Source organism: Miniopterus natalensis, chromosome 10 (genome assembly GCF_054644295.1).
Source record: "Miniopterus natalensis isolate mMinNat1 chromosome 10, mMinNat1.hap1, whole genome shotgun sequence".
NCBI classification, from domain to species: domain Eukaryota; kingdom Metazoa; phylum Chordata; class Mammalia; order Chiroptera; family Miniopteridae; genus Miniopterus; species Miniopterus natalensis.
In genome coordinates this window covers 72,891,824-73,004,058 of record NC_142090.1, presented here as the reverse complement: position 1 = coordinate 73,004,058, position 112,235 = coordinate 72,891,824, and the positions used below count along the sequence as shown (strand labels likewise).

Genomic DNA, 112,235 nt, shown 5'->3' with positions numbered 1-112,235 from the left:
GATGATATCTATGGGAAAATTATACAGAGAACTACAATTGGTTAAATACTTAAAATACCGTTAGAGCACCCAAATCCCAAAAAGCCTTTGGAAGATCCCCGAAGCGAATTTTATTCCAGGATTTCAAGGACAGGTATAAAGAGCAGAGGAGTTGCTCCTGCAGATTAGGCTGCGGTCAGGGGGCCGGCCAGGCCGGGGGCTCAGGCCAGAGGCTGCGCCTGCGCTGCAGTGAATGTCCGGAACCAAGCCCCAAGCGGAGTCCTTGTCGCTTGTTCATCGGTTGTGTCCTCTCCAGACCAGAGTCTGGGACATACTGGTGCTCAGGCAATGATGGTTGAAGGATCGAAATCATTCTCTAAGAGGTGAGTCCTGGGAACTGACCTCTGAATTTTTAGGTTACCAGTTCCAGCAGCTTTGAGGCCTTTCTTTAAAAAGTTCTTAAAGGCTGTTTCCCCAACCAGGAGCCCCATCAGCAGGTGGTCACCTTCACCCCCCGGATGGCTGTCTTTTCACCTGCCCTGAGCCCGCCACTACCCCTTGGGGCTGTAATACATTCCGGATGTGATGAATTCATCGGCAGTACTGCCTCTAAACTGTTAAACAACTGAAAATTCAACGAGGGCAACCAATGTGTATAAGTGAGTCAGAAGTGTTTGAAATGCAGACATTTATAAAAAGTCCTAGGACTAAGAAGTTCCCAGAAAAATTTATTACCTACACATTTCAGTTGTCTTGGGAAGTTCTAATTCTCAGCAAACATTAATCGTCATTCCCCCATCGTTTAGGTTATTTTCCCCATTTTACAAGTAGCCATTCAGCAGAAGTTAAATGAGTTGTTGTCAAGGTCACATGGAGAATATAAATCTAAGTAACTCATGATTTCAGCTCTCTTTCCTGCTATTTGTTAGATTGAAATGTTGGGGGATTTGATGAGGATTTTGACCGGCTTCCCTGGTGATTGACGGTTTATTTGCTGCTCTCTGCTACCCTCTGTTGATAGAAGGAAAGTCTGGATTTCAAGACCATAGTTCTCAAAGTTAGGTCCTGGGAGAAGCATTATCAGCATCACCCAGAACTGGTGAGAAACCCAAATTAGGGGACCCCACCCCAGAACACTGAATTAGGAACTCTGAGGGTGGGGCTCAGGAGCCTGTGTTTTAACGTCCAAGGGAGTCTGCTGCAACTTGATAATACTTTTTCTGCATAGGTACTAATGTCCTGGCCTCCTAATCATCATAAAAACGACAAAGCATCTTCCCACCGCAGGGCTGGACTTGAATCCAAGTTGTCCATCTTTACATCCATGTCCAGGGTTTCTTCAATTAGTCCACAACAGGGTTTCTAACATTTGGGCCAGATAGTATGGGGAGCTTTGTTGTGGGGTGCTGTCCTGTAGCTTATAGGATGTTTAGCAGCATCCCTGGCCTCTAAGGCAAACTACAAGTCAGTAACACCTCACCCTGGTAGTGACAACCAAAAACATCTACTATTACCAGTGTCTCCCAAGGGGCAGAGTAACCCATGGCTGAAAACCAGTGACCTACAGCCAACACATAAATAGGGAGACATTTCACAGTTCATGTCCTGCAAATGTTTTACTCTTTGGAGATGATTTCAGAATAAATAGCTTATTTTTGGCACCTAGGCATCTATGAAGTGAAGGTATTAGGCTAAATGTTGATCTCCACCAGCTCCTTATAAAGTTCTTCACCATCCTTTAAGAAAATTAACAATAATTCCATAATATCATCGGGCACCCAGTATGTATTTAAATTTCCCTTAGTTGTCCCAAGAACATATTTCATAGCTTTTTTTCTCCATGCAAGATTCAATCTAGACTCCTGCATTGCTTTTGGTTGCTGTGTCTCTTTAGTCTCTTTCAGTCTAGAACAGGGGTCAACAAATGATGGCCCGTGGGGCATACCTGGCCTCCCACCTGCTTTTGTAAATAGGTTTTTGCTGGAACTTGTTCTTTCATTTGTGTATATGTTAGCAGAGTTGAGTAGTTGCAACAGAGACTGTATGACTCACGAACCCTACAATATTTACAGGAAAAGTTTGCTGATCTAGGATTTAGAACTAGCCTCTTTCCTTAATTTTTAATATACTACTGACTATTCAAAGAGTCCAGAATAATTGTTTATAGAAAACCCTCTTCTTTTAGATTGGTCTGATTATATACATTTATATATTAAGTTTATTGAAATTTTACACACTGAATATATATATATATATTTAAAAATATAAAATGCTTATGAAATTCTCAGTGCTCCATGGGGCCACATTAAACAACTTTTTATGTGTCAGAACTATAAATAAAATTGAAAGGCGAACAACAAATTGAAAAATAATTACAATTCCATTATCTTGTCTCTTTTTATACTTTATTTTTCAGGGAAGAGAGGAAAAAGAGGTCATGTCTGACATATGATAGATAGTTTTAGTTACAAATGGAGGTAAAACCCTTACTGATCAAGTTTCTGTATCTTTTTTTTTTTTTTAAACCCTCACCCAAGGATATGTTTCTATTGATTTTTAGAGAGAGAGGAAGGGAGAGAGAGAGGGAAACATAGATGTGAGACAGGAACATCGATCAGGTGCCTCCCTTATGCGCCCCAACTGGGGATCAAACTAGAAACCTAGGTATGTGCCCTGACCGGGAATCGAACCCGCAGACTTTTGGCGTAGGGACGACACTCCAGTCAGCTGAGCCACCTGGCCAGGGCAAGTTTCTCTATCATTTAACTAGAGAAGCTACTAGGACAACCAGGGGTCTCCTTCTCTGGAAAATCATTATATGTAATTTCAAATAAATGCACCAGCGTGCACAGAAACTCAGACGTACAAGACTATCAACACTGAGTGCTGGGCCATGTGCGCAGCAACATGCCTGATGCACAGAAAGTGCTAAATGTCCGTGGGATAAATGAATGAACGGATACCATTTCTTTACACAACTGGGCAGGGCAGGTTGCCGCAAAAATATTCACACCTATTGATTAGATTATTATGATTATTTTAGTATAGCAAGCATCCGCATCATAATAGAGGCTTGGCCTGTTACTGTTCCGCCTGGAGCTCATACATGTTCATTGAAATAGGGTCCAGTTGGCTTGGAACATGATCTCAAGGACAGGAATACAGGACATGGGTTTTATGCATGTGTTTATATGGGAAGCTGGAAGGTGTCTAGCCTCTCCTTCTAGGACACCTAGGTCAGACTCTAATGAATAGTACCTCTTCTCCCTACTCTTTAGTATGTCTATACTGCTAATCATGTTAAGACATTATAAGCGAAACATAAATCATAATGAAAGAAAACACCGCTGACTGCTTTTATCAGTTATAACATAGCTGAGGCTGCGTGCTGTATAATTCCTCTCCACTTCTCTAAAATGTCCCTTAACCTATAAAAGAAATTGCACCTCCCTGAACCACAGTATTTATTTTACAGCAATCTTTAGGGGGGAAAAAGTGAATAGTGATCTACTCTAGCACAGCTCACACATATGGCACTGAAGAGTGAGCTACTGGTTAGAAATAAGGCTGAAGATTTAAATTCCCACGTGGTCCTTGAGCAGTGGATCTTTCTCCTGGCTTCTGGGAAAGAACTTGACCTTTGCATGCTCCAGGAAACCATGCAGGCCTTGGCCTTTGATCCCAGTACTGGTGTCTATTGGTTTGTATTCCTTGTGTTTTCTGAAAGCAATGTGTTAGAAATATTTTAAAAAGATCTCCAGCTGGGGGTATATTACTTTCCACTAGATTTACATGCCCAGGATAAAAGGGTTAATTCCATTTAACCTTATTATGGCTTTTAGGACGCTAATGTCTTATGGAAATATATTTATTTTCTCTCCTTCAAGCAAGAAATGTGCCTGTTTACTCTAATTTGAGATTACATGTTAAATATTAAGCTGACACAATTTTGTTAAGTTACTGACATCTGGTAGTGTTTTTAGGATTAAAAAACAACCACAGCAAAATCAACAGACTAGTTTGGTATCCATCATTCAGTGGAAGATTTTTCTCCCTCACACGACATGATTAAAAGCCAAAAAAAGGGGAAATGGCCCATTAGTGCAGCACATTGCTACTTATTTTCAACAATATACTCTAGTAATTTAAAGTGTTAGAACCAGCCACTTACTTGTATACCACAAAGGCGATCACAGTGACACATATGGCCAAGCAGCCAACAAAGGCCAGGACACCACTTGCCATTCTTAAAGGGGAGCCTGGGTCTTAAAACAGAAGAAAGACCATGTTAGCGACATCCTGCACCTAGAGGACATGCTGCTTGTAATGCAATTAAATAAATGACGAAGGGAGCTCTCAGAAGATACGTGGCTCCCTCTGGGCTTTCGGTAATCTTTTCCATTAAATAATACATAGTCTTGGGTCAGCCTGTCTTCCATTTAGAGAATGAGTTCGCACGTCTGGAACACTGTGCGAAGGGCTCAAGAGAGAGATGTCATGCCCTGACGACACCTGCTCAGGCCTCAGCTGACCCAGCAGGGCCCACATCATGGGCTCCATGGTCCTCCTGCCCACTCCTCTGGCCTCCCCTCCCCCTGCTTCCAGCTGTGCTAAAAAATCCTGCGAGTTGCCCACCCTCCCCATGCTCTTCCAGAGCTCCATGCCCTCTGCTGGGAATGTCCTTCCCCAGCTTATCTCAAGTGTCCACCCCTTCGGGACGCCTTCCAGACATTCATGAGGCAGTGGTCACCCCCCCTTTGTCACTACTCGCCTCTCTTCCTCTGCCTCAATCATGTGGTGTTGCAATTACTTCCTTACACATATTTCTCTCCTCCTAAATTGTGAGAACCACTAAGCAAGGATTATGTCTTCTCTTTACTCTTGGAACCCAGAAAATCACCTAGCCTGGTCTCTACTGCCAAAGTATAACTAGAGTTTCTCTATTTCCCCCTCCATCTCCTCCACACTATGGCAGTCCCAGCCACCAGCCCTCTCCCCTGAGACGACCTCGGAATTGTCTGCCTGCTTCCCGTTTTCCCTCCAACAATCCTTGCTGCCCTCAGCAGTCAATCTGATCTTCTGAAAGCATCAGTTAAGATCATGGTTCGAACCCACCAGGGGTTCCCCTTATGCACAGGATAAAACCCTGACCCTGCTGGTGGCCGACAAGGATGGAAACAGGCTGCTCCTAATTCCGATCAGGCCTCAGTTCAGAGGCCCTTCACCGAGCTGGCGCCGCTGGGCTGGCAGGACTTCACCTGACCTGCCGGCCTGAGAAGCCAGTGTTTGTGGCCTCTCGCCCATGCTGGTCACTCTCCGTGTCCTGACCTTGCCGTCTTATCTGTGTGCCGTCTGTTTCCACTCACAAAAGCAGGGGTCACCTCCGTCTTATTCCCCACTCTTCCTAGAACTGCATCTTGTGCCTAGAGCTGTGCTGGGCACGGAGTAGATGCTCAATGAATACCTACTGAAAGAATCGCAGCTGCTTCATGAACGTTCATTGAATCGATGAATGAAAGTCATTTCAGCTAAAACTCTGGATTTGCCTTTGAGCAACAATCTATTTCTGAAATTCTGACTTTGATACCTGAGTCATCGAGTTCCAGTCCCACTGGATTCAAAGCTCTCCTTCTGAACTTTCTTTATTTGGATTTTGAAAATGGCTCAGGTCACACCTAAAGCTACCCCTCACTATAAGAATAATTAAACAAACATCTAACATCTAATCCAGATAAGAGAGTAGTTTACCGGCACCGAGGAAGCTTCATAGACTAGGTTATCACTCTAAAGGCAATTCCAAAAAAACAGCAACAGCACAAGAGGCATGGACACAGCAGCTCCTGGAGGTGACAGTGTCGAGGCTCCAGCCGCCTCCTCCTACCCCGACATCTCCCACTCTTACCCCAGGCCCTAATGTATCCTGCCCTCCAGGAAGGAGAATTCCTTCCTTTGTATTTTTGGTTTTCCGTTTTTTCAAATCTGCGCCTTGGATCTTACCAACAACAAGCCTTCATACAGTTAATTACATGTATGGCTACTAAAGTTTTTCTTTTAATGAGATTAAAGCTGCCTTTTATGTCAACGACTAAATATGTTTAAGTACATTTTACCTTATGAGAGAGGCACCACGTCCAAAGGGGTTATTTGTGAGTTAGTCATTAGGTTGCACCTGACAATACTCAAGATAAGGGGCACACTAAGTGCTGCAATGTGCATACAATTTAATCTCTCCCTTCCATTCCACCATGTAGCACTCCTTCTAAGAGATGAAGCAGTAACTTACAACCAAACTGGTTTTAAACAAAATTCAGTTAGGGTCATCAGGTAGAGACCTTATTTTGAGGTTGGGGAACATCGGAAGCCACCAGTAAATGAAAATTTCTCAATGAAACTTCTTAGTCCACTTTGCAAACATTTTACCTCCCTAAGCATTAGGAGGATAAGGTTGGTTTTCTGGTGAACATCTGAGGAATAGGTAAGTTGGTTTCCTACAGTCTCCGTGTGATGCTCAGTTGAACTTGGGAAGGGAAAGAGAGGACACGGGGCAACTCAGAAGGGAGTGAGGAGTCCACTGGGTTTCTCATGTCTCCTTGGCTTCCTATCTTTGCCCAGGTGGATTCTAGTGACAACATGACACTAGCCTCCCCTTTATCATAGTTTAACTGGAGAATGTTATTTTTTGAGGTTGGTTTACACTTCCCCCTTGGAATACAAATCTATTCGAGCATGCAGTGATCATATCCTGTTATTACTGCTCCATGATCACAGTTGAGGTTTTTTCATCCAAAGGCTTTTCTTCGGCCACTATTTCAGTCTCTCTCTCTCATCCCTTCCCTAAATAGATTTGCTATTGGATTTTAATGCCAGTCCTCAAATCCACATTAACAATAGTTCAATGAATTTTGCACTGAAATAAAATTCAACACCGATAACAAAGCTCTGAAGAGCTTCAGCATTTAACACAGCACTCTATCTGCAATATGAGATGCTCCCACAACCATAAAACAAGACTTACTTCTACCCAGGACAGAGACAAGGGTGCTCGTGAGGGCCAGACTCGCATCGTCGCCCAGGGTGAGGTTCACGCAGTACGTCCCAGAGCCGCTGAAGGCCCGTCTCACGGTCAGCAGGCACCCGCCGCCCACGGCCGCCTCCACGGGGCTGCACACTGTGTCCCGGGCGGTCTGGCAGGTGGGGTCCGAAATGACGGTACAGACCTCCGTGGGGGTGCTGGGGGCGTGAGTCCCGAGAGGGAGGGGGGGGATGTAATAGATTTAAAGGGAAAATCGTTACATTTCTATGAACTTGAACTCCACCTAATTTTTACTCAAACCATATGACGTCGAATCGTCCCATATAATTTGCCCTTAAACAAGCCTGGGGGTGAACTACTGTTTCCTCTGTAGCTTCTGGAGGGCGAGGCCCTGGGCGTTGAACAGGAAGAAATTATGTCCCCCGAGGCACGGGGCTGTTGGAAACAGCGGGAAGCCCCAGTCACTCCTCTGCCCCCGGCTCCTAGCAGGCGGCCGGCTCGGGCTTAGGCACAGATGCTGCTCGCGGCAGAGCCGGCCCGCCCGGTGCCCGCAGAGGAATCCACCGCGACGGCGGCGATGCCGGCTGACTGCACGCATTTGCTGTGTGCGAGGCATGAGTCTTAGAAACGTGACATGGTCTGTCTCTCAATGGCTTTATGAGGAAAGTGGTATTATTCACGCGTACCAGGGGACAACGCACTCAGGGCGGGAAAATAATTGGCCCAAGCTCACACAGCAGTCAGGTGGCGCTGGGACTCGAACAGGAGCTGTTTCCCGGCCGTCCTTGTGACCACTAGGCTACCTGGCCATGCATGACTGTCTTAGCCACAGTTTCACTCCTGAGTAGACGTCCTGGAGGGAGAGACTGAACTCTGATGCTGGGACTGATGGGGCCATGGGGTGAGGTGGAGGCACCCCGTGGCCTCTGCTTCAGCTTCACGCCTGCAGTCGGCTTTTTTTCTAGTTTCTGTCAGTCCTCATTCCACCCCCTCCCCAAGCTGGAGGGCTTCTTAGCTACCATTTTTATACCGTCCATGTTCTCGATGTATGTGTACATTTACATACATATAGATTTTGATTACTCGATTAACGTATGTATGAATCAGTGAATTCATTAACATTTAATTAATTGACATAGTACATATATACATTAATATATATTTAGTCTATTATATATAGTTATAACCAAACCATAGGAAGCCAAATTATATAATGCAATATAGAAGAGCTTTGTAAATTATAAAGAGCGAGGATTGTCAGGGGTCGCTGTTAATTAATGCTAGGACCCAGCCATTCCACATTGGCCCCTTGCTACTCTGGAGGAGCCTCAGGGAGCTTAAAAGTGGGGTTCTGCCCTGGCTGGTGTGGCTCAGGTGGTTGGGCGTCACCTTGTGCACCTAAAGGTCCCTGGTTGTGACTTGATCTTCATTAGGGGGTGCGCAGGAGGTAGCTGATTGGGGTTTCTCACATCAATGTTTCTCTCTCTCCCCCCTTCCTCCCTCTCTAAAATCAGTACAAACTTGTGTGTTTTTTTTTTAAAGAGTAGGGTTCTGAGCCAGACCTTGGCGTGTGAACTGTGCTCTGCCAGGGGGCAAGTTCTATAATCACCAGAGTCCCTATGAGGATGCTCATAGGATTGTGCAAGAATTCAATAGGAGAACAAATGTAAAATGTGAAGAACATAGTAAGTGCCCGATCAATAATTATTATTCAGCTTCATCCACAGTTAAAGGTAAAGAGCATTGCTCAACTCTAGCAAAACAAATGCATCCCTGAGGGCACCCCGAAGGGTCCTTCCTTGTCCTGGCTTACTGATGAGCTAGGAATATAAATCAGCTTGGAAGGGGAGCCTGCAGTCAGGCCTCTCTTCAGGCCTGGGGTTCTCACTTGACCCGTTCCTCTGACAGACGTGTACTCACGTTCCTTCGCAGGTCACGACAAAATCCATCAGGGGGTCGTCAGGCTGTGGCACAGGCATCAGAACTTCTGTCATCTCAACGATGTTAACCTCTAGAATTCCCTCTGACAAAACAACCCCCATAGAAAAATGCGTCAAAATACCATGGAAACCAACCCAAATCAAACTACTCCTTAACCAATCAGGAGGCCAAACAAAACAACCTTCTCGCCACACCAGATACACCAGATCTGGGAATCTACCCCATGGCTTCGCGTATATGTCCACGCAGCATTTTCAACGTCAAACTGCGCTGTGCCTCAGGCCTACCTCGCTCTTCATTTCTGGAGCCTGAGTATGTGCTAGAAGGCAGCACCCCCTCTGGGCAGGTGCCCCAGGAACAGGCGCTCCTGGGGGATGCAGTGCTGGGTTCAGGCCTTGACCAGCTTCTCTGTGAGGTGGTTCAGCCCCAGAGCGCACAGCGCAGGTTTTATCTCGCCTCCCCAAGGTCGAACCAAGGTCGACGGCCTGGGCTACAGACCCCACCTGTCTTCTCTGTTGGGTGCTTGTGGGCTGTGCCTAAAATGCACAGCCATGTGTGGTGGCCCTGTTCATTCATGTTTCTTACATACGAGAAGTGTGACTTTGTGAAATCTGCTAGGCAAGAAAGCAGTTGTGGGAGCTTATGACTGGCCTTCTTTCAAGGCTCGTTCATTCAGGTTTCTGGGGTGCACAGGGTCGGGGATCCAGGTCCTGGGGAGGCTCATCAGTATGTGAACCTTCCAGAGGGCTCATTTCCTCTAGGGTGTGGGTAGGAAGGCCGGGGTGGGCAGGCGGGAATCCAGAAACTCATTGAGTCTTTGCTCGGGTACATGAAGTATCACCTTGGACAGAGTGGGGGTGCCCCTGATCCCCTCCCCCGCCCTCCAGAGTCAATGGATGGCCGGAGGTCGATTCTAACATCCTTCCCCTGCTAGTCTTACCTACAATTGTGATGGTGGTTTTAAAGTGGCCGTACCGGTTGACCTGGCAGTCTTCATCCGGAATCTTGCTCAGCTCTAGGGGGCTGTCACCAGCAGGTGCTGGAGAATTGGAATAACAGAGTTTAGGTTAGTTGCTGAGAGTGTAAAAGATGTACATGATAGAACCCACAATCTAACCTCAGTTTACTCATCTGTAAAATAGGGATAATGCTTCCTGACCTAGTCGGGTTGAACTACGAAACTTAAATGAGGTGACGTATATAAACCGGCTTCCCATGCCTGCCGCCTAGGAAGTGCCGTAATAAGCATCCGTTTCCTTGTCCCGCATACAATCTATATATCTACTTAGGCATGGTAAACCAGAACATATATGAGATATATAATTTAAAATAGTAAGGTTGGTGCACAATAGATTAAGAAGCAGGCAACACAGAAAAAGGCAATTTCCCCCATTTCATAGCTCCTAAGCTTACGTTCTAAAAGTCTCAGTTATTGGTGAGCAGAGTTGTGGGGAAGGAAAGGAGTGAACACAAGACACTTGAAAACTATCCCTCTGAGTATGATTAGAGCAAAGAATGTAATGCCCTGTACACCTGAAACTAATTTAATGTTACACATCAATTTTACCTCAATAAAAAGATAGTTATTGTCTAATTAAGGTGTTGGTATTCCTTTAACAAGATAAAAAAAACTGGAAAGAAAATATGATACTGAAAATGCAATGTTATCTTCTCTTAAATTTCAAAAGGCATGAAAATAGACCCAGTTTTGCAGGAAGGGCATCCAAGTTTCATAAAGGCCACATCTTTAACACAGCGACATGTAAGTATGAAGCTGGTTGAGAGAGTTCTCCAGGGCTCCTCGAAGCCTTTAGTTTTATATACTCAGTTCATTTAAGTTTCATAGTTCAACCCGACTAGGTCAGGAAGCATTATTCCTATTTTATGGGTGACTCAGTGCCCTGCGACACTCCTTGATTCAGAGGGGCCTTCTCAGAGCATCTCTAAAAGCAAGTGTTCCACGGCACACACTTTGGGAAATGCCACTTGGGTAGAGCCCAGAGGGGTTCCGATGCCATGTTGGATTCAAATGCAGTGGCTCATCAGCAGGACTGTCTGTGGCAGACTCTTGGGGATGGCCCCTGAGTTTCACATTGGTCCTTCTGAAGTGACAGGATGATCATTTTGTCTGAGATTTAACTAGTATGCTCTGTAGCAATAGATTTGTTTGTACAGGGAATTATGGCTATTCCCAGGAAACTAGAAAACTACTCCTTTTGAAGTTCTTGACAGGCAGAATTTAGCCATCAAGTTATAGCAAGGAATCAGGACTCTGCTATATTCTAAATTAAAACTTTAAAAAATAACCAAATAATAAAAGTTTATTTTATCTTTGGTAGAATGCTTATAAATATGCAGACACATCTAAAGTCAAGTCTGTATGTCTGTATCTATATTTATAAAGTTGAGGTATGATTAAAGGGCTAATGGAGAAAAATTAACACCTTAAAAGACAGATGGGCTCTGGCCAGGTAGCTCAGTTGGCTAGAGCTTCATGTCAACTGACCCAAGGTTGTAGGTTCAATGCCTGGTCAGGGCACATACAAGATTCAGCCAATGAATGCATAAATAAGTGGAGCAACAAATCGATGTTTCTCTCTCTCTCTCTCTATCTCTCTCAAATCAATAAATAAAATTTAAAAATATATATATTTCAAAAAAGAATTAATCAAAATCAGCAATAAATTACATGTCTTGATTTACATGTTTGATTTAATAATATATCATTTTATTAATAACACATTATGACTGTTTATAATTTATACCTAACAGGTTTTTGGTAAAGACAGTTACGAGTTTGGACGGTCTGGGCGTGGTGAGGGCGCCCTCTTGTGTCCAGTGAGAGCATGTCAGCCTATTACAATCCCCTGGGTCCTGGGGGGCTAAGATGTGCTGAAGGCTGAGTGGGCAAGGGTCAAGGAATCAGACGGAAGCTAAGGCTTCCCAAAGTAGATTCTTAAGAACTTCTTGAATGTCCTCATAATCTATAAGTAGAGGGTGGGATTTAATTAATTAAACCTTAAATCCAGAACAATTTTAATGTCTGGAGTCTTTCCAGATTGCTTGCCAAGAAATATTCTCAAGGTACATTCCTTTTGGGCCATTTAAAAAAGCACTGTTAAGTGTGGCTGTGTCTTCATGGGGCACTAGGGTGGATGTGGGCAGGGCAGGGAGGGGAGTGGAAGTGGGGAGAAAAGCGGGAGGGGAGGAAGGAAAGCGGGGTGGCCTGAATGTTTACGAGGGGCCAGTGTGTCTTCTCATAGTGACAAAAAATGGGAGAGGAACAGAAATGTGATGCGCTAGAAGGGGGAGGCATCTGTACACGTGACAAAGGCCAGTGAAAATTAGGAAGGTCAAAGAGCTGTTTACAAGTCACCAAAGTTTACTTGCAAAGTGGCTTTAAACATATTCTCCTTTCTTCCATATTCCGACAGCTTAGACTAGTGATAAAATGGCCTTAAAAATGGAAAGATTTTAGCAGCATCTGTACACAATCCTTTTAACTAGGAATGTTATAGTTTTAACTTATGTGAAATTTTTTTTTTTTTAGCCGTTAAGGACCTCCCCACCCCCGCCCCCAAAGGTCACCCAGAAAACACTTACAGAAGGGAGGAGTGGGCCTTGGAGGTCTAGGGGTAGGGGAAGGACAAGGTGCAGGCACTGCAGCTTGCACGGTGAGGTTAAGGCTGAAGGTTCCGTTGAGCACATACGTGTGATTCAAAGTGTGAGTGTCGGAAACAAACAGACCAGTATTATCCCCAAAGTTCCACTTGTAGTTCATGACAGACTTATTTAGGAAGTGGCTGGGATCGTGAATCAGGACGTTGAATATAATGGGGATGTCCCTGAGGAAGGTTTCATCAGATGAATTTCGATTGTTCTTCTGGGACATATTCACAAATACAAGAATCTGATCTAAAAGATATATATAAAAAAAAGAAAAAATGCATGATTACTTGATTTTAAGTGGCTGACTTCCATAACGCTTTTAAGTTAAAAATTAAAATTAGGGAAAATTCAGCATCATCTTTCCTGTGCAGGTTTTCTAGAGTTTACCCGAGTTCATCTGGAATCTAGGGGGAATGCATCATGAACATTAGTTTGAGAAAGAGTCCAGGTGAATTGCAACCTAACCCAGAACACGCGGCTCTACCCTTTTCTTAACCCACTAACATCATCAGGACTAAGGGCCACATCTTCGGTTACTCTGGAGCTGCCCCCATTCACCTGTTACCACGTACACATCCTTCGCCTTCGCGACGGGCACGTAGGCCCAGCGGTTTCTTCTGTAGACAGTCACTTCCATGGATTGAGGGCCAACTGTCACGTTGGTTGTGTTTATAGAGACGCTGGCTGAACTCCGGCCCAGTTTCTGGAAGTACTGGCCTGCGGGAGGGTGGAAATAGTCAGGTGTTGGTTACATTTCGCGATCATTATAGGAAGTGGTTTCTCAGCGATCAGCCACCTCCGTCGAGACGTGGCTCTGGGAGGGAGAACAGGACGGGCACGTGGCTCTAGCTGCTTCAGAAAGATGATGTGCTCATTTTGATGTAAAACTGTGTAAAACGAACCCCCAGTTAAATGAACGTGATTGCACCGTTAAAATGAACAGAGCTGTTTAGTGGGATAACACAGTCATTAGTTCACAAATAAATACTTTTCACAAATAAGTGATTTGGCACTTGAAATACATCTATTTCCCCACATAAAATACACCTAATATAATGGTGAGGTGTCCAATGGAGTTTTAAAAATTTATCCAAGAATCTACCTTATTTTTGTAATAATATTACTTATTTCAGCTATTTATTAAGCAGTTTTTTTTTTTTAGGGGACTAGAATCCTCCACTTTCCGATAGTATTTGCATCTAATATGCAGGAAGCAATGGAAGGCCTGGTGGGTACAGAAAGGAGTGGAGTGGTCCCATGGACACATTCTAGGGCTCCCTCGAGCCACCCTGATTCTCTCTGAACCCTAACCTTGACCTCACTGGCCCAGTCTAGGGGGAAAAGTAACCCCTCTCCTTCAGGGAGCAGGCCTTTTCTAATGCACCTGAGCACCGGGGTAGGTGAGTGGCTGGAACATCAGGTGTTGTCAGGCGGATGCGTGCGCCACGGGGATGTTTACGGACCACGTTTATCACCTGGTCGGGGTGTCAGGCAAACAGGCTCAGCTTCCCAGGGACGAGTGAGTGGGAATGCCCGTGACCTTGACGAGCGGAGGCAGCTCTGTGGGGGGGGGGGTAGTGGAGGAGGCGTCTCCGAGGGTTGGTCATACGTGGGAAAGTGTTAGCCGTGGCCCTGAGAGCGCACAGGGCAATGTTTAGTTGAAGGACAACATCAGTTTACTCGGAGACCGCAGCAGAAGATGCAAATTCAAAAGCCTTGTTAAAAAAACAAATTTCTGGCTGAAAGCTGAATTTAAATAAAGACATCTTAACTTGTTAATGGATGTTAACTGGGCTAAAATGAGCCTGGAGTGCTAGTGAGCATAAGTGACTCCATGAAAACTCCAGTGTCAGGTCACAGAAATTACGACACTGGGTGAGGCGACAGACAGGGCCATAAAAGCATTGAAAAAAATCAGCTTCAAATCAACTGATTTAAATAGATGGGCATAATATTTGACATGTATTTTGAACTTTGTTCAATCAGAATGTATTATTATGTTTAAAAAAATATTTTTATTGATTTTTTTTCTTTAGACGGAGGGAGGGAGGAGAGAGAGAAACATTGATGTAAGTGAAACATTAGTCAGCTGCCTCCTGCACGGCCCCCACGGGGGACTGAGCCCGAAACCCAGGCGTGTGCTCCAAGTAGGAATTGAACTGGCAACCTTTTGGTGACACTCAACCGAGCCACACTGGCCAGGGCTAGGTGTATTATTAGTATTTTGTTTTGATTTGTAAATAAGTTAATGGAAGAAAGAGAAGCTTTCTCTAATTTACGAAAGAAGACAAAGCATTCAGAAATTTGGAGGCTACACTATTGGTAGCAATTTTCAAATCCTCAGAGCCAGGTGGCACCTGGTGACATTTTTAACTAAGGACTTAGCAGCTCTACTAGTAATAACCTAAATTTGCTCCCCCTAAAAATAATCACTTCACCAGTAATAAAGCAAAGTAGATACCACTTGTGGTTAAAAAAAGAGAAAAGAGTAGGCTGTGTCAAAGAAGAGCAGTGGTTAGGTTATGTTATTTCTATACCATGGAATATTATATAGTCATTAAACTAATGCATATAAAGGATATTAATGATATAGTCAAATACTCATGATATTAATAAAAAATGTGTATACATTATAATCCTAATCAAGAAATACTAGTAAAGAAAACACCCTCTTGTTAACAGAGATAACCTCTGGTGTTAATTATGGATCACTAAATTTTCATTTGTACTTTCCTGCATTTTCCAAATGTCCTAAACATGTTTCTTTAATTCTTAAAAATCATTTGACAATATAAAAAAATCAGAGAATAAGTCTACAAATGCTCACCTGTATGCCATTCAAATATATAAACACTTGTATTTTTCAGATTACTGTTTTAGACAGAAAAAAATTGAGTAGTTTTGTTTTAAAAAAGAAAGTTAAAAACTCTTTCCCCCCTCCTGCTAATTCTTTGATGTCCTGGAGATTTGGCAAGACTAAGCAGTACATGTATTTTATCTCTCATTCTTTATCCCAGCTGAGGAAAGTTAACATATTAATATTATTAAACTCTCAGTGCTATTCATTCTTGATTACAGAATAAGAAAAAACATTTTAAATTTTAAGGAAAAGCTAAAGGGGTTAGTAAAAGTCCAACCGAGTGTGTGAAACACGTAGATGAAGTTAGATCGCCTCCGGCCGTGGTGGTGAGGGAAAGGCCTTCCGTCGGGGAACACGTGGTGTCTGCGGCCGGTGCCGTCTCCCCGCTCACCATCCTCAGCCCACGCCGTCCAGTTGTAAACATACGTGTCGGGAGGTGGGCCTGTGCCTAAACAGAGAAAGAAAAACCGTCACCGTTGTCAGTGTCAGAATGCTCAACGCTCATCATTGGATTAGGCACTTCTTATATTTTTTCAAAACTAGGTTCAATACACTTGAACCACTACCACCCAATGGCGCCTTTATGACCTGTGCATTTTTTCTGCGTCTATGTTCACTTTCAGTAAGTTCTATGTAGAACAATTATTCAGGAAAGTTTAGTCTAGAGACACCACTTAATACATTTTATCTTCACGCTGGGTGTCCAACTCCCAGCTGCATTCGTACCATCTGAGGGCTGCTTTGCCTTTGTATTTGGATACACTCTACCTGCAGCTTCTTTCCTGACTCAGTGGACATCGTGACTGTCCACTCCTGAAGACTTCGGCACACGTCTCCTTAGAACAGGGGTATCCTACATAAACACAATGCCATTACCACCCCTACCGCAGCAATCAAGGGGCACATTCTATGTTTGGCTTATTTGTTTCAGGGAGGGAGGGAGGGAGGGAAGGGGGGAGAGAGATCGAGCAAATATGGCAGGACGTTTAAATTCTTGAATCTAGGTAGAGTACCTGGCTGCTCAATGTACCCTGCTTTCTACTTTTCTATACGTATGACATTGATTTTTAAACAAGTCACAGTCAATATTGTTTTCATCTAGAACAACTCCTTTCCCTTTTGGTATTTTTTTGGTCACTGAAATTTATGGAGAAGCTTTTTATTTATCAATCTATTATAGCCACTAGTATTTTTTTTCTTAAATCGACCCAAACAGGGCCATCGGGAGCCCATTCAAGCTGGCGTCTGTGTCCTTGTGACATGTCCCCATTCATCTTTGAGCACTTCCCAGGCTCGAAGTTATCCCAGGCTCACCTGTTCCTTTTCCTGCCCTACACCTGGATCAGTCATTTCTTCAAAGATCCCGAGGTCTTTGTAGGGGCGATAGATATTTCATTAAAATTTTAATAAGTCATAAGAACTCTTTCACACAAAAAATGTTCAGAGGGCTAGATTGTCATTGGAAACATTCATGAGAATCAGTTTTTAGGGAAAAATGCTATAAAATATTAAATACAACACTTTTAAACTCTCAAACCCTTTCTATACAGAATCTCATGTTTTCTCATAGGAATATGATAAATTAAGGAATGAACACATTGACAGTTTAATCAAAGTTTCAAATAATAAAATCGCTGACTGAAGAACCTCAGTAATTAGCTTGGAAGTTTTGAGAATGTACAGTTCTAACAAGATATTTCCCCTTGATGTATCTGTGATCACGGGCACTCTGCGTTAAAGCAGATAAGCTCTTTGTTAAGGAGCAGAACCCCAAACAGAGATATGTTAGCCTTTGTGCTGGCCACACAGCACTTGCTTAAATACCTGTGAGCAGAATCACTCCGATCAGCAAGCGTCTGTCACATTGGCTAGTCTCGGAGTAGCCAAAAGAATTCCAAGTAAGAAAACAGAAAGTTTGAGAATGAACAAGGGATTCTCTGTCCAATCCCCTGGACACTAAGGAAAAAACTGAGCGTGACAGTGTAGCTTTTAAAGAGGGTTCCAAGTCGCAGAGAGCCATCCGTTTGCTCAAGTGTCACTGGCTAACGCCGATGAAGGGACTGAGTGGAGTCGCACGCTCCCCTCCCCGTCACCCAGCCTCGGGAGGGGGTGGCCTGGGAGGACAGCGGTGTCTTGCATTAATCAGAGAAGTACCTGAGAGGAGCGGGCTCTCAGATGGGCCTCCAGCTCGTGTTTCCTGTGACATGAGTCACGTTCCTTACCGTGTGTGCAGTTCTTCTCGTAGACTATGTTGCCATTGGCATCTTCCTTTTGGCATCTGGGAAATACCAAAGTCACCACAAATGTTATGTTTGAGCCCACCAGGGCTGGGGAATCGCTGGTCAGAACCGCCTGCACGGGGCCTCCTAGGCAGAGAAGGGTGGAGCTCAGTGACCAAGCGTCTCTTTCCTCTCACGGATGAGGGACGTCGCGTTAAACCTAGTTCTAGGGACCAGCCAGAGGACCCTTATGCCTCTTTACGATAAATGAATTTATTTTCTGGATTCCTAACTTTGGCTATCAGAGTATAACATTCTAGAAGCTAAATAACAAAAGGAAGTCAGCCCAGTTAAAGAATTCACTTAAAGTAATTTTTAAAACCTGCCCAGTTGGATTGAGGAGACCAGTAAGTATTAAAAGTTCATATCTTTTAAAATTCCAAAGCAACGACTAAAGAAGTCATTCAACAAACTTTCCAACAAACCACAGTTGTGAGATGATCAAAAACTATTCTGGAGCCTCAGATCTTCTGAAGATGACCATTTACACGTTAGTTAAATATGTTTCAGACTAAACCTGCACACTTTCCCAAATCTTCCCCAAACCACAGACTTGTAAGTTCTAAGGAGATCAAACTGTTTGTGTGTCTGTGTGTGGCTTAGAAAATGATATGTTGAGATAAAAGAAAGATTGCCAAACCAGGGGCCTCCCACTTGGGAACTAGAGTATGTCATTCACAGAAGAAACAAGCCATGCGGTCTCCAAGTCTGTAACCTAAGACTAAATTAAATAGAAAATGACAGTTGTTTGGGTTGAATCATTCAACTTACCCTTCCAGGAGTGTTTCCACCTCGGGTCTCCTCTCTTCCACACCGGATAGAGTTTTTCATCCCAGTCATTTTCATCTGAAGACCAACCATTTAACTGGTTGTGCTCCCTCATGTAACCCGAAGTCCTTTCATCGCTCAGTACATCATGAAATCCTGTATCGATATTTGAAAAACAAATTATGTAGCCTACTCCAGTCCTTGTTTAGTACTCACCTAACAATAGTTAAAGCCACTTTTCATTCCATAAGGGTAGAAAAAACATACATAATATCTCCAATGTGTCAAACAAGTAAAGGTTTATTTAAAAAAATGTCCCCTGGAAATACCTTTAATACAAGTATTCATACGTTCTCTCTTCATGTACTTTAGATGAGTCAAAGAAAACTTTGAAAGTCAGTATTTCTTATCCATCATTTGGTTTTTCAATCCATCTCCTCTGAATATTTTGATTTGACACAGTGTCATTAGGAAAACACCGATGCCAGTGACCTTCAGACCAGTGTCTGCACCTTTTCCGATTCTGAGTTGTCTCCTTGGCTGAAGGAAAGCCAGGCTCGGGGACGCCGCCACGGCTCCAAGAGGTGCCTCCTGAACAGCGCACTGTTGAACAATCTAATTTTTTCTTATGGCCCAGCATACGGTCTATCTTGGTAAATGTCCCATATGCACTTGTAGAATCTACAGTTGTTGGGTAAAGTGTTTCCTTAACATCATTTGCGTCAGGCTGGTTGGTAGTTTTTTGAGACGTCTATGCTCCTATTGTTTTTCAATTACTGAGAATGTTGAAATCTTCAACTAGAACAATGGACTTGCCAATTTCTTCTTTCAGTTCTGTCAGTTTTTGATTTTATGAGATTGTTCCTATTTGGAAAACAATACTACGAAGTGAGGGCAGGACATGCATGCTTATCAATAAATGCTTGTAACTGGAAATTTGCTCCACCCGAGTCACAGAATGGTAGCTTGTTCAATCTGGGAAGGACTAAGATTAGCTAGTTCAAATCCTTTCATTTTATAGAGGAAGAAATTCACACCTAGGGAAGTGAGATGATTCGCTCAGGAGCCTCTTTAATTGAGTAGAAATGAAGATTCATGTTGTCTGATTCCCAGGACTCCCTTTCCCTCAGGTCCCGAGAGAAAGTCAGTGTTTCCAGAAACATAATCAAAGCAGATTTCTCTTCTGATTCTAAATGTCAGAGTTCAAGGAAAAAGACAAAATTGAAAGGAGAGTGACAAGGAATAGACAGAGGTCCATGGAACAGAACAGAGAACCCAGAAATAGGCCCCCACAGATATGCTCTACTTATTTTTGACAAAGATGCAAAGTCAGCCCGATGGAGGAAAGCTAGCCCGGTGCTGGAAAAATGTAAAAAGCCCAGGAGAGACCTTCAGGCTCCAGGCTAGGCTGGAATTCCTAGACTGGACACCAAAACCATGGTCCACAGAAGGAAAGAGTGATGAATTAGACCTCACTAAAATGAAAACTTCTGCTCTGTGAAATACAATGTGAAGAGGCTGAAAAGGCAGATTACAAACTGGGAGAAGATACCAGCAAACTGCGTCTCCCGTAAAGAACTAACATCTGAAATACGCAAAGGATTTTCACAACTCAGTGTTAAAACTCAAACAATCCAATGAGAAGACCCAGCCAGACATTTCACTGAAGGAGACGCACAGACGGCAGAGAAACACATGGAAAGGTTTGTGTCGCGGACCAGTAGGGACGTGCCCATTACAGGCCCAGTGAGGTGCACGATACACCTGCGAGAATGACTGAAAGAAAAAATCGCGACACGTTAAATGTAGGTGAGGATGGGAGGAAGCTGGATCCCTCATACGTTGCCGGTGGGAGCGTAAAACGGGACAGCCTCTCTGGGAAACAGTCTGGCAGTTCCTCATAAAACTAAACCTGTGATTGCCATGCAGCCAGGCAATAGAGCTCTTGGGCGTCTGTCCCAGAGAAGTGGAAACTTACGTTCACATAAAAACCTGGACATGAATGTTCCTAGCAGCTTTATTCATTACAGCCCAGATATCCTTCAGTGGTGAGTGGTTCAAGTGTGGTACATCCGTGCCGTGGAATACTACGCAGTAATGAAAAAGAGCGAACTACTGATACGTGCAGTATCTTCGACAAAGTATGTTGAGTAAAAAAAGCCAGTCCCCAAAGATTATGTGCTGTAATGATGCCATTTACATAACGTTCTTGAAGTTACAAAATTATAAAACTGGAAAATGGATCGTTGGTTTTCCGGGGGCTGGGGCGGGGTGGGGTGCAGAGGGGTGTGAGTTTGGCTGTAAAAGGGCTTGAGGGATCCTTGTGGTGATGGAGCTGCTCTGTATTTTGACTGTGTCCGTGTCAATATCCTGGTGGTGATTCTGTACAATAGTTTTATAAGACGTTACCATTGGGAGAAACTGGGTAAGGGGTACGGGGGATCTCTTTGTAGTATTTCTTACAACTGTATGTGAATCTACAATGACCTCAAAACTGAAAGTTGGATTAAAAGTGGAATGAAACAAACCCAATAGTAAGCAGACCAGAAGGGAAAAAGGGGTGTATGTGTACTGGGGGGAGGGGGCTATGTGAAGGTAAATGGGGTCACTCCCAGCACAGCTCTGGCTTCTCTCTCTGCACTTTGGCCTCGCTGCTCTGTCCATCGCCAGCAGAGAAAGGAGTCGCCGTGGCTGTTTGTTAGCTACCTCGCCAGGGCTATGGCTGGACGGGGCGAGGAATCCCTTAGTGCCTGACACACTGCTAAGCCCTACCCGTCCTGTTTCCTCTGGCCACAGCCTCTAGCTTAGGGCCAGGTGAAGCCAGGAACCTCAGGGATTTATCACCTTGCCCAATAGGCTGGGACTCCTCTCAAACTGACAAGAGAGTCAACCTCTGCTAATCTGTTTGACTGAGCAGAGCACAGGGGCACTGGCGGTGAGGAGGCCAGAATTGGGAGCAGGGGCCTCCGCTGACTTGTCAGTTCTCTGTCCCTCCATCCCTCCCAGGACAGCGGAGTCCAGGGGGAGTCTGGAGGAAGGTTCACTGAGGTAAGACAGCTGCTACCTTGCACGTCCAAGCACCTGCTGTTAGCCCATCTCTCAAGAACCCCAACACCCCGTTTGCAAAGGAGGAAATGAAAGGTCGGTGGAGCTAAGTCACTCCCTCACCGCTGGCAGGGAGCCCACGTCTGTCCAACCACAGGAAGGACAGCTGACCGCCTGTGGCCTTCTTCCTCTTACGCGCTGTGTGGCCTGGAGCGAGTTACTTGCCCTCTCTGTGGCCTGCTGCCTGACCTGGGAAATGGGATCATCTCAGTGCCAGCCTCCCCAGGCTGTCCACACACAGGCCATTGGCTCTCTGGGCCCTGTCACCCCACCTCAGTGCCTGTGTCAGGGCTCCTTTGTTGAAGACACGGGGCCTTTCCCTGGCCCCAATGGCAGGAGATGACAGGCCGGGGTCTCCTCTGACTGGAGCAGAACTGTCCGTGCCTCTGGCTGCTTCCCTCCCTTTTGCCCCAAATGTTGCCCCCTGCCCCCACTGTGGGGCCTCCCGTGACCCCCAGTGCCCACTTCTCATGCCCCTCCCCCCCATTCCCACTCTGCCAGGACAACTTAATTATAGGACACTCCTCTCCCACTAGGAGGAGGTGGGAAAGGAGGTGTGCACAGGCCCCTCTGGCCACGGGTCCAAGATCCTTCTCGCAGAGCTGGGCCAAGCAGGTGAGCAGCAAGGCCTGGGCTCTTGGTGTCCTTGCCTGTTGAACAGGGGGGACCAGCTGCTCCAGGAAGGTGCTGTGGGGATTACCTGAGCGGTGGAAGGGAAGCAGCCAGCATACAGGCTGCACATGGTAGATGCTGGTCCCTTCTCAGGCCTCCCTCCCCCTGCCCCCCAGGAAGTCACCTGGCAGAGAGGATCCCTGGACTTTTCATCCAGTGAATGTCACTACTCCTTTGGAGCGAGGTGGAGCGGACCTTCTGGGTGATGATACTTTACTTTTTCTCCCACTCCACTTTAACTCGGGCCTCCATCGCCACCCACCCCCTGGACTAGACAAGTGGGCGGCATCCCAGCTTAATATCTCAAAATTCTGGCTTTGCATTCCAACCACCAGAGGAGCTTTTTAAACAAGGGTGCTCCAGCCCTATCTCCAAAGATTCTGGTTTCACAGATCTGGGCATCAGCATTGTTAACAAGTCCCCAACCTCCAGTGTGGAACCAGAACAGAGACCTGGGCTTCAGGTCTTCTCAGTAACCTCATCATAGTGGCCACAAGTTCCAGCCGGTCTGGGGAGAAATCTCAGGAGGATTAGCAACAGCTTCGGGGTTGGGATTATTAGAGCACTCATCTCCAGGCTTGGGACCCCATTTGATCTGAGGTCTCTACCCTACTGGATAGAAACCAGACAAAGTTTAGTGGGTGCTGTGCGTCACTTTGTTCTCAGGCCAGAGGCTGTTCCCTCACACCCCCGCCTCCCACTGTCTGGCAAGATAGTAGGTCGAAACTGTGATGGGAAGAAAACAAAAAACTACATAAGAGGGAGGCTGCACGCTTATTAGTTTCCAAGAGCCCAAGTCAAAGAATGGAGCTGGAGGCACTTTGCTGTGGTTCCAATCCCAACAGTTTCCAGAAGAAGAAACGAGTGAGCATGAAGGCTGCCCGAGGAGCCTCATGGAGCCCAACTTCTGGCTCAGACAACATTACTGCAGACAACCCACGCCAGCCAATAGCCAGGGAACACAGAAACTGAGGACTACTCACGTTCGGCAGCACTGGGCGGCAGTCTTGCAGCCAGCAGCAGCAGCCCCAGGAAGCAGTAGAGACACTCCATGCCGCACGAATTCGCACAGACCCGGCGATCAGGGTTTAACCTGCAGCTCCCCTGGCTCCATCTGCTAAGAGCAGCAGCGCTCTTCTGGCCTCTGCTGCGCCTGAACTCATTTTAATTAAGTATGGGCCTCGGGGCGGATCATGTGATGTTATTAAGCAGCGTTGCCTGATCTGGTCTCTTGAGTTCAGCCTCTTAAACTCATGTGCTTCTGACTCACTTGCTCTCAGCATGTTTCTTCACTTTTAAGATGCAGTTTCAAAGCTGTGACCCCACATTTGTGGTTAAAGAAATTTCTACTTAATTTTCTTTCCTTTGGATCCTATTTTAATGTCTTTCATCAGATAAAATGTTGATCTCCCACCTCATTGTCAACTTGCTGCCATTCCTTCGCTACCGATTGATGCACCCAGCTCATGCTGAAATGGCACAGTTACGCTTCTTGTGCCCTATTTCGATGACCAGCTCCTGCCAGTGCTCCCCACACGAGGAGGCCAAGATGGGGGATGTAGCTCTTCAATCACTTGAAATTGTGAATTACGTACATGGATACCATATGTTGTGCCAGAAAGTGCTCGAAATAGCTACGCAGGCCTCCAGGAGTCGAGAAACTTACCCAAAAGCACATTTATGACCTCTGTGCAAATCCACATACACTTGGAAACAACCTACATCACTTTTGGTAACTGCTCTCAAAGCATCTATGTGTTGTAGAGTCAGTTGCAGAAAACATACAGCGTATTTATGTCCTGTTACAGAACCCAGGCATTAAATGGCGAAACAGGCTTGTCTGGAGCATGAATTTTATACGATCAAATTATTTCGGGTTACCGAATGTGCAGAGAATGTGGAACACGAACGTTTTACTGGGTGTGATCTTTAAGTCACACCCACATAACCGTTTTCAGTAGACATAGAGGCCCTGTGTGGGGGTGTGTGTGTAAAATTTGGGGTATTGATTTATGTTTCAGCTACACTATCAAGGAAGAGAAATAGTCTGTGAGGCTGAAATCCGCAGAGCGGGAGTGGCCTGCTCCCTGCCCTAAGGCCACACTCAGCTCTTTAGAGCTCCTGCTGCAGCCTTTGAAGCATATAAGGGAAAAAAACAGCAAAAGGGATGCACTATTCATGATGGAAACACTGTTTTCATAGACAAATGAATAATTCAGGTGTTTTATGCTATGTGAAGAATCTATATAATTCTGCTTGCTTTTTACAACAACGTGTAACTTTCGGAATTTAATGAAGAGCTTCAGTGCAGGAAAAACTTACCGTTGATTTATTCTTTGAAGTGTTATTGCCCTTCGTTACCGACAGTTCTGGTTCGTGTTTTTGGCCAGGTGAACTCCCTCCACCTTTAAATAAATGGGAAGTGTCAAGCTCTTCTGTGACAAAACCTTAATTAATGGGGAGACAGGCACGGTGACCCAGTCTGTCCTGTCTTTCCCTCCTTCCCGCCTTGTCAGGGGGAGATGAACAGGACAGTGGCAGAAAGGCAGGCTCTTCACTCCCAGGCTCTGCCCGTGGGCCGCGGGCGCCGTGATAGCAACAGCCCACAGCACACAAAGCCGTTTGCTTCGTAGGACCAGATACAAGGCTATTTTGCACAATATCCTCGGGGTCTTTTTTTAAAAGTATAAAAATCACACTGTAAATAACGTTTGAAATCAGTCCCTGGCCGAGGGAACCGTCCCAGTGACTTGGTATCATCAACGTGATTATTCAGTTTGCAAACGACGCTGAGAAAATAGTCAACTTCCGAGAAGGCATTAGCTTACCTTTAGTGTCCTGGTTTCTGACGCCCCTTGTGGTGGCCAAAGTCCTGCCTTGAGGAGCAGCACCTGAGGTGTAATGACCGCGGCTGCCGCTCAGAGGGGGACCTGTGGAGCGCCAGGTGACAACCGCACCCAGGGGTCGGGCCGGTGGCCCCGGGAGCTGCTGCTGCTGGTGGTGGTGGGTGCAGTTAACACCTTTAATTTTAGTGATTTCGCAGTTCAAACTGGTGTTTCTAAGCCAGATAACAAAGATTAAGTTTCTTTTCTCCCCGACTTTTGTAACCAGCTCTTGTATTTGTTCCCTGTTGCACTGCAACAAACAGTAGAAACTGGAAGGGTTAAAACAACACAAATCTGTTGTCTTATGTTCTGGAAGTTAGACCTGAAACGGGCCTCCCCGGGCCAGAACCAAAGTCTCAGCAGGGGAGCTGCCGTGAAGCCGGTTTCCTTGCCTCTTCCAGCTTCCTGAGGCTGCCCGCATGGCCTGGCCCAGGGCCCCGGGCCCTTTCTCACCTCGCACCTGGCGCTGGCTCTGCGCCTCCCTCTCTCCCTTATAAGGACCCGTGTGGTTCCCCGGGGCCCACCTGATAAGACAGGCTCATTTCCTGATCAGCAACCCTAATTCCACCTGCAACCTTAATTCCCCCTTCCCGCACGACACCTTCACGGGTTCGGGGATTAGGGTGTGAACAGCTTTGGGGGGCCCATCAAAGCGAGACAGCCGGTGACTTGGTAAGAGGTGCTGTTTCTGAAAAAGAGCATGTGATAAGGCAGTGAGGGGAAGCGCCTCTCCAAGCTGCCAGGGCTTGTTGAAACAGAGCCTTTGATATTTGGCAGCGCAGAAAGGCAGGAACAAACCGAAGATACAGGAATCGGTTCAAAGGAGAGAGCGAGCTCATGTGATGTGTGCCTTGTCCCAACCTGGGCTTCTACACGTGTTACAATCGGAGTCACGTTTTTCAGATTTAAGCGTTAACAAGTGACTCACCGGCTTCTGTCCTGGTCTGGCTCTTCAGTCTCTGTCTGGGTGCTCTCTGCACGAATGAGTAATTAAACGCCCTCGTTTTCAGGTTTACTAAGTTTTGAAATTACACTTCAGCCAACATACTTTTCCTAGCTTTTCAGGGAAAGAGGGGAAAGTGAATTACGAGGCCAGCGCATGCTTGTACGCTCCCCTCCGCAATCACCAAGCCCCGCCGGCTGTTGCAGCTCTAGCCGGATGAGCTAAATTGGATAAGCACAGAGGAGGCACCGGGAGAGCGCATCGCAGGTGGGACGGGATGATATGAATCGAAGGGACATTTAAAAAAAAATGAAGTCCCGATACACACTAACATGTGGATGCACCTCAAACACATTGTTAAGTGAAAGAAACCAGGCACAAAAGGTCACCTACCGCATGACTCCATTTATGTGAAACATCCAGAACGGGGAGATCCGCAGGTGACTGGGGGGCTGCAGGGAGGAGAGGGTGGGGAGCGCGCTTCGTGGGTATGGGTTTTATTTTGGCGTGACGAGGGCACTTGGGAAGTAGACCGTGGCGAAGGCCACTCAGCGTGGGAAAGCACTAAATGCCACCGCGTCGTTCATTTTAAAATGGTTAGTGTTTTGCTATGAGAATCTCACCTCGATTGAAAAGGAGCGTAAGGACTAGCCCCACAACGCTCTGTCTGGCGAGCCGGGCACGGTGCTAGGAAGTAGGGATGAAAAACAGAAGGGCCCCCGGCTCTGGGGGGCTTGCAGGCCCCCTGCAGGCAGTGGCCCGATGAAGGGGTGTTGATGCGAGGACAAGCATGCCAGGGTGCTCAGCAAGGGCCCGGGCGCGCTGACCACGACAAATACAACGTGAGCCACGTAAGCCATTTAAAGTTTCCTGGTAGCCACGTTTAAAGCAAGTACAGAGAAACAGGTGAAAGTAATTTGATATTCCGCACGATTTAACTCAATGTACCTAAAACGCCGTTTCAGCGTGTGATCAGTGTATAAAATTAGTAACTATCTTACATCTTTTTTTTCATGCGGCCTTTGAGACCCAGTGTGTGCTTCACACGTACAGCACATGTCGTTTTAGGCCAGCGCGCGTGCCAGGGCCTGGCGACGGGGCAGCTCAGCTCCGGGTGGCCTGGGGCTTGTGCTGCTCCAGCAGAGAAAGTCCTGGGGCCACGGGCTTGAGGGGTGTGGAGGTCTGCAAGCTGCGAGGTGCCGTGCTCACCCTACGTCGAGCCTGATTTTGATGGAAAGAGGGTGTAATGCACATCGGTATTATTTTTCTCTGCCGGATTTCTCAGGACTGGAGACACAGGGGAGGAACACAGAGGTCGGGTTCCCATTACACACGATTGATATAAATGACCCCTCCCCCCCAACTGTCCGTCTCCAGCATTCTTTTCAAAGTGGAAATAATTCCTGCAAAACTCCGTCCCTTCTCAACCTAGTTATCAGCGCCTCGCTCAAAATAATGTTTCAACATTAGCCAAGAGTGAAATCTCTCGAGGCAGCCCATTTCCGAAGTAAGGTGTGTTTCTATGACTTTATTTTTAACTTTAATTTTATTTTGAAGTAGTTACAAGAATAGTGTAACTCCTTTATATCCTTTATCCATATGGACCAGTTTTAACATTTTGCCGCATTTGCGCACTAATTTACATATACTTATGTGTATCTTCATATATATATATATATACACATACATGTATGTTACTTTTTGTTACTGTTTTTTATGAACCATAAATAGAGACATCAGGCTCATTTAGTCTTATGTTCTTCAGCCGGCACTTCCTAAAATCAAGGGCATGCTGATAACATAAAAGCGCAGTGCATTCCCCAAATCGGGAAATCTAACGTCGATACCATACTACCACCTAATCCCTAGTTTATATTCACATTTGGCCAATCATCAGTAACATATTTTATAGCACCCCTCCCCCCAAACGCAGGATCCCCTCCAAGATGCCGCGTCGTGTTTAGTCCTTGTGTCTCCTTGGTCTCCCCTAACCTGGGACGTTCCCTCAGCTCACTTTCTGAAGAGCATAGGCTGGTTTTTAAAACAGAACCCCCCTCTTCCGAGTTGTCTCTGGGACGCTAAGTATTCTGTTTGCTACGTGTAAGTTTGTAATTTCTTTTTTCAAATTTCTTTTTCAATTAGATTTGACATTCGATATTATTTTGAATTAGTTTCAGGTGTACAGCACAGTGGTTAGGCAGTCATTCACTTTACGGTGTTCCCCCCGATATTTCCAGTACCCACCTGGCTCCATACATAGCTGTAACAGTATTATTGACTGTGTTCCCTACCTCCAGGGACCACTCTGTAACTGCCGATTTCCGCTTCTCTGTCCCGTCACCTTTTTCACCCCTCCACCCCCTCCTAGTCCCCCCCCCCCCCCCGGCAGCCATGAGGCTGTTCTCTGTATCTATGAGTCTGTTTCTGTTTTGTTTGTTCATTTATGTTGTTCTTTAGATCCCACATATAAGCGAAATCGTACAGTATTTGTCATTCTCTGTCTGACTTATTTCACTTAGCACAATAGTCCCCGTTTCTTCCAAGTTTCTGTGGGAAGGACTGTGGGGATTGATTTATTTATGTTCATGCCTGGGTCCTAGAGGCAGGTGGGACTGTCCGAGAGGACAGGGGAGGAGTGTGGGGACGGATCCCACCAAAGTCACCCACTGAGAAAGAGTTGTAAACACTGATACGGAGCAAGCCGAGTGGCCAGACTTTAAAGAAGTCTATAAAAGCCACCACATCACACCTCTCTCTTTATAGCCTGAACGCTGTATTGCTTTTCCTGATAGTGCCTGTCTGACGGGGCCTTCAGTGGCTCATCTGCTGACCCGAGTGGTCATGATCGGAACATCTAACAGGTTCTGTGAGGCTGAGAATCTAAGGGGCCCTCCCTCTGTCTAGACAGGCTCATGGGGCCTGGGCTCTGACCCAGGCGATCCCACGCTGGGTGCCGTGTGTTTACCTCCGGGTGTGCCTTTTCTACACGCGGTGGCATATACTACTTTGTTTTTATATACAATTGAAATTTTAAAATCATAGAATGAAAAGAAACATAAAGATACGTGTGTATAGAGGGAGAGTTCCCTCTATTGTTCCCTGACTGTCCCTTTCATTAGTCTCACGAGAGTGCCCCCCAGTCCTGCTGTCTTTCTGAAGGATGTACCTATTAAAACATGTTGTCATAATCCTCTCCTCTTAAAAGCTGGATTAAGCCTTTAAGCTCCAGCCCTGTGTGTCCTGGTGGAGTCCAGTGTGAGCTGACCCAGAGGGACAGCCACCTCCTCTCAGCAGGTCTGGCTGAGCCCCTGGGGGCTGAAGTGTCAGAGGGCCTGGTGTGCCCTTCCCGGTGCCAACCCAGCTGTCTTTTTCACCATTCTGAGCTCTTCTCTGCCGCCTCGGCCCAGCCCGGGCCTTCATTCTTCCCCAGAAGCCCGACTCCTTCGACAGAAGCCACGTGTTCCGCTCAGGCCTCATCTGACAGCTGTGGCCCCTGCCCTGGCCCCACAGACGTCCAGTGTTCCCTTTCACAGGCGCTGGGGCGTTCCTGCCAGAAAAGTCCGCTTCCTTCACGTGTCTCTTTTTCATGGTGTTGCTCTTTTTGGCCGGGAGTGTCGTGCCAATTCCTTGCACACTTGATGAAGGGCTTCGGGGGCAGAAAACTTGAATCAATGGGGTCTTTTCATCAGCAAACAGCACCAATCAGTTCAATGGGCTCAGACGCGGTTATTTCCATGCTTGCCGCGGCCTCGGCCCAGCGTTAAGTCCCACTGAAAATGCCTCTTGTTATCAGCGGCTCATGAAGACTGCCGCTTTCTTCTTGGTTTGAACACACTCCAAAACATTGGTCTGAAAGAGCAGTTTGCCACCGCAGAGCCCGAATACAGGAATCTGTAACTTTCCCGCTGACACAGCTCCCTGGCAGTATTCTCATCCTTTCCTTTCCTCTCTTTTTGGTTCTGCTCACTGACAGTCCTTTAATCTGTCTGTTAGCGTGAAATGCAGCCATTTACTCTAGAGACTAGGGAAGACGTGCCCACATCTTTCCCACTGACCGAGTTACAAACAACACAATTAGAGATGAAAAGGTCCAGTTAACCTGTTACCTTGTCATCATTGGTCCTCCATCAAAACGGCCCCATCTCACCTTTGTCTTTCTCAATATCCAGGCCCGGGAAGGACACTCCACGGTGTAGTTCGTGGCACCGGCATAGAACATGGCCCTCAATGCTCTTTATTTAAAAGTAGTGTCATATTAATTTATTGAGAAATAAAACCACAGGACAAATGTGCTTGTGAAAAGATTTTAAGGCCAAAAAATGTTGTATATTGTCCCCCCTGTAGTACCGAATGTCCCCATATTTTCAAAAAGTTAAACCTTTTATAATTAAACCATGAATACCAAGAGCGTAAGTTGAGTGGTGCTGGTGATACAGCTTCACCGGACACTGCCAGCACCTGGCGAAACCCTCAGCACAGTGAGAGGATTCGGTGGCAGATTCTGGAACCAGACTGCAAGGGTTCAAATCCCAGGTCCAGTACTTATTGGCTGTGTGACCTTGGGCAAATTACCCCACCTCTCTGTGCCCTAGTCTCCTTATTGGAAAAATCAGGGCAATTAAAGCACCTGCTCCCCCCCCCCCGCCCCTTTGGGTAGCTGTGAGGATGTGAAACACTCAGATTATTGTCTCGCATAGGAAGGTAATCCTCATTGTCACTGTCACTGTCGACCCTCTGATCCAGCCGCCCTCTCGCTTACTCGCAGACACCCGCCCACAGCTGCCAACAGGCGCGGTTCACTCCCGCGTGAGCTGCCACACCCCCCGGGAGCAGTTGCCTTGCTGTGGCCCGTAAATCACCACGCTTCCCTCGGGAGGCAAGAGCGGTCAGGAATCCCCGGGCCGCGGCAGGAACAGACCTGTTTTCTCAAGATGCTCGTAAACTCTTTTTCACGGCGCTAACCTGGATGACGACGTGAATTTTATTCCCCTGTTGGAAGCACATGCTCATCGCGGCTCCACAGACGCCTGCCCCCTGCTTTGTAGTCTGTCTTCTTTTCCACTCGCCTCACTCCCGCATCCCCCGCATCCCGTGTTGAAGGGGACTCTGCTCCCCAGTGCTTGTGGAGAGGGGTGCTGTGCTGACGCCCGTGTCCCCGTGTTCAGGGTGTGATGTGGGACGTTCTCCCTAAGGCCTTGAGTCCAGGTCGCCACGAGCACTTCCAGACTTCTCCTCTCCCTGCTGCTGGGTCCCCACCTGCACATCCTTACGTGTGACCCTCCCCTCCCGCAGGTGACAGACACCCAGGCCGCCCCCACCCATCCACCACACCACCGGGAAAAAGGGGGGCTCTCGAAAGGCAGCCCTGGGAAGCCTTGCTACTGCGTGGGTAAAGATGAAACTGGATCCCCACGCGACACTTCATACAAAGTGAACTCTAGGTCCACTGGAGGCCAACATTTGAAAGCAGAAACAATGGGGTTAAAAGAAGAAAATGTGGGTGACTATCTCAGTGATGTAGGGGGAGGAGAGAACTCCTCAAACTAACCCTCAAGAACATGGAAGTCCTTGAGAATTTCTTCCATTCGCACTGGTTTCCAGTCCTCTCTCGGCTGTGGGTCAGCCCTTCGCAGCTGCCCAGGGGTTTTCTTTTATTCAAGGACAAAACGGAAAGAAGAGCTAAAGTTTAAAGCCTGTCTCTCCCCTACTTTCAGTTTTCCCTTCCTGTAAATAAAAAAGAGAGTTTTTTTCCCCTAGGCTTCTCCTTGCCTGGCATAGGGGTCAGTAATCTGTGAATAAATCCAGCTGACCTCATGGTTTTTACAGCCCGCTAAGAAGGGTTTTTACATCTTTAAATGGTTGAGGGGAAAATAAGAATATTTTGTGACTTAAATAATAGTATATGAGATGCAGATTTTGGTGTTCATAAATAAAGTTTTATTGAAACACAGCCACACTCATGCATTGTCTGCGCTGCTTTGTCACACCCGCAGAGTTTGTCACCTGCAGAGTTTGTCACCTGCAGAGTTGAGCAGTCGTGACTGAGACTGTACAGCTCACAAAGCCTAAAGTATTTACCCTCTGGCCCTTTGCTGAAAAACTTTGCCAAACCCCAAACCAGACTGAATGTCCCTTGAGGATGAAAATCATATACAGGGCATCTTTTATTTCCCTGATTGCTCCACACAGAGCCTTGCAGTGCTAGTTATAACCACTTAGGACTACTTTTGGCTTCAAGTAACAGAATAGCCTTCTGGTAGGGTTTTTAATTCTCACATAACAAGAAATCCATTGATCAACAGCTCGGTGGAGCCAGCTCAGGCCCCTGGGGCAAGGTCTGTTCTGTCCACTCAGGGTTGCAAGATAGTATCCGCAGCTCCTCGATAGTTCCCGCAAGTGATCACGTTCAAAGGCAGAAAACTGGCAGCAACATGGGCAAAGAACTTGACCTACTATCCCCCCTTCTTACAGGAGAGGAAGATATTCCCTGAGGCCCCGCGGCAGACTTCCCCTCCTGGCCGTAGCCAGAATGTGAACACACAGGATGCGAGCACAGGTTCCAAGGAGACATGAAATCAATGATCCCTGCTCACCTTGCCCAGGGACTGGACCCTCCTTCCTTGAGAACTAGAGATCTCCACCCAAAACTCTTGAAAAATGGGAAATAAGGGAATGGCTTTGAGGGAGGCGATGAATAGTGTCTGCCCCAAGGTTCACTAATGGTGAGGCTGGCTTATGACCTGGGAAAGGCAACCCAGAAATTTGGAGTGGCCCTTAGATGCTTTTGTATCTGCCAATGGATATGAGCAGAGAAGCTGGAAACGAAAACGCTTTTGCCCCACAACCTCTGAGCCTCGGTGCAGTTTCTGATCCTGTGGTCCCCACCATCTCTTTTGGAAACTCCAGATTTATCCAGATATGGGGAGCTTTCTGTGCACAGACTGAAGGCACCCAACTCTACCCCAGATCGGTTGACCCTGCTTCTCTCCTCCCAGCCTGCGAGGTCCGAGCGGAGGCCGCCCCTACCCCCCCCCCCCCCCGTTAGAAAGCCCTGGCCCCAGACCAGGAGCACTTAGCTGCAGAGCCCACTCACAGAGAGATCTGCACCCTTCACCGGACCTGCAGGGGCTGCAGCCTCCCCAGGCAAAAGTATTGGGGAGTTAATGCCCCGGGGGGGGGGATTTTGGCCAGTGAGAGAGAGGAGACTGGGGAAGGAGGCCACAGATAAACTACTGGCTTCTCCTTGCTGACAACAGATTGTTTCAAACGCAGTAGCTTTTTGCAGTTTCTCTTGAGATGCCCTGTGATCATGCCCAGCCTTCTGTGCAAGTTACAAGGCAGTGGCCGGCGTGGTAACACAGCCCTCCTGCCCTGTCGCCCTCGCTTCCCTCGGATTCTATGCCCCAGGAAGGCATTAAAGTGCAGTCCTTACCTCGGGCCTCTTTCTAGGGCTAGGATACAACCCTCTGAGATCCTACAGTAGGATGTTCACAGAGGTACAAAAAAGTCGCAGCCAGCTGAGAGCCGCTGTCTAGCTCATGAAGCCCCTCCTTAGATCCAGGGGGGCACCTTTATCCATAGTCCCACTAGCCTCTTAGAGAAAGGCCCAGAGGGAGAGGGGCCACCACCACTCGCAAGTGTCGAGCCCGCGGACACTGTGGGGCAGTCCTCCCTCTTGGCTCCGTTTTATTTTTCCTGCCTCACTTTCCTCATTTGTTCTTTTAAACGTCTACCTTACTGGATGCATTTTTGTAAGTCATCTCACATCCTTTCTAGAAAGAAAGTTATAACTCAGTAAATAAATGATAATTGTTAAAATAAATCAAATCCTACAAGATCAAGTGCCCTCTTCCCCTGAAACCCGAGTAAAGTAAAACGACTTTTCGGGACCTACTCACTCACGCAGTATTATTCGCTAGAGCATTCTGGCACAGCAGCGAACACAGGGGCACGGGGGCCGGGGGGGGGGGGGGGGAGTCCCATGGAGTCATGGGATTTGCTCTGCTGTTAAAATGCCTCCAGGCCAGCAAACCCCATGACATGCAGTCAGCTGCCCAGGGCTCCTGGGGAAATCACTGCCACCCTCTTCTTTCTCAACAGTAAGACAAACCCAAACCAGCTCACTGTCTGCTGAACAGAGAGGGGCCCTGGGGCCTTCTCTGATACCCAAAGGCAACATAACCAGTGCACCAGTTATGCAGGAAACGGGGAGCCCGGGAGGCGGCCACTGATTAACCTCCTTGGCCTGTGGCGGTGATGTGAAGTGTCGCAGGCAGACTGGGCAGGGATCAGGCATCACGGTGACTGAACCCTGACAAAACCCCGATGCTCTACCCAGCGGGTGAGAGCAGGGCCTTCTCAGCTCAGCCCTCCTTGGGCCTCGTTCATGGTTTTGGTTATATCTGGGGACTTCCTATTATGGCTTTGACTTAATGTGTATCTTAGGATCTGCTGGCGATACCTTAATCTCACCCTAAACAGTAGTACCTATGAGTTCAGGAGTTCAATATGCGAGCTATGTGTTTTTTCTCTATAGAGAAAAATAATCGACTGTAATCTATCTCCTGAAAAGTAATCTGTTGTAAAATAAATATTAGAAACCTACTGAAACAAGCACGCAAAAAAATGTGTTCGTGTACCTCCTGAAGTCGTGTGACGAGGGAGACGTGCCACACTCTGGGACACACCGAAGGAGGAGCTTGATCCTGGGTCTCACAGGGCTGCCCGGGGAAGTGTTGGCTGTAGTGGGATTTGGGGGATTAGAGAACCTGTCCTTTAAAGGAGTCAGATGTACATTATACATTATTATAGACTGACACATTGAGTGCCACACCTGTAACTGACCCCCCAAATTAATGAAATCAGCAAACACTTGAATATTGAGTCCACCTTTTAAATTTGGTAAGGGGACCGGCGGGTTTCTCTTCCGCTTCAAGCATTACTTAGGAATTTTGTTTCAAGTTGAGTCACTTTCCTTTTGCTCTCCTCTCTTCTAAGTCTCCTGATTAAATGGGAATTAGGGAGCTGTGCTGAGATAAAGTGCTACAGTCACAGGATAAAGAATAACTAATGTACACAGATCTAGAAAAAAATTAGATTTTGGAAAACCAAAATAATCGCCAGCTAGGGATTATAACTTGTGCACCGCTCCTGTTTCTGTTTCGAGGCTGCTTTTGGTAAGACCAAGTCTTTAAAACAAATATGCTTACTAATGCCAACAGCGCAGGGTTTGCAAAGCCCTTTAGAGACAATGCTGGGCAGCCTAATAAGTTCTGTCTACATTTTCTGAGCAGTACTTGTTCATTCAGTTTACCAAGCGCCAGTAAGAGCAAGTTTTGTTTATGAAATGTCAGCAGATGTTGTGGCCCGAGGGAAGAGTGTATTCCGGAGTGGGCGGGGCGTTTCACTGGGAGGCTGATGGGGGGTGAGAGGTGGGGGTCCCATCAGAAAGGGGGGGAGGGAGACTGTCAGTCTGTTTTCACTCCACGCTGGCCATGAGGGGAGGAACAGAAAGAGGTCCTCCGTTGCATGGGTTAAAAATGGGCTTGGTGGCGTTTGGCTACGGCACAGCTGAGCGAGTGAAGGCAAAAGAGAAGAATAAGCTCCCTGCAGGGAAGAGGAAGCTTGTTTATCGGCAATAAAACAACGATGGAGACCTAGACAAGGTTAGAGCTAAGTTCCAGGACTTCAGAATGGGGGCTAGCCCAGAGAGGGTGGGGAAGTGTTTTTTCAAAAACTCAGGGATCCGAAGCAGGACAGCCTTCTGAGAGATGCTGCACTCAGCCGGAGGGGCTGGCTCATGGCCTCAGGGTGATGGCGGGCAGGTCAGGGTGTTGTGGACAGGCAAGGCCATTCACCACAGGGCCAGGGACCGAGACAGGGGCCGAGGAGTCAGGGCTTGGCCTGGGGCTGATGCCACCTCTTTGGGGATGGAGGTTATGGGTTGTGGTAGTAGCTTTCTCTGTGGCTTGGGTTATAGCAGCCCTTAGACAATAGCAAAAGAAGGGAAATGGAAAATTTCAAGGGTTTTTTGTGTGTTTTTTTACCAGTTTTTGTTTGTTTGTTTTTTACCCCCACTGTTGTGGTGAAAGCAGAGGCTATTCAGAAAAATAGATGAGGAGAAAGGTGCCCCCACACCCAGGAGACCCAGAGAAATCAGAAGGCAAGTGGGTCTCCCATCAACATTTGAAGCTTCCCCCCCTAATTTTAGGGGAAGCTTCATAGAGCCCGTCTATTGTCAGGTGGACTACATTTGGTAAACGGAAGACAATGAAGAAAAAGTCTGGACATTGCAGCTCCACAGTCCCCTCCCTACCCCTCTTCCTCAAAGTAGTCACAGGAATATACAGTGTGACATGGTGTGACATGGTGGTATGATAGAAAGTTCCTTTAAAGCAGATTCAGCAGTCATGTGTTTGTTGAGGTTGGTGAAGAAAGAACTGTGTGTGAGCATGTGGGTGGGCAAGGTCCAAGAAAGTGCATCCTGATATCATTTGTGTTAGTAAATTGCTAGAAAAACCTAAATGTCCACCAACAAAGGAGAGGTTAAATAAATTATGACATAGTCATGCAATGGAATACTATACAGCTGTTAAAAGGGAGGTAGCTCTTTGTATCAGAATTTGGTCAGGATATCAGAAGAGCCTTTGTGTATCCCATGACTGATCCAGGATGGATTCACAGCCCTACTCAGAGCCAGTGAGAGGCTGTGGGAAATGCTACTACAAACAATACTATGTCGTTTTATACAGGTCTCCTTTTCCCAAATGCAACAGTTCCTCATATACGAAGGTGGGGAAAAGTAGGTTAATAATAACAGTAATAAATAATAAATAAATAATAATGCAAGAATAAACTCTTTCACATACTCACAATTGCAAACCTACTTTCGCAAACCCCTGTCTTCACATAATCACCTGGTGGATCTTAAGACACAGACTCTGATGCAGTAGGTTTGAAATGAGGCCTGAGATTCTGCATTTGTATTAAGCTTTTAGGTGGTATTGATGCTGCTGGTCCTTGAACCACACTTTGAGGAGCAAGGGTTTTGCAGAGGAATGGAACTGCTAGGTTGTAAGGGATGCATCTTCGATGTTACTAGATATTGACAAACTGCTCTCTGAAGTGTTTGCACCAGTCCACATGCCTATCAACAGTCACAACTCTCTACAACATTACGTCTTCAATAACTGTTGTCGGACTAATTTTTTGCCAATTTGATGGGCATGGAGTGGTATCTTGTTATATTAATTTGCCTTTCCTGAGTATTATTGAAGCTGGACCTCTTGAGTTCCTTCTTCTGTAATAATTCTCAACATAAACTAATATTTTGGACAAATAAAATGTCTTTATTCATGTTTCATTCTTTAAATGGTAGACTAGGAAATGCTCAATTCTCTTTCCCCCATGGACACTTGGATTTAACCATATATGGACCAATTGCCTCTGTGAAAAATCCAGAACCCAGTTAAGAGGTTCCTGTGCTCCAGGCAAGTGCAAAGTCAACTACATCATAGCATGGCGAGAAAATTCGTGGCTGTCTCTCTCCAGAGCCCCTCCTCCTGACAGTGTGGTGTGACTGTGGGGAAACACCCAATCCCCATCTTCTCCCTGGGAGGAAAGGAGTGGAATGTCCATCCAACAATCTGAATTTTAGGTAGATTGCCTAAGAGACGGATTTCTATTTTGCCTGAATCCAAACACAAGAACCAGGAGCCAGGTTGGGAACTTGGCCTCTGAGAACAAAAGTGATCAATGTGCACCAGAATCTGCAGTACCACAGACAGGCACTAGGTGACTCTCCAGTACCATGGCACACTCTGGCACCAGAGATGCCACACAGTATCACACAGACATCAGGGGGAGCTCCAGAATAGAAATAGGAAAATCCATTCAATTAGGGTATTCCACACAGGCCCAGAGAGGACCATCTCCAGAACAGGGTTGAGAGGTCTCCAGAATCTTCAGCAGGGCTGAATGGAGAATGTCTTCCCTGTATTTTGAAACAGGACTGCAAAGTTTGGGAGAGATGGCTGATTTTTCAAATGCCAAAAATTCCCATAGAAGATAAAAAGACATACAAAAAAATGAGAAACATGGCCCATTTAAAGGAACAAATTACATCTCCTGAAGCCTACCCTAAAGAAACAGACATATGAGTTACTAGACAAAGAATTAAAAATAATCATCATAAGGATGGTTAATGAATTAAAAGAGAGCACAGGCAACTAAACAAAATCAGGAAAACAATACATGACCAAAATGAGAATATCAACAAAGATAGAAACTATAAAGAACCAAACAGGAATTTTGGAAATGAAAAAAACCACAATAACTGAATGAAAGACTTCACTAGAGCGACTCAATATCAAATTTGACTAGGCAGAAGAAAGAGTCAGTGAACTCAGAGACAGGACTTTCAAGTTACTGAGGCAGAGGAGCAAAAAGAAAAACAATTGAAGAAAAATGGAGAGAGCTAAGGGGCTTACGGGACATCATCAAGCTGAACAACATATATATCACGGAAAAAGCAGGGGGAGGGGGAGGAGCAGAGAGCCTGTTTGAAAAATAATGGCCCAAACCTACAAAATCTGAGAATAGAAATGGACATATAAATTCACAAAACTCCACAAACTTCAGTGAGGATACATCTATAATCCAGCAATCTCGCTTCTGAGTATATGTGCAAAAGAATTCAAAGCAGGATCCCGAGAGAGATCGGCACACCCATGCTCATCACAGTATCGTTTACAGTAGCCCGGAGTGGAAGCAACTCAAATTCCATCGACAGCTGATGGATACTCTCGTGGTGCACACATGCAACGGAATATTACACAACCTCAAAAAAGAAGGAAATCCTATTACATTCTATTGCATGGGTGAACTTCGAGGACATTGTAAGTGAGATATGCCAGTCACAAAAGGACAATTACCATAGGATTATACTCATACGCGGTATCTAAAATAGTCAAAATCATAGAAACAGAAAGTAGAAATGTGGATGCCGGGGGTTGCGGGGGAGAGGAAGAGAGAATTAATGTTTAGTGGGTATGGAGTTTCAGCGTGGCAAGATGAAATAACTCTAGAGATCTGTTACACAACAATGTGAATGTTGTGCACACTACTTAACTAGACACTTAAAAATGGTGAAGGTAGATTTCATGTTATTTACCACAATTAAAAAACACACAAATCTGAGCTATTAACTTTTAGCACCCCCTCCACCTGCCCCATGAATGTATACTTTCCTGCAAATTGGATAACATTGCTATAATATAGCAGGCTTTTGCTTGTTGACCACGGGATAAAAACCTTTCCAAGCTTTTCCCTAATTCTTTTAGGTCATTTAGAAAGACTGTTAAATATTCCAATATACGAATCTGCTGCAATTAACCAATTTCCTGTTGTTGGACAAGAGACTGAATTATTTTACCCTTATGAATAATACTGTGTAACTAAATCTTGTTATTCCTTTGAGGTTTTTTTTTTAAATTTTTTTTTTATATATCTTCATTGATTTCAGAGAGAGGAAAGGAGAGGGAGAGAGAGACAGAAATATCAATGATGAGTCATTGATCGAGCCCGAAACCCGGGCATGTGCCCTGACCAGGAATCGAACCCTGATCACCTGGATCCGAGGTCGACGCTCAACCGCTGAGCCACGCCCGGCAGGGCTGAAATAGTTTTAACATCAGCTTCTCTCTCCCCTTCTGATCAGCTTTCAGCTGTTACACTGCTCTCCTAATCTGTGATCAGATAATCAAGGTACTGAAATCAGTTTACTTGTAATACAACCTTATTTGCAATTCTGTCACTTGCTGTAAGTCCTAGGTGAAAGGCACAGCTATTGCAGCAGTGTGAGGGGAGGCTGTTTTTGCTTATTTTGGGGTACACCTTTCAGTTAGACTAACTCTCTTAGACCTGCTTCTTGCCTCACTGAATAAATCCAGATGGTGGCACATGCTCTTGTTGCCTTTTCACTCCCTCTCCCTCTCAGGGTCTTGACTGAAGTTACCTTTATGCCTGTCCACCTCCTCATTGCTACCTGTTTCTGATTTTCTGAAGCCCCGCTGTCCCTTAGCCTAGGATTAGTAGTTTCTAGCCTTCTTGGGCTCCTGATACCAATAAGCATGCACAATGCTGGCTTCCACTTTGTGGACTTTTTTGCTTTAGTTTCTCACACTCTTAAGTAACGCATGGCACTTATTTGTGTTTTGACATCTGCACTATTTAACAACTTGGATCTCATTAAGTTCATCATATTCTGTGTGTGAGCAAAGAAAACAGACTTCAATAATTAAATCGAAACAAAACTCTCAAATCACATATAACTAAGTATCCTAAATGTAGCTGGATAGGCTCCTGTTTCCCAATCTGCCTAAAGGATCTCATGGAACACTTCATAAAAAAACACATTTCCAGGTCTAATCCAAAAGACATATTACTTAACAAGTATCCAGGTGATCATTTTAATCAGGCAAATTTAGAAACACTGAGCCCTTACCTCCATCCTCAGAGCTATCAGGACACTGGGAAGTTCAACTGGGACCCAAGGGAGCCTGGTAAGCTTGTAACCAACCTGTAGTAGTGTAGGGTTCATTCCATCAGGGTAGGAAAATTCTAGGAGTCAACTACAAGTTGGGATAAACATTGGACAGTCTTCAGAGCTTGAGACCAAGGTAGGAACTTAGGGTCAATTTACCATCTCTGCACCAAGGATGGTTTCAAACATACACTCCTTGGGTATATACTATCCCAGATTCTGGGGTTCCAGAACTGTTAGTTGGAGCCATACAGTTCTTCAAAAAGTGTAACAGAAAACCTGGATCCACTGAGGTCTATAATCCTTTGCTTATATTAAAATCATTTGGAATGCATATCTATTATTAGGTAAGGTTTTATTTTCACTTAAAAAATCAGCTCAATACCAGATCTACGTTAGATCACTGTTCTCGCAGTACTACCTCTGTAATTTTTGAGGCTTGAGAAAGGAGCACCGAGCTTTGATATATGTGCGACTCATGCCAAGTCTTTGGTTTCTTGGATCAACCATATGTAAGATAGCAAGATGTTATCCCTCAATTTGAGGACACAGGGAGATTTAAGCATGTCTGAGAATTCTAATAAAAGCTCTAGAAACACACTATTTATTCTCATGATCATAATTTCTATTCCTCTTACAATCCAACCATTTGATGGGATAATGTAAGGAATAAATAGAATTATATAAAAATTAGCCTAAAATTATTGCAGAAAACTCAAATGGTGGTCCACGAGACAGCCAAAATTGAGGGGGAACAAAATTATGAGGGAAAAAATGCCTCCTAGGTCCTAAAAATAAAAGTTTCACTCTTCAAAAATTTATTTCTCTTAAGTGAATCTTCTTTTGCATGAAGGAAAGTCATGCTGATGTTTACACTTGGTAAGCAGGCTAAATATTTGAGCATTTTTTCCCCAATGGTTCTAGAAATTATCTGTCTTAAGATAAAACTTTAAAGGTTAAGACAGTAAAATGAGATAGAATGAGAAAAGTACTTTATTCAGCACACACCAAGTTTTTCGACTTCCATTCATAATTACAGTAAAAGAAAATCTCTTGCTGAGCATTATGTTTTATTTAAATAGGCTCAGGAAAAAAATGTTAAATTTCAAACCCCTAAAGTTATCATTGAAAGCTATATTCCTTATAAATATATAGGTACATAAATATGTGTATCTACTCTTTTGTATGAACCATTCAAAACAATTGAAAAGTCATGTTTTTCTGTATTTAAAATTGTCCTTTCAAATATTTAGAAGTTCCATAGGTGGTGGCTTCAATGGAATTTTCCCCAGAGTAAATTTCTTGGACTGAAATTGCTCCAGTTCTTCTCCTGTTAGTTGATGCTTGGGTGTGAATAATTCATTACCTGTTGTGCTGCCATTTGAGACAGGGACAGAGGTGGATGTGCTGCTTCCACAAGTGTCACTGGCTGGCTTGGAAGTAGTGTGAGAATGTGAGCCTGGACTACCAAAGCCAGCCACAGAGCTGCTGTTTCCAAAGGCTGGGGCCACTGGAGCTCCAAAAGGGCCTGCTGCCACGGGAGCTGGGAATCCCGAAAACCCAGCTAAGCCAAATCCTGAGGCTGCAGGGGTTCTAAATGAAAATGAAGCAGCAGATGTGATTTCCGGTTTCCCAAATCCAGGAATTGGAGTAGAAGTAGCGATGGCAGGACTGGTAGAGGGAACAGCTCCAAATGCTGGAGTATTCCCAAACACAGAAGGGCTTCCAGAAGAGGCCGTGGCAAATCCAGAGCTTGCTTTAAAACTGAAATTTTGAGCATTACTACTGCTGCTGTTACTCACGGGAAAACCTACAAATAAACCAGAAAAATAAAAAAATAATTACAGTCAGAAAATGTAGCCATGTACCCCCTACTCCCTCTCACTTCCCCCTTATTCCCGTCATGCTTGGATTTGCGAAGAGAGATTATTGGAAGGGGGAAGAGAAAAGTGAAAATGAGAACCATGACACACCCACTGAACCCTGCTGTTCTGTCTTTCTGCTACACTGATCTCATCTGCACCAAGATTCACCTTCACTCAGGGAGGCAGCTTTGAGAAGCCTCAGAGATTAGCCAGTACCCTTTTGCTTTCAGATCCCCCTCCCCTCCCCCCACCTCACCAGAGCTGTCGCTCCTAAAATACACGTCTAAAGCCTGAGCCACAGGGTCTTTCAAAGGACAGCCCAGCCCATTCTGGCCCCCCTTTCACTAGTGCTTGATGAGCCAAATTCTTTGAAGCTCCATTATAGAAGGTGGTAGAATTTGAAGGGTAACTTAAAATGGTACTTAACATACCTTCAGGCTTTATGACTTGAAACATATAAAGTCGTATTTTTCTAAATCAGTGAAGTCCTGCATTTCTTTATTACTTACCTGGTGACCCAAATGCTACTGTTTGCCTGTTGCCAAATCCAAATGTAGGTGCTGCTTGGTTTATTCCATCTTTTACATCAGAGAGCTATTAAAAAAAGCAAATAATAAAGTAGTTGATGAATAATTCTCAAGTACCTTTTCTATATACTTTAGAACCAAATTCAGTGTTTAAAATATGCACTTAAAAATGTGAAGCTAAATGTTTAACATAGAAAAGTGCCCACAATATGAATATGCATAGAAAAAAGTAAACCAACCTCAAAGATTAACTGGCTGATGAATTATGGTTTTAATTTTATTTATGCTTTTAAATATTTTCTAAATTCCTTTAAGGAACACATATTAAAATTGGAAAAGGAATTTTTAATAATACATTTCATTGTCTATAAGCTGATCTGCATTTATCAAGAAACCTAGATATTAGGTAAGGGACCTTTAGAGGGCACCCAGTCTACTTACTCTAATGCTCGAACTGAAGTTCATTCACAATGACACTGTTAAAACTTACCACTAAAATCTATTAAACATTTCCCATGGCCTGCAAATACCTTATGCTCTTACTATTTCCTGCTCTAGAAATGCCTTTCATCTCTGCTTACTGAAATCTTAATCTCCCTTTCAAGAAACTTTTCACTTACCCCTTCCCAAGAAGCCTTTCCTTTCCTAATCAACCGAAACAGATAATGATTTCTCTCATTAGGAAAACCCAACAGCATATTTAAAAAACAAACTTTATTGAGGTATAGTTTACATACAATAAAATGCATTCATTTTATGTCTATATATCTATAAAATATATATTTCAACGAGTTTTGATAAACTTACAACCACCAGCAGTATCAAGATTTAGAACACTTCCATCACCCCAAAAGTTCCCTTGTGTCCTTTTCCAGTCAGCCCTCTCCCAACTCCTGACCCCAAGAAACCACTCATCTGCTTCCTATCACTATAGATGAGGTTTGTCTTTCCTAGAGTTTCATATAAATGGGATCATTAGTATGTACTATTTTTTTGGTCTAGCTTCTCTCAGTGTGATATTCATTAACAGGTAAATGAATAAATTACATTATATTCATACAATGGATTAAAAGAATAAAGAATGAATTACTAAGCCAGTTGAGAGTGGACTGTCCAAGATCCTCAACTACAAAGGGGGGCCTAGGAAGCTGGCAGAGAGCAGGGAACTTCCAACCATGAGGGAAATTCTGTAGTCCTTTGGACTCAGTTTCCCCTTCTCTGTCAACGCTCAGAATGGTGATGGTGGGCCACCCCTCCCCTATGGATAGAATACTTTTAAGAAGTCCTACTAAATTCAGATGGTATTACAATAACTGAAAGGTGGAAGAAATTAGCTTGCACAGGAGTCTAGTTATTTAGGATGCACACAGTTAAGAATGGTGGGGTATTAGGACTGTCATACAGTCATTCACTAAGTTTAGGCTGCTACTACTCTCATGTCATTTTTCAGAAAGTAGAAACATAAACTGCCTGGAAAACTGGAAATATTAAATTCTAAAGGTAAATATCTTATTTTAAAATAGGTTCTTAAGAACTTTTTATGGGGCTAGAAAAATTGTAACTTTATTTACAGAGAGAATGAATATGCTACAGTTAGGATCATGTATCTTTGGAGACAAGTGGGTATAATATAACTCCTAAAGGCATTTCTGTATAAGGCAAGGAACATATGGTAAGTATCCTCCAGTCACAAAAGTATAAATGTGTACTCATGTTATTTTTGAAGGAATTTCTTTTTAAATGCTGATAACCAGAAATATTTGAGTTTATGTAGTATTTGCCAATTTCAAAATTAGTACTACCAAAGTTTAAGACATGACCCTAAATATAGTTTTAAAAAGGCATAATTATTTGTGCTTTTCTGACTGAGGAATAGCTAGAAAACAATTCCAGGACCTTGACTCTAAATGATGATACAGTTCTTGAGAATGTGTGTATCATAATTCTTGACAGAATTTTTGCTTTGCTTTCCAAATTGAAAGTAAAATTCTCTGCAGAAAAGCAATAGAGAAGATACTTCCCTGTAGCAAACTCTCTAGTACTCACCAAAGCTATTTTAGTTGATGCATTTAGACTTTTCAGTTCATTTACCCTGTTCCTCCACTGATTTATTAACTGATGGATGGAATTTAGCTGAAGAGAGAAGGCAGAAAAATAATGAGTCAATATTGAGTGTTTAAGTTAATCTCTCAAATAACAACTTCACGAGTCTTTGCCAAAATCACAAAAAGTTTATGAAACATTTTTATGGCCCATAACTTGTAAAATTTGCATTGACCTTCCCCTATTTGCCAAAGATATTCCAGCTATAGTCCCCTTTCCCTGTTCTCTAACTCCTTGTAAAACCTGGTTAAGAATCACAAGTATCTGGCAGCACAGAGTCTGTTAGATTTGGATGGGAGGTGAACATGTGTACTATTTAAAACGCATGATCATGACTGTAGACAACAAAAAATACAGAGTTTGTCATTTCCTTTAGCACCAAACTTATTCAAGCTCAGCATTTTTATTTTTTGATATATGATATGTGATAATGTTAATCTATATAATAAACTACTTTATTTAACTTTGTCTTTCTAGCATTCATCATGGTGTCTGCACCTAACAGATGCTCCATAAATGTTAAATGATGGAAGGGTTTAATTTCTGGGACTGATTGCTGGATAATTTGTAATAGAATAATGATATTCCGAGTTACTATAGTCAAAATATATTATCACCATTTTAGATAACCAATCAATTGCAAAGAAAGTAGTTTAGAAAATAAAAATAGCTTTGTCTTAAACAAATTGTAGATCTCATCCATTCTGCCAACACAAGCAAGCCTCGACTACAAACAGAGAAGACAGTAATTAACAGCCAATCTGTTACTGGGGTAGATGAACAGGAAATGAACTTACATAACTCTGTAAGTTATTGCTGGTTAAGGAGCTTTGGTATTCAAGCCTCAACTCTTCTGGTGAAATGTCTGTAAAACCTGAAGTAAGGAATCAATTGGAATCTTTAAAATAAATGCCAGTACTTTTGACAGTATAGTAAAGCTAGAGGTGCTAGACAAGGAAATATGCTAATGTTGAACATTAGAAAATTTTCATAATCATAAGGAAAAAATTCAAAGCCTAAATTCTCTTTCATGTTTAACAAAGTATAAAATTAGAATAAGGTATAGTTGGTTATTTGATCTTTGAAGGGGGAGTTTTTTTTCTAAAGATAAATGAAGAGGAAGGAATAACAGAGAAGAAAAAGAAAGTTGACTACATATACATTCAAACTTCTGACTAAAAAATATTCTGTATGTCAGCACTACAATAAGCAAAATTAAAGGCAAATGATAAGCTGGGGAAACCGTAACTGCAACATAACAGGAGAAGAGCTAATGTTACTGTATGAGTAGCCCTTACAAATCAATAAGAAAAATAAGTTAATATGAACAAATATAATAAATAGGCAATTCACAAAAATTCAAATAGTAAATAAATGAAATAAAAAAGTTCAATTTAAAAATACAACTTAAAATAGAGAGAAAATGCTTTACTTATCAGACTGCCAAAAATTAAAAATGAATGTTATTTATTGTTATTAAGAATGTGGTGAGGTGAACTATCTCCTAAATTGACATTAAGGGAATTAAAAATGTAAAATTTTTCTAGGAGAAAAATTGTCAATAAGCATCAATTGCCTTAGAAATGTTCACACCTTCTGACCTTAATAGAATTTCATTGAATCTGTTGCAATATATTGCCTGGTTGCAGTGTATGAAGTAAACCTGTTTTCACACAGATATGTAGTTGGGAAAGGATGACTTTAATGGCCTTTTCAGATAATTGTGAATATTCTTCTTTGATATTACACCAAAATTTGACAGGTGGTGGTTTCTAAAAGGTTAGCTACAATGTGGACTCAAACTTTTTGTACAATTATATTGACTCCAGTGGTTCATCTTGCACTTAGGATGGACTTTTCAGCCATGTATAATTTTGTAACATTACAGATTGAGCATCTGGAAAACACTGGTTCACTGAGTTGGCAAATGTCATTTTATAATATTGAAATACTCATATTTGTTAATGTCACTATCCATCTCATCTGAAGAGACTGTAAGTATCAAGAAGTCATCAAGTTCACATTAGCAGGAAACAGTTTTCCATAATCTAATTTTCACTTGAATTTTATTACTGGCAATAAACACTGTCAGTTGTTTTCTATGAAGTGACAAGCTCACTTCATTTATTTTTTAAAGAAAATGTCACCAAATACTTAAGTCTAAGTAATCACAGTTTCCAGTTACTCTTTCAAATATAAACTGTCCTATGGAAAAAAGTGGCTAGTTCAGCTCACAAGTCAAATGATCACACCAGTGCTTTCCCTCAAGATAACTACCACACATGAGTATGTGGCAGAAGCACTTTATGTGTGCTTCCCGTTTTGTCACACAGAATAGTAAAAAGGTTTGCAGTCAAAGGTCAAGATTTAATAAAATTAATAACTTACCATTCCATCAAGGACATTCTTAAGTGAAAATGACATTAAATTTTTTGACTATTATAGTCAGTTAATACAGGTTATTTTCTCTGCCTTGATTTATACTAGGATACAAGGTGTTTTACACACTAATGCTTTTGCACCAACTGTGCTAATGTCAACACAGTGAAAATGGCAATTAATGTGTTACTATTATTATAAAATATTTTTGAACTTGTATAGCCTCTACAAGAGTCTCAGGAATAGCGCTGCCACATTTAGCAAAAGATGTCACAGGATGTCCAGTTAAATTTGAATTTCAGACATACAACAAATACTTTTTTAGTATAGGTATGTCACAAATGTTATATGGGCTATTCATATGCTAAAAATATTATTCTTTATCTAAAATTTAAATTTAAGGGGGTACCCCATATTTTATCTGGCAGCTCTACTTAGGGATCTACATTCCACATTTTGGGAACCACTGCTTTAGGGCATTCATTAGGCAGTAGGTTCAATTCTGAACTGATTTAAAAAGGCTTAATACTTCTTTATTTTCTTTACAGAAAAATCACTATCTGAAACTCTCTTATTTATTTGTGTTACTTATTGTCTCCCTCCCTCAAGAATGTAAGCTTCATAAGGGAGGGCTCCTGTCCATCTTGCTCATCACTACATCTCTAGCACTTAGAATAGGGCCTGGCACAAAAGAAATTCAGTAAGAATTTGTTGAATGATTGAGTAAATAATTGACTGAGGACACAAATGCTCACAGAGAATGAGCAGGTAGAGCTGAGACAGAGCAGAGATCCCAGAGTTCTGAGGGACTGCAGGGCTCTCACCTGCTAGGTACCTGCCCTCAACAGGGCAGAAGGCCAGGACCACCCAGAGTGGGCTTAGAAAAGCGCAGTGGTCTAGGTTTTAGCCCAGAAAGGGTTTAGAAACTATGGACAAAAGAAAATGGGAAGGAAAGGGGCATCTATAGAAATACTATCCCTGTGGTCCAGCTAAAGCTCTTTACCTTTAAACATTATCTACAGGATAGGTCTTCACATGCCTTATGAAAAAAGACTATCCTTAAAAGGAAAGATAGGGAAGAAAGAGAAAACAGAACCAGGCAGCCAAGGCCTTAATGGCAGGCAGGATGTGACTCTTCTATCCACTGCAGGCAGCCAAGAGATTCTGAGTTGTACCTATAGGGAACCAAGAAAGCAGAGCCTCTGCCTGGGCTTCCAGAATTGGAACTGTGGTGGGTCCTGATTTTACTGAAAACTACATATCTTAAAAGAACTATATCTTCCAACCTCAATCTCTGAATCATGAAGTTCTGCTAGAATACTTGGATACTTTAAACAGTGTCCAAACTCTCCTAACTGTAGCTAAGTTTGTGGTTAATTTCTTTATTTGGCATGGCCTTGGTTTTAGAAAATAAGAGTTGTAAAACATACTTTAAAAACATACAATTTCTCAGTTACCTGAAATACTAGGTTTCTTTCTCATTGGTGAATAAGCAGAGAACATCCACTGCCCTGACGACTCCCAAATCTCCATATCTTTCACAATTCCTTCCCTGACAGGAAAAGAAAAAAAAAAAGAAAAAAAATTATATAGATATATAAATATATATATATATATTTTCCCCCATTACATTTCCTCCAGTGTTCTTTAAACAGCTTATAGAAATATAAACTACATTTCATGTTATGGGTATTATTATAATACTAAAGAAGTTCATAATTTTGGTATTTCCAGTACACGAAATCATTAACCAAAACAGTTAACTGAGAACTATTGTACCATACATATATTAAAGAACTAAAATATAATCAAATACACAATACAACTTTAATCATTTGTTCATTATCATAAATATCAATGATCATTTAACTGGGAAAAACAGAAAGTACCACATAATATAGAAGGATAACATTTTTAAAAGGGGTGGGACTTTAGAGATCATTTTGTCTAATTCTCACATTTTTTTCAAAAGGGGGAAACAGACCTATACCCATACAGTTAATTTGTTGGCAAAGCTATGGATAGAGTTGGCTCTAAATTAAATCCCCTCCCACACCATCCAGAATACTACAATTAATAATAGATGCCACAGAGAATCTATATTAAATTTAGGATTTTTACAACATCAAATACAGGAAGGAGGGGTTCATTTGATTTTTCTTTTAAAAAAAAAAATCAGTAGTTTATGGTACATGGATCAAAATGTTTACCATTGGTTCTAATTTAGTTATGGAAAGTAAAAGACTATCAAGTATATTTCTGTCCTGGGAGCCAGAAGCTCAAGGAAATTACAGATAGCCAGGCATTGTTTTGGCATCAGTCATAAATTCTACTACAAATGTTCTCAAGAAATGGTAAGGAATTTACTTTACAATAAGGAATGAAATAAACTGGAATGAGGTAAATGAAGTAAAAGTTTTAGAAAAATACAAGATGCTATATAAACGTAGTTTATATTCCAAGATTACAAGTTGCTTTAAATCACCTCATACTTTGTAAAGGTCTCATAATTTACAACAAACTCAAGCAGGACTACCTTAGAAAGACAGTCACAATATAGTGTTACCAAGAGAAAAGTAGAAAATGCACAATAAGCCCTAAGAAGGCACTGTACCGATACGGAGAGATGACACATTTTTGAGTGAAATACAGTCTAGTATGATAGTGGTTCTCTCTGAGTGATAGGATCATGAATGCTTTTTCTTTTTTGCTTATCCTGATTTTTAAAATAATGTATTATTTCTTTAAAAAATATATAAGTAGTTTTTAAAAAAAATAAGCAAATGGGTACTAATTTTTCTGAATGCTTTCACTTACAGAAATTTCTTTTCATCATTCTGTGCATCAGAGCTGGGTGAAGAAGCAAATGGGTTCTGAGGCAACCCAAACCCCCTGTTCCTATCAGTTGAATCTCCAGAATCAAAAGAAACAAAAGATCGCCTTTCTTGCTCTCTGCTGCCCCCCCATGGTGTAGATTTGGAGAAATTGGATGGCTGGATAACACTGGAGTATCTCTGGCTGGTGGCATTCCATCCACGTCTGTTACTACCTGAAATAAGCAATAAAATAAAACAGTTTTACAAGCAACTCATCTTTTAAATCTCTAAAAATTTAATTACATATTTTGTCTCATTACATGCAGACATGCAAACATTCAACATTTCCACTCATTTTAAATCACAGAACTCTTCATTTTTGACTTATATACTGTAGTTCAGTGTAATATCAACAAATCGCACAACAGTCTAATTGTATTCTGGCTAAAAAGATTGAGAGGACAGTAAATCCCTAGAAAAGTAATGATGTACTACTAAATTTAGCTGACATTAGCTTATTAAGTAAACTGGCTTGGTAGTGGAGTGGCTAAAGGACACACATCCTAAATCATAAGTTCCTTCAGGATAAAAAGCTGTCTTTATCATCTTTGCTCTCCCACTGGGCCTGATATAGTAATAAAGTCTGAAAAATGGGGAATACCAAAAAGTTTGTTGAATATAAAAGCTTAGATTCTACCCTCTGTCCTTGAAAAGATGCTTACATCTGTCTGACTCAGTCTTCTCTCTGGTAAAACACATACCCACCTAAATTTCATAGGGACATTATAAAGATGATTTACATGTAAATAAAGTGCACTGAGTTCCTCTATTATGAGCATATTACTAATATTTCATAATTACCAAAAGGAGCCAATAGGAATCTATCCTCTTAGTCTCTATATTTTTTAAAAATCTCATCACTTAAACTATCTCAATTACTCATCACTTCCTAGTTGGGTCCAAGATAATTCACCTTGTTACTCACAGAATTGGAGATATTCCATTAAATATATTAAATAGTGGAGTGATGGGAGATATATTCCTTTATTAAAATTCATCTCCCAACTTTAAAACTCCTTAATAAAACCAGAGAAAAGGCAGCAGATTGCTGGACCAGACTCCACTAGTAGGAATTAATGGTATTTTATTTTTCTAAAGTTCCAAATCCTTTGGGGAATGACACAACTGAAGAAATTTTAATTAATTTTTTGTATATAGCTTTTGGCCTTCATACTTATTAATTCCAGAAGTATCCACTGTTTTGGGTAGCTCAATACACTGTTGGTTTTTTAAAACATTTATCTTTATTGTTGAAAGTATTACAGGTCTCCCATTTTTCCCCCCACTTCTCCCCTCCACCTCACTCCTACCCCTTCCCCAGGCCTTTAACCCATTATTGTCTGTGTCCATGGGTTATGCATATATGCATATAACTTCTTTGGTTAATCTCTTCCCACCCTCCATACCCCTTCCCTCTTCCCTCTGAGATACAACCATCTGTTGTATGCTTCAATGTCTCTGGATCTATTTAGTCTGTCAGCTTCTTTTGTTCATTAGCTTCTTCTTAAAGAAGACCCTTCAACATTTCATGTAGTATTGGTCTGGTGGTGATGAACTCCTTTAGCTTTTCCTTGTCTGAGAAGCTCTTTATCTGACCTTCAGTTCTAAATGATAGCTTTGCTGGGTAATCTTGGTTGTAGGTTCTTGCTTTTCATCACTTTGAATATTTCTGGCCATTCCCTTCTGGCCTGCAAAGCTTGAGAAATCAGCTGACAGTCGTATGGGTGCTCCCTTGTAGGTAACTAACTGCTTTTTTCTTGTTGCTTTTAAGATTCTCTCTTTGTCTTTAACCTTTGGCATTTTAATTATGATGTGTCTTGCTGTGGGTCTCTTTGGGTTCCTCTTGTTTGGGACTCTCTGTGCTCCCTGGACTTGTAAGTCTATTTCTTTCCCCAGGTAGGGGAAGTTTTCTGTAATTATTTTTTCAAATAGGTTTTCAGTTTCTTGCTCTCTTTCTTCTCCTTCTGGCACCCCAATAATACAAATGTTGGGCCACTTGAAGTTGTCCCAGAGACTCTTTACATTATATTCATATTTCTGGATTCTTTTTGCTCTTCTGGTTGGGTGTTTTTTGTTTCCTCATGTTCCAAATTGCTGATTTGATTCTCAGAGTCCTTTACTGTTGATTCCCTGTAAATTAGTCTTTATTTCAGTTTGTGTAAGCTTCATTTCTGATTGGTACTTTATTATGTCATTGATGATCTCACTAGTTTCCTTAATAGTCTTACTAAGATCTTTGAGCATGCTTATAACCATTATTCTGAACTCGATCTAGTAGCTTGCTTGGATCTATTTCATTTAGTTCCTTTTCTGGAGATTTCTTCTGTTCTTTCCTTTGTAACATGTTTCTTTGCCTCCACATTTTGGCTGCTTCCAGGTGTTTGTTTCTATGTATTAGGCAGAGCTGCTCTGTCTCCTGGAATTTGTAGAGTGGCTTTGTGTAGTAGGTGTCCTGGAGGGTCTAGTGTCTCAGCCTCCCCAGTCACCGGAGCTGGGCCTTCTAGGTGCTCCCCTGTGTGGGTTGTGTGCACTGTCCTGTTGTAGTTGAGCCTTGGTTGCTGTTGGTGTCACTGGGAGGAATTGAACCCCAGGTCAACTGGCTGTGAGGACCAGCTGTAACTACAGTCAAAGAGCTGCTGTGCTGGAGACATCCTTATGGAGCAGAACTTACTTCAGTGGAGCTTTGGTGTTCACCAAGTGCGCCCCTTGAGTGTGTCACTCATGGATGTGGTAGGGTTGTAATCCAGCATGGTAGGGTCTGACCACAAGGTGCACTGTCTCTGGGGCCTCCCAGAAGGTGCAAAGTCAGCCTCTGCCAGTGCCTTGCCCAGGGCCACCCAGCATGAGCTACACAGCAAATCGTAGTTGGCTGCTACTTGTGCTGCGTTTGGCATTGTCCAGGAGAGGCCAAGCTATGAACCAATGCAGGCTGCCACTAGTGCCAGGCCTGAGGCCACTTATCAAGCCATATGCGGCACGCTGAGGCCAGCTGCTGCTTGTTTGAGAGAATTTAAGGAAAGTCCTAAGCACGAGGCTTGAGAGGCCCCTTGCACAGAAAAGCCCCTGGAAACGGCTTGGATGAGCTTGCAGGTGGGGAGGGGCAGGGTCTCCGGGAATCACCGGGGCATGGCCAAAGGTGTGAGTCAGGTGCTGACAATTCAAATATGGTGCCTGCCTGCTGGCTGTGTGTGGCGAGGGCTCACCAATGGAGCAATGGCCTCTGCCAGCTCTTCTGCCTGGGAGGAAGCCGCCCCTCCACCTCTCGACCGATTTCAGGCAGGTTAGTTCCTCCCTAAGTGTCCCAGGTTCCTTTCAGGCTGCTGCCTGGCGCTGGGGCTCAGAGGGAGCCCGTCTGAGTGAGTCCGTGCGCGGGCCCTTTAAGAGGAAAGCCTAGGGCTCCCGCAGCCTCTGCGACCCTCAGCAACAGTTCCCGCTGGTTGTCACAGCCCAAAGTTGTGGGACTTCTCTTCCTGGCCCTGGGCTGGGGGCCTGCTGTGGGGCAGGGACCCCTCCTTCCTCTGGGAACCTCCACCGCGGAGCTTCCCTCCCAGGTTTAATCCGCAGCACTTCGATCCAGCCCCAATCCACCCACACCTCCTCCCCTCCTAGTGGTCTCAGTGCTTCTTCAGTTCTCTGGTTGTAGGGCTTCTGTTCAGCCAGATTTCAGGAGGTTCTGAGTGATGGTTGTTCTGTATTTTAGTTGTAATTTTGATGTGGTTGTGGGAGGCAGCGGGGACCGGGGTTACCTACGTTGCCACCTTGTCTCTCCTCCATCTCACTAAATACACTGTTTACTTATCGAGTGTTATTACGTTTTCATCAATTAATATACCCATTTAACATTTATTTTCTAATTACATCTAGAGTGAGTCTCTACAGAATGTCAAATATTACATTCTGTTTTTCATGGAAGTACACTCGTATTTATCAGACCCGGAGTCCTAGTTTTTGGTTTGGAATATTTCATTACACTTATTGTGGGTAATGCAAAAAGACTGTTTCAAGAAGAGGGATCAGGTGTGAAACCACAATGCCACTCAAGGTGGAAAGGTGAGATGAATGCCTCTAAAAAAGGGAAGGGAGGGGGGAATGCGTGAGGGGGTCAGCATCCTGTGATATCTTTAAGGCTAAATTCCAATTCTAAGAAAATAACACCTCTCCATCAGACCTTTAAAACCTTGTGCTGTACTATGATTTCATGTCTGACGCCTCCTCTCCTCGAAGACAGTGCTCCTTGCATCATCCATAATTGGTTTAATGAAATTTTCCGAAACCTTGGGCAATGACAGGCCCAGGGAGCAGGTCGGCGTGGTCCCCTACACCCCGTTCCCTCATAGCCCAGAGTTCTTAGTTGGGCATCCCATCCTCCCAATTTTACCCCAGGTTTCATGAGCATGTACAGCTGTCTGAGGCATGGCTAAGATTTTATTGTATTTCCAAAGGAGTTCGCGACTTCCCCAAAGAGCCCTGACTCTGACCCCAGTTGCTAGCCTCTCCCTCAGAAAACAAGTTTAGTAAGCATTATAGTCGAGTCAAGGGGTAAAAAACCAAGCGACCAGAAGGGTATAGTAAAGCGAGAGGCGTCTGGGTCAACCGACGCCAATTGCCCGGACCACTGCCACCCAGCCGACTGAAAACTCATTGTTCCGCGCCGGTACCCAGGACCACGCCCCTGGCTTCCTCCGCTCAACGAAAACCGACCGACTCAGTGTCTAAACGCGGGTAAAACCGTCGGAAAGAAACTGCGCAGGTCGCTGCGCCGAGCCCCTAGCGGGACGCCCGTCCTCTCCCCTCTGGGCCCCACGTCAGGCCCGTCCCACTCCGCTAGCGGCGGCGCGGACAGAGGACAACGTCACCTGAGGGCTGCTGCTGCCGTCCCCCGCCCGCACCCCGGGCGCCGGGATGCTCGTTCCAGCACCGCTCTCCGAAGCGACACCGGCCTTGAAGGAAGAACTGACAGACGGTCATTGCGGAGGCGCCGCCGCCGGGACTGTCCTAGCGAGCGCCCTCAGCCTGTGGAGAGCCGGGAGCAGCTGAAAGTTCCGGCCCCGCTGCTGTGGCGTCATCTTCCAGCGCCTCGTCCCGCCCCCAGCGCGACGAGAGGCGTGGGTTTCACCCAATAGGAATTGAGAAGGGCGGGCGGGCCCCGCCCAAGTACTGCGCGCAGCCTGGGAAGGCGGAAAGCTTGAACCGGCGCTTTGAGAAAGAGGCCTCCTCACCCGCGCGTGATGTCCCGGCTGCAAGGGAGGCTCGGGTTCGAAATGAGAAGAAAGCGAGTCAGGCGAACCCAGAACTCGCTCGAGGCCCCGAGAGGAGGATTAGCTGTGGTCTGAGAGACCGAGTGTGTTTTCATTTTCAGCAGCTGAGAAAGAAAGCGGTGCCCAGCCGTTCACCAGGATGGATGACAGTGTCAGGTAGAGGCAATTGCAGCGTTAACAGGGGCGGAGCTCTGAGAAGGGGCTCCTGGAAAGAGCACCCCGTATTCTCTCAGCTTTGTAGTTTCCAATGAAACGGGAGCCTACATCCACTTCAGTGCAGGTCCGATTCGAGGCCTTTACGCACAGCCGCTCTGCTTTGAGCCTGTCAGTGCTGCTTCCTCTAAGTTTTGCCTCGGCCGCCTTCCACTCAAATCCTAGGACTCTCTCCTCTATGGTGAGACACCTGCAGTTCCCCTGGCGTTCAGTCTCCTTTATTGCAACGAATCAATAAACCTGACTTCGTTGGATCGCAGGTTTGTCCCTGGTGGTTTAGGACAGCGATTTTCAACCAGCGAGCTACAAGAAGTTTTAAAACATGCAATACCTGACTATCTAAGTCAGGGGCACTGACCCCTTTTCCCCTTAGAGTGTCAAAAAAAATTAAAAAAAAATGACAGCAGCCTACACAACAATAGCCGTCTGGTGTGAATGAATCAAAATTATACCCCTTTTTTGGTTAGATAGGCAAAAAATGTTTTTGGTTTTTTTTGGTGTGATAGAATTTTAGTAATGAGTTCATGTGCCCTGAGATGAAAAGGTTGAAAACTGCTGGTTTAGGATGGTTGACTATTGTAGTTGTTCCCATACTTTGGATTTTGAGGGCCGTGGCATCTACAGGAGCACTGGGAATAAATGGTGCAACCTAGTTTATTTTATAAAATCAGTCTCATTTATTTTAAAAACAAACTTAGATATAGTACAAATAACTTTTTTTTTTTCCTCTGAGCCACTTGAGACTGTTGCAGACCTGATGTCCCATCACCCAAATACTGTATTTCCTACAAATAAGGACATTCTCCTAGTTAACTACAATACAATCAGCAAAATCAGGACATTAATATCGATGTATTACTATCTAATCCTTAGAGTCCATTCATGTTTTATCAAGTGTCCCAATAATGTCCTTCAAAGGAAAAGAATTCAGCTCATAATCATTGTTGCCTTACTCATATTTCTTTTTTTTAATTTAAATTTTATTTTTCAATTACAGTTTACATTCAATATTATTTTGTATTAGTTTCAAGTATACAACATAGTAGTTAGACAATACAAAGTGTTCCTCCCAGTATTTCCAGTACCTATCTGGCACTGGACATAGTTATTACAATACTGACCATATTCCCTAAGCTGGACTTTACGTCCCCGTGACTATTTTGTAACTACCAATTTGTACTTCTTAATCCATTCACCTTTTTCACCCAGCTCCCCAACCCCTCTCCCCTCTGGCAACCATCCGTCTGTTCTCTGTACCTATGAGTCTGTTTCCATTTTGCTCATTTTGTTCTTTAGATTCCTCATATAAGTGAAATCATATGGTGTTTGTCTTTGACTTATTTCACTTAGCATAATACCCTTTGCGTCCACCCATGTTGGCACAAATGGCGAGTTTTCATTCTTTTTTATGGCTAATATTTCATTGTATATATATGTATCACCATTTTTTAATCCACTCATCTATTATTGATGGGCACTTGGGTTGCTTCCAAATCTTGGCTGTCGTAATAATGCTGCAGTGAACATAGGGGTGCATATATTCTTTTGAATTAGAGTTTTGGGTTTCTTCAGATATATTCCCAGAAGTAGGACTGGGTCATAGGCAGTTCCATTTTTAATTTTTTGAGGAACCTCCATTCTGCTTTCCATGGTGGCTGCACCAGTCTGCATTCCCACCAACAGAGCACGAAGGCTCCCTTTTCTCCACACCCTCCTGACACTTGTTGATTTATTGACGGCAGCCATTCTGACAGGTGGGAGGTGATACCTCATTGTGGTTTTAATTTGCATCTCTTATGACTAGTGCTGTTGAGCATCTTTTCATATATCGACTGGCCACTTGTATGTCCTCTTTGGAGAAGTGTTTATTCAGGTCCTCTGCCTGTTTTTAAAAAATGGGATAGTTTTTGGTGTTGAGTCGTGTAAGTTCTCTATAAATTTTGGATATTAATCCTTTATAAGATGTATCATTGGTGAGTATCTTCTTCCATTTAGTAGGTTGTCTTTTCATGTTGTTGGCTTCTTGTGCTGTGCAAAAATGTTTAAGTTTGATGTAGTCCTCCCCTTTCCCCCCTTGCTGGAGGAATTATCAGAAAAGCTATTGCTAAGAGAGATGTCAGAGAGTTTACTGCCTATATTTTCTCCTAGAAGTTTTATGGTTTTGAGTCTCACATTTAAGTCTTTAGTCCATTTTGAGTTTATTCTTGTATATGGTGTAAAGTGGTGGTCTAGTTTCATGTTTTTGCACGTATCTGTCCCATTTTCCCAGCAGCATCTATTGAATAGGCTGTCTTTACCCTATCGTATGTTCTTGCCTCCTCTGTCTTATGTTAATTGACCATATATTGCCTTACTCATATTTCTTTAATCTCCTTCATTCTGGAACATTTTCTCAGTCTTTCCTTGACTCTCATGACCTTAACACTAGTAAAGATTATAGCTTGTTATTTTGTAGACATTCCTCAATGGAGATTTATGTTTTCTCATGACACCTTTTTCCCCCCAATGGAGTGAAAAATTCAATACCCAAGATAAAAATGTTCAGAGTGGGCAAACCTAGAGGAAGATTAATGGTTACCCAGAGCTGGGTGTTTGCAGGATATGACTGGGTTGAATAATGCCTCCCCAAAATTCACGTCCACCCAGAACTTCCAAATGTGACCTTATCTGGAAAAAGGGTCTTTGCAGATGTCATCAGTTTAGATGAGGTGATACTGGATGTGGCGGGGGGGCTAAATCCAAGGACTGTTGTCCTTATAACACCACGGAAAGCCACAGAGAGACGCACTGGGAAGGCCATGTAAAGACAGAGGCAGCGAATGAAGTGAGGCAGTTATAGGCCAACGAACAAGGATGCCGGCAGCCACCAGAAGCCAGGGGAGAGGCTTGGGGGATTTCCGCCTCAGCCTCCAAAGGGAAGCAACCCTGACAACACCTGATGCAGGACTTCTGGCCTCCTGAGCTGAGGAAGAATAAATTTCTGCCATTTTAAGCCACCAAGTTTGTGGTTATTTGTTCTAGGAGCCATAGGGAACTAATACATGGGGGAGATGGGGAGTGACTGCTAATGAGTATGGGGTTTCTTTTTGTGGTAATGAAAATGTTCCAAAATTGTGGTGACAGTTGCACAACTCTATGAATATATTAAAGACCACTAAATGGTACACTTTAAGTGGTGAATTACTTGATATGTAAATTATATCTCAATAAAGCTATTATGTACATAAAAAAGCCTACATAAATAGAAATATATCATTATGCTTTTTACAATTCCATTTTCATTTAAACATTTTTAGTGTTTAAGATTATACAACTTTCATATAAAGAAAACAATGAAAATGAAAATAGAAACACTACTTCACAAATTTTAAAAACAATTACTATCTAACACATCTAAAATAAAGAGCGAATAGAACTAAGCAGTGTATTTTAATTTAAAAAATATTTAATATTACCAGATAAAAACATTGATGGTGACAGCTTTACATGGCTCATTCCATACATTTCATAATGTAAAGGGAAAAACTAAGTAGGAAAGAAATGAGTAGACAGGTTTGTAAAAGACTTATTGACCACAGAAAAGCAATTAATATGAGAGGACAAATATTCAATTCAAATTATCACAAAACTTTTAGATACAAAAGGGGCAAATATCTCTGATGTGTCTTGCTGAGGGAAAGAAATCATGTACTTTTTAATCCATAAGAAGTTCAAAGTCAACAATGATATTGTATAACTATCAGTGCTAGCTTACTGACCTATAAATTTGCTCTAAATAGCTTTATTTTTGGCTAGCCAATCCTTCCTTTTATAATTGGATTTTATTTAAAGTGAGGACTGAAGAGACATCATTTTTTAAGCACTGGGTAAAACAGCGATATAAATTAATGATGGGTGCTAAGCTTGACATTTCTGTCTAAAAGATGGAATATATTTAATTGGATTGGATATATTTCATCAGGAGTTTGGTACATTTTTAAGTCCCAAAATGCGATTATGAAATCTGTGAGAGAGTATGTGCATGCCTCAACTCTCTCTGTCTTGCTTTTAAAAATAGAACACATTTGGCACTAAACAGGACAAATGAAGACAAGCAAAATTATGGAAGACTAAGCTGCTCCATACTATTTCTTAGTTCTTGACTGAACTGAAACAAACAGACCTAACTACACAGCACTTCTGTGATGTATGAAAATAGAATCTAGAGCTAAGACGAGATTGTTTCACTGATGAGCACCCCCCCATATAGTCACAGCTACATATGTGAAATTCATTTAAGAATTCATTGTTTCACCAAATGCTTAGTATTTTTCAAGTTTTCTTGCTAGATATGTTCATGATTATGTGGGCAGCTAAAATGTGGTCTTTGAATTAAGGAAATTCATATAAAAATCTATTTTATAGGGATCTTTCTTTACTTGAAACTTCCTTAAAATAAAAAAACACCACCAAACTAAAACTTTGTAACCAAACTCTGGGAACAAAGTACTGGTGGCCATATTTTTGAGTCTCCGGTGAGTCGTGAAGTCCACTCATTTTTCATGTTTCAAGGGTTTCTTCATTTGCTCCACAAGTATCAACAACACAAATTAAACAACTTGTTACTGGAAAAGCTCGAACTTTGGAGTTGGCAAACCATTTGTCTGTTTCAGTGTTATATTCAAGGATGTGTCCTAACCGACCCACACCTTGAAAACCAGCCAAGACATAAACTATAGAGCCAACTGCTGCACACTTCACTGTTACACCCTTCCACGGCATCGGTGAGACCATCTTCCATTCATTTAATTTAATGTCATAATATTCCACATTGTCCAGACCACCTTCAAAAGAACAAACATGAACTATATGAACAATTTTAAAAAGATCTCTTAAAGTAATAATTCTTTTCATTTTCCCAACAATTTATCATGAAAATTTTCAAGCATGCAGGAAAGGTGTAAGAATTTTATAATGCCCACATATCTACCATTGAAATTCTTATTCTTACCTTAACACAACAGAAATTTATAGAAATTAATTCTATAAAATTAAATATTTTCTATTTGTTCTAGAAAAATACAAAAGTAAACCATCTGTGGATTTTTCTTCTAATTAACTTTAATTATAATTATTCAAATGTCCACTTTGTCCCTCTACTATTAGTCTTTCAGCAATTTATGGAAAATAGCAATGAGTAGAAACAGGAGAGGGAAAGAAGTTATTTTGTCTTCTATAATTTAAGTGTTTCCATAATTTAAGATAAGGAAATATCAGCAAACTCATTGGGAAAGTTGAACAGTGAGTTAACATCACACACCTAAGCCATTCTGACCACCCACAGCAAATATCTTGTCTTTTACAAACACCAGCCCATGATTCTTCCTGGCCTCAATCATTGGACATAGCTCAGTCCATCTGAAAAAATAAAAGAAAGTTTTTAGGGTCCTGTTCACAGGCAGTAATAGGACTCATACTAATTTATAAGAAAGATCTGTTATCCCAACTAAGTGCTCACTTACCAGTCACATATGTGTACACATGCACATGCACACACACACACCTGGAAGGCTAGAAAACAAACCTTAACAGTGGTTCTGAGTAATTTATTTATAGGTGGGTAAATAAAAGATTTTACTCCCTTCAACTCTGATAGGATATGAGACATAGAGCATATCTGGAGACTATTAAGATGTCTTTGGAAGAAATTCATTTCCCTTAGTTCACAATAACTTGTAAAATGGTAACAAAAAACAAGGGAAAGGTACATAAGAGACTATAAAGCAGGAACACTGTCACATGTGCTTTTAAATAATATTTATGCATAAATAAGTAAAACAAACTTATCATGGACCTCTAGCAATCAGCAAATTAGTAGTATCCGTTACTATTCACATGTTCATCTTCAAATTTACACTCAGAACTTTAGCCAGCTCTAGCAACAAACGTACTATCATTCTGTCGAGTTTAATAACTTATTAGTATGTTGCTGTGTTCACAGCCACTACTACAAATACTGAGATTAAGAATATAAATGTGGATACAAGTGTTGAAGGACACTGATTCACAGGTAACAGCATCATAGACATACACATCATAGACAATGTGGTTAGCTACTTCTTTCTATGAGATTCAATCCCTTCTTTTGCATATACTCCCATATACACAAAACTGACATTTGTGTTTGTGAAGGTGGTACTGGCACACAGGCTTGTGTTCTTAACAGCTAATAACCAAAATACTCCAAACAACAAAAGAAAAATCTGGCGTAAGCTTTAACTCTCTAATATGGTTACTTCTACCTCTTAAACAATGTAATATATGTAACTTTTCAAAACATAACTAAGGCATACTGATTGACTATGAAATAGTAGCAACTTTTTTGATGCCTCATATTTATTTATTTTTAAACATATCTTTATTAATTTCAGAGAGAGGAAAGGAGGGGGAGAGAGAGATAGAAACATCAACGATGAGAGAGTCATTGATCGGCTGCCTAGCCCGCAGCCCAGGCATGTGCCCTGACTGGGAATTGAACCCCCATCTCCTGGATCCTAGGTCGATGCTCAATCACTGAGCCATGCCCGGCCGCGCCTTATTTATTTTTAAAAAACGGTTTGGCAGCCACCACTTCCATTCTCAGAGCACTCTGTAAGGTGAGGTGGGCAACACTGCTCCTGTTTTTCAGGATAAACACACATGCTCATCCAGGTGAAAAGACCAGTACACAGCTTGGAAGTGGGAGAGTCAGCATCAGGTCTCCATGGCTCTCCATGCAGTGAGCTTTATAGAGTGGGCTGTCAAAGTGCGTTAAAATAGTATTTGACTTGGAAAATTCTCTCTCTCTCTCTCTCTCTCTCTCTCTCTATATATATATATGTGTGTGTGTGTGTGTGTATACCTCTCTTCTTCAGATATGTCTATGGTATAAAGAACATGTTTTTATGTGTGTGTGTGTATATATATATATATATATATATATATATATATATATATATGTCTCCTGAAGGTTTAGAATTAAGGACGTTTCCCAAAACAGTTTTCTTAAAATTCTGACTGCACAGGTTTCATTTCATAGCTTCCAATTAAACACATTGTAGTTTAAAAAACACAAGGAAATTGTCAAAACTGGGAATAAAATTTCTTATAAAATATAACTTGGGCCCCAGTTAGTTTTTCTCAGCGGTTAGAGCATCAGCCCTCGGACTGAAGGGTCTCAGGTTCGATTCTGGCTCTTGTTGGGGCGTGTGCAAGAGGCAACTAATCAATGTGTCTCACATCGATGTTTCTTTCTCTCTCGTTCCCTTCCACTCTCTCTGAAAAGCAATGGGAAAATATCCTCAGGTGAGGAGTGAAAAAAAAAAAAAATATATATATATATGTATATATAACTTGGATGGACAGATCACATATTAGAAAGGAGATCTTAGTAATATATAACTTAATTTTCATTTTGAGCTTTGGATAATTATATTCACACAACTTTTTTCACTTAGGAAAATTTAAGGGCACTGAAGAAAATATGAAAAATTCAGATTTAACACACAAGCTCAATTATACAAAACAAAAGAAATGCTAAGTTGTATAAGTTTAAATATTCCCCAAACTGCATATAGTCACCTAGTTTAAAAAAAAAAAAATCAAGATTGCAGAATTCCTTTAATTCTTTTTCTCTGCTAATATGAATGAGAATGTATTGATTTACAGTGATATTGCCTGAACAGTCTCAAAATTTAGAAGCCTGGACTTACATGGTATAGGTTCTACTTTAAGAGATTTTTTTTAGAAACGAGAAAAGAATTAGGCAGCAGGAGGAACAGGACTCCAGTTTCCCGTTCAGTGTGTGTTACACTTGGAGCGTAGGTCTACGGGAAGTAAGGCAGAGACTGAGCCAGGAGGGAGGACAGCTGGTACCCCGCCCCTGGTGGTGTGGACAGGATGGGGGAGGTAGAGCTGACCTGATGGATGGCAGGATGGGGATAAGGGAGAGGCATCCCCGTTTGCTCTGGCAAGTACAAAGGTACATTTTGAAAGGAGTAGTAAATCTGAGGATCTCAAGAGATTTCTTAGTCTCAACACTAGCAAAGTACAAGTTTCAAGGTACATTGCTTTCAACTCTATTCCTAACACTGGCAACCAGTTGAGCAAAATATGAGCAAAAAAACCCCACTGTAACTGCAGGAGTTGTTAATTATGCTTCCTTAAATCCTTTAAAATATGACTGATCATATTTTATAATTAAATTGTTACTCTTAATTTTTAAAAAAAGCAGTAGCTGGAGTGGAAGACTGCTACGTTTTGTAGTCTGGAAATATTTCCTAAATATAAAATTTGAGCACAAGAGTTTTGGTACAGGTCTTTGGTGTAACAAACATTTAAGGTGAACATATTTACCCAATAACTTGTTCTGGGGTAAAGGAAGAACAATCCTTTCAAAAAGCAAGTGAAGTTTCTTACTGAAGTTCTTGGGATGCTTTTGAGTATCAACAAAAGGTCTGACTGGGATATCATCTGTGTTCATCTCATTAGTTTCATGTTACTATATTTACCACCACCCCTCCTAGTCAATAAACAGCACATTTCCTTTGGCAACAATCAGTGGGTTTCATCATTAATTAAGGTCAGAAAAACTGGCTTATCATTTTGCTTTTTAAAAAGCAGTTACTCCCAGTTGATTTAAGAATAATTTTGTTTAATAAACATGAATCCAAACATACTTTAGTTAGTAAGCACAAACTCAGAAAAGGCATTATACCTAGGGTTATGATTTATTAGTATTTCAAATTAAACATATAATATTTCTAATTAAAGGCAAATTTACTACCGATCATAATTTTCCCCCTCATCCCCTACATTTCCTGACCTCTGAAACAAAGATATTTCATGAGATTGATCAATCAGTCAGACCTGTCCCATCCATAGACACTTACTGCCTACAAGCAGGAAGAGAAAGAGAGGCTCCCACAGGGTATAAGCTGAAGCCATTTCTTAAGGTGTGAACTGTAGAGGAAGGGCCCAGACTGCACTGCCCCTGACCTTTGCACATTTAAAACTATGTGCATCTTAATATAAGAGCTAAATTCTTCTGTTAGGTTCCTTCTGCCTTTTGACACATCCTTCCACCAAGCGTACAGACACAATACTGTGACATAGACCTTTAAATTAATACATACGTTTCTGTGGCGGGATCATACACTTCACAGGAATTCAACACTCGGCCAGAAACATTGTTCCCTAAACTGCCACCACAAACGTAGATCAGGCCGTTGGCTTCTACCATCCCGTGGCTGCAGCGCTGGGTCAGCATGCTGGGCTTGGTGTGCCAGCTTTCAGTTCTTGTGTCGTAACACTCAAATAAGTACAGAGCTGAGTTTCCTGTAAGAGAAGTGGGCACCATCATGCTTGATGTGGGGGGGGGGGCTTGGAGCGAGCTGAATACAGAGCTGAGTCAGTTACTGGAAGAAAGAATTTAGGGTTACAGAGTCTTTTCTATACTCAAGGTATAGACCTTGGAAAATAGTCACAGAAGGATATGTTGGAGAGACTCATTGGGAATTAAATTTTAGAAAAAGAAATTGGTTTGATTTCAAAAGAAAATTAAATCAGCTATTTTATGTATGTCCTCAAGCCCAGTTGTGCATGATGGGAATTATCCAAATGTGAAATGTTTATATAGAGGGGAAAAACGTAACTATTTACAGATAGTAAATCCATACCTTCAAATGTAAAAACCACTATCTGATAATATTCTGAGGCTTATCATTTAATATTTTATAACAGCCACTGCACATTAACATAATCCCCCTTCCTGACTGCTCTCAGTAGTTGTGTGGTAAGCGCTGAAGTCATGCTGGTCCATTCCTGACTTTACTCTCAAGGCATCACTGTATGTTTTTGGTGTACTATGATTATACCTTTTAATGGCAAAACATATATTCATTCTGTTTTGAAACTTCTGCACATTATAGGAGCTCAATAAAAAGTTTTAGAAATGATACTATTAAAGATCAAGTGCTTTTTTCCTTCCCAAGAAAAAAGAAGTTAGAACGTTACCAAATTATTTCTCATCTCCCATTCTCCTGAGCTTTGCTACCACTCCCACTGTCTTATAATTCTCAACCGCAACCAAAGGCTATGAAAAGCAAAGATCAGAGAGTAACAATCAGGAAAAACAATGGTCATGACTAACAATAACTTCTTTCTTTTAACTTTTTAAACATTTCCAATTTGGCAGATTTAACAGGTTGATATTAGGTGGAAATATACAGTATACAACAGATATAAAAAACTAATTAAGTGCCTTGGCCAGTGTGGCTCAGTTGGCTGAGCAAAGTCCTGTGCACTGAAAGGTCACCAGTTCAATTCCTGCTCGGGGCAAATGCCCAGGTTGCAGGTTCGGTCCCTGGTCGGGGTGCGTATGGAAGGCAACCAAATGGTGTTTCTCTCTCACATAGATGTTTCTCTCTCTCTCCCTTTTTCTCTCTCTAAAAAATCAATAAAATATGAAAAAAAACCATACACCTAATTAAGTAAAAAACTGACTTAAGAGTAAATGATGAAGAAATGAAGTTATCTATTATACTTTCTACAAAAAGCATATTTATAGAAGTTACTTTTTATTATTTTTAGCATTTATTGCATTTGAAATATGATCCATCAGATAGTCTGTGAAAAATGCTTTTAAAGAGGAGAAAAGGTCACCTTTTAAATCACATTTAGGAAATCATATTTTTTCTTGCATTTATCTGGGAGGGGGTGAAAACTTAAATATGCTGAATAAAAGTAAAACATTCTTTGGGCTAATATAAAAATTAGCAAAGAAAATAAAAAGACTAACATTTAAATTCCATGTTTTAGGTTTACTTGGTCTTCCTAGTTTTCTTTATCAGCCCATTACTTACCTAAAGCAATTACTTGTAAAAGCTACCATGTGTTTAGTCTGCACATAGAATATTCATTTAGAAAAATTATTCATTATTAGACTTACGGGGAGCTCATTCTGTTAGTTATAGAAACGTGTAGCCATTATGCTGTACACCTGAAATTAATATAATATTAAATGCCAACTGTAATTGAAAAATAAAAATAAAACAAACAAAAAAATTATTCACTTATGAAAAGACCACTACAGCACACTGAATTATTATCCACCAATGAGAAAGGTTTTTGCCCCATTCTGATCAATAAGAATAGAATAACACAACCAGTCATTACATTAAAAAGGTAAAGAATAAAGACAATGAAAAGGTCAGTCTTAGTTTTTTTTCCTGATTCAAAGAAAGCAAAGATAGTACAAGTTTTAAAAGCCCAAATGTAGTAAAGAGGTCTATAAGTAAGCCAAACTCTGAAATCTTCAAAGCAAGTAATATTATGTATCAAAAACAGCTAATCTAGAACTAATCCAGATGTCGTCAATGACGGCTTGGCCATGAAGCTTAAGTTCTTGTAAAGTAATGATTTATAAGTGAGTAAGGTAAGCTTTCAGGGAAATGGGCTCTAAAATGTAACATACGCATTTAAATTATGTCAAAAAAATACCTGGACATATGACACAAACTCTTTTATTTAAATATGAAAGCCAGGATACTCGTCTTTAAAAAACACGCCCCAAACGAAAACACCGAGAAAGTGCTTACCGACTTCGGAACCTCCAGATGTGTAAATTTTGCCCTCCGCGGCACAGGCAGCGAGGCTGTCTCTAGGGGTTGGGGGGCCCAGTTTGGAATACCAGCTATCCTTCACGACATTGTAGCAGTCCATCCGTTTTATGGGGAAAAGCTGAGAGCCACCCAAAATGTATACGACATTGTCCCAAAATACGCATGCTGCGTCTCTTCGTTTTTCAAAGGGGCAGCGGATGTCTGTCCAGCTATAATCCTGTAACAGGAAAGGACAGGAAGCTTTCAGTAATAGAAAAATATAATTGAAAAAGATCAAGCAAAGACACAGTTGAGGAAATACAAAATACAAGAATATGTGAATTTACTAGAACACATACAAAAATGTTGGGCTTGAGACTATTGTCTAATCTGTGTGATTTTTTCAGAATGTAGGCAGAGGGCGGGAAAAAGACAGTGGCTGCTCTGGGTCTTTCTGGCTCTAAAATAAACTTCAATACATTTGGATGAATTGTCATCTCCCAGTCTTCTATTCCTTCTGTTACTGAGGATAGTAATACAAGAAAATTCTAAAGTGAGTAGTTTATTTTAAAAAGGCTCTTTTCAAATGTAAATATCCTCACCCTTTCCCTGCCAGATGTACATAGTGTTTTAAAGCATCAGTGGTTGCCCTGGCTGGGGTGGCTCGGATGGTTGGAGCGTGGTCCTGTACAATGAAGAATGGCGGGTCTGATCCCCAGTGAGGCACCTATAGAAGGCAACCAATCGATGTTTCTCACTCTCTCTCTAAATTCAATGAAATAAAATCCTCAGTGAGGACTGAAAAAAGTCCCCAGTGAGGAATGGAAAAAAAAAAAATCAATGGTTAATATGAAGTTTAAACTGCAATTATCCTACTGATGTCTAAAGCTAGAGGGTATTTTGGGGACTTCTGTGAGATGTTAATTTTCTGTAAACATTCAGTTGAGCTACATCAGTGTAGTCAGCTGGATGCTTAAAGCTGTGATATTTATTATGACTTGATTACAGTAGTTCCCCACTATCTGTGGTGGATTTGTTCCAAGACCACAAGTGAATGCCTGAAACCGTGGACAGTACTGAACCCTATATATACTATGTTTTTTCCTATACATACATACCTATAATAAAGTTTAATTTATAAATTAGGCACAGTAAGAGATTAACAATAACAATAAAATAGAATAATTTTAATAATATGATATAAACATTATGTGGCTGTGGAGTCTCCTCAAAATATCTTGTTCTGTACTCACCGTTTTTCTTGTGATGGTATGAGATGGATACAACGTCTACATGAGATGAAGTGAGGTGAATGACATGGGCATTGTGACATAGCATTAGGCTACTAATGACCTTCTGACAATGATACATCAAAAGGAGGGTCATCTAGTCATGACTTATGAACTGTTTGTTCATTTCTGGAATTTTCCATTTAATATTTTCAGACCACGGGTAATGGAAACTGTAGAAAGTGAAACCTTGAATAAGGGGTACTACTGTAATCTGTTCTGAGTAGTCTGGAAACTCACTTTTTTCTTCCTAATGATTAGGAATGGGCACCTATCAGGACTTCACAATAAGGGCTGTTCACAGCACACTCTGTTTCCTTATTATGTTTGATGACATCCAAGGATACCTGTGCCCTTCTTTTATGTAAATGTCTGGGGGAATGCACCCAAAGTTACAGTATCTTGAATCCTCCCCTTTGGAAAAAGGAAGCTATAGTGTTCCTGCTGCTTTCTGAAAATGACTAAAAATAATTAGGGTCAAACAGAAATCCAAACAATTTCCAATCTCACCTAGTAAAGCAGTGTGTGTGATTATTAACGTTCAGTTCCCAAGGGGAACTGATATCTATGTGATTATCAAGTGGTATCTATGACGCTAGTATCCCATGTTTCAGGCATTCATCGGATTAAAGCAAAGTCCCATAGGAAATAAGTTTTATTAAGGTCTCTTAGCAGAAAGAAGAGTCCCTGACGGAGAATACCTTGACTTCTAGTGATGATAAACATTCTGCTTTTTGGGTGATGAAAAAACACACAGAGTCTTAATCTATTTTTTATTCTCAATTTAGGATCTATGTGCCTCCCAGGGTTACTGTGTGGTATGTGTATTGGTAGGCACACGAAACTATAGGATAAACATAACACCTCCCCAAAGCTTCAGTTTTACTCAACGAACACTGAAAAACGGGGGGGGGGGGGGGGGGGGGGGAGGATGTTAAATTTTTTTTCTTAGAGAAACTGCAAACCAAAGAATGAAAAAGAAGAGAGAAAATATTCTACAGGGAATGATCCCTCAAAAGTAAACTAATGATTCTCTTACATATTCTGCAGATCTACTCATAATTCCTACCTCACCAAGTTCATTAGCTGAGAAATATAATTTCATTAGTAAGATACATTATTAATTTAGTGAATCTCGTCTTGTCACTCTTACACCTAACTTATTGATATTTATTATTAGAAAGCAATCGGACACTTTTCTAGAGTTTCTAAAGATGTCCTCAAAAACACTGTTTCCGTGTTCTTCCTTATTTAATCAGGATGAGAAAACTGGTCATATATTCTTTTAATGGTCTCCAAGACCTGCTACTCTTCAAATTAAAAATAACTGCCCATGTAGAAGCTGGGATTAAAACAAACAAAATACTTTTTCTTTTAGCTAGATGAGCTTAAACATTTACATGCTAGGATATGGAGTTCCAAAGAATGAATTCCAAAGAGTTTGGTAACAATAGTTCTAACTTTCTAATACTACTCAGGGATTTGAGTGGGGAATTAATGGGTGCTCAGATACCTGCCATACAGGGCTTGGTTATGCTTCAGATTTAACAAAATAAATTGCTCTCCTGGAATTACAAGCCCTTGGGGGAAAATGATTAACCTTTGTGTGTGTAGTACCTGTGTGTGACACAGAAATAGGCACATGCTTCTATTTACTTGCAATTTAGGCTATGATTTCTCTAGAATGCAAAATGGACTTTATTTCAGCTAAAATGTAATGTCTTACATTTGGGCTCATTAAATAGATCTGTCAGGTGTTACATATACCTGTGTTTGAACATATCTGACTTTGGTTGTATGTATGTATGGGAGGAGGGGAGCTCATGATTTTTGTGTGTGTGTATGTGTATGGGTAGACCTCCCTGGGAAGTCTATTTAATTCCTTAAATCCTCCTAATACCACTCATGTGAAACAGACTGAGAGCTATTTGATGTTTGCCCTTCAGTAACTTGTTACACTGCGTAGGAGGTAATGTGTGTAGTTGAGGAAGCAAGCATAGACGGGAGGACTGTCAGTTCAGTGGATCTGAGCGCTGGTCTCATCCTAGGGATGGGACTACTCCCAACCTGGGCCTGGAGGTGAAGGGTTAAGGGTTACTTACAGCTTCTTGCACTCCTAGGCTACAGGGCAAGCTGGAGGGACATGCTTCTTTGTTGTTGGCAACAAGATGGATGAATAGCACTAGAGTCACAGTGTATGTGTGTGGGCAGGGAATTGTTACCCTAAAAATAGAATTCAGTTAAGTTTAATTGAGGTTAACTAGCCCATGCAAGGTTCTGTATTTAGCTGCTGAGAAGATATGAAAATGAGGAAAATGGAAAGCCTGGTAAAGACACAAGTAGAAGGATTTCTCAAATGTTCACACATCACACATATATGCATCCACACATACACATGCAGACACTCCCATGTATAAAGTCTTGTTTTCCCCAGACCTGGTCAACTTTTCTTGCCTCTGCTGTGATATACCACACTGTAGACTTTGTTCGAGTTCAAGACTCCTTTTCTTTTTGTAGGTTTCTCCAACTTCCTTTCTCTGAGTCCCCACCATACTGATGGTGAGCACACTGTGATTTCCCAGCTGTAGTACAATGCTACAGGAGAGTGAAACACCTCTTGAGGTGAGGGGCTGTAACATTTTCTCTAAATGCTTCAAGGCAGGAACATCAGTCTACTATTTTTCCTGAGAGTAAGAACTGATTTTATATCATTTGTATTCTGAAAACACACAAATCTTCAAAAAACAGAAACACTACACATGTAGGTTTTAATAATCAAGACAACCAAAATCCAAAATGAAAGAAATACTTTTTATTCTTAAGACTTAAAAACTTTATTTTGGATCATTTTGAGAAGACACCAAGCAAATTAGGGAAGGCAGGGTTATAGAAAAAAGAAAAGCAAAATTAACAAAATGGTAAACAACCTTAAGATTTCTTGCAGAAACCTCCAGGAGTCGATCTGAGTTTAAGATGTCCAAATTATAAGCCCTTTCTCTTAAGCCATTATCTGCCTTATCTTAGTTTCTAAGGGCTGTAAAAAAACACACACAAAACACCACAGAACTACGGCAACAATCTCTATTGAAAGCAGGTTTATGTCAGATGTCAGAACATCCCTGGAAGTAGTTTCATGAAAAATACATATAGACACACTTTGGCTTCATTTATTTCACAAGGTCACAAAGAATGGAGCTCTAAGGAACTAGTAAACCTGGGTACTGCGCTAAAACCCAATGACCTTGGGTCCAAATGATTTAGAATGTGTTCATAAAAAAGAGCTACTATTAATTTATCCATTACTGAGCACTTCCCTTTCCAGGAACTATGTTGAAATATCTTAAAGCATTATCTTATTTCCTCACTAACCCTATGAGGTTATTTCACAGATAAGAAAACTAAGTCCTAGAGATGTTAAATATCTTGTCAAAGGTCACAGAGTTAGAGTGGTGAATCCCAGATTTAAGTGTAAATTCCTCAGACTCCAAAGCTGTGCTCTTAACCCCTACTCTGCCAGGCTTCTCTAACAATCTTCTTCCATGGCAACCTAGAAAGAACTCTGGATTGGGAGTGAAGTAACCTGGGTTCTTCTTGTTCCTGTTGTGGTTCCAGCTAAGTGCCTGGCATCTGACTTGACAATGAGAAACCTTAACCCTCATCTATAAAATCAGGCTGTTGGCAGGATGGCCGCTGAGGTCCTGCAGTCTCCACATCTTAACACTTATAAACACAATGCTCAACCACTAAAGCCACAGCTTCTCTGAATACAGGGACTTTCCCCAGATCCCGGTGTGATATTTGGCCCAGGACATAGCATGTTTCAAGGGAATGTTTGTATTGGTCAACAGGCCACCTCTACAGAAAACTGTATCTCATCCAGCTGAGCCACCTTCATTATTGGCCTTCTAAAGGTCAAAGGCTGTAGATATGACACTTGACGCCTAGTTTGGACCAGTTCCTCACTGCAGCGCTGTCCTTAAATTACACTGACTCCAGTGTGCACCTTGTCACTATGGCTCCTGGCCTTGTGGTGAGGACCAACCAACCAATAGTAACGGGGGTCAGGGGCCAGGATTTCATCTACTTTTTGGGTAAATCTAAACAGTTTCCATTTTATCCCTTGCTATTTCTAGGAATTTACCCTAAAGAAAAAACTGGACAGTGTACAAAGTTGGCACATACAAAAACATTTCACTGCAGGGGTATTTTAACAGGGCAAAATGGGAAATAGGCCAAATGTGCATGAAGAAGACAGGCATTAAACAAATTAAGTTAGCATGAACTAACTTATGGTATATCCTTGTAATGGAATACTCCACAGTCCATCAAAAGGATGGTATTTTCACTGACATAAGAATACTGCCATCATATAAATGCTGAGAGAGTAAAAAATATATTTTGCAAAATAGCCTGCATGCCATGATGTCACATATGTAAAGTGAGAGGACTGGAATGATGTTTGCTAACTATTAATGGTGGGAGCACTTTGGTGGTCTCCTTTAGATTTTGCTATATTTGAATTTTCTACAATGAGCTTGTGTTAATATTATTTTTTAAACAGAAAAAGTAAATACATCAACCAGACAAGTGGTATCAAAAGTATGGTACAAGAAAAACAACATCTTCCTACACTTATAATAGTGCTAAATGTTTTAATAGAAATGTAAAATTTAAAACTAATTTAAGGCTTTAGTAATTGAAAAACACAAAGAGTTATACTATGAGGCTGGATTTCAACTATAGGATGGATCAGAAATAGTCTCTGCCTTCCTGCTAAGTAGCACTTTTCTGAGGGCACTCTAGTTTTTCAGAAGTGAGCACCTGATCGAGCCAAGTAATTTCACAGGTTGTACCCATTTTGAAATGCACTCATTTTCAACAGGCCCACACAAATATTGCTGGAAATATATTAACCCCCCAAGTCCAGAAAGGAATTTAATAATCAGCCATTATGAGAAAATACTCTTAAGTTCTTTAAGAAATATAGCATTGTAGCTGGGGGGGGGGGGGGGGGAAGGCTTCCACAGTTGGGGGTGGGTAGGGAATGATTGTTCTGTTGTAAGGTAACAGATTAAAATTAAGAAGAATAAATGTATAAATGGGCATTTCTCAGCTGTTAATGATTAGTTAAAATGAGTAAGGAGTCTGAAATGAGGCCAGAGACCAGTTTAAAGGGAATTACTAATTAAGAATCACTGCTGCTTTAGAAGGTCACAAAATGTTGTTTCCCTCTGCTCTCAAACTAAAACCCTGTCACTAAAAAAACAAAACTCAAACCTGAACTAAGCAGAAATTTAAGTATAAAATGAAACTCAGTCCAAAAGTGAAATCTGACATGAATATTGTGCTCAACAGCAGCCTCTTTTGAATAGAAATAGAGGAGACAGTAGGAAAGTATTCCACTGCTAGCCACCGCCAGTTATCTCAACACAAGGTTTGCCTTTAGATAAACTTTGATGTGTGATTTTAAATCTTGTCACAGGAAGGCATATTACACTTTAAATGATTACCTCAAATACCCCAATGCAGTAACACACTCATTTAATAAAAGCTTCTCACCAGCGGGACAAACATCTGCTCTGTCTCAGCTGTGCCGAGTACAGGAGAGGATGCAGATGGCCAAGGGGTTTGGAAGCATTAGGGAAGGCGAACAGAAAAAATGAAGATGGTGAGCCTCTTTACATTTAAATGTGCAAAAACTAAGGATGGCAAGGAGAACTTGAGCGAACACAGACCAAAAAAAAAAAAAAAAAAAGGAGTCAAGTAAACATAATGGATATTTACTAAGATTTAAACTTTTTAATAGACCAGAAAACTGAAGCTTAGCAAGGCTAAGTGACTTGCCTGAGCTTATATACCTAGACATGAAATGCTCTTTCTACAAAACAGCTGCTTTCCTTAAAAGTTAGAACAGAAAAGGCCTCACAGAAGAAAAATGGCCAGTGGCCCAGTCCTTCAGTTCTTTTACCTATGCCTCATTTCTTTTTCTTTTTTTTGAAGCACAAAGTTAAGTTAGATTCCTGTAAGTGCTCCCGATCATTTCAGCAGTGCTCACCCTCTTACCTGAGGGCACGGTTTCTACAATACTCTTGCTGGTGGTAAACACTATTGATATACTTATAAAAGCCTTGGTAATTGTTTAATGTAACACCATTTTCCTTTAAGGTTTATACTTATGCACACGTTTTTAAAAGTCACATGCAATATAGTATAACTGCTGATTTCCACCCTGAACACAGTGGGGCCGTCTCCTTGGGGGAGGCCTGTTTAAAAGGGAAAGTGGCTATGATACTCTGAGAAAAGCCACTGTGATACCTTTAATAATATTTCCAACAGGAAACTGTGCTCTGACTTGAAGGTAATTTCATTTCTTTTTTGTTTGTTTCATGTCTTTTGATTTAGGGCCAATCTATATTTAAATCCAGCCCTATAAAACCAACTGACAAAACTGCCTGTAAAATGTTAAATAAAGTTATACTGGTTCATTCACCCTAACAAACTTGAGTACAGTCCTATCTCGGAGACATCATGGGTTTGGTTCCAGACCATTGCAATAAAGCGAGTGTCGCAATAAAGTGATTTATAATCTTTTTGCTGGTGGAGGGTGTAGTCTACATTTTGTAAAAAATGCAACATCTGTGAAGCACAATGAAGAGAAGTACAATAAAATGAGGGGTGCCTGTACCCACACTGGGCCAGATACTAATCTCAGTGATGAATCTACTTCAGAGTTCTGAGTAAGAAAATGTACTCAGGGTAAACCTTCTGGGCCTGATGGCTCCATATAACATGGCATCCTATGGTTTTCTGCCTTTATTACTTACAAGCTCTGGCCCTCACCCTGTGCTCTTACTCCTTGCTTGTTTTTGACAGGAAATATGCAGAATCCCCTTTTCTCTAGGACATAAGTCTCTTTCCCCACCACATGGTAATGGTGAGCCGAGACCCTTACAAACTTCTGAGTCCTCAGAGCTCATCATTTCATTGACAAGAAAAATCCAAATAAAAACTGGTCAATTAAGTCAACTTTTATTTAGGCATCAATATCATAAGACATTCCGTGCTACTATCGAGAACTCCAACACTAAGAGAGTAGAGCACTGGATACAAACAACTAACTCTTTTAGTAATCACTAAGCACTTGAAAACTTTAAAAACACAGGTACAGGTGGGGAAGGGAAAGCTAGCAGGCTTCATAAAAGGACCATAACAAGAACAGTATCATTTTAATTCAATACAGCAACCCAAGACTTCCTTTTCTGTAAGTCCTCAGAAAAAATATTAAGATTTTCTTTCTTACCATTTTTCAATCAGCAATTAATACAAATGTTTGCACTTAATACAAATATTTGCATCCTATCACCAGTGATATCCAAAGAATATCTAAAGATAACAGTTTATAGGGACACTGACTTAATTCTAGATAATTCAATTAAGTTTTAATGCTTAAATTGTCCCCTTTGAAGGAGATCAGTCCAATAAAAATGATAATTTTTGGCTGGTAGAGAACACACAAAAATGGGTCCCCTTTAATGATAGTTAAAACCATTTTAACATTTGTGAAAATATTAAGTTCAAGAATTTTAAAAATAAAACAATTCCTATATAGCACTTCTTATTAAGCAGTCAACTTGAATAGTGAAATAATGTTCACTTTGGGAGATTTGAGGTAAATAATAATTTATAATGAAGTCAACGTCTCCAGCTGGTTTTAAATTTAGTTTTTAAAAAATGTATCTTCATTGTTGAAAGTATCTCAATTGTTTTGCTATTAGACAGGATAAAGACCAATCAACTCATATTATAATATTATATACAAATAAAAGTAAATGGTGCAAATTTTTCCAAGTGAAACTGTATAGCAAAAAGAAGAAATGGGCTGGTACTTCTAATAGAAACATTTAATAATAATGTAATGAGATTCTAATGCTCTTAGCTTCAGGGAATAAGAGAATTGATGAAATGAGGATGTATTTATTGGTAGTTATTTCCTCAATTATATGAATTTTTCCAATGGAAGTCTAAAAATTTGTGGCTGAGTATACAAAATAGCAGTAAGTATGGGCCATTTATAAGAGCAAGGTAAGACATCAAATGAGAATTCTGAAGTTACAGATTCACCTCCAGGCTGGTGCAGAATACATATCTCTTTTCGACTGTCCAATAAAAAAAAAAAAAAAAATCAAGGAAAGTGTTAGAACTACAGACAAAAAACAAAGTGCTAAGAATCATTCCACATTTGCCTTAATCTAGAAATAATGCTCTGTCTCCTAAATGAAATCAGGGTTCCTCTTGTCCCTCTGTACACCAAAATAGCTAATTACTACTTTAAGATAAAATATTTCTACCAAAACGTGCTTAAGTCTTTTTAACTATCAAATTCAACACTATAGTTAGGCTTTGGGAAACAAGAGGGAGTATAACTATTATCAACACCTAAAAGCTGTGGTTCAGAGAATTATAAACTCCTATGATTTCAGTTTTTGCTTGGAAAAAATATATTTATAAATTTCCTGCTCTTGACTCAAAAGGACCCTGAAAAATTTAAAAATGAAATTAAATAGCCACCGAAGTAACAATAGTCTGAACCTTACCTGATACGAAGTAGATGTGCATGTATAACAATCTCTTAAGTACAAGGACACTGTACTTATTCGATTGGATTGCAACAGGCCATTAAGCCTCATGGTACCTGCCAGTACCCAGTTCTCTACTGAGAAGGGAAGCCAAATAAATGTTTTTAGTACAAAATCAGTCTATATTCTGGAGATGGAGAAATGGACCTGAGATAGATGTATGAGCTGAGAGTAGCCCAGTAGGGACAGCCCAAATAGGATGGTATTTGCCTAGTCTAACCCGATCCTCCTTCCTTGAAGAGGTCTCTTTGATATTTGGCAGCGTATTTACTCTACACGTTATGATGTTAAGTATTATAATAAGAAAGAGAAGCTGTTGTAGGCCTCCTCTACCAAAATAGAGGAGAAACTGTCAGGACTGCGGCTCAGTTGCAGCCAGGCCAGATGTGGTCTTACTGGACCAGACTGAAAACAACCACTAAAATGTGGCATACAGCTAACACTCTGGCTAATGAATGTTTCTGTTACTGTCTACCCAGACCATTAGATGGAATTTCTTTTCAACTGGCAAGGAAAATCAAATTACTTCATGGTCTGACCTTGAAGATCTCTTGACTCTCTATCTGTATGCCATAATCTAAGCTGCAGGAGCCCTGGTCTATCTCACCTTTCCAAAGGTAGGTAGTTATATGCTGGTCTCATAATAGTCATAATAGTCATCAGTTCTGGAGAACAGGAAATGGAAAGGATCCTTCCTATATGCCTTGGTAAGACAAGTATTTGACAGAACAGGAGAGAAGCTGAAGTAGAATACAGTGTTGGTCACTTCAAAGTTCCTAGATATCCAGAGGTCTAGAGCAAGGCCTGCTATGCCCAATCCAGCCTGCTGCCAGTTTCTGTAAACAAAGTTTTGTTTGCCCATTTGTTAATGTATTGTTTCTGGCTGATTTCCTGCTACAGCAGAGACTATTTAGTCCACAAAACTGAAAATATTTATTATCCACCCCTTCATAGAATAAGTTTGCCAAGCCCTGATTATTGTATATTGGTATAATCTCTTGGAAATGAGGACAGCTTGCTGCCCCAAGAATCTCCTACATATTACAGATGACACATATCCTGTATTTGGGTGTCCTACTTTTATACTTTCACTCGGTGAACCAAAAAGCTGTCAACTACAAGTAAACCTTAGAGCAGGAGAACACTCTGTAAGTGGGACAGGCTACAACAGTACAGCTTGGCTGCTCAGGCTACACTGTGATCCTGGGGCGTCAGGATGCTGACCAGGATGCAGCATATTGCTTGAGGCATGTCCCAATATGATCACAGAGCATGCTCCTGAGATTCTGGAGCAAGCCAACCTACTTTAAGCAAGTACCATTTAAAAAAAAAAGTTTTTACTGGTAGGAAGGGAGAGGGAGAGAGAGAGAAACATAGGTTGGCTGCTCCCTGAATACCCCCTACTGGGGATCGAACCCACAACCCAGGCACGTGCCCTGACTGGGAACTGAGGCGGCGACCTCTTGGTGCATGGGATGATGCCCGACCAACTGAGCCACACCGGCCAGGGCTAAGCAGGTACCATTTTCTTAGTAAACAGCTCATGGCTGGCCACTAAGTTCTAACAGACAGCAAATGCCTGACACCAAGGGAATCCAGGTGACCATATCATTAATCCTTTTTGAAGTTTATCTGATCTACCAAATCATAAATAGCATGCTTTTAACCAATAATCTGATATGTAAATATAAGACTGGGCTTATAGAGGTCTCAAAGGCACAGAATACTCAAACAGGGTAATTACAATCCTTACCCAGTAGGCTATTTCCCTTAACCAGGATTGTCTTCATGGAGTTTATGTCTTCAGCTGATAAATTTGAGAGACGTGAGCTTGGTTCATTTGTGATAGTACTAGTCAAAAGTGGACTGCTAAAGCACTACGGTCCCTGCAGGGATGGTATGGAAGGACCATACAGAAGAAACATATTCTGATTTGGCAAAATTTCAAGCAGTTCCTTTCATTGTCCATTGTACCTTTCAGGATGGAAAGCCTTTGGTCAATATTTTTTATCAATTCTTGGACAGTGGTGAATCGTTTTACCCAAATGGGATGTAGACTTGAAATAAGCAAGCATGGAAGATTGCTGACAATGAGAACTGAGGAAAGATAAAGCAGATGGCTATCCAGAAAGGACACAGATTTGTGTCCAAGACGAATTCTCTCCAGAGTACTCACAATTGCAGCAAAGCCTAAGATCAATGTAACTGTCCACTATTGGCCAGCATGCACTTTGTCAGCAATATTGGCCAATCCTAAGCCCTTGATTTGTTACTATACCTTGAGGGAACTGCTTAATACCAGGCTAACTACACTGGGACCTTTCCACTGTTGAAGGGACAATGCTCTGCCCTCACTGGAACTGATACTTACTCTGGATTTGGATTGGCCTTTATGGTGTTTTGCACTTTTTATTTTTTTAATTAAAAAAAATTTTTTGTTGTTAATCCTCACCTGAGGATATTTTTCCATTGATTTTTATTTTTTTAAATCTTCACTTGAGGATATTTTTTCCATTGCTTTTCAGAAAGTGGAAGGGAGGGACAGAGAGAGAGAGAAAGAGAGAGAGAGAGAGAGACATCGACATGAGAGAGACACATTAATTGGTTGCCTTCCACACACATGCCCCAATCAGGGCTGGGGATTGAACCTGCAACCAGGTATGTGCCCTTGACCGGGAATCAAATCCGAGATCCTTCGGTGCAGGGTTGACACTCCAAGCACTGAGCATCACTGGCCAGAGTGTCTTTTGCACTCATAACAACACCACGTGTTTTTAAAAATAATTTGTACATCACCACTACAGTATTATACACAATGCCTGCAAGGACCCACTTCAGTGAGAAAAATCAGACAAGTATCCTGATGTCAACAGGATGCTCTGGACTCTTCAGGTATCTACCATCAACCAAAATAGGCCTACAAAATGATGAAAGAGACCCTTATGTGCTTAGACTCAAACACCAGTTATGGTTTTGCAAGGAAGGGGTGCTATCTTTTAGGACTGTGGTATTTGCTCTGTCCCAGCAATACATGTAGTATCAGCAAAATATTGTATTATTTCGCCATAGCCAAAAAACACAGGTCTAAGAAACAAGGGGTAGGAGTGTGAGTGGACTCTATTAAGGTTACAATTAATAATCTATTTTAAAAATTGTGTCCCTAGACCTATGACTCAGTCTCTGCTGGCCCAACTGGCACAACATGTACTAGAAAATACATTAAAATCGATGGTCATTTTTAGATGGTTGCATTAAAGATAATTTTATCTTTTTTCTTTGTGATTTTCTAGGTTTTCCAAATTTTCTAAAATGACTATTATTTTATTTTAAAACATAAATACTAAACAAAAACAAAAACAAAAAAACACATATACTCCAAAAACAGCTACTCACTGAAAGCAAGGAGTTGCTAACAAAGTGAGGTGAGATAGGAGAACCAGTGTTCCATTTTCTTTGATAGTGGTTACTGTGCAGCACTCCAGAGCAATTATGGAAACATTTGAAATCTGACTAAACCTCAATTTCCTAATTTATAAAATGAAGATGATAACTATGTATCTCATAAGGTATGTGAAGGAACACCATAAACAGTATCATCTCTACAGGCACAAGCTATTACTACTGGTGACAGGTGAGTGTCTATGTGCTCAAAGCTTTCAGAAGGAAAACAAGAAAAATTAGTTACCTTTGGGTTAAAGTATCTACAAGACTGTGGTTGAGAGCCTCCAAACAGGGCTATGCGGTAGTCATGTTTCTTTCTTCTGGGCCTTGTGCCATCCACCAGTTCTTCTCGATCCTCTGGAGATAGGAGATGATACCTCATTCCACCTGTAGAAAAATACATGGCAACTCTTTAAGAACTTAAGGCACTTTAATGCTTTGGGGGAAACAAAACCACCTAAACATAACAGTGTTTTTATTTGTGTAACTGTTTTTCTATCATCCCTCTATAGCCTTTAAGGAAAGAGGGGGAAGAGGCAGGAGAAATGTATGAGGATCTGAGTCCGAACCAGTTTATTATTCTCAGCAATTACCATTATGCTGATTGCCCCACCCACTTACTACAGAACAGTGAATTATCTGGCTCTTCAAGCAACAGCTGCCAAAATAATAATTATTGAAATTCAGATCTCCTAACCTAGCAGTTCTTAGTCTTAAATGTACATTAGAAATCACCTAGGAAATCTCTGAAACCAAGCCTGGGCCATACCACAGAATAATTAAATAAAAATCTCAGGTAGTAGGGCCCAGGCACTGGTATTGCCACTTAAAATGTAGATTAATGCCCTGCCATGGTGGCTCAGTCAGTTGGAACACTTTCCGTGCACCAAAAAGGTTGTGGGTTCGATCCCCAGTTGGGGCACATGTAAGAGGCAACTGATCGATGTTTCTCATATGGACATTTCTCTCTCTCTCCATCCCTCTCTTCCTCTCTCTCTCTCAAATCAATAAACATCCTCAGGTGAGGAAGAATAAATAAATAAAATGTGGTTCAAAGACCAGCACCTTCAGCATCTGGGAGCTTGTTAGAAGTGAATTCCAGAACTTACCCTGAATCTACTGAATCAGAATCTGCATTTTAACAAGATATCAAGGTAATTCAGATGCACATAAAACTTTGAGAAGTACTGCCTTAGATAAGTCTAAAATGCAGTGAGGATTCAGAACTACTGTAATTAACATGATCCTTTAGCAATTCCTTAATTTTGTCAAGGGCCACTTAACAATTAAAAACTTTTAAGGTGTCATTTCAGATCACTGTGGAAAAGGTAGATTGTCCAATAAGTGATGTGAGACAATGATATGGAGAGAAAATTTGTCCCCCCTACTTCATATTTACGCTAAAGTATTTAAAATCAACAGAATATTTGAATATGCAAAAAATCTCATAAACATGCTAAAAGAAAATAGGATAGTTTAAAAAAAAATTAGGCCCAGAATGGGGAAGCCCAAAAACAGACAAGCAGCACAGAAGCCATAGAAAAAATATTCAGACTTAACTACACAGGTTTTAAGTCAAGTTACAGCATGGCAAGAAAAAAAAAAATCAAATGACAAACTGAGAAAATATTTATAAATCATTTAAAAGACAAATATAAAAAGATACCCTATTAATTAACAAGATTAAGACCAGAAACAGAAAATTAGATTAAGTATCTGAACACAGTTCTCAGAAAAAGAACTCCAAACCACTCTTACACATATGAAAAGATACTCAAATGCTCAAGTTAGAAAAATACAAATTACAAAATATTTTTTCACCTATCAGAATGGCCAAGATGAAACTGTCTGGAACACAGGGGAAGGTGTGGGGAGCAGCACCCCCCCTTCATTGCTGGCGGGGATGTGGAGGGAACAGGCCACTGAGTGAAGTGTCTGACTGCGGCCAACTGTGTTGACCCTTGGAGGAAGCATGAGCTGTGGCTCCTTCACTGACAGGCTTTTTCTCTCCAAGGACAGGGCTGGGGATAAACACTCCAGCCCTTTTCCGAGGAACTTTTTACTCCGTACGCTTAGTCCTTTGGGAGTCAGTCCTGTGAGGGTCGGGTATGGTCATTTGCACTTGGTCTGGAACTTTGTGGTGGCTCTGACTGTTCTTTTTTAATTTTATAGCTTTCTTCTAGTTGTAAATTCTATTAGTTTTAGTCTATTTTCTGTTTTTTGTCCACTCTCAAAAGGCAGCACTAAGTCAGATGACAGTGAGGTAACTGGTGGTCTGAAGAAGGGAGACTGGAGCCTTCCTTCCCCCATTTAGCTCTGCCCAGGCCCCAAAGTCTGAAAGACTCTTGGCTGCTTATGCTTAGTCAAGAAATTTTAGAACTCACTGTTCTCTATTTAAAAATAAATAAATAAATGTAATAAACAGCAAGACCAAACAGCCTAATCCCCACACTTGGTTGGATTTCTGGAACAGTCCTATTATCGTGTTTCTAAATCACTTTAGAATCAACATAAGAACTAGATACTACACTTGACTAAAAATGGTTAGTTGTCTTCAACAGCTCATACCATGTAAGAAGAAACAGGTGAAGTTCTCTGCCCAACGAAATGCTAAAGCCAGAAATATAACACAGTTTGGGAACAAGGCAAAAAACCTGGTATTAACATGCATGAAATCCAAAGATGGAAAGTCCTAATAGAAAAACATCTTCTTGGTGCCAATTTTCTTTCATCTCTCTGCATTTAAGAGACTAGTGGCCACTTACGTTCCACTCCTTATAACTCTACACCTTGGTTTTCAAGATACCAGCCTTTGGTTCAAGCAGCTCAGTGAATTATTCTTCCCTGGTGCTTCTCTTCCTGCCACCCCTAAAATGTAGATACTCACAGGTTATGTCCTTGAGTCATACCCTTTTCTCTCAACACCTTAACTGGATTCAAATATCCAAGTCTTTTTGAAAAATTTATTTCTATTTAACAAAAAGGTATTATACCATACATTGTTTGTATTTTATGCTTTTGTCACTTATAAAATTTTTCCATATCATTATTAAAGTATTTTTAGTAAGTATAAAGCATTCCATTACATGGATACCTAATAATACTTTTCCGATCTGGGTGACAACTTACCTAAAACCACAACAATATTATTAAGTAGTAGCTGTATGGTAAGTCTTAACAGAAATTTTTCTTAATTTCTAAATTAAGGGGAAGGGGGAAGTGATACTACTTAACAATCAGAACACTCAAACTTATTCCTGGCAATTAAGATCAATTAACTATAAATGAATACTCTAAAATTACAAAACACAAGGAATTAGGCCACCAGAAATAAATCAACAAAACTAACAAATAACATTTGGTCTTCAGAGACTTCAGATATTGGTATTATCAAATACAGAACATAAAATAACTATACGACAAATGAATACAGATGTCAAATTATAATGTTGTATCCAACTACTTGAGAAAACATCTATAGACACTGACACTCGGGGATCCCCAATTAAAAATTATCTGGCTACATGATTACTCTACAGTTCTCCCAAGAACTGAGAAGCCCACTCACATATACAGACAGAGAATACCCAACAGAACTTAAAAGGAAAAAAAGATGCACACTAAGATACATTATTGTGCTATTTCAAAATATCAGGGATAAAAGCACTGAAGATTTTGTATGTTTACAAAGAGGAGTAAAAAATAAAGGGTCAGATTGGCATCAGATTTCTCAAAAGTAAGACTGGAAACTAGTAGATAATGGAGCAATGCCTTCAAAATTCTAAGTGAACATGATTTTCAACACAGTTCTATAACCAGTTTAACTATTCCTCAATCTTATCGTAAACAAAGATACGAGATTTGTCAAGGTTCCAAATATTTACTGATTGTATACTCTTTCTCAGGGACCTCTGGGGATACGTTCCATCAAATAGAAAGAATTAAGAAAGGAGAAGACCTGGGGTCCAGGAAGACAGCAGATGGAACATAGGAGAGGGGTAAAAGGCCATCCCAAGATGGCTGGGAAGGGGAGCCCAAGGATAAAAATTGTGTCTTAGGCTTGGAGAGCCAACAGTCCATATTGGAATAGGCAGAGGAAGGCTCTATGAAGGAGATTTCCAAGAAATAAAATAAAAGCAAAAGATTGCTTAATTGTACAGGCAATTTTGTCAAGTAGCATTTTACAGAGGGGTTGGGACTTAGCCTGCAAGTCAAGAAAAACTAAGTAAATGAAAAAATGTGGTATTAGCTCCAGGCCAAAAAAACAAAAACAAAGCTGTTCAAAAAAGAAAATGTGATCACAGTACACTATTTGGCTACATAAAATAACAAAGGAAGGACTAGAAACAAAGTATATGAAAGCTATCGTACACAAAAGGAGACAAAGCATAAGGAATATGTATATATTTTTTACCTTCTATCACACACGTCCCTATAAAATAAGGGCTGGGGCTAAGTCCCCTCCAGGTAGAGAGCTGAGAACCCCAAAGGATGATTATCTTGAAGACCAAAATCTTTTAAATGTTTCTCCCTGGCTACTGAGTCCGATTCATTCTACAGGGTTTTTGAAGCCCATGAAAAACTGGCTAAATGATCAGGTTATAAATGGATATTAAGGCAACTTACTTATCACCATCTTAAGGCATTCAGGATTGTCTTGAATAAGTGGTTCAGCTTGTACTGTTTTACTTAGGAAATTCTTTGATATAAGAGGAAACCTGACTTTAGCAAGAATATCAACCATAAATGGCTGGCGATTAGGTTCATCGTATTTCAACCACCTGACTGCAGCATCATAAACCTAAGGGGGGAAAAACAGCATAGTGAAAGTTCTTAGATGGCAGGCACATTTCCAATTACCTAGATTTACTCTCACACTGAAGGGGAAGAATCTCATAACCACTTATTCCCAATATTTTATTCAGATATTTGCTTTCATCCCCAAAGCAAAGCCTATACTTCAGAACAGTTTGCACGCTGTTCTAGTGATTCTTTTAGGTAACATGTTTTTTTAAGAATTACTACTACGTACTGTAGTGACAGGGAGAATGCTGAATTTATGATTTTTAAAAATAAACTATCACTTCCTTTTTGAAGGAGATATGATGCATATTTCTATGGAAAAAAAATCTATTGGTCAATGATAATTCTAAAATATGTTCATTGGTAATAGGAAAACAGGTTAATTTCCTAAGAGGCCTTCTATCTCAAAAGATGTTAAGGTAACCTATGATTTTCTTTCAATCTAATATTCCTGAATTGTGAAATGACTTTTCTGCTTTCTAGAAAATTTATAATATACAAATTCTATATTTAAAAAACAAATTACAGGATTTTTATATAAGAATTTTTTCCCAAAACAATACTGTGGCATTCATTTAACTGTACCAAACAAGTCCAAGTCTATTAACATAATTTGATTAACAAATTATGGTTTAAACACACTGAAAACATCATTTCATATACATACACATCTACCACATAGACACTTGAGCTAGTTAAATTTGTTAATTTTGGGTTGGTGTTAAAAAGGACTACGGTCTGATCTCCCTATGAGTTACTTAATTTTTTTATGGGAATTGGTTTATTTTTTTAAATAAGCTTTTTCTTTTGGAATACTTTTAGATTTACAGAAAAGTTGCAAAGATAGTTCAGAGTTCCCAAATACCCTGCACCCAGGTGTTAAAATGTTACATTAGTATGATACTCTTGTTACAACTAATGAACCAACATTGATACATTATTCTTAACTAAAGTCCACACTTTTAAACAATTTCTTTAGTTTTTATCCAATGTTCTTTTTCTGTCCCAATCCCATAAAGGATACCACATTACATTTTGTTATTATATAACCTTAGGTTCTTCTGGACTATGACAGTTTCTCATACCCTCCTTGTTTTCGATGACTTTGACAAGTTTGAGTCAGGTATTCTCTACAACTTGGGTTTGTCTGGTGTTCTTCTCATGGTTAGACTAGGGTTGCAGATTTTTGGGACAAAGACCACACAGGTGACATTATATCAAGGGTGCATGCTAGCAACATAACCTATCACTGATGGTAACCTGTAGGTAGTATTTTGTCAGGTTTCTTCAGTCCAAAGTTATTTTTTCTTCCTTTTCCATATTGCATATAAGTCAGTTAATGTTGACCATAGAACTGAGTTTTTTCTTTTTGCCCAGTCAGGTCCTCCAGGTCCAAACTGTGAACTTGCAAACTAATACTCTGGGCCATGAAGAAGACTGGACAAAATAACAAGGCTCAGTACAAACCTTTTATCTCTAGAACAAAAGTAACGCAAAGCCTATGATCTTACTGTACCTCTATTAGTTTCCTATTGGTGCTATAACAAATTACCACAAAGTTACTGGCTTAAAATACAGGGAAGAATGTGGGACTGAAAAGAGGGATTAAGTGAATGCTTGCATATCAAGGTGTTACCCCACCTCACTCCAAAATGCCTCCACCCCACTTACACCTCTGACAGTTTATCTGACAGTTCTGAAGGTCACAGTCCTATATGGGTCACACTGGGCTATAATCAAGTGTCAGCAGGGCTGCCTGAAGGCTTTAGAGAAACTGTTTCCCTGCCTTTGCCAGATCTAGCAGCCGCCTGCATTTCTTGGCTTTCGGCCCCTTCCTTCCTCTCTAAAGTTAGCAATGGCCAACTAAGTCTCACATCACTTTGACACTGACTCTTCTGTCTTCCTCTTCCATATTTAAGGACCCTTATGATTACATGGGGCCCACTGGGATAATCTCTTTATCTCAAGATCCTGAACCACAGTTCTAAAGTTCCATTTGCCATGTAAGGTAACCTATTCATAGATTCTGGGGATCAGGATATAGACATCTTTGGGGGAGGCATTGTTCTGCCTACCATGGTACCCAATAGCTTTATCTCTATCAAGTGGCCTATCTCTCATGTAGCCAGCCCTTATAAGCACCCAAGACTTACTTTTCCTATAAAGCAGACTTTGGGATACTCTGTTTAAGATAAAAAACACATTCTCTCCTAATATGATTCTATTCCTTGTCATGCATCCCAACGCGAAACGTAAGAAATCAGTAGCTGTATTTTTACTAAGGAAAATGTGAGAAGGCAATTTAGTCACCTGATCCTCTGCTCTCACAGTCAGAGTGTCCTGGTTAAGGAGATGTGTAACTCGCTTGACATCAAGTTGTAGAAATTCATCAGTTTTGTAAACTTCAGTAAAATGCTGATGAATAAAGTCATCTGCAGTTGCTTTCAATTCAGGACAGTCCAGACACTCTGCGAGCACACTTATACCTAAACATAGAAAGAAAATGAAAAGAAAATCACTCTTGAAGATAAAATATGACTCCAAGTAGCCTGCATAAATTTCATAAATTTGGGATCTTTTTTGTTCCACTGATCTATTTTTATGCCATCTTATGTATGGCTGATTTTGATACTTTGTAGGACAAGCCCCCTTCAACATTTTTTCAAACTTTTCTTGGCTATTGTTAAATATTTTTCTTTTGTATATTAATTTTAAAATAAGCCCACCACATTCTACTTTAAAAAATCCTACTATGATTTTAACTAGGATTACACTTATGTTTTAAATTACTTTGGGGACAGTGATTGCTCTGCAATCGGGAGGAGCTCCACTTAGGAACATGATACATCTCCATTTATTCAGATTTTTTACTGTGAATATAATTATACAATTTTCTTCATAGAAACCCTATATTTCCCGTTCAGACTTTCCTAGCTATTTTAACTTTTGTTTGGGAGATAAGTTATTAATTGATTAATAATGTTATATTATCAGGAGTCTGGCAAAATATTACTGTCTATAGGCTAAATCCAGCCCACATCTAGCTGCAGGGTTAGCAGCTATTTTTTAAATATTTTTGAAGTGTGAAGAAAAAAAAGGCAAGGTAAGGAGGAGGGGGAGGGAAGGCAGAAGAGAGGGGAAGGGAAAGGAGACAGAAAAGAGGGACAGGAGTGACAAGGACCATGTGACACAAAGCCTAAAATATCATCTTGCCCTTTACAGAAAAAGTTTGCCAACCTCTCTCCTAAATAAAATCATTGATTATTGTATGTAATCTCCCTTCAAAGTCATGGGATACATTTTTTCAGTTCATTATCTTGATTTTCCATGTTTCAACTTCATGTTGTCTTCAGATAATGAATTTTGAAGCTTCCACATTTATACCATAAAGATTCTCACAACTGATGCTGCTCATGAACTTGTCACATTAGCTGCCACTTTATAAATGTGCTGACTAATGCCACGGCATGGGAGATTTTCATGGTGAGCAGTCGGCTGCATCTGTACACTTATGCTCCCATCGAGGAGATGGCATTTTCACCAAGAACCAGTATTTGTTTATTGACTAGTTTTTGGCAGTTGAATTTGCTGCAATTATGCAACCTAATTATGTATCATACAGATCAATAAACTACAAGTGTGAAAAGTAGTTGTTTCTATGAAAACTAATCTTAAGGTTTAAGACCAATTTGGAAAAAAGCTCAAATTAGCCATGACCAAGACAGCTGATAAGATCCAGGAAAACAATGCAAACACTGCAAAAGTCTAGAGAGATCTGTACTCAGACTCTCAGTAAGTTATTGCTTTTCCTCCATCCGTTCCTTCCGAAATTCCTACTTCAAATTAGTGTCCCCGTATCTTTTTCCCACATCTTTTATCTTTTCAATAATCATTTCCATTTATTTGCATTTTTGTTTTGTATCATGAGGCAATTAATTTCCTGTTTGATTTTTAATTTTTTCAGGTACTCCATTCTGTTTTTTTTAAATTCAATTGAATTTCATGGAAAATCGCGTTTCCCCCCTTCAAATGCATCCTATTTTTAAGTTCTCTTCCGTTTCTTACGTTAAATTTGGCTATGGGAGCCATTCATTTTGGCTGTTTAGACTGAGTTCCTGGCCCTTGTACTGGGTTTCCTTTAACTTTGTACATGAGACCTCTGCCCAGTTCCACCAGCTGTCACGGATTCCTCTAGCACTCATCGAAGTCAGATCATCGGGTGGGATCTTATGGGCAGCAGAAATTGACAAGTGATGAAAAATAAGAGTTCTCCAGTCCACTCTCAAGGGACAGCCAGGCTCAGGGCTAAAGAGAAGGCAGGCCAGAGCACTTCCCCGGGGCACTGAGTAGCTGCACTTGGCTCAGCTGGCTGGGCCCCTGTCTTTGCCCCAGGCTTAGCCAGATTATCAGGCTCCCTCCTAGGCTGACAAGCTGCCCTTCCTCCCAGCTTTGTGATCAGCGATGACAGAAGGCATTCAGGGTAAAACTCCTAAATAGTCTCCCCAGAAGCCCAAAGCTTAAGATGTGGTTAGCAAAAACTTGCTTTGGGTTCCACACTATGCTTTCTACTGCCATACCCATTCCCTACATTCTAAATGAATCACCCCAGTATGAAATGTGGAGTGCTAACGAGTTAGGGAAATATACTTTAAGCCATTATCTTCCAAATCTTTCTTCAAAAATCTTTTTTTAATAATTATTTTTTGTTCATATTTATTTAAAGGGAAATAAATATCAGTAATGTAAATCTTACTGATAAATGGAGCCCCAAATTATGGTCCAGAGAGATACAGGGACTCATCCCAGAGTGTGTCTATTGGGATTGAAGGGTGGTCTTTTATTTCCTAATATAGGGATCTTTCACTATGTAAACCGATGGCTACCTTCAAAAAAAATTCCACTAGTATATTCAACCTGCACAGCTATTTCCCCTCCTGTTCCACCTGGTTCAGTTCCTTTTCTGGATACCAGAAACAACCGCACTCACATCCTTTGCCTAGCTTTTGTCTCTCCCTAAAATTTATTCCACTTCCTTTCTACCTGCCTTCTAAGATCTTTTTCTCTGCGCTCACAGTGGCGGGGTGGGGTGGGGTGATGGTGTACCAGATGGAGTAATAAAACTATCTAGGAGGAAGGGAGCCTAGAAAAGGGGGAACAGAGGAGGGTTGACTAACTTCTGGTGCATCTCCAGGAGCCCTCTGCCCCAGCCTTTGGCTTCTTGTCACCAGCACCCCTCATCATCTTCTATGGGTCAAAAATCATAGCATTGGCTGGATTCCCAGGCTTCCCTCTATGCTGTCCTTGATTCCACTTTCTTTCCTTTCTGCTTTCCTACACTCCTACCCTGATTCTCTTTCCCTCTGAATCAGAGCAAGGGCAGGAAAATATAATTACAGATCTGGATGTTCATTCATGTGCTGCTAAGCATGATCTCACAGTGGAAAGCAAACCACACCACACTCTGGAAAACCCTGGTCAACTTTCTTTGCTTCTCCTGATATCAAATACAAAATATTTGAGTATGGCTTTAAAATGGAGTGCTATAGCTGTCCCTTAATCAGTTTCTTAATTTACAGTCTACGATTTTTAGTTGTTGTTAACCCTCACTTGAGAATATACATTTTTTCTCATTGCTTTTCAGAAAGTGGAAGGGATAGAGGAAGGGGGAAAGGGAGAGAGAGAAACATCGATGTAAGATACATCAACAAGTTGCCTCCCTAACAGAGGGCGGGGAGTGAACCCGAAACCCAGGTGTGTGCCCATGACCAAGAATTGAACCACGATGCTTCTTCGGTGCATGGGCCAATGCTCTAACTGCTGAGTACAGCGGGCAGGGTTACAGTCTAGGATTTTTAAATCTTCTAGTATACAATAGTTAGCATATCTGACAGTGTGGAGGGGCAGCACAGTGTAGTAGTTCAGGACTTACTACTTGAATTCCAACCCTAGCTCCTTCACATAACCAACTATCTGACCTTAGAAAGTTACACAACCTGTTTCCTTATCTGTGACAGACCATAGTACCATAAGGGCTTCAACAAAGGAAAATGTTCCAGTTTATGTCATCATGTATCGCACACCACTACCAGATGCAATCCTTACTCCTTTTCTAGATAAACAAAAACTCATTATTAAAGCTATTTTATATTTTGGAAATACTGATAATAGTATTTAATGAGCTTACTGCTGCCCAAGTTAAAGGAACTTCCCTAAGCTCTTCTTAAAATATATTCTTAGAAAAATGTTTAGTGGACAATGTCTTTAAGATTAAATGAGGACACTTATAATCAGTTTTTTTTTGTTTACTAAAATACACATTAAAAGTTTTTTTAAAAATAGGAATCTGATTTCTTACCAAGACAATTTGAAGCATCAACTTGTTCTTTCAAAAAATCAACACACATTTTCTTCACAGGTTCAATCTGGTACTGGTTTGCTGCATCTAATAAAGACTGAACGTTGTTGCTATTCACAGAAATTCTGCAAATAAGTTAAAGTGAATATTAATTTCCTATGACTTTTTATTTAAGTAATGTATCCCTCTAGGCCCTGAAATTAAGCAAAAAATTAAACTTTTCGGTCCCTGAATTAGTGTGGCAAAGGATCTTCAAACCCCCACCCCTGCCCCAATCCTTGAAGGTTTTCATTCTAAAGGCTCTGGAACACACCGATTTGCTGCAATACTTTGCCAGGGGAGATCCCAGCCTTACTCCTCTGTAACAGAAATAATCCTTAACTTACCTAGCAGTATAAGCAAATTCCACAAGTTGTTCAATAATGTCAGGTTCAGCATCTTTGAGTTCTACTTCAAAAGACTTTGATTCAAGCATGTTAGCTACAACAAAGAGGGGAAACAAATGGCAAATACTACCATTGAGGAACCACATCATTCTAGGCCATGTGAAATGTGGAGAGGAATAATAGGACAGAGACTTCTCTGGAAAATACCCCAGAAAGCCCAACATTCCTATAATAAAAGCAAATTAATTCTCTACACTTGAGATATACCTTAAATTAAAATAATCTTAAGAAATTAGTGAATTATGTACCTCTTTTACAAAGGGGCCCAAGTGAACAGAGACATAAAACTAGTATTTTCTCAACTCCTAAAATAATTAAGTAGCACTTTTCTAAATTGCTACAAGGAAAACGCCTTTGATGTAGCAGCAACAAACCTATAAGAACAATGACAATTATGTACAGTTGGCTACAACTAGCAAAGCTCTCCTTCTTCCCCCAAACCCTGGCAGGTGGCTAGGGCATCAGAGAGAAAGCCTGAGGTAGACACAGTCCATAACCTGATCAAGCTCATAAAACAGTACTGGGTAGAGGAACCAGGACTTAGACCCAGTTCTCAATTCCAAATCTACGGTTCTTTCTAGTATGATATGCTGTTTTCATTTTTCTTTACTTTAACTTGCTAGATAAAATGTTGTAAGGTTGACCTGTTCCTTTGCCTTTCCACCAGAGGTTAAGAAGAAAACCCTAGGCATTCAGGAAGAAGCTGTATCTCCATCAATAAAGACCTTGGGCCTTTAGGGCTAATGAAAGGACATGTTTCCTTTGGTTAATCATCACCATGACCACTTTTCAATCTCTTCACTGTTCTATGGCCTTAATTTCTAAGTCCTTTAAAAATGAGGAAAAATGGCATATTTTCATTTAGAACCCCCCCCCATCATTCTCACAGAATAAATAACATGTTTGACCTTAAGATACTTACTTGTGAACATTAAGTTAAAAAAATGACTGGCTGCAGCAAGGACAACACGATGAGCAGGTATTTTTCTTTCCTGGACCATAAGGATCACATCACACAAGGTTTTCTAATCAAGAAAGAAATAAATAAAATCAAAAGGGACTCACTGGGCCTAGTTTAGCAAACATATAAAACAGGCGCTTGTCGAATGCTTTATCTCTATTTTCTATTTAAACCTGGTCTTCTTTCCAGTACAGAATTTGTTTATAATATAAGACCTATTTAGGAAGGACTTGGAATTGCTGTCATGAGCTTGCTGTATCAAAATCAGGCACTGAGCTTCCCAATAGTCAGGAAAATCTTTATAATCAGCAAAGAAGTAGTCTACTAATCTTTTAGGAAAGCCAATTTTTTTTTTTCTGAGACAAATTCTAAGCTATTTATCATAGTAAGATTTTATGGGGACAGTAAATGACATAATGACAATGTTCTTAACGGTTTTTCTTTTTCCCTCAATTCCCCCCACCCCCATTCCCCAAAGAGCTGTCAGCCTGCTCTCTCTGAGTCTGTCTCTATTTTGCTTAGTAGTTCAGTTTGTTCATTAAATTCCACATATGAGTGAAATCATATGGTACTTGTCTTTCTCTGACTGGCTTATTTCACTTAGCATAATGTACTCCAGGTCCACCCATGCTGTCACACAGGGTAAAATTTTTTTCCTTTTTACGGCAGAGTAGTACTCCATTGTGCAAATGTGTGTTTTTCAAACATAACATTCTTTTTTTAAAAATGACCTCTCCTTGGTAAAATCCAGAGTACGCACTGCATTTCCCTATAGTAGCCTTCATAGATCCAACCTGAAACAGAAGCAACTCAAAATACAGAGTGGATAAACCAAATGTCCACTTGGCACTCTTTTCTTAAATAACACAGCTCTCAAATGTACTTCTGGTAGGAGCTGGATATCAGTCACTTCTAAATTGTGATTTCTGACCAAAGCCAAAACAGTGTCACTCTATGTTGCTGAAAGGCAGATTTAGATTAAATACTAAAAATGTTGGAAAAATGGAATATTAAAGAAAAAAACTGTAAGGTTTACTAGAACCATTAGAGATGAATTTCAAGGGAAAAAATGTCCTTTCTGCAAAATAAAATTTCAATTTCTTAATGAAGTTAAAGATATAATGTACAGGTAAGGCCCAGAGAAAATTTAGCCTGGGATATAGTAAGTACTCTTTTAGGCACTGGGAAAATGAGGAAAATTGTATTTTCAGAGTAAAAAAAATCTATCACTCACAAATCTAAATAATGGCTTAGTAGCTCAGAGGATATGCATTTTGCATTTTTTAAGTATTTTGCTGTAACTGATAATCTAGTTTCTGATACATAAATCACTGTTCTTTCCTACTTTATTACTCCATGAATAAAAATCCAAATAAGAAGGTAATGCTTAGGATGAGAAAGGAAATGAACCCCAAACAGTGGGCTAAAGGATGAACATTATTTCACTTTTATTGCTTATTTGAAGATTTTTTTTATAAGGCCTACATACTATTGCTTAGAAATTATACGCAGCGTAAGTTAAAGCTATTGTGATCCCAATAATGTCTTGAATTTTAAAAAATTTATTTCCTTTTATTTGGGGCGGGGGTTCAGAGTAGGCATAGCTCTCAGGTGATTTTGCTACATACCACACCAAAAAAAAACACCCCAAAACAACCCCAAAACCCAGGTACCAAAAATCAAACCAACTATTTGGTTACCATCAAAACAAGCTGATCAAGTTGCTGAAGAAAAAAAGAAGGGGAGAAGGGAAGGAAGGAAAGGAGGGAGGGAGGGAGGGGAAGGGCAAGGGGAAGGGCAAGGGGAAGGGGAAGGGGAAGGGGAAGGGGAAGGGGAAGGGGAAGGGGAAGGGGAAGGGGAAGGGGAAGGGGAAGGGGAAGGGGAAGGGGAAGGGGAAGGGGAAGGGGAAGGGGAAGGGCAAGGGAGGAAGGAAAACAAATACTGACAGAATAGCAAGCAAATCAGAGAGGGAGAGGATCTACGGCTGCTGCTGGGAATTTCCGGAACATGTAGAGAGCTAAACTGAAATGTAGCAAAATCCTTTCTAAGGCATACTCAGCAACAAATGGGGAGTTTCAGTGGAGTGAATTTATAAGCACTGAAGGAAATTAGAGAAATCAGAGGAATCTCTGTAGAGAAATTTAGTCTTAATCTAAGATTAATCTTCAGGTGGATATTAATGTTGTGTGTGTGGGGGGTGTCCAAGGGGAGGAATCTTTTGTATCCAAATGGTACATATATTTGGGGGCACCACAAGAGATTGATAGGTTTCAACAAGATATGGGACTGACCTAGAGAGAGGGACCTCTTGCTATCAGTCATCTAGGGAAGAGGCATATCCACAGACAGAAAATGGGAAGAAAAATGAGACTCAGGTAAACTGGAGAATGTGAGAAGTGACAAGTCCTAGGGGGATAGAAGAGAAACTTAAAACAAAAAAATTACCGGTTGAACAATACATGTTCACTGGATAAAACAAGAAAAATAACCCTTGCAATTTGTATTTATTTCAGCTTTTGAATATTTAGTCTCTTATAAAGAGCATAGATTTTTGTATGACAGTCTGAATTTCTCATCATCTTTTTAGTAGTGTTTAATCCTTCATATTTATTACTAAAAATTTATATTTTGCCTTACAAATGCCATCTTCTTTTATGCTATTTATTATGTTTCCTTGGTGTCTTCTTTTTTAACTGCCAGTTGCTATTTTGGTCACATTTTCTGTGCACTTTTTTCTTCCTTTGGGGGCTTGCTTACAGATAAGTCAAATATTTGCAAACTGAATTCAGCAGGGTATTAGTCAAATATTGTTCTAGGGTTCAAAAAAATAGTTCGATTAATGTAATTCATCATATTGAAAGGTTAAGAGAAAAACTTCATGTAGAAAAACTTTAATAGATGGCAAAAGGGTGTTGGATAAAATTAAAAATTCATTTCCTGAGAGTCTTTAATAAAGAAAATGATGTGTCTGTATACTAAAGGTATACATCAGAAATCAATAGCAGACATCACCTTTAATGGTGGAACAAGAGAGGCACTCTCGTTCCAATTTGAAACAAGTGGGAATTTGGTATACGACAGAGATACCATTTCAAAAATGTGGTAAAAGGGTGGAGCACAGAGAAAGTTTAGGGCTGTAAAACTGTTTCATATAATACTGTAACAGTGGATACATGTCATTATACATTTGTCAAAATTCACAGAATGTACAAGAGAATGAGTGAACCCTAATGCAAACTATGGTTCATAATAATGTAACAATATTGGCTCATCAATTGTAACAAATGCACTACACTAATGCAAGATGTTAATAATTGGGGAAACTGTGGGGGTGGGGCAAAGGGGGTAACTGGAAACCCTGCACTTCCTGCTCATTTTTTCTGTAAACCTAAAACCTCTCTAAAATATAAAGTCTATTAATTTAAAAATGTAGTGAGAGATCAGATAATGGGAAGAATGGTATTGGGATAACTGTTATACTTTCAGAGGAAACGTGAGGTTTCTGGCTCTTAATGTACTCCCTCTTCAGTGGAAGAAGGCTCCTCAGTTCCACATGCACAGATCATCAAAGCACCACAGAAGGAGACAAACTTTGGTGCTGCTTTAGGGCCTTCAAGTAGTAGGGGCTTTTGAGGCAAGAGACCCTTTGTTAGGAAAGACCTCAAAACAGGCCAGCATTTTAGGCATGTGTTGGTGGAATGACCTTTTGCTCTCTTTACAAGTTTGCCAGAAAGGACCGCAAAAGGCAGCCGGGTTCCACATAAGCGCTGTGGCACTATATGAGGTTATAGCTTTTAAGGATATGTGCTGGCAGTAGCAGGAGGCATGTAATCAGCTATCCCAAATTCTACTCTTCAGTGTATCCCAAGGAGAGGTCGGAAGAATGACTAACCTTTGGATCTATGTAGTTTGTCAACAGGTCCTGCAATCAGTCCCGCCCAGGGTGATTTCAAGTTGGCCCTGGGTCTAAATACCTGAGCAGACTGTAGATTCAATTATAGTCGCATGGTAGATTTAAATCACTGAAAAGATAAAGGGAAACGGAGCCCTTATTATATGGGGGTAAATCATTTTGAATTGAGATAACTAGAAAAGCCCCAGCAAAAGCCATAATAAACCCAAAGACTAAGGACAAAAATTAAAAAGGCCTCTTTAGGAATCAAGTTTATTCAGAAAAGAAGACAAACAGCATTGGACTTAAACACACGCATAATCACAAAACGACCAGTAAGAGAGTGAAAGAAGTCAAAGGAAGACACCTACATTAACAGAGGGCAAAGGGGGTTTCCTTCCTTAAGGGAAATGTGATGTTAGGCCAAACAGCTCTGAAAGCGAAAGGAGATGCGCTTTGGTATGACTGCTCTTCAATGATGGAACTAGGAGAGAGTTATTTTTGTTATTTATTCAAAAAAAGTAATATGGATCAAAAAGATAAAATAGAGGGAGAGAAGAATTCAGGAACAGATTAAAATGGTTCTCTTATTAAGTAATTTGCAAGGTGACCTGGGTGGGAAGACAGGAATGGTACATGCTACAGTGGGACACATCTGGGAAGTTTGTGGAAATAAGACTTAAAGGGAGAGTACTAGGTCACATTAAAGGGAAGCCAAGTGACTCAGACATAGTCCAGGCCTAAATTAGATGCTGGACTTCCCCATAATTGGAATTACCTTACTGAGGGTGGTAAGGGCTGGCAGTAACTAAATCAATCCTGAACACAGGCCTCTAATTTTCCACTATGGCAAAGTCTGTAAGACAGGCACTAGAGAGAAATGTTAGCAAACAAACATCTGGACCCTAAATGAAAAGGAAAGGAAAAAGAAGGAAGGTATTTTGATCTAAACAATGTTACCTCTACACAACACAGAAAAGGAAAGGTATTCAACTTACACAGGTTCACAACTCAGTTGGGGCTGCCTGAAAGGAACAAAGGGATATGGCCCATTTTGACACAAAATAGGTAACAGAAAGGAATGCGTCTGCTACCACTAAGTTTCCAAGGCCTGGAAAACTCAAATAATGAAGAAAGACAAGGTTTTGAGGAACACACAGTAAAGGCGATACTGGTCCCTAAGGGGACCACAGACAGGCAGGCCTCCTCATAGGACTCTGTTCAAGGTCATTCTTCAGGTCAGACAAATGGAGGGGAAAAGAGAAAAGGCTCCTTTCCAGAGATAGTATTAATTGATATAAGGAAATTAACAGAAAGGCAGGGTAATGATGGGGACACAAATGTACAGAACAACCAGAAGGGTTAGAACTGTAGAGAATGCATGGCCACAAACTGTTCTGTGCCTGCTACAAAAGTAGGTCATTCTTTCCTCAAAAGGGAGGGAAGGCTTTGTCACTAGACAGGACTCAATCATTTTAGCACTGGGTAGCCAGGAACACAGAGTTCAAAAAAGAAATAAAAATTAAACTTTAAAGTGCAGGATGGACTACAGGGAAAAGGGGGAAACTCTAGGAGACCAGGCAGCAGAGTAAATCTCGTTGGCAAATGTTTAACATTTTGTCCAAGAAAAACAATGTGTCTTATGCCAGTGAAACATTATTATGTATAGAGGAAACTCCCTCTCTATATGGTAAATACAGTATTCCTTTTAGCCTGTTGATAAGTGATTCCTCCCAGCTGAGTTTAGTCTTAGAGTCTATCAATTACAGACAGCCCATAGACTGGCAACCTCTCGACACCAAAAGCCAAGATTTTATGTTTTTGAAAACCCTCTGTTCCTTCAGAAACTGAAGTTTCTGTTCTGTTTTTGGCTGGGAACAATAATGTGGGTTAAGATTGTATAATAATGTATCAACATCTGCACTATTTATTACAGAGTTGGGAGATTTGCATGGATCTCTTCAGGTTTGTAAAGGCGAAGATGATGCTGTGCTAATCTTAAGAGTTCTAGGGTTCCTTTGACATGCAAAAAAACATGTGGCACCAACTACCTTGAAATTGGAGAAATTCAGCTTTGGAGGTATTACACTAAATCTGTTCCAAAGGAAGACAGCCCACGCTGCAGCTGCTGAAGCTATCCTGACTACACAAACACTTAGGCAAATGCTGTATTGCTAAGACTGAGCAGCATAAGAAAGCAGGGAGAGCAGATATTTGCAATTCAGTTGCTTTCATTTTAATTTACAGGGAGACCACAGATGTGGGAATTTAATAAGAGGGCTCGTAAGAGTCAAATTTGGGGGATTTTATGTTTCTAGTATGGAATTAGATGAAGTACTTTAAGCTGTCATGTGGTTCACTGCAGACAATCTGGAATACTATGAATGAATGATATCTTGAGAAAAATTTGCGATGGGAAATGGAGTAAACTCCAGTCTGGAGTTAACTTAATCAATGTCTATACACTTCAAAGCTTTCTGGAGTAAAAACTTAAATAGCCTCCTAAACTAGTCTTCAGAGGATACACAAAAGAAGTTATTGATAGAGAATGCCTCATCATCACTGAAGACAGAACAAAGCACTCCCTGTGCCAGGAAGAAAACCGAAAACCTAAAAGACAAGTAAACTTGGACATAAGAACTTACAGCTACTTGCTCCAGCTAACTTCTATTGGGAGTGGGGTGGGACTTTAGTGTCTGAATTCTGCCAATGCAGGGAGTTTATGTAAGGATCAATGTCCAAATGAGACACAAGAGAACATACTACTGACGGATGGGCAAGGACTTGGTAATCTCCCATATGCAGTGCTTCTCTAATAAAATACAGTTGGAAAACTGGGCTTTGTTTGAGAAGCCCATATATAGGCCTTTCTATCCACCTCTGCCACCAATAATCTAAATTTTGGAATCTGCATATTTTTATGTCCTGCAAGGGGAAAAAAAAAAATGGCTGGGCCCAAATCCAGTTTATAGAGTCTACCATAAGACACGCCTTATGGTTCTGCTTAAGTAGAGATATGTGGGTCTCAATAGAGTAACCTCATCATTAATAAAACAGCAATGTCTTAAGTCTAACTTAATTAGATTAGGATCTCGATCTCTCTCTCTCTCTCACACACACACAGAGTACACTCTCAGAGAAAAGCTTTATCAGTGGTTTTCAAACTTTTTTCTTTTTTTTAATCCTAACCCAAGGATATGTTTTATTGATCTGAGAAAGAGAGGGAGGGAGGGAGAGAGAGAGGGAGGGAGGGAGGGAGGGAGGGAGAGAGAGAGGGAGGGAGGGAGGGAGGGAGGGAGGGAGGGAGGGAGGGAGGGAAACATGGATCAGTTGCCTCCCGGTAGGCGGCCTGCCGGGGAATTGAACCTGCAACCTTTTTGGTGTTCAGGATGACGTTCCAACCGACTGAGCTACCTGGTCGGGGCCAAATTATTTTCTTTAAGCAGCAGAATCCATTCTCAAATGATCTGATTTCATATAATTTATATAGACAGAATGGTTTCTCTGTAGCCAGAACTATCCTGGCAACCAAGGGATGGAAGACGTTACCGTTACTATTACACTTAATGATTCACTTACAAAAAAATTTGTTTTTGATCTCAGTAATGTCTTTCTGGAGGTGGATCCTGCAAGTTTAGAGATTTGGGAGTCCTAAAAAAGAATGATTCAACCAAATGATGTAACAGTATTTTCACAGAACTGCAAGTTAAGATTGTGGCCTCCTTGTGCCACCGGGTGAAAAGAACAAAAGTTATTCTATTTGGCTAGGTGCCTGACTCTGGTCATCCACGGGGCAGAAGACGGCTGGAACTCAGGGGATCCATCTGGGTACCTTGTGTTGTCAGGAGACACAGTACTCCATGAGTTCCTACACATCTTCCTGGACATAACAAGAGTGCAAGGCCCTGCCACTTATTACCTGGGCTGCCGCTTCTCTGGGTTGTTTTGGCAGCGAGTGACCGTCAGGGATGCGACAATGCCTCCTCTCTAGGATAAAGAGCAGGTTGCTTATTGCTTGCTATAAAAATCACAGATTTCTTAAGCTCAGCGTACACCCACCTGGGGCTCACCATGTTGCCCTCACAGCACTTGTAGGGCAAGGGGAACTGAGACACACATGCTGACGCTCTTGATGCTGTGCTGTGAGTAACCAAGTCTGTTGTCTCTGACACAGGGGTCTCATGTCTTCTGCCAACATCCATTAAACAGCAACAGGCCAACTAATCAGCTTTTAAGTAGCATAAAAATCAAATCCCAGACCCAACACTGGTACTGCCAAATCTAGTGGTAAATGTTAATACAAGGCTGAAGTAGCCATATACACAGGCAAGACTAAAGGCTTAAGATACTTAGAACTAAAAGATTAGGTCACCCCATCAGATAAGAACCTTGAGAGTTGGCTAAAGACAAAGAATAGGAATAGGCAGTGAAAGAAGTCATAGATACAACAATAAATAATAAAAATATTAATGAATAAATAATATTAAACAACAAATGTGGTTTCTACTTTCATTTCCACCCTTGTTCTTATATTTATATAACTTTTAACTAGTTTTCTTTCTTTTTTTCCCATCCAGAATCAAACAATAAAATCTATTATTACTTAGCCCTTAGGATCTTGAAATGATTATAGAAGAAGTGAATTTCACTAAGTGATCTTGAACTTGGAGTTAGATATGGTTGGTTTAAAAGCGGCAGAGCCTGGCCGGTGTGGCTCAGTGGTTGAGTGTCTACCCATGCGCTGAGAGATCACTGGTTCAATTCTGGGTCAGGGCACATGCCTGGGTTGCGGGCTCCATCCCCAGTAGAGGGCGTGCAGGAGGCAGCTGATCAATGACTCTCACCGTTGATGTTTCTCTCTCTCTCTCTCTCCTTCTCTCTCTAGAAATCAATAATAAAAAAAAATATTAAAAAAAAGCTGCAGAGGATAAAACATGCCTAAATGCCGATGGTGAGAATTCAGCAGAGAAGTTCAAGATGCTCAAAGGAGATGGCATAACCAACAGTGTGACTTTTATGACCATGCTTGTATTGAGCGAGTCAAAGCCCAGGTAAAAGTACTGGCCTTGGATGGAAAAGAGGCAGCTTCTCCAGTGTAGCAGAATAAAAAGAGAAAAAGTATCAAAATAGGTTCATAGATTTTGTGGTGGAAAGTTAAAAGTCAGATAGTTTCAGACTAATGACTTCTATTTATTTGTGATGACAAAGGAGGAATGATCTACTGCAAGTGAGGATACAGAGAAAGAACTCAAGCTAGAGAAAGAAAGTAAAGTAAAAGGAAGGTAGGGTTGCTCACCAGTACCCACAGCCCAGCAGTGGGACATTCTCTAGCTCTGCTTGGAAGCCTTGGACAAAGAAGGTAAATAGTCATCAATACCTTTTGCGAGATGGATGTGAAAAAAGTATAGAGAATCAAGAAAGCTTTAGGCATTGGAGAGAAAGGGGGGCAGAGAATATGAATATCTCCTAGGCTGGACAGATGAAAAGAGAACAGAGTTAAGAATGGGAAGGTGTGGATGATGGGAGTCGTCAGTAGCAGTTGTTGTGAGAATAAAATAAGACAAAGCATGTAAAACACTTTGCAGAATGGCTGGTAGAGAGTCAGTGCTCAAGAAGTTTCACAAGAGACCCTAAAGAATAACAATATATAGTAACTTCCAGTCTCAGAGAGGTGCATGTACAGAAGTTGGGCCCTTTTAGTTAGTGAGCCCAGGTGACTGCCGAGCATCTAATGCTCAAATCAGCCTTGTGGTTCTCTCATATAACTTTTAATAGGGCTTTAACAGAAGCTCTTAAATTCCAGTTATGCTTTAATTCATTTAACATGAGGAAACCATAGTGATACTTAGGTCTCAAAACATATCCCTCAACGTTAAGGGACTTCCAGACTTCATTAACACAACAGAAACAACTGGATATGTGCAGTAGCAACTGTGACCCAGCCCTGCTTTGTAGAGCCCCTCACTAGTGCATCAGGTAATAATATAGACAAAAAGTTAAGAAAATAAATGAAAAGGTGTGCAACCTAATTAAGATGCCACTATACACCCAATAGAATTGCTAACATTATAAAGACTGAGAATACTAAGTATTGACAGCTGGCAGAAATGTAAACTGGCAAAACATTGGAAACTATGACAGTATCTATAAAGCTTTACACAGCATAACCTATAACTCAACAAGTCCACTCTTAGGTATTTCCCAAAAGAAATGCACACATGTGCACACCAAAAGACATATACAAAATGTACAAAAATGTTCAAATATTCTTAATAGTCTCAAACTGGAAATGACCCAGATGTCCATAATGATAGCATGGATAAATTGTAGTGTTTCTATACAATGGAATACTACATACAATGAGGATGGACTAGAGTTATACACAACAACATAGATTTATCTCACAAACATACTACTCTTTAAGAAACCAAGACACGAATATTTACTGTATGATTCCATTTGTAAGTTAAAAAAAAGTTTAAAAAAATCTCTGGTGATAGAAGAATAATGGTTATCTTTGGGGGATAGTGACTAAAGAGGGACCTCTGGTGTATTAGTCATGTTCTATTTCTGGATGGTGGTGGTGTGGTCACTTTGTAAGAATTCACTGAGCTGCATGTTTATGGTTTGTATCCTTTTACGTGAATCCTCTACTTCATTGGAAAATGTACTTAAAAATGAAAGGCTGGAAATGACTGAAAGGGTGATGGAGGAAAAGGCTCCATCAGAAGCTGAGGCAAAAAAAAAAAAGCTGAGGCTGTGGTTCTGCAGAACTCCCCTTTCACCACTATGTACAGGATTGGTTACTATGTTATAGAGAGATGAAATGACCTAAATTATATTACATAAAAATCACAAAACTAATTAATGGTAGCCCAGGGATTGGAATTCAGGTTTTCTAATTTCAGTGTTCTCAAATTCTTGAAGAAATGTTTCTGGGCGTACATAGAGGAACCCTTGTCATTTAGGTACTCGTCATCCTGATCCCCAAAGTACTAAGGTCATAAGGGGAAGCAAAAATAGTCATAACACAAAAATATTCACAAAAGAACAAGAACACTTATAAAATGGGTTCTCACTCAACCATTCCTTCTCTGGCTGAGACCAGCTTCTACTTCTGCCAATTCCCATCAACTGCCCTCGTCAGTCATTCTTCATGAATCTTTTCCGTGTTATGATGTTAAACAGAACAATACAAGTATAACGTAAATCAACTGCAAAGTGAACCTACACATCTTAAAAAGATGCAGGATTCCATTAAGTTGGTAAAAATACTTTTGGAGAACTGTTGGATTTACATGTAAAGCCATTGACAAAAGGAGGATCCAGCAGATTAAGGTCAGTTAACCATTGTGGAAGAGATACCACCCAGCATCCATTTTCCCTTCCTACTCAGTACAGGATCCTGATTTTTCAGTAACTGTATTTCTATTTTGACAGTAAATAAACAGATGTTAACATAGTCTAAAGCTAAATCTAAGAAACGGATATAAATGCATTTTTAAACCTAAAGAGCTAAATTATACAATCTCAGGCAATCCCCTCCTCCTCAAGTAAACATTTGATGCTGCAACCCAGTTGCACCTTGCCTAAGCAAGAAATGAGGCAATGCTTTACAATGCTGTAGTCCACGGATGAAAACACATTATTTGGGGAAGGGGAGAGGTTGTTGGAAACAAATTTGAGCACTGGTGCACTGTATCCATCTACCATTTACAGGCAGATTCTGTCAGTGGTGCTGCATATATAAAAAGGTTTACATGAAAGCAACATGAATGTATACATAAAAATAGATACATAAAAGTTACATAAAATATTGCATTCAGACATTCCCAGCTAATTCAGCACAAAGGCCAGAAAAGATTTAAAAGACATTCCCACAGGTATTTACTGCATTCATGCACCATCCATGCCAGGAGCTGATGAACAAAGACAAGATCCCATCAGTCAGGATTCCCCTAAAGAAGCCAAAGTGAACATCTTCACAAAGATCTTAAATTCCTCTACTATCATCCACATTCCCATCAGAACCACTAGATAAGCAAACTAGGTTTCGCAGCTACTCATACGGCCTGCTTTTGTCCTCTTGAAAAAAACAGGACCAGTGTCACAAAATGGAAACATTCTCACAAATCTCCCTAGACTGGATTTTCTAGAAACAAAGTTTACAGAATCGAAACGTAACCAAGTGACCTTTTCTGATACGTTATTGGTAGGAGATGTTATGGAATTCAAATAAAATAAAATAAAACCTCTCTAACCTACCTTCCCTGGAGTATTAAATTCGGTTCTTTTCATAACCCACCTTTCTAGACGGAGTGAAGACTTTCATTCATGCGCCACACACCCCAGACAGAACAAAGAGCTCGTCATCACAGCAGAGGCGCACAGTGCCCTTTAAAAACAGCACTGCATTTATCGACGGCGGTCTCTGCTCTGAATTAACACGGACCGGAGGGTAACGCAACCAGCTCCACCCGGGTCCCACAGAAGGGGGCGGGGATCCTTACTGGAGAGGAGCTGATTTCAGGGCAAGCAACGCTTCTCCCCGCTTTGGGGGCTCCTGGTTGGGCTGTGCCAATGCGCTTCTTCGCACAAGATCTCCCGACACCTTACACGGGCTCGCCCATCGAGCGATCCTCGCCTCACAAAGCGGTAACTAGGGCAGGGCTCTTATACAACCGGTACCCGACGCCGACGCCGGCCCGCGGCGTCTCCCGCGAGCCCGACCTGCGAGTCCCAGCGTCGGCACACGAGGAGGCACTTCGGCTCGACACCAGTTTAAAGCGACCCTCGACTAACGGCAGCTTTGCCTGCGCGCGAAAACGGGAGGAAGGGCGAGGACGGAGGAAGAAGAGGGTCTGGATCCACAGGGCGCGAATTTGAGCCCCAGGGAGCAAGGGTCCCGGGTCCCGGACACCTCCCCCCTGCTGCCCGCCACTCCCACGCAGGAGGTACCTGTTTGCGCATGTTATTCATGACACCCATGAAGCCCGCCAGCAATTTAGCTTCTTCTCGAGCAGCAAGTTTCTTCTCGGTCTTCTTCTTGCAGCTTTTCTCCACCACGGAGGTTGCCATCCTCCGTCAGCTCGGTTCACGCCCGGGGCTCGCCGGGCCGGGCGAGGGGTTGCCCGCACCGGGCACGCTGGGGCTTCTGTTTACCAAACACCGCGGCGGGGTCTGCGGCTGCAGCGCCCTACTCCCGGGCGTACCGGCGGCGGAGGCGCGGCCACCGCAGAGGAACCAGGCCCGGAGGTCCCCTCAGAAGCTCGCGCGGAGGCAGCGTCGCGGGCTCGGCTGCAGCTTCTGGAGAACCGGAGCCGGGCGGACGAGCCTGCGCACTGCGCCGGAGGGGGCGGGGACGCTACGAAGGGGGCGGGGCGCGGGGCCTTGCGTCACAGTCGCGCGCCGCTCGGAGCAACGCAACGCGCGGGCGCCGCGGTTGCCTTGGTCCCCGCCTGGAGCCGGAAGAGCTTTGACTTCCAGCGGGACCTGGGTGGCGCGTCCCCTTCTCTGGATCCGAGACAGATTTTACAAATTTAGACTACGTGGCGAGATGATATTTTTTTTTGCATAATTAGGCGGTTGAGCACGTGACAAGTACCTCCCATTAGTGTCATCTCCATAGCGACAGGGTTGGCGTGGTCGTCCCTGCATCGTCCGAGATCGGCACGCGGGAGGCGCTCAGCACAGATCCCGCGCTGCAGGTCAAAGGCTTATTACACGGAACTCAAGACTTATTTGCTCGGGATTCGTCACGCAAGAACACGCAGCCCCGCGGGTGTCTCCTCGGTGCGGGATGCCGACTGCTCAGGGTGGTTTGTGCGCTCAGTGCTCGAAACCAAGGTCCGGTGCGCGGTCGCGACGCGCTCGGTTGGGCTTCCCCACGCGGCCCGCGGCCACGCGAGACTGTCACAGCGCCGGGTCAGCGCTTTCTGGAACTGGAGTAATTTATTCTTTTTAGTGTGCGGCAAGATGCAGGACTATTTGAAATTTCGCATTCTGAGAACTTTCTACGTATCCCCTTAATTTTCTGCGCAGGTCTATATAGGAATATAGAGACATGTTTAATGTAAAATAATTTACACTATTGAACCATTATGCTCTCTCTTGATGAGGACAGGCAATATAGTATAACGAAGAGCAAGTGGCAGATAAGCCTCCATTTTTATTATATTTTTTTTACAAAGAATAAGAGATGCCGCTGTACACTCCCCCCCCCCCCTTTCATCTAGAGGTTCCCTGATAGCCTTTAATTTTAACTAGTCAGTAGTGTCAGGTTTTCGGGTGGACCCTGACGATAGGAGACATTTATTCCTGTGGAATTAGAAATGAGGAGAAATGTGTTCATTTTATTAAATGATCGAGGACACGGACGAATAAAAAGCACATTGAAGCAGTTTTAATCGAACAGAACTGGAAGCCGGTCTTCTAACTCTAATGCTCTGAGCGACGCTGCAGATTTGATTCAGAGGCAGAATTGGAGTTGATGAGATGAAGTGTTATTTTGTAACAAGTCGAAGGAAAAAGCGGCATCCTTTCTACTTGATGTTGGAACAGTCTTTTCACTTGTTACAAAATATTGAACCCCAAGGGTCATGGAAGAGCCATAGGATTCAGAGCTTAACGAGCCCAGGGAGATGGAATTTCACACAGGTTAAGCCTGCAGCTTTGCCTGGGTACAAATTCAACACCCTCACTCTCTAGTTGTTCAACTTTGGCCAAATCGCTTAATGTCCTTATGCCTCAGGCTCCTTATCTGTCAAAATAGAACCTACCGCATGGAACTGCTATAAAGATTACAAACACACTTAGATTGGTGACAGCAGAAGACAAACAGTATCATCGAGTTAATAACAACTATTATTATTGAATCCAGAATTTCCCAAAATGCATTCCTCAGAATATTAGCGCTATGAACCAACAACCCCCCAACTCCCCCAGAATAGGATCCCTGAGAATACAACTTTGGAAAATAATACATCCTTCTTGGAGAAAATCCCAAATACATTTGTTTATTAAGTTTTTAGAGAAGACTTGCTGTACCTATTGCTTGAACCTAATCAGCTTTGCTGTGGTATACTGGCTTTTGGGGTGTCAAATCAGCCCATTTCCATTTTCCATGAATTATTCAATCTTCTATTCACTTAGAGGATGGGGTCCTAAAGCTGCACTTGTTCTATGGGACTTTATTATACTTGGTTTCAGCTGACTGGATCAAGGTTGAACACCTGAACCAAAGAAAGCCAATTAATAAACTGGGGTGAAGAGCATCATATTTATTCTGGAGACTGGACAGATGGATGTTGGTGAGCTGGCATGTGGCAGCTCTACAGGGAATATGTACAAGGGGCTCAGGCAGCTATTTTTGGACAATGTGTGTAGATAAGCAGAGAAAGGCAGTCTTCTGAGACTTCAGAGTGAAAAAATAAAACATAAACCCAGAGAGAGATTGGGGAAGAGACCAGATGGTAAGAGAGAGAGGGAGCAGGAGCAGGAGAGGGAGAGGGAGATAGAATAAGGTTAATTTAAAATTCAGGATCTCTAACTTTAACAGGCTTCTTTCAAGGCTTGGTTCTAACAATGTGTTGACAGGGTCATTAGTTTTGTAAAATTTACAAAAGTAAATATTTTAACCACAATCAGTTGAGTTTGTTGTCTCATTTGGCTCTGATTTTGCCTCTATCACCCCTCTTCTACTGTCAGGTGGTATTGGAGTGGACATGGATATTTTGGGGAACTAAGGGAAAATTAAGTTGGGGATACATTTTGTTGGGGTTGAGTAGGATATATTTTTGTAGATCATAGTTGCTTACATGTAGTTTATTTTTAGCCTTTCTGATGTACATACAACTTCCAGCAATAGTTTCTGTGCCCACTGTGCCAACTCTGTGCTGCAATGAAAATATGCAGGGCCAGAGATCTGATCACAATATGCTCTACAGTGCCCAACACTGGAGGTTCATGTAAGGAGTGCAGGAGAAACAAGCTTGACGTATTTGAAGCCAGAAGCTGGTCTGTGGAGAATTCTTTTGATTTTCAGATATACAACATTGTAAGGAAAAGACTTTGTATATTGAATTCTAGTCAAAACTGGATGCCATACACTTGTCATGCATATGTTTTATAATACAACATGAAAATGATAAGTGTGACCTCAACTTCCAGAATGGCAGAGTGAGAGAAAATCCACTCCCCCATAAAAGCAACAAGAACCCTGGGAAATTGTCAAAATCAACTTTTTCAGAATGTTGGAAGTTAATAAAGACTTGCAATGATCCAAGGAGTATTTTTCTGTATCTTGCTTTCTTTCCTCAATATTGATGAAGCCCGTCTATGTTTATACTTACAGCTCTAATTCATTCACTTTAAACTGCAATATAATTCTTTGTTGTATCAACATCCATTCATCCATTTCCTATTAGTAGACATTTAAGTTGTTTAGACTTTTATCTATTATCAAAAAATTACTATGACCAAGCTATTCCTATAGATGCCTCCTTGTGAAACTGGAAAAGTCGGCATTCCTGCTGTCTGTCACTACTAGAAACAATAAGTAAAGGCAAAGATTGATTCTTTATGGGCGCTTTATTCAGATGGCCGGTGACCTGAGAAGATGGTGGGTTATGTACTTTAAAAGACCACCTTCCATCTCATCTCAAGCTGATCTTTTATAAGGGGAAGAAAAGTGTAGGTAAAGGGTTTGGAATTCAGGAGAAAGTAGGTAATGGGTCTGGAATTCAGAGGAAAAGGTTAATCAGATAACAGCTGCAGTCTGGAGATTTTCTGAGCATCCCTTCATCTGCTGACTGGTGATTCTAGATCTGCATCCTGGGCAGCCAACGTTCTCTCCCTGGAGCACAATGGCTGAGATACCATCTTGGTCACTTGTAGTCCTCCTGGGGCACGAAGGTCGAATTGCATGTGGGTCTCCAGAAGTCAGGGTAGGTCCAGTCATACATTTCAGCTCCTGGAACAATAGCCTTCTACATGCATTAATTACCAGGACTATTAACTATATAACTAAAACTAAAATTTGTTAACTTCTTGAGTTCCCCATCATTCCCCACTGTTAGTCTTTATCTTATTTCTATGAGATTAGTTTCATATGGAAGTAATCATTTTGCTGTTGAGCATGTATCTTAGCATTAGAAAGTCTCGTAGGGAGTTTAGGAATACACTTAAGGGAGCATATTGTATGCAACAATAAGTTATACCAAAAAGAATGAAAATAAATGCCTCTCTAAGACCAGTAATACTGGGCAGTCAGGAGGTTAGTTTACACAAATCACTACCAAAGAATCCCTCTCTTCATTTTATCTTGGACACTTCTTCATTTACTTGCTTTACTTTATGCTCTATGAGCTGTGAATTATCAGTCAGGTTGAAGCAGAGTCCTTTAAATTCTTCACATCTGCGATTATGTCTTAAAAGGAGGTAGTCTATAGCTGTGCGATTTTCTAATACCTCTTCTCTAACTTGTCCTAGTTCTTGACTGATGGCACTAATCGCTTGAGAGGTGGCATTCAAAGCCTTTACTATAGCGCAGGCTAATCTACTTATTTCTGAATTCAAAGAAGTTACCATGACTAGCATTACAAATATAGTCAAAGATATATATTCAGTGGGGCAAAAAGGGTGCAAATCACTGTCACAATCAGGTGCAAGGGAGAGTTCCCGTTGAGACCGGGTGGAGTGAGGCTTCTGAGATAAACACCATCAGTCTTTCTAGAGAGCATGGTCCCCCAGCACTGTTTGCTGGAACATAGGAAAAACAGTCCTCCCACATATTAGAAGCCATCCTGCCGGCAATCTGACATGACCAAAGGCATAAGATGTATTAGTGGTGGGGTTGCAACTCATCTACACGCCTGCTGAAAGCATAAAACAGTTGTTAGTACAGTTGATAAAAGTTGCACACTCTCCAGCTGGGGCTACATTAGTGGCTTTTAAGGAAAACACGTCCCTGTCCTTTAGAGTAATCACTGGTGCCCGATTATAAATATTGGAGTAGTTACGGTCTTATTAATATGCTGAAACAAGGAATAATTTCAAAGGCTTTCCAGGGGAGTACAAACACCTACAAAAGGGTTTGTTCAACATAGGTTCCTCCTGCAAGACAAAAGTCAGAGGTGTTTAGAACATTTTTAGCTAAGACAGTTGAAAGAATGGAAGGCATCAAAGTAGCAAGTGAAAAGAGTCAGAGGAGTTGACTCGTAAGACTGTGTCTTCTCATCTATATCCTCTGCTGCTCGGGAGTGCGTGAAGGAATGAACTCTTAGAAGAAATCGGTTGATTTTGTTGGACCCATATTGTTTTCTTAGCTTTTCTAAATGTCCAAAGACCTCCATTTGTTCCTCTTGTGAAGATAACTGAGATCATTCATCTGGAGGGAAGAGTTCCCAGTGGACAAAGAAAGGTGGTATCAAGCTCTGAGACATTGGGTTCACGTTTTTATTTTATTTTTTATTTTTTTAAATTTATCTTTATTGTTGAGAGTATTACAGGTGTCCCATTTTTCCCTCCAATTGACCCCCTCCAACTCGCTTCCACCCTCTCCCCAGGCCTTCACCCCATTATTGACTGGGGTGTCCATGGGTTATGCATATATGCATATAACTTCTTTGGTTAATCTCTTCCCACCCTCCACCCCCCTTCCCTCTTTCCTCTGAAATGTGATCGTCTGTTGCATGCCTCAATGTCTCTGGATCTATTTAGTTCATCAGATTCTTTTGTTCATTAGCTTCTTCTTAAAGAAGACCCTTCAGTTTTTCCTGTAGTGCTGGTATGGTGGTGATGAACTCCTTTAGTTTTGTTTTTTTTTTTTTAAATCTGTGAAGCTCTTTATCTGACCTTCAGTTCTAAATGATAGCTTTGCTGGGTAGAGCAATCTTGGT

The 112,235-nt window shown here is 41.5% G+C and overlaps 3 protein-coding genes and 1 pseudogene across 5 annotated transcripts; all 4 read right to left on the bottom strand.

Moving 5' to 3' along the window:
* Window positions 1–2,362: 2,362 nt before the first annotated feature.
* On the bottom strand, window positions 2,363–23,441 carry GPNMB (glycoprotein nmb). The gene is made up of 11 exons (XM_016217077.2): window positions 23,290–23,441; window positions 18,533–18,685; window positions 17,705–17,848; window positions 15,760–15,930; window positions 13,181–13,339; window positions 12,557–12,868; window positions 9,894–9,992; window positions 8,933–9,035; window positions 6,995–7,209; window positions 4,151–4,244; window positions 2,363–3,699 (listed from the first exon to the last, which is right to left on the bottom strand). Exons 1-11 carry the CDS (start codon window positions 23,357–23,359, stop codon window positions 3,555–3,557), a joined length of 1,665 nt encoding a protein of 554 aa, XP_016072563.2. The 5' UTR covers window positions 23,360–23,441; the 3' UTR covers window positions 2,363–3,554.
* Window positions 23,442–41,651: 18,210 nt separating this feature from the next.
* Window positions 41,652–55,452, bottom strand: NUP42 (nucleoporin 42). The gene is made up of 7 exons (XM_016217078.2): window positions 55,283–55,452; window positions 50,368–50,599; window positions 49,008–49,102; window positions 45,969–46,045; window positions 45,115–45,201; window positions 43,051–43,135; window positions 41,652–42,486 (listed from the first exon to the last, which is right to left on the bottom strand). The coding sequence occupies exons 1-7, from the start codon at window positions 55,392–55,394 to the stop codon at window positions 41,918–41,920; spliced, it is 1,257 nt and encodes a 418-aa protein (XP_016072564.2). The 5' UTR covers window positions 55,395–55,452; the 3' UTR covers window positions 41,652–41,917.
* Window positions 55,453–59,320: 3,868 nt separating this feature from the next.
* Window positions 59,321–106,587, bottom strand: KLHL7 (kelch like family member 7). 3 transcript variants are annotated; one of them, XM_016217031.2, is made up of 11 exons: window positions 106,297–106,587; window positions 93,408–93,510; window positions 92,426–92,519; window positions 92,040–92,164; window positions 87,995–88,170; window positions 85,508–85,682; window positions 81,126–81,268; window positions 67,513–67,753; window positions 65,050–65,251; window positions 61,197–61,294; window positions 59,321–60,720 (listed from the first exon to the last, which is right to left on the bottom strand). In XM_016217031.2, the coding sequence occupies exons 1-11, from the start codon at window positions 106,414–106,416 to the stop codon at window positions 60,437–60,439; spliced, it is 1,761 nt and encodes a 586-aa protein (XP_016072517.1). In that variant the 5' UTR covers window positions 106,417–106,587; the 3' UTR covers window positions 59,321–60,436. The 3 variants fall into 3 exon arrangements, with proteins under 3 accessions (XP_016072517.1, XP_016072518.1, XP_016072520.1); XM_016217032.2 differs by lacking the exon at window positions 106,297–106,587 and adding an exon at window positions 105,644–105,722; XM_016217034.2 differs by lacking the exon at window positions 106,297–106,587 and adding an exon at window positions 97,339–97,468.
* A 3,461-nt stretch (window positions 106,588–110,048) lies between these two features.
* On the bottom strand, window positions 110,049–111,517 carry LOC148092293 (uncharacterized; annotated as a pseudogene).
* Window positions 111,518–112,235: the final 718 nt, after the last annotated feature.

Excerpts from the sequence above, each read along its gene's own strand:
- KLHL7 (XM_016217031.2), bottom strand. The coding sequence starts at position 106,416 with ATGGCAACCTCCGTGGTGGAGAAAAGCTGCAAGAAGAAGACCGAGAAG. Across the intron at positions 92,520-93,407 it reads TTTTAACTTAATGTTCACAA|CTAACATGCTTGAATCAAAG; the intron begins GTAAGTATCTTA and ends TCTTTGTTGTAG. Across the intron at positions 60,721-61,196 it reads GGGTGGTCAGAATGGCTTAG|GTGGTCTGGACAATGTGGAA; the intron begins GTGTGTGATGTT and ends GTTCTTTTGAAG.
- GPNMB (XM_016217077.2), bottom strand. The coding sequence starts at position 23,359 with ATGGAGTGTCTCTACTGCTTCCTGGGGCTGCTGCTGCTGGCTGCAAGA. Across the intron at positions 9,036-9,893 it reads AACCACCATCACAATTGTAG|AGGGAATTCTAGAGGTTAAC; the intron begins GTAAGACTAGCA and ends TTGTTTTGTCAG. Across the intron at positions 3,700-4,150 it reads ATCGCCTTTGTGGTATACAA|AAAACACAAGGAATACAAAC; the intron begins GTAAGTGGCTGG and ends CATTGCTTTCAG.
- NUP42 (XM_016217078.2), bottom strand. The coding sequence starts at position 55,394 with ATGACCGTCTGTCAGTTCTTCCTTCAAGGCCGGTGTCGCTTCGGAGAG. Across the intron at positions 50,600-55,282 it reads ACGGCAGCAGCAGCCCTCAG|GTAGTAACAGACGTGGATGG; the intron begins GTGACGTTGTCC and ends TGCTTATTTCAG. Across the intron at positions 42,487-43,050 it reads AGTAGCATTTGGGTCACCAG|GTTTTCCCGTGAGTAACAGC; the intron begins GTAAGTAATAAA and ends GTTTATTTGTAG.